Raw genomic sequence first — 105,336 nt, 5'->3', positions numbered from 1 at the left:
TCAGCAGAAGCACGGCCAAGAGCAGCCTCTCACTTGCCCGCCCCCCCCTCGCCGTGTTACTCTCTGGGCCTCAGTTTCCCCATTTGAGCATGAGGGGGTGGTTCTGTTCTGCTCTGCAAAATAGGCACATGTCAGGGGCTTTGGAGTGCCTCCTCCGTGCCTGATTTCAAAGAAGCCAGAAAGTGGGGGGCCTGGGCCTCATTTTTCCTAGTCCTCCTGCAGCAAAAGCAGGAGAAACGATTGCCTCGTGTGCCTCAGTTTCCCCATGCATGGGGTCTACTGAGTCCCTAATTCAAGCTAGGTACAGATTCAGGATTTTCTAAACCCTGGCTTATTCTTTTTATTTTTTTTATAATATATTTTTATTGATTTTTAGAAAGGAAGGGAGAGGGATAGAGATAGAGACATCCATGATGAGAGAGAATCATTGATCAGCTGCCTCCTGCACGCCCCCTACTGGGGATCGAGCCCACAACCCAGGCATGTGCCCTTGGCCGGAATCGAACCTGGGACCCTTCAGTCCGCAGGCCGACGCTCCATCCACTGAGCCAAAGTGGCCAGGGCAACCCTGGCTTATTCTTGAGGTGAGGGTGGGGGGAAGGGAAGACAGATGATTCAATTTTTTTTTTTTTTTTAAAAGAGAGATTTCAATTATTCAGTGTTCTTGGTTTTTCAATGATGGATACAGAAGTATAAGCCAGGGCCTCTTCCCACAGAATTGACATTGTGAATAGAAAACAAGGCAGACACTATATAACAAAGGCAAATAATTCCTGGAGATAAATATATGTGTTTTGCAAAATACACATTTTCATAGAAATGCATAACTAAATAGTGACTCCATGGTGTTTCAGTTATATCTCGAAGGGCTGTGGGGTGTCCGGGTGTAAAATAAATCCCATTACCGGATAAAACACTAGTGGCCCATCGAGCTAAACAGCATCTCCCGAGGCATCAAAAGAAGTGGTAGGGCCGAAACCGGTTTGGCTCAGTGGATAGAACATCAGCCTACGGACTCAAAGGTCCCAGGTTCGATTCTGCTCAAGGGCATGTACCTGGGTTGCAGGCACATCCCCAGTAGGAGATGTGCAGGAGGCAGCTGATCGATGTTTCTCTCTCATCGATGTTTCTAACTCTCTATCTCTCTTCCTTCTTCTCTGTAAAAAATCAATAAAATATATTTTTAAAAAAAGAAGTGGTAGGGAAAGCAGAGGGACATGTCAGACACTTACTTATAACTGTATCCAGCCCAGCTGGAGTGGCTCGGTTGGTTGAGCGTTGGCCTGTGCACCGAAAGGTTGCCGGTTTGATTCCCGGTCAGGGCACATGCTTGGGTTGCAGGTTCAATCCCTGGAAGGCAGCCGATGGATCTCTCTCTCTCTCTCTCTCTCTCTCTCTCTCCCCTCTCCCTTCCTCTCTCTAAGAATGTCCTGCAGTGGGGATCACAAAAACAAACAAGCACAAAAACTTTATAAATGTATCTAAAGTTTAAAAACACCACGAGGAAGCTTAGGAACCCCAGCAGTCAGTGAATGGGCTTCTAAATGTGCGTTACACCGACAGGCTTCATATGCAGCCGCTCAGACTCCGTCCCTGAGCGGGATATACAAGAAGTTCATGTCTCCCTGTGTTGGCTTCCTCTTCCTTAGCCTTTTCTTTTTGTATCTTCAATCACCTCTGTCATAGAATAACTATAAGTAGTTGGGAAGTGTTAAATTCTGACAGCAGAGCAAAATTAGAGTTAGCCCTAGCTGGTTTTGCTCAGTGGATAGAGCGTCGGCCTGCGGACTGAAGGGTCCCAGGTTCGATTCCGGCCAAGGGTACATGCCTGGGTTGCGGGCACATCCCCAGTAGGGGGCATGCAGGAGGCAGAATCAGTGATTCTCTCATCATTGATGTTTCTATCTCTCTCTCCCTCTCCCTTCCTCTCTAAAATCAATAAAATATATATTTTTTAAAATTAGAGTTAAAGGCAAATGTTTAACCAAACGTGTTTAAGCACAAGCTAGTGAATGAAGAACTTTAAGTTCAAAGAACCAAATATTCTGCATTTCTGAGAAATCTGTTTGTCATTGCACTTGGCTTCCACAAACCAAGTGGGTGTACATTTAAAAAATATATTTTATATGTTTTTATTGATTTCAGAGAGAGGAAGGGAGAGGGAGAGATAGAAACATCAATGATGAAAAAGAATCATTGATCGGCTGCCTCCTGCACATCCCCCACTGGGGATGGAGCCCAGGCAGCATGTGTCACGACCAGGAATCAAAACGTGACCTCCTGGTTCATGGGATGATGCTCAAGCTGTGAGCCACACCAGCCAGCCTAAGTGGGCATACATTTTTGAGTGTTGATTTGTCGCTAGAAGACTTGGATTAGGAGACTGAAAGAAAACATGTACCTACATACATGTTTAAAAACCCATCCAGGAAGAAGGAGCCAGGTGTCAGCTTCCTATGGGGAAACGTTCTCATGGAGGTACTATAAGGCCAAGCCAGTCCACTTTATTTCTTGTTCTTTAACGGATTCCGTGGTTCCACCTTGTCCCATTCAGGTTCAGAAAGCTTACTCAGTAGTATTGCAACATCCTCTTAAGATGATTTATCTTCTTTTTTTAAAAAAAATATTTTTTTATTGATTTCAGAGAGGGGGAGAGAGAAGGAGAGAAAGAAAGATCAATGATGAGAGAGAATCATTGATCAGCTGCCTCTGGCACGCCCCCTACTGGGGATCAAGCCCACAACCTGGGCATGTGCCCTTGGCTGGAATTGAACCCAGGACCCTTCGGTCTGCAGCCGAAGCTCTATCCACTGAGCCAAGCCGGCCAGGGCAGCAGTTTATCCTCTTGACAAGCATTGTCAATCAAATCCAAGATCCTTCCATCTCTCTGTACCTCCTGCAGCTTTGATCTTGTCAAGTCAGCACCCAACCCAGCAGTGCACCCACTACTGCCAGGACCCGGAAGATTCAAATTTTTAATCCTCACTCAAGGATACATTCATGGATTTTAGAAAGAGACAGGTAGGGTGAGAAAGAGAGAGAGAAACATTGATGTGAGAGAAAACCATCGATCGGTTGCCTCCTGTGCAGGCCCTGACCAGGGATCAAACCCCCAACCTTTTGGTGCATAGTTCAGTGTTCCAACCAACTGAGCCACCCAGCCAGGGCCGGGCTCAATTTTTTATTTTTAAATATATTTTTTTTATTGATTTCAGAGAGGAAGGGAGAGGGAGAAAGAGACAGAAACATCAGTGATGAGAGAGATAAGGCTGGCTGCTTCCTGCATCTATGGGCTGCCTCCTGCACGCCCCCTACTGGGGATGGAGCCTGCAACCCAGGCATGTGCCCTTGACCTGAATTGAACCCGGGACCCATCAGTCTGCAGGCGAACACTCTATCCACTGAGCCAAACTGGCTAGGGTGGGCTCAATTTTTTAAAGAAAAATCTAGCTCGCGTGGCCAAGAGAGGGGGAGACACCTCTCGTTGTTGAACACAGAGTGCTGGGGATTTGCATAGGTCGCATAGCAAGTCAGAACAGAGTCAGGCCCCAATAGGGCAGCACCTGCCCAAAGCACAATCCTGGTCTGAAGATCCTGGAATGGGTGGGGCAGGGGGGTGGCCCACGCACTGGGGGTTTCTCAGATGGTCCCACAGAAGGGGAAGTTGTTCTCCAGGAAATGAAAGCCACAGAATAAAGAGCACTGGTTGGGTTTCTCACTAAACCATCTTTGTTGGGGTTCCTTGCCCTCCCCAAAGGTGGGGGACCTGAAACTTCTCACTCTCCCTAATCTCCTGCCGCCCACCTGGAGTGACCTTCAGGACTTCGACCTGTCTCCCCGTCCTGCCCCTGCCCTGCTCTCACCCTGGACTGTTGACTTCTGGCTCCCACTTCCTGGTGTTTAGTACGCAGGCTGTGCTTCTGCCTGAGACGCTGTTCCTACCTAAAAGGCTCCCGCCCCACCCGGTCTCCTAGGCTAACTGTTTCCAGGTCGCTGCCTGTGACAGATCAGACTGTCCTGGGAGGCCAGGGGCGGCGGCTCTTAGGAGTTTGTTCTCAAGGCTGCCTGCCCAGCAGTCACTCCTGCCCTGAAGGTGGGAGGCTTGGGGAGGAGTGCTGGGGCAGGGAGAGGGCAGAAACAGCAACTTCTCCAGGTTGGGGTGATCTGGAATCTGGGTGGGGCAGGGCTGGAGGTGGGGCTGCAGTTGGCCTGCAGGGGCTGAGCTCTGGGGATGAGGCCCAATACAGGTCCCTGAATATTGTGGCTGGCCCCCAGCTTTCCCCCTGTTGGCCCACCGTTACGGCTGGATAGTCTATCCATGTCACAAAAGCACCAGGTGCTTCCCACCACCCTGAAATATTGATGGGCAACATCCCTGTCTTGCTGATGAAGAAAGGAGCCCAGAGAGGGCAAGAAACCCCCCAGGATCACACAGCAGGGTTAAGGCTGGGCAAGAGGGCCAAGGTATGTGAGACTGCCCTGCTTTCGCTGAGGTCCCTGCACATTCACCCACAACCATGAACCGCTCACAGACACCCCATAAATGCCCACTTACACATGCCCCCCACTCAGCAGCATGAGCAGCTCGAAGCCACTCACCAAGACCCCGAGACCCAATGCCCCCACCTTGCTGATTCAGCCCACATTCGACACATTTGTTGAGCCACCTAAGGGGACCCTGGGCTGGGAGTGGGGGTGGGGGAGGGGGGAGCGTGTCACCAGATCCCTCCCAGGTGACCAGAGAGAAAGGATAGAATCTCTAATTACCATTTAAGGTACTCTCCGCCTAATGATGGTTTTAAGTCAATTATATTAGCTTTTTTACTACCTTTGTTTAAAAAAAAAAAAAAGCTGGGCTCACCAGGTTGTAAAACTCTGAGGAAACTGGAGTCCAGAGAGCTGCAGGGGCTGCCCAAAGCCACACAAGGAAGTGGGGGGGAGGGGGTCACCTAGCGCTGGGCTTCTCTGCCACTGAAGGTCACTCCTCAGCCTGTTTCCTCCTCTGTGCACAGGTGTCATCCTACCTCACAAGGCTCAGGGCAGTTGGCTATTAGTGTTATTTCCATTTCAGAGATGGGGACACGGGGCTGAGGCTGGAGTCCTGTATCTAGGGCCCCATACTCTGTGCATCCTCCCCCTCCTCCTGCCCTCCTCCCACAGGTGTAATCCAGGTCCTCCTCAGCTGACCCACAGCCCCTGCCCCCACCCCTGCCTAAGAAGACCCTGAGCCGCCCACCGAAAGGGCTCCCAGCCCCACTCCCAGCAGGGCAGCCTCAGAGGCCCCTTCTGGGGTCCCACAGGGTGGACGAGAGTCAAACAGGCAATGACAAGACTGGCCAACTTGTCCCCCTGCAGAGCTGCCCTTCTGCTCGATGGACACTGAGCCGGGCCTGTCCTTCCACGACCAGAGGCCTGGCAGCTGGAGGGCTTCCGTGCCATGCGTGCTTGGCTCCCGACTCGGGTGCTGGGGGGCCACCCGGCCCTCCCGCCTGCACTGAGAGCAGAGCGGGAATGCCCTCTACTACCGCGTGGTGCGGGTAGATGAGGCCTGGCCTGGCCTGGCCGCCAAGAGGAGCCCCACCATCACCGCTCCTCCGCCAAGGGCTCTCCAACTTTCCCTCCTAGGCATACCCACACCTGCTTATTTCACAGCCAACGAATTAACAGTCAGCCCTGGGAACCACGTTTCTCCATCACCTGGGAGACTTGTTAAAACTCCCTCCCCACACCACTCAGGGGCCCAGCGATCTGCAATTTTAACTCACTCCCCAGAAGATTCTGGCTAGAAAGCCACTGAGTTTACCAGCCACAGCCAGCTGACAGGCACCACTTTAAATAATAATAACTGTAATAATCATCATCATCAGCTTCCAAAATGTATTGAACACTTCCTCTGTCTTGCGCTGTTCTAAGGCCTTTTAAATGTTTCTTTTTAATGTTTTTATTAATTCTAGAGAGAGAGAAAGGGTGAAAAAGAGAGAGAGAAGCATTGATCGGTTGTCTCCAGCACACACCCCAACCAGGAGTCAAATACGAAACCTGGGTATGTGTCCTAACTGGGAATCAAACCAGCGACCTTTTGGTCCATGGGATGATGCTCAACCACCTGAGCCACACTGGCCAGGGCTGTTCTAAGAACTTTTAGACTCATTTACTCATCTAATCCTCACTCTGGCTTTAGGATGCAAGTGTCACCACATTTCATCAGATGTTTGTTTTACCCTGGTTGGTTCCTCAGTGGTTAGAGCACTGGCCTATGCACTGAAGGGTCTCTTCAATAAATGGTGCTTGAAAAATTGGACAGATAGATGCAAAAAAATGAAACTAGACCACCAACTTACACCATACACAAAAATAAACTCAAAATAGATAAAGGACTTAAATGTAAGACGGGAAACCATAAAAATACTAGAGGAATCCAAAGGCAACAAAATCTCAGACATATGCCGAAGCAATTTCTTCACCGATACATCTCCTAGGACATTGAAACTAAAGAGAAAATAAACAAATGGGACTACATCAAAATAAAAAGCTTCTGTACAGCAAAAGAAACCATCAACAAAACAACAAGAAAGCCCACTGCATGGGAGAACATATTTGCCAATGTTATCACCAATAAGGGTTTAATCTCCAACATTTATAGGGAACTCATACAACTTAACAAAAGGAAGATAAACAATCCAATCAAAAAATGGGCAAAACAAAACCGGTTTGGCTCAGTGGATAGAGCGTCGGCCTGCGGACTGAAAGGTCCCAGGTTCGATTCCGGTCAAGGGCATGTACCTGGGTTGCGGGCACATCCCCAGTGGGAGATGTGCAGGAGGCAGCTGATCGATGTCTCTCTCTCATCGATGTTTCTAACTCTCTATCTCTCTCCCTTCCTCTCTGTAAAAAATCAATAAAATATATTTTTAAAAAAAAAAAAAAAAAAAAAAAATGGGCAAAGGACCTAAATAGACACTTTTCAAAAGAGGGCATTTGGAAAGCCAAGAGACATATGAAAACATGCTCAAAGTCACTAATCATCCGAGAAATGAAAATCAAAACAACAATGAGGTACCATCTCACACCTGTCAGAATGGCCATCATCAACAAATCAACAAACGACAAGTGCTGGAGAGGATGTGGAGAAAAAGGAACACTCGTGCACTGCTGGTGGGAATGCAGACTGGTGCAGCCACTATGGAAGACAGTATGGAGTTTCCTCAAAAAACTAAAAATGGAACTCCCATTTGACCCCGTGATCCCACTTGTAGGAATATATCCCAAGAAACCAGAAACACCAATCAGAAAGGATATATGCACCCCTATGTTCATAGCAGCACAATTCACCATAGCTAAGATCTGGAAACAGCCTAAGTGCCCATCAGCAGATGAATGGATTAGAAAGCCATGGTACATCTACACAATGGAATACTATGCTGCTGTAAAAAAGAAGGAATTCTTACCATTTGCAACAGCCTGGATGGAACTGGAGAGCATTATGCTAAGTGAAATAAGCCAGTCAATGAAAGAAAAATACCGCGTGATCTCACTCATTTATGGATAATAAAGACCATTATAAACTGATGAACAAAAATAGATACAGAGGCAGAGCAACATCGAACAGACTGTCAAACTACAGTGGGAAGCCTTGGGAGGGTTGGGGGAAGTGATAAGAGATCAACCAAAGGACTTGTATGCATGCATATAAGCATAACCAATGGACATAAGACACTGGGGGGTAGGGAAGGCCGGGGGAATGTCAAGGGGTAGGGGGGGAAAGCAGACATATGTAATACTCTTTGTAATACTTTAAGCAATAAAACAAAAAAAAGAAAAAAAATATATGTAATTATATATGTTTTGCGATGGTCTTAGGCGACGCCTGTGAAAGGGTCGTTCGACCCCCAAAGGGGTTGCGACCCACAGGTTGAGAACCGCTGCTCTAGAGGCTCTGTGGTCTGGTGTCTGAGGGTGCACTGCCCGAGAGGCGCCCTAGAGCAGTCCCATGGGAGCACAGAGGCCCACAGACTTCGCCTAAGCCTTGGCCTTGCTGCTGCTGCAGCTGAGCACGGCCCTGGAGCACCTGGAGGCCTGGGCACATTCTTAGCAGAGCTGCGGCCGGGAAACCTGCTGCTGGGATGCCACAGGACTGCTCGGACTCCAGGGCCCTGTGCCTGCTGCTCTGGGTGCCCAGGAACTGCAGCTGGGCTGTCTGCTCGGCCCTGTGCCCTTGGCCGCGGACCCGGAACACCTGGCATCCCAGGCGCTGCTCTGGGGACCCTGGCCGGAGCTGTGTGGCCGCGGAGCACTGCTGGGCCCTGGCTGCGGGTGTGCCACGCTCTGCTGGTCCTGCACCTAGTGGAGCAGGCCACTGGTGTGGAGGAGCCGAACCTGAAGGACTAGCTGAGCTGTGGATACCTGGCAGAGGCCATGAAGGCCTCACTGGGCCACGCCCTGGCACTTCTGTGGGACTGACCCTCCGAGAGTGAGTGGCTGTTCCAGGGCCTCTGCACGAGGTAGGCACTCCTTCCAGGGCTGGGGCTGGTGGCAGTGCCTTCAAGAGGGTCGGTGCCCCCTTCCAGAAGGCTAGTGCACCCCTCCTCCAATGCCTGCCCCCTTCTTTTGTTGGGTATTTAGGCCCACGTCCACCCCAAGAAGGCAGGTGTCCCCTTCCAGGGCTGAGGACTAAGGCCAGGGCCAGCGAGGCTTTCTGATGCCAGGTCCACCTGCCCCTCTTCCCGGTGTGGACACCCCCTGTCCATCAATGTGTGTGGAACTCCTCCCCCCACCGTCCAGCAGAAGCCAGGGTGTCCTAGTGCTGGGGTCTGACAATCCCGGTCTCCACAGCAGCAGAGCACAGACACTCCTTCCAGCGCCAGCACAGGTTGATGAACTGGCCTGCAAGACCCACCAGGGGACCTGAGGGAGTGAATGGGAACTCAGTTTATGCCTCTGAAAACGGACACAGGAGCCCTGAGGGGTCCACCGCTCTTGCCTGGGCCTCCAGTCATGCCTCCTTACTCCTCCTCCCCGAACAGGGTGACCCTGGAGGGACTGTTCCTAACCCCCAGATATGACCAGCTCTGTACCTCCAAACCTTTGAAAACCGGCTTCATCACCCAGGTAGCTGAGTATCCCATCCCACCGTCTCCCAGCACCTTTCCTCCTGTCAAAGATACCCCTTTGCAGCCTATTTCCCAGCCAAGGCCTGGATATGAATTTCCAGGCAATGCCCAGGTGCAGCCAGCAGGTGGCGCCACGATGCCACCAATCTTGGGACTTGAGCGCCACCTCGCCCCTCCACAGCAGGACCAGTCTCCCCCAGGAGTCCTTATTCCAGCATGGCATTGTGAGGCCCTCCCCAGGGGCAACTGGGGTGCACAGGGTCTGCACAGTTGCTAGAGGGGGGCCCACATCCACACACATCCATACCGCCCTGGTTAAGTCTCCCACAGGACCCCAGCTTCAGGCAGAGGTGAGGCCATTCAGGGAAGTGGAAGCCAGGCAGCCTCCAGCCTTGGTCACCCCAGGGAAGGGCACGGGACAGGGGACCTGAAGGTCCAAGGTGTGGGTGAGGTAGGGCATATTGCCATCCAGAGCTGCCTTGCTGAGGTGGCGGCAAAGCAGGGCCCCAGGATCCTGAAACCTGCCATGGAGCTGAGCCACTCAGCACATCCCACAGAACCTGGTTGTGGCCAGACAAGAGACTGACATTGGTTTCCCACCCTGGGCCTGTTTCCTCTGTCAAGGGAGTTACTCAGCTCAGAATGCATCCATCACACACTTGCAAACAGCCCCAGGCCTCACCAGAAAACTGAGGCCCCTCCAGGCCAACTTAACACCACTGAGCCCAGACAGATCTTAGACGTAATTTTTATTCAGATTTTTTCAAAGCAATAGAAGGGTAGATTAATACCTATCTTTCCAAGTTAAGACCTAAAACTGTTTCCAAAACTTCAAATAAGAAAACTCCTGCTTGAAGTACAAGGATAATCTGTATCACCTTAAACCAGCAATAAAAAAGTAAAATATAAACTTTTATTTAGAATTAAAGCAAATACTTCAGTATCACAAACACAATATTAAACTTCAAGAAATATACCGCTAATTTGGAGTGAGCATTTATTTGCACAATTACAACATGCGGACAAAACCCAGAAGAGGGGAGCAGGCCTGGCATTTGCACCCCAGTGCAGCAGTTGGTCACACCACCAGCACAAAGCGAGACACACGAAGGGGCTACGATCTGCGATGATCTGACAGTGGTGGCAGAGGTGAGGGTGCAGGTGGTGCAGCTGCTACTCGTCCTCCTCCGAAGACTCTCTCTCAAATGTGTAGGCCATGAAGCAAGCGTCGGGTCTCTTGGGGACAAGGGGATGCCCCGGTCTCACAATCTCAAAGCCCATAAAGCTGAAGGTTCGGAGCAGAGCGGCTGTGGAGGAAAACTGCATCTGAGCCCGCTGGCCTCCAGCACCCTGGGCTCTGTGCCCGCCCACCTTCACAGATGGCCCCTAACAGAAGCCTCCCAGGGGCTGCAGCAGTAACGGGCAGGGGAAGCTCAGCACGGTCCCGTGAACAGCATGGCCAAGATCTGACAACAGGACCTTAGGCCACAGGTCTCCACCCCAGGTCTCCTTTTATCCCTGCAAGAGCAGCTGGTGATGGTGGTCACCTACCTCTGTCATCACGGTTCTTGTGGAAGCAAATGAAGACATGGTCAGCATGCAGCTGCTCCTCAGCAAACTCGAGAAGAACTGCAAAGCTGAAGTGCAACTGTCAGAATCTGCCCACCCTCATGTGTCCCTCGTAAGGGCCCAGCCTGCACCTCCACTTCTCTTAAAAGGCTTGATTGATGGGAGCACAACTTCCAGGTATAGACCTAGAGGCACTGGGGCTGGGTCATTCTGTGTGGAGGTTGAGCATCCCTGATCCCATCCCCTCAATGCCAGGATCAATCCTAAGGGGCACCCCCGGATGTGACCACCAGATGTCCGTAAATATGGCCGTGCCCACTGTGGAGGATCTCCGGAAAACTGCTAGACCACTACTCAAAACAGGGATGGCCGCCCAACTCTGGACTCTGGTTTCCCTCCTCCCCTAGGAGGGAGGACACGACAGGCTGGCCCTCACCTGTCTTTGCTCCCCTCTGGCAGAGCTCCGCCTGGGATCTCGATGTAGAGGCAGCTACTGCTCAGCACTGCTCTCCAGTTGATGTGTTTGGCATCTGTGAGCCTGGTCTGGACATTGAGAATTCTCGTCTTGTTATTAGACGTTAGTTCCTCTGTTACATTCAGCCTATTATCCTGTGAAAGGAAAGAACCAAGTTCAAACCTTTAGACATCAACCCCCACAGACTGAGTGGCTGATCTTCCTCCTCAATGCCACAGTTTGGTAAACCCAGAAAAGCACCAAATCAACCAGTCACCCAGCCCCCTGCAATGTCGTCTTCTGCATGCAGGGCTTCCCAGGCCTCTAGGGGAGGTGGCTCCAGCCAGGGTCAGGGTGGGAGCCCCAGGCTGGGGCGAAACAGTTCACCAAGGGGTACTTTGGCTCAGTAAACATCCTGGGCTGCAACTTGCACCTGTGTGTGTCCCCTGATCCTCAGATTCTGAGAATTCAATAAAATCGTGTAGTTAGAGTCCTAGCACACAGCAGGTGTACAAGAACTCTCCACTGCTCAGAAGCAGGGCTGCAGGTGTGGTGTGGCGTGGCGTGGCCAGCCCCCCGCCCCCTAAGGTCAGAGAGCCCAGAGAGCCAGATACTTACGGAGTAAAATAAATTAGCTGAAAGATTGTGATCCCTCTGACTATTCCCTCGCCCACCTGGGATCTTCAGGGGTGGGTGAGGGACATCAGGAGCACCACTGAGGCCCTGGACCCAGGTTACTACAGCAGTTAAGGGAGACCCTGGAACTGGAAGAAAACGGGCTGGTTAGCGGTGTGGCCTTCACTGACAGGACCCTGAGCTTCAGCCAGACCAAGCTGAAGGCCAAGGCATTCCAGAGTCCCAGCCAGAGTGGGGCCCACCGGAGATCGCCCTCCCCAGTCCCATGCTTACACCGGTCAAGGGGTCAAAATCAACAGCCGCCAGTCAGGGCGGCTCAAAAGCTCCACCCGCCCCCTACCCTGAAATCGGAGAAACAAGCGGTTACTTAACGGGGCCTTCTTGGGCCATGCTTGGGTTATCAACCCAAAATTCCACTTAGTGCTGTCTTCTGTCCTTGAGTTATCTCAAGACAAAGACAAAGTCTCACTAACCCAATCCTACCTCCCCATCAAGTTTTACTTCCCACTTCTAACTCGGACCACTTCAGCTTCCCCCTTTCCATTTTGCAGTCTGTAGCAAAAATCGGAAATTCTAGCGCATTCTCAGAAGCCAGCAACATTTTGTGGGTCCACCACCAGCAGGGCGCGCTTAGGGGGAGAGGCCCGCGGAGGCGCCCCTCCCGCTGGACTGGGGATTGCGTCATCTCAGCAGCCTGCCCTGCGCCCCGGGGAGATTTTCACAATCGCGCAGTCGGGAGCGCCAGCAGCCATTTGCTGCGCAGTGTAAACAAGTCCCGAAGTCGCCTCCATTTTGCACGGCTCCCATCTGGGGCCCCTCAAACCCCTGCCCGCACGCTTCTCGGCTCAGGATCCCCCCGCTGCGGGGCTAGTGGGACCCCGGGGGTGGTGGTGGTGGTGGGTGCCTAAGCTCTTACCAACTACAAGTAGCAGACTTCACATCGGACCCCCGGCCCCTGGAAATGGGCACAACTACGTTCGACCAAAACATCTCTAACGAGGGGGCGGCAAGAAGGGCCAGGCCCGCAGCCCGCGGCGGGGCGGTTCGGCAGCCACCGCCACCCACAGAAAAGCCCCCGGCGCCGCCTACGTGGCGCAGCCTCGCTCTGCCTGCCCTCGGGGCTGGCGCACCCGGACCGATAAGCTCTGGGGCCAAAAATGGGGGTCACTAGGGGGACCCCGCTTGTTCGAGCTTTTTCTCCGTCGGAGCGCTCAAGATACCCCCCCGGTCACCGGTAATGGGCCGCGCCTGCAAAGTGCAGATTCACGGGACTCGTGGGCCCGACTCGGCCTCGAATCAACTCGCCCCCCAATCTTTCCCCCCAATCCCGCGACCCTCTCCCAAACCCGATTTCGTATTTCCGCTGTCTCCCAAACCCAACCAGGTACCCCGCGCCCCCCAGGCCGAGACTCCGGACGGGTCCCGCTGCCCGCCCCGCCCCCACCCAGACGAGAACCCGCCCCCCCCGCGCGCGATTGTGGCCTCGACAAAGGGGCGGGTCTCGAGCTCCCGGGGCTTCCGTGGCGCCCCGCGGCCGCCACCTCCAACTAGCGCGGCGGCGCTTCTGGAAGCTTCGGGCAGGGGCGGGCCGCTCACCTCTCGCTGCTGCGGCCTCCGCGGCTGTGCAGACTGATGAGCGGCATGGTGCGACTGGGGTGAACGGTGACGCTGGGTTTATTCCCTTCCTTCTCTCTGGCGAAACAGTGGCTGTTGAGGATCCGCTGCAGGGAGGATTTCACCATCCGGCCGCTGGGGTCCGAAACCAGGAAACCTCCGCTGCGCCTCTCCGCGTCGCCGCCGCTGCTCGCCGTTCGCAAAATGGCGTCTCCGCCGCCCGCTTTTATAGGCGCCGCGGAAAGGCCACGCCCCCTACGCCGCCGGGAACGCGGCCGCGAGAGGGGGCGGGGCCTCGGGAAAACAAGGCACGCACGCCCCTCTCGGCGTCTGATTGGCGAACGGCGAGAGAGAGGGTGAGATCACGCCGAGGATTGGGCTAAAAGCTTAGGGTGCCGCCCCCACCCGCTGGCGTCCCTCTGCGGGCGCGCGGAGGGGGCGGGGCCGCCTTGGCTCCCGCTCCGCCCCACCCCCACATTCGGACCGGGTCCGGGTGGTGGCTTCGCGCTGGGTCCGTTTTCGGCGTGTCTCGCCGTGGCCCAGTCTCATCTGTGGTCCCATCGCCGTCACCAGGGTCCCTTCCCCCAGCGGGGCCCCCTCCCCCTACCTCTCGGGGCGGGGAAGGGGTCCTAGGACCGCCACCCCCCCAATAGGTCAAAATTATTTTCCGTCATTACCTGCGAATGATGGGTCATAATGATGGCTCTCTGGATTCGGTCTCTCACGTTTTAAAACAACTTACAGTTAAAAAGAATTTTCAATGTTAATGACATTCAAATTTAGTGAAATATTTTTGTCTAAAATTTGGACGTTTTAACAAACAAAATATTACTCTTTGCAGATAAAGTCAGCTATTTCGTGTGTGGACTAAAAATCCCCCCCCCCCGCCCCCCCAGGAAAGATATCACTTCTGGCAGTTAAAGTCAGAAACACATTTCACGCAGGAACTAAATTTTGCGCTCACCGCGCGACATGAGCAGGTCTTGCGGGTCCCACGGTGTTTCGCGGTTCCGCGCTGCGGGCACAAACAGAAACTCGGAAAGTGACCTGGGGCTGAGCAGCTAAGCCCGGCCAGGCATTTTTATCTCATTTTTACCCCCAATCCACTGTGTTCCTTTGGGTCAGAAACACAAACTTCCCCCAAAGGGACCTTGAATAATTACAAAACGGATAGACATTTACTCTGCAAAACACGCGTCTGGTCTGGTCCCCGTGTGTCTCTGAATGCCTTGTTATGTGGAATGCAACACTATTTACACAATATAAGTAAGAAAAACGTCTAATTTACAGTAATATCGATTATTTTTTTAATATATTTTATTGATTTTTCACAGAGAGGAAGGGAGAGGGATAGAGAGTTAGAAACATCGATGAGAAAGAAACATCGATCAGCTGCCTCCTGCACACCTCACACTGGGGATGTGCCCGCAACCCAGGTACATGCCCCTGACCGGAATCGAACCTGGGACCCTTGAGTCCGCAGGCCGACGCTCTGTCCACTGAGCCAAACCGGTTCGGGCAGTAATATCAATTATTAAAACAACAACAACAACAAAAACACTAACAATTGCAGTAGTTGGGCGAACCAAAGAATTTTCCCGGAGAGAAAATATGTAACCAGCGACCTTGCGTAGGATTGCAGCTCCTGGGGAAAACGTAAAGCAAGTGGCTTTTCCGTTAACTCTACCAGCGTTTCCAGCTTCTCTACAGAGGCGCCCACTTTACTGGGCGGGCTCACGCCCACACCCCAGGTGTAGAATTAGTATCCTCATGTTTGTAGAATTAGTACCCTTGTTATTATTTAGGCCTTACGTCTTCTTGAAGCAGGGAGAGCCCCCCGGTTTTGAAATTTGCTTTTTCCTTCTTCATAGCTCTCCAGTGTCTTACCCGGACAGGTGCTGCTGGGCCCAGAGTCCAGAATCCAGGCCTGCCGATGGCTGGCCTCGGGTCCCTGGGTCACACTGTGTTTACCCACCATGACTGAGGCCAGAGAGTGACCCAGATCCCGGCTGAGCCCCAACACAGGGGGCTTGCAGCCCCGAAAACACTGTCCCAGGGGGGTGTCTCAAAGATCTCCGCAGAAGCCTCCGGACCCTGGGACTCGAGACTTGGGGTGGGGAGGGCTCTGTCTTCACTGGCAGGCCCTGTGCTGTTTCCCGCCAAAGTAAACTTAAGTTTGTAATCATCATGGGTGGAAAGCGGGGGAAATGTAGCCTCTTGGAAAACAAACAGAAGCAGGTTGCTCTTTGCAGGGGTGGGGGACGAAGGGGGTGTGTTTGGGGCCAGGGTAGGGGCAGGTTGGGAAAAGTCACTAGAAGGGGTCACGCTGCCTGAGGGCTCCCAGCCAGGGCAGGGAGCTGGGGAGCAGTGTGGTGTCACCCTTGTGGGGACGGTGGGCTCCGGTTCTGACACAGCTGCCTCTGCCTGTTGTCATGTCTCACAGCAGCCACCGGAGACTCACACGTGGGAGGCAAGGTGGGCATGTTGTCTGCTTTGTGCCGATGTGGTGGTGGGGCGGGGACCGAGGTCCCGGCCACCCCTAAGGTTGTGAACACTGAAGCCAGACGGAATCTCCTTCCCGTCACCCGGCACTGAAAGACTTGCCGCTGGTGGACCTTGGTGACAGAGCAGGCAGTACCTGGTTGCTGAGGCAGAGATGAATTCCCACGCTCCACATCTGGGCCAGGCCAGGCTCTGAGAAGCCGTTCCGGGCGCTCTGGGGGATTAACAGCATCCCTGGCCCCACCCACTCCATGGCAGCAGCACCCCCACTTGTGACAACCACAGACGTCCTCAGACATTGCCCCGCATCCCCCCAAATGTCATTTTGTCTTTCCTCTGTCTCATCCGGGGGCCCCTGCAAATGCTGTGTCTGTGAGCGGGGAAACCATGCTCAGCAGGCCAGGGTGGGTAAGGCACAGGGTCCGCACTGTGGATGGAGAGAAGGCAGACAGGTGGGAGGTGCCCTGCTAGGAGAGGGGAGTCGACAAGAGGTGAGGGGCCCCCATACTGCAGCATGGGAAAGGGAGTAGGGACGGCTTCCTGGAGGTACTGAGAGCTGAGCTGATGAGAAGGGGCAGCAGAGGTTGCGGGAAGGGCATGTCAAGGATGGAGGCTCCGTGCCCGGTTAGGCGTCTGCATATGGGGGTTGGTAGAGGAGGCCATGGATCTCACCATGACTTAAAAAAAAAAGACTTGCAAAGTATATTCAACTGAATAAGAACCCCTGAAGATATCTACTTCTAATCTGTGGGACTTGTGGATGTGTCACCGCATGTGGCAGAGGTAAGAGGAAGCCAAGGCCCCTGAGATGGGAATGACTCCGGATTACCAGGGAGCCCGGGGTCACCAAAGTCCCTCATAAGAGGCGGCAGGAGGGTCAGGGTCGGAGATGCAAGAGGCTGTGCAGGGCTGTGACGATGGAGGAAGAGCCGAGAGCCTGGGATTTGGTGCTGGGAAGGGTGGACATGATTCTCCCTGGAGCCCCCAGAAGGACCGGCCCCGCCCACACCTGGGTTCAGCCCCTGAGACCCTGTGTGGGACTCCTGACCCCAGGACTGTGAGATGATAAATGTGTTGTTTGAAGCCACTAAGTTCATGGCGATTTCTTATAGCAGCCACAGGAGACTCCTACATGGGATGATGGGAATGTCACCAAATGGGTGACATTTGGTGTGTGTATTCTACAAACACCATCTGACAGTGCACTTAAGACTTTACATTTCACTTCATGTAAACTTCTCCTAACCATGAAAGCCACAAACAGGTTCTGATCTCTAGCACATGGTGTGTGTGCTGAAGTGGTTCCATGCCTGCCACTGACTTCGAAATGTAATTTCAAAAGTGAGATGGGTTGAGCCCTGGCCGGGTGGCTCAGTTGGTTGGAGCGTACTATAAAGGCTGCAGGTTCCATTCCTGGTCAGGGCACAAACCTAGGTTTCGGGTCCAATCCCTGGTCAGGGTATGTACTGGGAGCACCTGATGGATGTTTCTCTTTCACATCGATCTTTCTCTCCCTTTCTCTCCCTTCCTCTCTCTCTCTTTCTTAAAAAGAAAAAAAAAATCAATACGATAACATATCCTGGGGTGAGGATAAAAAAAAAGTGAGATGGGTTGATGAAGCCATGGACAGACAGACAAAGACGGAATAGCGCAAACACAACAGAATATCACCTGTAGCATCTAAATAGCAGGTATGTGAGCCTTCACTGTAAAACTCCCCCAATCTTTCTTTCTTTTTTTTTTTAAATATATTTTATTGATTTTTTACAGAGAGGAAGGGAGAGAGATAGAGAGTCAGAAACATCGATGAGAGAGAAACATCGATCAGCCGCCTCCTGCACATCTCCCACTGGGGATGTGCCCGCAACCCAGGTACATGCCCTTGACCGGAATCGAACCTGGGACCTTTCGGTCTGCAGGCCGACGCTCCATCCACTGAGCCAAACCGGTTTTGGCAATCTTTCTATATATCTGAAAATTTTCATAATAAAATGCTAAAGAGTAACAATAAAAAAGGATGAGGCCCTGGCCAGTTTGGCTCAGCGGGATAGTCAGCCTGCAGACTGAAGGGTCCCAGGTTCGATTTCAGTCAAGGGCACATGCCCAGGTTGCAGGCACGATTCCCATGGGGAGTGTGAAGGAGGCAGCCCATCAATGATTCTCTCTCATCATTGATGTTTCTATCTCTCCCTCTCCCTTCCTCTCTGAAATCAGTAAAAAAAAAAAAAAATATATATATATATATATATTTTTTTTTTTTTTTTTAAAGGATTGATTGGATCACCTTTCATCATGGTTACTGTTATTTTCAAGCCTGGCCTCTTCTCCTAACATTATTCTTGCTGGGGGAGGGGAGGGGGAGGAGAAACTCTTGAGCAAGCAGCAAGAAAAAGGGGAAGTAAACAGAACAACTAGTTTAAAGAGGCATCAAACATACTTCAGGGAGAAGCAGGGCCAAGGAAGGCTTCAACCCGTTGCGATTTGGCCACAGATCCACACGCACATCTGCGGGGGATGATAAGGTGTCCATGGTGTTGCGACAGCTTTGTGAAAACACCCGCCAGGGACGAGAGGGCCTGCGCCAGAATTAGCAGGGCCTGTCTCAGACTGGTGGCTGTTTTTGTCTGTTTTGTTTTGTTTTTAATTGATTTGAGAGAGAGAGGAAGGGAGAGGAAGAGAGAGAAACATTGATGTAAGAGAGACGCATGGACTGGTTGCCTCCCACACAAACCTCACTCCAGGGCAGGAAGTGGACCCAAAACCCAGGTAGGTGCCCTTGACTGGGAATCGAATCTGAAACTGTTCGGTCCAAGGGTTACACTCTAACCACTGAGAAACACTAGCCAGGGCAAAGCTTATGTATTCTTCTTTTTACTACATTTTTATTAATTTCAGAGAGGAAGAGGGAGAGAGAGAGAAACATGATGAGAGAGGATCATTGATTGTTTGCCTTCTGCATGCCCTCTACTGGGGACTGAGCCCACAACCCAGGCACGTGCCTTTGAAGCATCCATCTTATATAGAAACTGCTGCTTGAAATTTTAACCCTGCATTTTGGCTTCTGGAATGCTTGCTGACTTAAATAATAAGGAAAATAAGTCTACTCCCATTTCAGAGAGGCCATTAAACCTTCCCCAGACGAAGTTATCAGTGCCGGCGTCAGGCCAAGCCTTTGGTCGAGGTCTCAAAGTCCCAGCACATAGGGGCTCTTTAAGAACTTGCAAAGGGGACCGGAACAGAACCCCATACTTTGGAGACAAAGAGGGTAAAAAGGTATAAATACAGGAAACTTCCTGTGTGATTTCGCCCAGAATTTGTGAGAAATTTTCCTCTGGGCCCACGCATAATAATAATAAATGTAGCCCTGGCCAGTTTGGCTCACTGGATAGAGCGTCAGCCTGGGGACTGAAGGGTCCCAGGTTCGATTCCGGTCAAGGGCATGTGCCTTGGTTGTGGGCACGTCCCCAGTGGGGAGTGTGCAAGAGGCAGCTGATCGATGCTTCTCTCTCATCGATGTTTCTGGCTCTCTACCCCTCTCCCTTCTTCACTGTAAAATCAATAAAATATATATTTAAAAAATAATAATAATAAATGTAACTCCATCTCTCTAAGCGTTGCTTGGTTCTTCTCTGGTTTTCTATAACACCCAGACTGGGAATCGAACCATGATCTCCTGGTTCATAGGTTGACGCTCAACCACTGAGCCACACTGGTAGGGCAAAGCTTATATACTCTTAATATGAACACTCTGCCACTGAATTTTTACACTGACAGATGTGTATTAAAAATATTCCATATAATAAATACTGCACTGGTTTCTGCATGTATGAAGCCAGTTATAATAGTTTCTGTCCTACTTGATTAAAAATAGGTCTTAAACAAACTAATTTTAACTGTACTAAAAACTACAATAGTTCAAGAATCTATGACCTTATATAAAGAAATCCAAAATGTACAAAACACAGCTATAAAAGCAAGGAACAATATGGCCATGCAAAGTATTAAACTAAAAATTGCATAGAAATGTGATTTTAAGCCCTGGCCTATGTGTGTGGCTCAGTGGTTAGAGTGTCGGCCTGCCGACTGAAGGGTTGAGGGTTTGATTCCCTGTCTAGGGCAGGTACCTGGGTTGCAAGTTCAATCCCTGCCCACGTCCAGGCACCTGCGGGAGGCAACGAATTGATGTGTCTCTCTCACATCAATGTTTCTCTCTCTCTCTCTCTCTCTCTCTCTCTCTCTCTCTCTCTCTCTCCTCCCTCTCTCCCTTTGCCTCTCTCTCAAAGAAGTCAATGGAACCCTAGCCAGTTTGGGCCAAGTGCATAAAGTGTCAGCCTGTGGACTAAAGGGTCCTGGGTTAGATTCTGGTCAGGGGCACATGCCCGGGTTGTGGGCTTGATCCCCAGTGGGGGGCATGCAGGAGGCAGCCGATCAATGATTCTCTGTCATCATTGATGTTTCTATCTCTCTCTCCTTCCTCTCTGAAATCAATAAAAATATATTTTTTAAAAAGTCAATGAAGCCGAAACCAGTTTAGCTCAGTGGATAGAGCGTCGGCCTGCGGACTGAAAGGTCCCAGGTTTGATTTCGGTCAAGGGCATGTACCTGGGTTGCGGGCACATCCCCAGTGGGGGATGTGCAGGAGGCAGCTGATCGATGTTTCTCTCTCATCGATGTTTCTAACTCTCTCTCTCTCTCCCTTCCTCTCTGTGAAAAATCAATAAAATATATTAAAAAAAAAAAAAAGAAAAGAAAAAAGAAATGCAATTTAAAATGGCAAACTCAAATTCTGTAACTCTCAAGATCAAAAGTCAGCATTAAATTCTACCAATGCTTGCAAGGATTTAGAAAAGGAAATACATTCTCTGCTAGTATTTTATATAATAAAAGGGTAATACGCAAATCGACCAAACAGCGGAATGACCGGTTGCTATGATGCGCAGTGATCACCAGGGGGCGGATGTTCAACACAGGAGTTGCCCCGCAGGGGGAGAGCTGCTCAGCCAGAAGGCGGGTGATGACTGGCGAGCGAAGCGGCGGTGGCATGAGCCTCTCCACGGGGAGCGGGACTAAGCCGTCAGTCAGACATCTCCTGAGGGACCCTGGACTGCAAAAGTGCACAGGCCAGGCTGAGGGACCCTCCCCGCTAGTGCACGAATGTCGTGCACCAGGGCTCTAGTAATGATATAAATTGTATCTTTAAATCCATGGAACAAGTTATTTGTCTCTATCCTCTGGTTCAGTGGTTCTCAACCTTCCTAATGCCACAACCCTTTAATACAGTTCCTCATGTTGTGGTGACCCCCAATTTCATTGTTACAAATTGAACATAATTAAAGCATAGTGATTAATCACAAAAACAATATGTAATTATATATGTGTTTTCCGATGGTCTTAGGCAACCCCTGTGAAAGGGTCTTTCGACCCCCAAAGGGGTCGCGACCCACAGGTTGAGAACCACTGCTCTAGTTCAAGAAATTAGCTCTTGCCCTAGTCGGTTTGGCTCAGTGGATTGAGCGTCAGCCTGCAGACTGAAAGGTCTGGGTTTGATTCTGGTCAGGGGCACATGCCTGGGTTGTGGGTTTGATCCCCAGTGGGTGTCATGAAGGAGGTAGCCAATCAATGATTCTCTCTCATTATTTTTTTTTAAAATATATTTTATTGATTTTTTACAGAGAGGAAGGGAGAGGAATAGAGAGTTAGAAACATCGATGAGAGAGAAACATCGATCAGCCGCCTTCTGCACACCTTCCACCGGGGATGTGCCCGCAACCAAGGTACATGCCCTTGACCGGAATCGAACCTGGGACCCCTCAGTCTGCAGGCCGACGCTCTATCCACTGAGCCAAACTGGCCAGGGCTCTCTCTCATTATTGATGTTTCTATTTCTCTCTCCCCCTCCCTTTCTCTCTGAAATCAATTAAAAATCCATATTAATAAAAGGGTAATATGCTAATTAGACCGGAAGACCTTCCAGACGTCCTTCTGGACAAAGCCATGGTGGTGGGCCAAGGCAGAGATGATTAGGGGCGATCTGGCTGGCGGGGGGGGGGGAGGGGGGAGTTGGGGGCAAGAAGGCCGGCAGGGGGGCAGTTGGGGGCAATCAGGCCGGCAGGCAGAGTGGTTAGGGTTGATCAGGCAGGCAGGCAGGTGAGCGGTTAGGAGCCAGGGGTTCCATATTACTAGAGGGATGTCCAACTGCTGGCAGTCGGACATCCCCTGAGGGGTCCCAGATTGGAGAGGGTGCAGGCTGCCCCCCCTCCCACACAATTTTTGTGCACCGGGCCACTAGTATATGTATATATATATATATATATATATATATATATATATACATTCTTTAACAGTTGTTTTTATGAAAACCTTTTCTTTCAGTTAAGTCATAAGCAGGATAATCTTCATATACCTTTTCGCAAATCTGCTTCATTTTAACTTCCTCCAAGGTAGCACTGGCCAATAACTTCTTTACTATTTCCTTAATTCTGTGCATATTTTTAATATCTGTGCTTATATTGTATATGTGTGTGTAGCCAGACACAAAACACAGTGTGTGATTCCATGAAATGTTCAGAACAGGCAAATCCACAGAGACAGGAATTGGGTTAGAGGTTGCCAGGGGCTGGGGGAGATGAGGGTTTGTAGAACTACTGCTAATGGGGATGGGGTTTCTTTCTGGGGTGATGGAATGTTCTGGAATTAGATAGAAGTGACGGTGGCAGAACTGTACTAAACACCATTGAACTGTACACTTTCAAAGAGTAAACTGTATGGTGTGTAAATAGTATCTCGATAAAGCTGTTACTTTTTTTTTTAATGACAAAATAATTTCCCATAATGCTAGGCTGGGCTGGGTGGTGGAGTATTTGATGTTGGACTAAACGAGAGTGTGACTAGGTGGCATGACACAGCCTACGGTTACCCAGTGTTTACTTAACACGGAGTAACTCACTTCCACCTCACTGTCCCCCGGCAGGAAGTGAGCACACTTTGCAGAAGAGCCACGGAGCCCAGCTTTCCCAAGGGGGCCGTATCCTCCAGGAAGCCCTCCCTGCTGCCCTGGGCTCCGCAGGTCAGGCCAGCTAGGGGGGTGGCACACACCCATGGTTCATAAAGCCTTGCTGACAGAATCCACACGGAGAAGGCAAGAGGACCACCTTTTATGGCGCTCTCACCCCTAGAGCCCCTTTTTCTGATGCTTAGGGACAGGAGAGAACATTCCCAGGTTACCAGGGCCAGCCTGACAGTGACTCTATGCTGAAGTGGGGGTGGGTCACCCTTCAGCCAATGCCTGGCCCTCCTGCAAGCAGAGGGGGTGGGGGGAGGACGCCCCAGCTGTGCCTGGCTCTCCTCCCCTTCCTGCTCCAGCCACAGAGCTGATTGGCCCACCCTTCTTCCTCTGGCCACCTGTTGCTGTCTTTCCAGGAGTCACCCTCCATCTCCATCCTGTCTACCAGGCCCAGCATGGTGGCTGTGAAGTAAGCGGAGTAGGAGGAGGCCTGGGCGGAGGTGAGCATCTCCGGGGGTCTGGGGAGGGCATCTCTGAGGTCCATGGGGGTCCCCAACTCTTGTGGCTGCCCCCTACGCACCTAGGGGTGCACCCCCCCTGGTCATTAGCCCCCCCCCCACTGCCCTGTTCCAGACTCAGAGAAGAGTCACCTTTTTGCCCAGGGATGGGACACACTAGCACCGGCAGCCGGAGGGACTGGGGATCCCGGAAAGCAGGGCTTTGCGATGCCGACGGACTTGGGTTTGACCTCGGGCTCTTGTACGACCTCTGGCCAGTACCTCCATCCTTAGCCTCAGTTTCCGCCTCTGCTCTGAAGGAGCAGAGGCAGTGAGAGGAGACACGGACCCCAGTGTTGGGATAGAGAGGCCCCCAGGACCCCCTCACCGTTCCCCTGCCTGTTTTGGCCAGAGCAAGGCTGGTCCTGGCTGCTGGAACTTGAGCTCCTAGATTTAGGGAATGGGGAACGGGGCGGTGTGGGGGGGGGGGACGACTGGGTGTCAGGTATAGCAGGTGAGAATGGTCCAGAGGGAGATCCCTAGGGGGGGGAAAGGTCTGGAAGGGGATGGGCCAGCCACATGCTGGCCCTTCCCATGGCTCTTGGGCAACGGATAAAAATAGTCCCTGGTCTCAGAGAACATGAGCCGACCCTGGGGCCCAGGGTCTGGTTTGAGCTCTTTGCTCATCTCTTTGTGACTTTGGGTGGATCCTAATCCTTTCTGGGTCACAGCAGCCTCTACTGTGTACTCAGGGATGCTGGGGCCCCAGAGAGACTAGCCACTGGGGAGGGGTCCCAAGGCAGACCTGGGGTCAGGGTGTGCACCTGGGCCATGCCCTGGGTGAGTATGGATCAGCCAAGTAAAGGGGGCTGGGGGGAGGCAGAAACTGGGTCATACATGTACTCAGGACCCTCCCCACCAGCTCAGGCCCAGGCCCACTCAGGGGCTCAGTAAATGCAAGATCCCTCTTTCCCATCCCCCGCCCCCCTCCACAGCTCCAGTCTGAACTGAACCTGCTGCTTCCCAGACATCTCCATGACAACCATGGCCTTGGAGAAGCCTGATGGAGGCCTGGGCAGCTGCCAGGCGGGTGAGGACCTCTCTGTGCTGGCTGATCTCTGACCAGGCGGGCCCCAGGAGAACCGGGCTGGCGATATCCTTGGGGGCGCTGGCAGGGTGAAGACCATGCCCCCCCCGCCCCCCGCCGCCCCGTTCTGAAGATGGCTCCCCTTCAGAGACCAGGACTGGGACCCTCACACTTAAACTGTGAACTGTGCCCCCATTTCCCACCTCTGCTTCATTGGTGCCTCAGGGGTCTATAAGAAGCGCTTCCCACCCCACCCCCCCGCCGTAAAGAGGGGCTGGGACACATGGGTTGGGGTTCTAATCCCAGCCTGCCAGGGAACTGCTGTGTGCCTCTCGGCTTTCCTATCTGTAAAGTGGGCACAATTACCTGCCCCGCGCCCAGCAGAGCCTGGGGGAGAGTGGGATTGGCCTGAGGATCCCCACGACCTTGAGTCTTCCTCTTTTCCCACTAACAGTGACACCCAGGCTGGCCGACTCCAGCAGCTGGGCCCACGTGAGTAGCTGGAGCTCCCCTGGAATCAGTGACACACTGGCCAAGGAGGGTGGGTTTCTCCAGTCCATGGGAAGGTGTTGGGCTCCCCCAGAGGAAAGACCGGAAGGAAATACCCAAGATGACTGGTGACTCCCCACAGGATTCTCAGGAGCCAGAGGCTGAGGGTAGCCCTGCGGGTAAAGTGGATGCCAGGCCTAAGAAGACAGAAAAGGAGTCTGTGGCCAAAGTGGCCCCAGGACCCAGCAAGGAGAGGCTGAAAGCAGGAGCAAGTCGGTTTGCAGGAGGCAGGGGTGAAGTGGGGGGTGGGTATGGACTGACGTGGGGAGTTGGTCCGAGGTTGGCTGGGTGGATCTGGGGTGGAGGGGGAACCGGGTGCTGCAATGTTGGCTCCTGGCTGAGTGGTGACCAGGTGTCACAGGTAGTAACTAAAAGGTAACTAACTCTGGGAGCTTCTGCTAATTCACTATGACACCAGCTAAGGTGCTACTAAGCTTCAGCTAATTATCCGGAATATTCTCCGCATAAGAGAACCAGTGAAGCTGCCAAATTAGTCCCCTGCCCAGGGCTACACAGCCAGGCAGGGCTGGGCCGGGTTTAGGGTGCAGGTCCGCCCCTGGGAACCGCGCCCAGCCCCACACTTGCTCCTGAAGCCCCCAGGAGCCCCGCGCGCAAGAAGACGCAGGCCGCGCCGCCCCCGCAGCCGCCGCCGCCGCCCCCGGCCCTGAGCGAGGAGCTACCCTGGGGAGACTTGTCGCTCAACAAGTGCCTGGTGCTCGCCTCGCTGGTGGCGCTGCTGGGCTCAGCCTTCCAGCTGTGTCGCGGTGAGCCTGTGCCCCCGGGCCCGAGTCTTACACGTCCCCCTCCTGATGGACAGGCCCACGTCACTCCCCTGTCTCCCCTCGCGCCACGCCTTTGCCCTAGCATGGACCTTGCGCGCGGTCCTCCTCTTCTGTGCACCTCCAAGGTCCGCCCGGGCCCCTCTCTCCGGGATGGGCTTTGCGTGCCTCCTTCTCGACCCGCCCCCCCTGGACCTTGCAGTGGTGGAGGGGAACCTTCCCCTCCCAGTAAGGAGCTTGGTGCACCTCCCTGCCCGGTGAATGCTCCCCCCACTCCCCCAGGGGCCTTGCACGCTCAGGATGAGCCACGGGCGACCTGCAGCTCGCGGAGAAATATGCCCGGTCCTTTAGCAACCGGAATGCGATCTGGAGCGACGGGGGCGCCCGCAGCAGCGGGGACCCGCACTCTTTCCAAGGGCTCGGAGGCATGCAGCCCAGCTCCGAGTCCTGGGAGAAATCGGCTCCTCCTCTCCACCTGTCCCCAGAAGAGGGCGCTGTACAGCGGCAAGGGCTGGTAGGGACGTGGGCCTGGCTCTTGGCGCCGGCTGATTCGCACCCGCTCCTGTCCCCTCTCAGACGTCGTGGTTGGAGTGGCGGACGCCCCTGCACCTGTCCCTGAGCCATGGGTCCCTCCACGCTCTGCGCCAAAGAAGCCGGCGTCGCCCTCGGTAAGCGTTTCCTTCAGCGACTTGGGGCGGCTGAGCCCTCTTTAGAGGAAGGGGCTGTGCCTGGGAGGACGGGGGGGGGGGGGGGGGGGTGCCGGTTTGCACCGATTCCATCCACCCGCACTGCGTTGCAGCTGAAGCCCGAGGCCTGGACTCCCCCAGCGGGACCCTCTGCGCCCCAGGTGCCGGCAGAGGAGAAGACAGAGGTTCCCAGGAGTGCGGAGGCTGCAGAAAAGGAGGAAGGGGACCCTGAGGAGGAGGCCGCTGGGGAGGAGTGCGCGCCCCTCGCCCACGAGGGGCCCAAGGAGAGGCCGCAGAAAGAGAGGCCGCGGAAGGAGAGGCCGCGGAAGGAGAGACCGCGGACTGAAGAGAGACCATGGAAGCCGGAGAAGCCACGGCCCGTCAGGGAGCCCCGGGAACCCCCACCCCAGCGCTGGAAGGCACGAGAAGAAGGCCATCGACCGTGGGTGCGGGACTCCAGAGACCCTAAGCACAGGAAGAGGCAGGCCTGGGCCTCTCCGCGACGCCCCAACGCAGAGGACTGGCCTCCGGGCCGCCAGAAGCACCGAGCGGGGAAGGGTCGAGACTGAGCCGGGCCTGGGTCCCGCGCCGGAATCCCGGGACATCTTCCGGGTAGCCCCTGGTTCTAGCGAAATAAAGCGAGTGCTGTGGCCCCCACGTCGCTGCTCCTTTGCACCTCGACCTCGGATCTAGCCCGGGGCCTGAATGACTGGGATGGGAACTTCAGACAGGGGTGGGGTAGCGAAGGGAGGAGGCAGTGCAACCGGATGACCCAGCCCCGCGCGCCAAAAGAGGGCTGGCTGAAGGAGGCCCCGCCTGCCCCCGAAGTGCACGGACACCTCAGCCGTGTGCTTGTGGTCTTTATTGGGGTGATGATTCGGGTCCGAATAAATATGGACAGGGGCGCCACTCTCGGCGCGGAGTTACCGGCAGCCACACTCGGTGGCCACCATGTTGGGCACGTGGTGTGCGCTGATGCGCTCCTCCGACAGGGTGATGAGCAGCTTGCCCGCGTAGGCCGTGGGCACGCAGCAGGGTGGACGCGCCAGAGCCGCCCCACGGGCCTGCATCTTGAGCAGCAACACCACGTGGTTGCCATAGCGCGGGTTGCGGTCGGACTGCGGCCAGCCGCAGGAGCCCTGGCAGTTGTTGGCCTGGTACGTCTCGGGGATGAGTACCGAGCGCTCGGCACGGAGGTCCACACTCAGCTCGCGCAGCGCGCACGGCTCGTCCGCGGTCCTGGCCCCCGCGCTGCGCTGTGTCCGCGCCGGCCCGCTCCACTCCCTCCCGCGCCACTCGGCGCGCAGGCCCTGCAGCGCCTTTAGCAGAAGCAGCGCGCGCAGTGGGCCGCCGGGGCCGCCTGGGTCCCCCGAGTCCCCGGGGCACAGCGCCAGCAGGCGCGCCAGCAGTGGCGGGGCGGCGGGCGGCAACCCTGGGAGGCCGCGCAGCTCAGCGGCAGCCGCCTGCAGCTCTGCGGCCACTCGGCGCGCCAGATCCGCCGCCCACGGCGAGGACTCGGGGCCTTGCAGCGGCGTAGGGTCCCCCGTGGTGGCAGCGGCAGGTGGCAGCAGCAGCAGCAGGGGCTCCTCGCCGTCCAGCAGGCGCTCCAGTGCCACAGGGTCCGACAGGTTGACCAGGCCCTGCGGGAAGCCAGCCAGCGCGGCAGGGTCCAGGGCCAGGCGCGGCGGCGAGGCCCGGGCTTGGGGCCCCCGCAGCGTCCGCACCAGGCGTGTGAGCGTCTCCAGAAATGGGTCGGTGCCGGGTAGTGGCTCCTCGGGTTCCGGGGTGGGACTGGAAGGCGGAGACTGGATGTGGGCTCTGGGCTAAGTTGTCCCCACCTACCTCCCCGCGACCCTGGGCTGGGCCAAGGCGCACCTGGGCGACGGGAAGGGCAGTGTGTCCAGCCGACCGTGCGCGGGCATGGGCGTGGGCCCGGGCCTCAGCAGCAGGAGTAGGGCCGGGGTCATGCGCGTGAAGCAGCGGGGGTCGGCGCCAAACAGCAAGGCTTGCAGCTGCGCGGTGCTCAGGGGGGTGCCTGAGGGCAAGGCACCAGCTGTCAGGAGCTGGGATCCAGGGCGGTGGCGCCTGCTCCCTCTTCTCCCAGCCTACCGTTTTCGCGGTGCCGCAGGGTTAGGGCAAGACCCAGGCCGTGCCAGGCCCCCGCGGGATGGTCCACCGCCAGCGTCAGGTAGCCGGTGTCCCGGGATAGGCAGAGACTCTGAGGAGATGGGAGCTCAGCCTGGCTGGGTGGAGGCGCAGGCTGCCAGCCCTGCTGTTCACTGCCCTTACCACCCCTTCCCGGTTCGACTCTGGACCCAGAGCCTTTCCCTGAGGTGAAGACGGTTTACGCGCCCCGCCCCCCCTCCGCTATGGGTAAGGGTGACTGGGGGTGAAGGAATGCCCAACCCAACCCTGGTACCTGGGTGCCCAGCAGCCCAGCCCCTGTTACAGTGACCTCTGGGCCGGACCCGGGGTACAGCACCAGCAGCGCCATCTCTGAGGGGCTGATTTCTCCAGATGGAGGCTCCTGGAACCTCAGTGAGGGTGTTGGCTCCCAGGTCACTGCCGCCAGGATAATGGGGAAGGGGGACAGTTGAGCCACTGAGGCCTGAGCCCCTGGCCCAAGCCTGTCCTTCAGGGAGGGAGAGCTCCACCCCAGCTGGGAGCCTTGGGACACTCCTGGGAGTTGACACCCCTCAACACAAGGGGCAGGACCTTGCCAGGACATGGGTGGGAGGACTGACAGGGTGGGTGGCGGGCTGCTGCCTGTCATCCCTGAACCCTTGAGGTCTCTTGGGTTTGGGGGTCTCCTGGGTGGAGGTCCACGTGTCACGTGGGCACCCCTTCCCGGAAGTGTATCTGAGGACAGGCCACCTCTTACTCTGGGCTACCTGCTGTCAGAGGGGCACTCCTCCACTGCTGGCCCCAACCCCATGGCTCCTTCCTGGAGTGGGAACCTTCCCAGGCAGTGCAGGAGGGGTGGTCTGGGAGCCCAGCATTCACTGGCAAAGATAAGGGCACACACCTCCCAGGCTGCAGACTCAGCCCAGCCCAAGTGAGCAGGGCCATAGGCTTCAGCTTCCCCAGGTCAGGAGTCTGGGGTCTTACTTGGGAAAATAATGGTTGTCATGTAATGGGAATGATGGCTAGGGACCACAGCAGAGGAACCTGCCCAGCCTCAGCCATGGGCCCGACGTACCTTCCTCCAGGTGCAGGACCACCAGCCGCTGCCCCCGGGGCTCCCCCAGCCACACTCTAAGCCACTGCAAACGGGGCAGGGCAGCGTGCTCATGGCTAGGGGTGCAGACGCCAAAGGTGGCCAGGTCACGAGGCCCCCAGTGGGCTCGTTGCACGGCCTCCAGGAAGGCCTGCTCGTAGCCCCTCAGGGCTCCCATCACCTGTAGGGGGGCACTGCTGCCGTTGCTGCCACCAACCAGCGTCACCAGGCACAGGGAGTCTCGCTGACTGCTTGGAGGCAAGCCCTGGGGGGCTGGCCAGTCCCAGTCTTGGTGGAAGATGAGACCCCCAGTGCCTGCAGGCTCCCCAGGCATGGCTTCTTCTCCAGGGGTCCCAGCCCCCATCAGGGTCCCCATCGCCCATAGCACCAGGACCAGCCGAGAGAGAGGTGCAGCCCTCATCCTGGGAATTGTCAGGGACTTGGCCACTCTGCTTATATGGGCCAGCCCAGGGTGTTTGTGCTGGAGGACAGCCCTATCGCCTCCCAGGAGGTGACCTTGGGGGCCAGTGCCTGAGCTCCCCTACAAGCCTGGGCCAGCTCAAAGCCCCTTCTGTTCTGGCCCCGCTGCCTATCTCCTTCCCACCAGTGATAGAAAGTGTGGCCTGTGACCGATTTGTCCAACTGTCCTTGAGTTTTTCTCTCTGGAGACAGCAGTGGGAATGTGAGCAGGGAGTGACCAACCCAGATGGACCAAACATCAACAGCTGCAGGGCTGGGCCTGGAGGAGGGCAGAGCCTCCTCCTTGAGGACCCAAAAGACACCAGTTCTTGCTGTGTTCAGACCACCAGGTGGGTGGTCTCCAGACTCAGCTGGAGCTCTCAAGAGTCTCCTGTCCACTCATCCTGCCCTTAGGAATCAAGGTGCAAAAGCAACTCAGGCATCTTGGCCTGGAGACCCCAAGGACAGAGAACATCCTCTGCTTTGCTCTCCTCCCACAGGCTGGACCCCAGACCCACAGCTGGCTGGCTGGCTGGCTATGTCCGTCTTCCATCCTGGAGTTTCTAGGACACAGATGACTTGTTGGAACACCCACCAGTGTCCTGATGGGCCAGTGTCTTGGAAGTCTGACCCTGAACCACTCCCACGTACAGTGGAGGGGCCACCCCACGGTGCCCCTGCCCACCCACAGACACAACAGTGCACCCAGGTGTCTGAGAAGGCTGTTTAATGAAATCTAGGGACACGGCATAGCCCTGTACAAAAACACCAAATTTCATCAGGGAGAAAAGACAGGAAAACAGGAAAGTAGACTTGCAGTGAGAGGGGGTGGCTCTTCAGTTGGCTGGGGGAGGGGGTGGAATGTTTCCAGGGCCCTCGGAGGGCAGCGGGGGTCTCATCATCGGGGGCATGGGAGCCGGGGGGTGGACCCCGGGATTGGAGGGATGAACTCCAGGAGGCTGGGGGTGAACCCCAGGAGCTGGAGGATGAACCCCTGGAGGAGGGGGGTGTACCCCAGGTGGCTGGGGGTGCATCCCTGGGGCTGGAGGGTGTACCCCTGGGGCCTGGGGGTGGACTGAAGAAGCTTGTGGGTGTACGCCTGGGGCCTGGGGGTGGACTCCAGCAGATGGGGGAGGGTGGACACCTGGGGCTGGAGGATGGACTCCTGGGGCTGGAGGGTGAACCCCGGGAGCAGGAGGATGAACCCCAGATGTTGGTGGGTGGACCACCGGTGCTGGGGGATGGACCCCAGGAGCTGGAGGGTGGACCCCAGATGTTGGTGGGTGGACCACTGGTGCTGGAGGGTGGACTCCAGGAGCTGGGGGGGGCAGTTGGGGAGGACCTGGGGGCCCTGCAGGTGTAGGCCCACTGGGTGGCATGGGGGGCAGAGGCAGGCCTCCTGGTGGAGGTGGAGGCAAAGACTCAGGCAGTGGTGGCCGTGGGGGCAAACCATTCATCAGTGGGGGTGGTGGCCGCTTCACCCCAGGAGGCCCAGCAGGGAGGCTTGGCGGGGCTGGAGGCTTTTCCATCTTAAAGTGGAACTGAAGAAAGAACTGGAAAAAAAAAAACCACAGAAAAGCTGAGTGGAGCCCCTGGGGGTCTTGGGAGGGTAGACAGGATGGCCAGGGCAGCCACCAGAAGTTCCTTGAATTGCTCGGACCTAGAGTGACTTACCTGCTTGGTTTCCCGGTTCCAGTGAGTCCAAAACTTGCCCTCGGCCTTGTCAATCTCTCTGCTTGGCACCTGCGAGGGGGAGGGGTGGAAAATGGCCTTAGGGAGCCCACGGCCCAGGTTTAGGCAGGGACTACTCCCCGGTGTTAGAGCAGGCCCAGCCGGGAGAGGCCCTCATGAAGGAATAGGGCTTGGTTTTGGGGTACCAGACACAGCTTACATTCTAGCTCTGCTGCCTAGTGACCCCCATCACCCCGGTTAAATAATACAGTGGGCCTTGACTTACGAGTGTCCCGACTAACGAGTTTTTCGAGATACGAGCCATCTCTTTTTTGCTTTGAGTTGCGAGCTAAAATTTGGGTTACGAGCCAGCTTCAGATACCCCACCACTAGTTGGCGCAGTGAACGTCACAGTGAACACCACATTAGCCCAGCATCACGTGTCTCACTCGTTCACTTTTTGATTTGACATACGAGTAATTGAGTTACGAGCTCCGTCATGGAACGAATTAAACTCGTAAGTCAAGGCCCCACTGTAGTTTACAATACGTGTTCACCAGTGTCTGTTCGGGCACAGGACACGGTCAAGGAATTCCTGACCAGCCCAGCACAGAGGCATGCACTGCTCTTGGTGGGGGTGCCACCTTAGGGTGCCCTTTCCCACCCCAGAAGTAAGCCCCTGTTGGGAAGGACACCTCTGGAGTGGGCAGCACAAGCTACCTTGAAGGCGATGGTCTCGTAGGGCTCAGCAGCCATCAGCAGGTACTGCCAGCGCCTATCTGGGGGCTCGATCCTCTGCTCGTAGGCAGACATGAAGCGGTGGCGTGGCATGATCCCGTCAGCGATCTCAGGATAGTCGATCTGCGGGGAGACAGCCAAGTGGCAGCACTGCTCTCCAGGAGCCCCTCCCCTCATGATTGGGCCCTGGGCCTCGTCTCACCTGGAACAGGAGGCTCTGCTGGCCCATCTCTGTGTCCCTCTGCTTGGTCACTGCAACACACAAGGGTCTCAGGTCCAGGCCAGCTCGTCACCCTCCCAAAGCTCAGGACCCCGGAGGGCAGGACACCAGGGGAGGTCACCTGTCTGCAGGGCACCAAGCAGGCCTGGGAGAGTTCTGTGCTATAGGTGCCACCTGCCCGAGACCATGCAGGTGGTGGTGGGAGAATGGCTCGGAGTTACTCTAACCCCCCGAGGCCTGGGACAGCACTGAGCAGGAAGTGAAGACAGGAGGCACTAGGTGTGTGGGGCAAGTGAGGGCTGCAACCCTGCCTCCAGGAGAGGGTGCCCTTCATATTAGAGTCCTGTGGCTTTTAGGCTGTTCTCTGCACAGCTCCCAGGCACGTAAAATTTCCCCATAACCCCCCCAATTCTCCCCACTACACTCATGACAGAAACTGACAGTCTATCACAGCCAAAAGGCCTTTGGTGGCCCCACGTGGACCCTGCCATTGTAGCCTGGTTCATCAGCAGGCCTGCCCCAAGGCCTTTGCACGCTGTGTCCTGTCTACAGTGGCAGACACACACAGGACACCCCCACATTTTGTTAGAACACAGTCCCCTATGTTCCAACAGGGCCATATAACCAGCTTTCTGAACTAAGTAACCCAGAGCTCTTTTCCCTGCTAATGGCCCTGCTGAGTAAGCTGCCACTAACATAGACCATTACCCTCCCATTCCACTTTCTCTTCAGGTTAAGAGGAGCCAGCTAGTTCTATGCTCACTGCCCCTCCCACACGTCACTCATCTTCACTAGGAGCTCTCACAACTCCCTGATAGGCGCACAGGGGAGTGACATCCACAAGGTCATGTTTGAGAAAGTTCAAATGGAGATGGGGCCCCAGTGGGGTGGGTGGTCTCTGAAAGCAATGAAAAGTATGAGCAAATGAAGGCCAGTGAATAGCAGTGTGTGTATGGCTCAGGGGCGGGACCAGGCTTCTGGACAAAAGGCTCACTCCTTCCCACACCAGCTGTGGGCCAACCTACCCCCAAACAGACTTACCTTTATAGCCCGGGCGGCCGATCTTCACAAACTTCTTCACTTCCACCTTGACCTTCTCTGGTGCTGGCTGGGCGGGGGCCTCCTTAGCCTCCTTGGCTGCTCGCCGGGCCCTGCAGGCATGACGGACACAGCGCTGCTGCTCCTTCACACACATATACACACAGGCCGCCAAGGCCACAGGCCCAGGTGCTAGGAGCCATCCTGCCCCCACATCGACCTTGGAGAGCCTCTGCTAAGTGAGGATGTTGGGGGGGGGGGGGGGGGGGATTGAATGGGTGGATGGGTAGGGGGGGTGTCTCCAGGTTTGAATGGAAATGGATGGGACAGGCATGGGCACCTTTCTCTTCTTGTCACATTTCCCACTGTTCCTTACTAGGGAGCCTTCGGAAAACCCACACCTCTTTCCTTGCTAGGTAAGGAGCATATTCTGTTCTTCCCCTCACACTCGGGTAGCCGTACCCACCCACCCAGCCACCCACGATGGGCAGGGCTCAATGTACTGATCACAGGCTGAGCTGGCCCCAGACTACCTCTGTACCATTGTCTGGTGTGGCTCACAGAGATGTCGGAGAAGTGCCAGCTCCTAACCCCAGGGCCCAAGACTTTGAGCAGGGAGAAGGGGTGACATACTCACAAGTTGGTCTGGTGCTTTTTCCCCTGGGTGTGCGCGAGGTAGCTCCCCTAGAGTGGGACAAAGGGAGCAGGGATGGGGCCTGGATGCCCCTCAACCAGGCCTGCTCTCCCTCTGCCTCCTGGGAGCAGGGCCCCCATATCCACAGTGCAGAAGGGAGAGACCCTGACACACAAGGCTGTTCAACAGCACACTGTCCATGGTTGTGAGCAAATTCCAAAACAAAGCGAATGTCCGACAACACGGAAAGGACAAACAGGACCGGTTCATTGCTGCATGCTGAGCCCAACGTGAGAACTTGTCAGACTATCGTATTGATGACCTCACAGTCGTTAAAGGAAATGAATTGGAGCTACACCGCTAGACCTCAAAACCCAATGTCAAATGTTCCAAGATGTGCTCATAGATGCACATCTGTATAACAATGGCAACAATGGTATTAAAGGAAAGTGGACAAGCAGCAAATTCACAGCACTGGTGGCCTCTGGGGGCCAGGAGTGCAGGGCACAGGCTGGGGACAGAGAGGGCTCGGTTTTCATCTAGAGTGACCAGTATCTCTCCTAGAGACATGTCTGAAGCTGTGCTCAGTGAGTGAGTGGTCAGGCGTGAGTGGCGGGCCCCAATCACCTCCTTCGCCCTTGGCCGAGTTATGAACAACAGGTTAACAAGGCAGAAGCCTGGAGGATGGGTGGGAGCAGCGCGTCCCGCCAGCTTCTCCGTGGGACAGGGGAAGGGACGTGTGGGGAACGGGCCCTGAGAACTCACCTCATTGTTGTGGAGTGTCAGGCACAGCTTGCATTCATACGAGCCCAGGTGGTTTTTCATGAAATAAGGGTCCTGGGAGGGAGGCACAGTCCATTAAATCGAGGGAGACGGTACCCTGAGCGCTGCCTGCCGGAGTAGTGCCTGAGAAGCAGGGCTCTCCCCTGGCTGGCAAGGGAGGGGTGGCTGTTGTCCTCTGGGACAGATGTTCTGGGACGAAGGACTAGAAAACTGGGGCCAGCTCGGCATCAGCCTGCGAGGGCAGTGCTGCGGGACCCCGAGTCTACTTGGCAGGGCTGGGGGTTGACCCTGTATCTGCAATAAGCGCCTGGGGCAGGGGTGGACATTGCTGGTCCCTGGCCCCTCCTCTGAGCCGAGGGTTCTCCAGGAAAATCCCTGGCCCCACATTGGTGGCAATTTTGGGTCTGGAAGGAGGCAGAGCCCAAAGAGCACTGCTGGTCACCCATCTCCAAGATTGGGGCAGGGATCTGGCCACAAACCCCACCAGCTTCCAAGTGTTGCAGCACAAGGCAGATACAGCAGAGGACAAGCAAGCGGGTGAAGGGAAAGGCGATGGAGACCCATGTCTCTCCAAGTCCTGTGGGCCGGACAGGTGACTCCATAAACCAGGGCAGCATGGCAGTGCTGCTGATCGCTGATGCGGAGCAGACCCGTGCGGTTCAAATCCTAACTCCACTGCTCAGGGGTCCTGTCATCTTTGACAGTGACACACCCTCTGCCACCACAACTGTTTCTTCATCTGGAAAATGGGGAAAGTAATAGAACCGACCTCACCAGTGAGGCTTTGAGGGGCTGCCTGGCACACGCAAGGGCTGTACATACCTCAGGGGGTTTCAAATTCTACGTGAACTATACACTGACTGCCAGGCTCTCACCTGGATCCCTGAGCAACATACATGGAGACATCTGTGATCATCATGACTGGAGGTGCTCCTGGCATCGAGTGAGCAGAAGGGATGCTGCTCGACACCCACAGTGCCTAGGATGGCCCCCCACAGACTGACGCTGCCCGATGTCAGCAGAGCCCAGGGAAGAACTGGTCTACCAACAGCTCTGTGTGGTTAAACTAAAATGTTGCCCTTCACTGCCTATGGCTGGAATTATATCAATTCATGTGCTGCTATCCTGGCCCTCCCCACTGAGAGTCTCCAAGCCACTGATAGAAACCCTTGAAATTTAGGGTAACAGTGGGTGGGCCGTGGAAACCTGCTGCTCTAGGTAGGTCAAGTTCCCTTTTTTACCAACTAGGAGACCAAGGCCCACAGAGCCAGGCAACTGCTCAAGGTCTCAGGTGTAAGAATCCGGAACATGACTCCATGGTGAGAGGGAGGCTGTGGGGACCCCCTCTGACCCCACCTCACCTTGTTGATGTCGATGGTCTCCAGGGCCAGCTGCCGGAGGCGCTCCCGCCGGTCCCTGTTGCTCTCGGAAGAGGAGGCCACGCCCCCACTCCCGGTCTTGCCCCCGGGGCGATGTTGGAAGTCCATGGTGAAGGCCTTGGGGCGTTACTGGACTGGGGGGATACCTGAAGGAGGGGGGACAAAGGGGAGAGGTGGTAAACGTTGCTAAATGTGGCCAGCTGTCACTGGGGGACTCAAGCCGAACAGGGGGAGCAGGTGAAGAGACCTCGCCCGACCCGTTTTTCACCCCTCACTCCTGCCACACCCGCCCCCCCCGCCCACATCCCAACACCACGTGTAAAAACCCCCATGGGACCAGTCTTCAGTCTCTGTGGGACTGGAACAAGCCCAATGCCTTCAGAATAAGCACCTGAATTGCTAGTGGCAGGCTGGTGTTGAGAAAGTACCCACTGAATCTGGCTCAGGGAAATCCAAACCAAGCAAATACTTAACTGCTCACCTAGAATAAAAACCAGTAACTACTGGAAACCAAACTGTTGGTTACTCACAGCCCACGGTACACGTTACCCCTCCCCTGGCAGCAACCCCACCCGAATGAACTGAGAACTCACACCCTGAGAGGAAGGTCCCTGCCCAGGTACCCTCGGCTCCCCAGAGAAATCAGTTTTATATTCAGAAAAAATGGAATGAGGGTTCTCTCAGCTGAGAGAGGCAGACACGAGAGGCTGAGAGGCTGGGGGTGAGGGCCAGGTTGAAAAGAGGGGAGTCCATCAGAACCAGCCTACTGACCAGCAGGCAGACTGTCGTCCTTCCTCCCACTGTGTCCAGAGGGCAGGCAGCCCCGCCTGCAGGCCCCCAGCCCAGGGCACCTTAGAAGACGTTCCCGGGGAAAGAACGCCAGGGAAAGTATTCTCAGACACTGACAGCTGGGGGTCCCCCATGCCAGGCCCACTGAGCAGTGAGACCCACAAGATAAGCATGGCTCTCCCACACAGAGCCGGTGACTTCACATAACAGACACAAAGCATCAAACATGCCCAAGGAACAAGACACCTAATGGAAATCCCAACAAGATGACAGCATCCTCCTGAATTATCAGAGACGTTACTGTGCCACGAAACTTGAACAGGATGCCAAAGGCCAGCCCAGTGAGTGAACCCTTGGAAAGTAGAGACTGGATGATCCAAATAATTGAATACGAGCGCTTGAAGGTCAAAGAAATCTCGCATAAAGGAGAACAAAAAAATGAAAAGACAAGAGCACAGTAAAAACCTAGATGGAATTCCAGAGTGAAAACAGAAAGAAAGAGAGAATATTATCAAAGATAATTACCAAAGAAGTAAAAGAAAATGCCCCAGGACTAAAAGGATCTAATTCTTCCCACAGGACAAAAAGACCTTCTTCAATAAATGGCTCATGAAACTTAAACCACCGAGGAAACCCGTTTCTATTAGCCAAAGAAACAACAGGTCAGAAAGCAGCGCGGGGCCAGCATTATTCACCAAGGTAGAGGCCGGCTTTCAGAACAGCACTGAACTCTAAAAGGAGCAACACTCTCACAGGTCTCCGTGTGGATCTTCAACCCAGAATTTTAATTTCATACCCAAACTGTGACGGTAAATGAAGCCATTTTCAAATAACCAAGGACTCAAAATCAATCCCTGATCAATCGATTTCTTCAAAGACTACCAGGAGGTGAGCTTACAGTAGGAAGAGAAGAAAAGGGTCAGACTGAAAACAGAAGCCAACCCAGGAGAGCGCTAACATAAAGTTCTAGGACAACTGAGGAGTGAGTAGCAGAATGCCAGGGTCTGGGGGAAAGAAAATAAAAGGATCAATTCCTTTAAACCTGCGGGAAAATACAACCTACCGCTGTGTGACGTGCTGGAGCTTTGAGGAAAATATTGACAGCTGGCAAAGAAAATCAGGCTCCCGGCCGGGTAGCTCCGTTGGCTAGAGCATCATCCCAATATACCAAGGTTGTGGGCTTGATCCCCAGTCAGGGCACATACAAGAAGCAACCAATGAGTACATAAAAAAGCAAAACAACAAACCCAAGTCTCTCTCTTGAATTGATAAATAAAAATTAAAAACCAAGCTAACGGAAAAGATGAAGACATTAATTAGCGCCCTGGCTGGTTTGGCTCAGTGGATAGAGCATCGACCTGCAGACTGAAGGGTCGTAGGTTCAATTCTGGTCAAGGGCACATGCTGGGGTTGTGGGCTTGATCCCCAGTAGGGGGCGTGCAGGAGGCAAACAATCAATGATTCTCTCTCATCATTGATGTTTCAATCTCTCTTTCCCTTCCTTTCTGAAATCAATAAAAATATATTAAAAAAAAAAAAAAAAGACAGCCCTAACTGGTTTGGCTCAGCGGATAGAGTGTCGGCCTGCAGACTAGAAGGTCCCAGGTTCGACTCTGGTCAAGGGCATGTACCTTGGCTGCGGGCACATCCCCAATAGGAGGTGTGCAGGAGGCAGCTGATCGATGTTTCTCTCCCATCAATGTTTCTAACTCTCTATCCCTCTCTGTAAAAAATCAATAAAATATATTTTTAAAAAAAAGACATTAGCTTTGGGGGGAGAGGGGAATGAACAGTACAGAAAAAGCAACACAGATGAACATGTTCTTGCCTTAATACTGAACAATATTTTCAGTCTCAGAAACAGAATTGGCCCTGGCTGGGTTGCTCGTTGGTTAGAGCATTGCCTGGATTGCCTCCCCCGCCAGGGCACTTACAAGAATTAAACAATAAATGCATACATAAGTGGAACAACAAATCGATGTTTCTCTTTCCCCTTCTTTGCTCTTTCTAAAATCAATCAATAAAAAAATTAATAATGAAAACAGAACTAATGATTTGGTGAGCGCGCATGACATAAAGTTTACGTTACATCCCGGTATGGAGGGTGAAGTTGGTGTGGATGGGCGGGGGGCAGAAATCAGACCGCATCGATCACAGTAAGAAGCCAAAAGGCTGAGTCTAAAAGCGACCCGTCCAGAAAGCGGCAAAGGCCGGCGGGAAGCTTTGCGCGGAGGCGTCCCCTGGGGCCGAGGAGGGTGCAGGGATGAATGACAGCTTTATCAACAGGCTATTATCTCCTTCAACAGGGCAAACGGATTATTAACATCGGGAACTTCTCCCCCTCGGTCTGCGCTGCCAAGGGGCATAGGAAAGAACGGTCCTGGCATCTCGGTCTGGCCGGTAGGGAAGTCGTTACCCTCGGGGCCTCGCTGGCGGAAAGGCCGGCTAGCGGGCTCCGGCGACGGCGGCGCACTCGGTCCTCCCGTGTGACTCTCGGACCACAAAGCCAGTCAACTAACGGACGCAACCTAGTGCTCACACAGGTCCTCGGTTACACGGGCGGCGCCATGTGAGTTGCGACCCCGACCCGATCTCAGCGGGTCTTCGGAGAGTTTCAAGCGAGCGGTGGGGCGCCGGGGACACAGAGGCCCCACATTCCTGAGTGGGCGACGCATTCGCCCGCCCTCAGCCGCGCCGCAGGCGCCCTTCGCCCACGTTTGGTCCCTTCCAGGGAACTCCGGGCTCCGGGGCCGCCGCTCTCGCCTCGCTCCTCACCTGCACCCGTGGCCGCGATCCCGTCGCCTTTCCACCCGCCACCGCCACTACGACTTCGTTCGGCGAACGAGCGAGGCCTAAGGAACCACTTCCGGGGCTAACGGGGCGGGACCTCCCTTGTGCGCAAGTTCCGCCCGCTCAGGAGCGCAGGCCAGACACTCGGAAAGTGCGAGGGAAGAGGCGGGGCTGAGAATGCGGGCCGGAAGCAGAAGTGCGCATGCCCACGAGGCTCAACAAAAAAACAAAACACACACAAAAAACACACCACGAACTAAAAAACACCACCTCTCAGTCAGTCTAACTCGCGCGAGGCCAGTTATCGCGGGAAGGAGGGCTGGGACTTGCCCTCCTCGGCCTGTTCCGGTCCATTTCAGTAGGGATGCTTACTTTCCAACCCGGGTCCAACTTACTGTATGGTTACAGAAACTGACCGTCGTGTCGCCCGCTGTCCCCTACGCCCGACGAGGGCGCCACTCTGTGTGCCGCACTCCCACCCCCGGACGCTAGTGCCCCTCCCGGTGATGGACAGGTTGAGAGGCCTGGGAAGCGCAGGCGCAGTAGCTTCGGAAGCGCTTCCGGGACGGCGCTGTGGAACTTTTTTGGCGCGAGTGGGGGGCGGCGGCCGGGAAATCGCGGTCCGCACTCCGCGTTCTGGGTCCCGGGCCGCCATGCGCTACAACGAGAAGGAACTGCAGGCGCTGTCCCGGCAGCCGGCTGAGCTGGCAGCCGAACTCGGCATGCGAGGCCCCAAGAAGGGCAGCGGTGAGTGGGGTAGGGGCTGTGAGCCGGGGACCGGGCGGACGGGGGTGCCGGTCGGGGCGGGATGGGCGGTCGCCGAGCCCGCGAGAGCCCGCCCTGTGTCCACAGTGGTGAAACGGCGGCTGGTGAAGCTGGTAGTCAATTTCCTCTTCTACTTCCGGACCGACGAGGCCGAGGTAGGGCGGCGGGAAGGCGGGCCCCGGGCTGGGGTTGGGGAGCTGGGGTCCCCGGACGGCCCGCCCATCCGGCTCGTCTGCCCCCAGCCCGTCGGAGCTCTCCTGCTGGAGCACTGCAGAGTCGCCCAGGAAGAGCCCAGCGGCTTCTCCATCAGTGAGTGCGGGGGGCGGGGACCAGCAGGCGGGGATCCGAGCTCCGCTCTGCCCCTCCCCATAGACGAAGTCCGCCGTCCCGGGCGGGGCTGCGCTTCTCCCCTTTGCCACCGCTAAGGCCACCAGGGTTTTCATTTCTGTCGGCGAGCACTGGCCTCTCGGGGTGCCTCTACTGAGAACCGGGGAGCACCGGTTCTCAATGCCCGGCTGGGGACCCTAGAGGATTATCCTGAGTCACCTTGAGAGGATCGAGTCTGCAGGGAAAGGCAGAACTTTTCGTTTTCTGGAGTGGCCTTAACGTACTGTCACAGACTGTGAGGCTTTCTCCCAGTGCTGGAGGGTAGAAGTTCGGGGTTGGGGTGTCTGCAGGACTGGTTCCTTCTGAGGGGGAACCATGCTCTCCCAATTTCTGGAGGCTGCTGGCAATCTTGTAGAAGGTCACCCTGATTTCTGCCTCCATAGCCCCGTGGCCTTTTCCCTGCGTGTCTGTGTCCAGATCTCCTTTTTTTATAAGGACACCAATCCCACCCCACTCTAGTGTGTCCTCACCTTAACTAACTACACCTGCAACGACCTTGTACCCAAATAGGCTCTGTTCCCAGGTTCCAGGAGTGAGGTTTTGAACATACTCTTTTGGGGGATACAGTCTCTAGCCTGTGGGAAGCGGTGAGCCCGAGCTGGGTCTAGAGGAGGGGACAGTTGTGGACAGTGGCAACAGGAAGCTGAGGCCGGTGGCCAGCATGGGTGGTGGTGGGAGTGAGCAGGGACAGATGGGCCCCTTCCTCTGCAGGTTTCATCGAGGACCCGGAAAGGAAGTATCACTTTGAGTGCTACAGCGAAGAGCAGTGTCAAGAGTGGATGGGAGCTCTGCGTCGAGCCAGGTAGGGTGTGGGGTATATCCTGGCCTGGGGGCCTGGGGCAGGGGCAGAGCTGGGCCCTGTGAGCACAGGCCACTTCCTTTCCCAGCTACGAGTTCATGCGCAGGAGCCTCATCTTCTACAGGAACGAGATCCAGAAGATGACTGGCAAGGTGTGCCTGGGGCACGGGAAGTGGCGGTGGGGGGAGAGCTCCCGGGCCAGAGCTCATGCTACCCCTCCATCACACAGGACCCCCTGGAACAGTTCGGCATATCGGAGGAGGCCCGGTTCCAGCTGAGTGGCGTGAAGGCATGAACCTGGGGGTTAGGCTTGGGCTCCTCAGCTTGACTCACCGAGGCCCAAAGGAGCCCTCCCTACCTCACCGGGCCAAGCCTGGGTTTCGGAGTGAGGTGTTTCAGTAGCCCCAGGCTGGTGAGGGTGGGCAGAAGCTGTGCCTTGGGACCCATCATACTAGTCCAGCACCTCTCAGTGCCACATGCTGCTGCTAGAGGACGAGTACACACTCCCAGGAGCTGTGCTTGGTTCCTCGGGCTCACCCATCTAGGGCCTGGTGGGCTCCCGAAGCTGGTGCAGCTCTCTTGCCCTGTGCAGGCTGAATGTATGAACTGAGATAATGCTGTGAAGGGCTCGGGAGCCTTGCCTTCTGGGCTGCTGTGAATTCTGCTGAGGGCCAGGGCCCGGCCAACACCTCTGGGCAGAGCTAGAAGCATTTGCCCTCGGGCTGGTGTACTTGTTCTGTTCAAATAAAGGTACCTCTTTTCCACACAGGACAGTGGTGCAGTGATGTCCAGTGAATGCAAAAAGGGACGTGTCCTCCACAGGCTGGTGGAGCTGGTTTCCAAGGGAAGTAGGGTTCCTGGGGGACAAGAGGTTCTCTTTAGGCCTGAGGTTCAAGTGCCTGGGAGGAAGGGGTGGGCCATCCAAATTGAGGGGAGGGGACACAGAACCTAGAGCCTAGAACAGTGGTTCTCAACCTGTGGGTCGCAACCCCTTTGGGGGTCGAACGACCCTTTCACAGGGATCGCCTAAGACCATCGGAAAACACATAATTACATATTGTTTTTGTGATTAATCACTATGCTTTAATTATGTTCAATTTGTAACAATGAAAATATATCCTGCATATCAGATATTTACATTACAATTCATAACAGTAGCAAAATTACAGTTATGAAGTAGCAACGAAAATAATTTTATGGTTGGGGGTCACAACATGAGGAACTGTATTAAAGGGTGGTGGCATTAGGAAGGTTGAGAACCACTGTTTATATATGTGTTTTCCGATGGTCTTAGGCGACCCCTGTGAAAGGGTCGTTTGACCCCCAAAGGGGTGGCAACCCACAGGTTGAGAACCGCTGGCCTAGAAAGTCAGGGAGGCTGGGAGCCCAGCCCAAGGGCCCTGAGGGAGAACGGGTGGGTGATGGGACCCTCAGATGGCCTGGGATCCCACCTCTGGTCACAGGCTGATTCTTTGAGTGCAGGCAGGACCTTGCAAAGGGTTTGGTTTTTCATCGAAGTGCCATCTCTGGTGGGGAGGAGGCCTGACCTAGTCAGATAGGTCTCCCCGAGGTGGGCACTCACTGCCAAAGTCACAACAGCTGCTTTCAGTGGCTGTGGGGCCTCTTCTGGGTGTGACCATTCTCCACAGATGGAGCCCTCAAGGTTCTCTAAGGTCTCACCATGTGAGAAATGCCAGCAGACCAGGTTCAAGTGAAAACAAACATTTTATTACAGTCTGGAGATGGAAATCAGAGTACAGTGGGGTTCCCATAGGAAAAGAGGGTCAAACCAGCAACCCCAAGTGAAACACAGTCTACCAGAAGGACAAAGCAGGGCTGGTCTGAGACACAAGACATAAGCCAGCATGGATGGACCATGGGAATGGGGGTGGGGGCGGGGTGGATGAACAGTCTCCTTCGGACTTTGTGGATAAATAAAAGGGCGAGCGGGTCTTGCGAGCGGGTCTTAAATAAATCATTAGTCATAGCTGGAAGGGAAGGAAGGCTGGCTCCTGACCGGAGGGTCTTCAGAGTTAGGTTTTCCTGAGCAAAGCACCCTCATAGCCCTGGGCTTCCCTGAAGTTGCCTGGAGTCAGCAGCACTGGTCTCTGCCCAGAGGAGACTAGAACTTGTCCTCCACACAGGGATGGTTGTTCATGCACCCCGCCCCACTCCTTTGCTGCCCTCCCCATGCCCTCACTGCCAACAGCGGCTGATCAATCTCACAGTCAGGAGGGCTGGAGGGTGCACAGAAAGGAGACCCCAGCGCTTGGGCAGACATGGTTGTGTGGGGAACACAGATATAACACGTCAGTAGGAAGTCCTGCACGGTGGCACACAGTTATCACAGAAGTGATGCAGTGTTTACAGGGTTGCTTGATTCCAGACCAGGGACTTGCTACATGCTGCAACTTTGCTACTGCTAACCCTGTAGCTTTTTTAGGGAGCCCTGTGCTGGAGGACGGGATTGCAGGAAGTGGGGTGAGCACAGCACCTTCGTGTGCCAAGAGCACAGACCTGGAGGTAAGGGAGCCAGGGCAGCAGTTACAAGACAGCCAGTTATGAGAACCTGTCTAAGCACCATCTACAGCCTGACGATGGCTCTGGGCCAGGCATCACCCCTGGTACACAGGGCTCTACCAGGACGCACCCGAGGAAATTGGGGAGTCAACAGCCAGGCCTGTTCTGCACCCTTTTGGGCCTGTGTTCCACAAGGCCACTGCCCACCCCCCAGAAAAGCTGGCTCTAGCCCTGCCTCCAGTTATCAGGAGTGAGCCCCAGCCAGGCTTGCCACATCAGCCGTCCCAGACAGGCCACGGGCCCCTGGCAACCACATCTGGAAGGATGGGCTGTGCTGGCCAGACTGGGGAAGGTAGGAACTTGAGGCTTTTCTTGGGTTCCCATGTTCCCTGATGGTGTCATCTCATGGGGACAAGCACCAGAATAGCAGGGCTCTGACTGAACCAATCTAAGCCTGAAGCACCCTCCGCCGGGGGTCCAGGCCCTGCTACTAGCCAGGACCTTTGGCTGATGGCCCTTCCAGAGGACTGAGGGCTTCTGGACACACCCTTTCAGGGAAAATGCACAAACACTGTTCAACTGAGACCCAGGACTGTTAGAGACTGCAGCACTGGGGGGACCCGATAACCCTGTTGGCAACTTCTAGAAGCATCAGAACAGCTCTCCTGCCTTCATGTGAAGCCGGCCTTTGCCCTCATTGCTCACCCACAGTGCATTCATTCCCAAGCACCAGGGAGGCTGCTCTAGGCGTGGGGGCAGGTGTCAACCCAGCTGTGGCATTAAAGGGCCACGGAGCAGCAATACAGACTGACCAAGGGGATGTGGGCACTTTGGCCCTGGGCCAATGCCACCTGTATGCACTTGAATAAATAAAAAGGTTTTTCCCCCTCACTTTTTTTTTTACATTTACTGTGCATTATACAATCTAAAAATAAATGAAGTCAAGTCTATGAAATTTATAAATTTTCATCACATCTCTATAAAATACTGTCACTCGTCAGCGTGACTCTCTTCTATACAGACATACCAGGCACCCATGGCTAACCTGCCCCACGCCCCGGCCAGTGCCTTGCTTGACTGCGCAAGCCCGAGACAGTACAGACATACAAAGTAAAGCACTTGCTCCCCAGCAGCCCCACATTGGAGTCAAGTACCAGACCTACCCCATGAGCACCACTCACAGCAGCCCTCCTCCGTGCAACATCCAGAGGCCGCCCACTGGCCCTCACCAAAAGGCGCCATCCCTGGGACCAGGGCTGACAATCTGGCTGGAGCGTTCACAGTGAAGGGGTGGGACAGAGGGCCTTTTCTGAAGGGCATTAAAACCAAGCGAACCACCCTTGACCAGGAGATAGGCATGCCTTTGGTATGGGAGAGCTTGGGGATGACAGGGCAGGCGCATCAAGGACTGGTTTTGGCGTTGGTCAACCTCGAGTCAGCACCAAGAGAACGTGGAGATGGCAAGGCCTGGCGACGAGATAGCACCGGGCCCGGCTGTTGGAGTCTCTGCTGGCGGGCCAGTCCGTCCGGTCGATATCTTTATATAGATCCTCTCATATATAGTATTTACATTTCTTAATAGGTTGCCTTTATGACTTCGGTGGAATAAGTCAAAATTGTTTATACTTTTTAAAAAACGATAAATATTTTATCTAAAACTATTGACAGTATAAGCTGGAGCCAGGCCCAGCATCTCCCGCAGGTCTGCGCAGCGTGGACTCAGAGCAGAGCCTCGTCCTCGGTCCATCCCGCCATCTGGTCGGCCACCAGCCCTGCAGCCCACCTATCCTTGCACAGGTCTCGAGGTTGAGGTAGAAATCCTAGTTACCTGCAGAGACCGGCGCAGGAGGAAAGGCAGCACAGTGTTAGCATCTCACTGGGAGAAGCCCATACATCCCCAGGCTGGGAACCAAAGCCTATAGACAGATGGATGGACAGAAGGAACTTTGTTGCAAACAGCGCCCTGCCATGCCCCTGGTTCAATCAGAGGTGGGAGGTCACCAGCCCAAGGCCTTTCATGGGGCGCTGGGTCCTGGCCTCCTCACCTCCCTGGTCACCACATGCCAGCTCATGGGGAGTGAGCGGGAGGTGTACCTGTGGGCAGCCCCACTGACAGGCCTGCATGCCCCAGCAGTGAGGTCATCACTGTCCAGCTTAGGGAGACCTGTGATGGGCCTGGATAAGATGGAAGGCAGGTGTCCACTGTGGGTCAGGACAGGGAGCCTGACACCCAGATGCTTCCTCGTATACATCTTTGACCTCTTCAAGCCAGTGCCTTCTCTGACAGCATGAGGCCACTGTGAGCTGGAGCCACCCTACCTTCCAGACTTTTCCATCGGGACTGAGGCACTACCAGAAGGCCATCAGACTCCTGAAGCCTCATGTCTATTTCCACTTAAACACATGCAGACGGCCAAGGAGAGCAGGCAGACCTCATGCCTGGTCCTCAGTGCCAATTAGCACCTAGCTTGATCCTGGAGTACTCACCCCATAGGCTGTGGACTTGCCCAGAAAGGCCCTTTGCCCTACCAGCAGTGGCTGAGTCAGCTGCTCCAGGGCCCCAGCACCCTCACAGCCAGCAAAGGAGCAGATGGCCTTCCTGCAGGCCTCATAGGCACCTTCCTTACCCCATTTCCAAAGTCAGGCCCTTCCTACACTGTTCTCTGACTCCACACTGACATCAAAATCCTTGAGGGCCAGAGGAGCACCAATCACCTGCCTAAGCAGCCCTTCCTGTGGCTGTGCTATGCTCATCCCATTACCCACAGGCCTCTGATGCATGTGGGCTGGGCCTGCACAACCATCATCTTCTGAAGGCCAGCTAAGTACCAGAGGCCTCAAATGCATAAAAATTTCCTAAAACCATGAGGTACATTCAATAAAACAGGCTGAGAGAAGCCTAAGAGTGGGCAAACAGCCACACTGAGGTTCAGAGCTGCCCCCACGGCCCCACACTGGGGCTTCCTGGGTTCCTGACGACTGCAGACATGCAGCTGGAGGGTGGCAGCAAAATGGAGCTGGACTGCACAGCCAGGACCCTGGCTGCATCCACCTCCTCCTGGTCCCTTCCATGCAGGACTTAATGCAGTACCCTGCCTGCCCAGCCTGCAGGGCCTCCCTGATCTGCTATTTCTTTGGCCTGGAGCACTGTGGGACCTGGTGGGAAGGTCCAGTGGGCACCAAGGGATTGGCCACTCCCCTCCAGAGCTCTGTGGTGGTGCGCAGGCTGCACTCAGAGGTCAATATGCATGGCTGCCACAGTCTCCCTTCCCGCCCTGTGCTTATTTTTTCTTAGCGCCTCTCAGAACTAATGGTCCCAGGCCCCTCTGCAGAGCCCTGTGGGCCTGTCCACTCTCTGTGGAAGAAAGGACAGGTGAGTTTCTTGTATGGGCCACCTGGTTGGGCTCTAGCCTTACCTTACAGAACAGAACGGCTAGCTAACCAAGGTCTTTATCGCGGCTTAACCCCCGCAAGGCGCGCGGCATAAGGAGGCGGCATGCCAAGGGAAACCCACACGGCGGATGGCCCCGTGGAGCTGGCCTGTGGGATCATGGGTGAGGCCTGGGCCAGAGCCAGTCCAGGCAGGGGCTGGTGGTGCACCATGAAGGAAGGGCGGGAGACCTTGTGTGGGAGGGAGGCGAGCTTGATAGATAGAGAGGCGTTAGCAGGAGGCAGAGAGGCGGCAGAGGAGGCAGGTAAGAAAGCTTGGTTAGCCGGGAGGGGCGCAAGATTCTGCAGGAGCACAGGCTCAGAGTTAGCAGGGAGCAGTGCAGGAGCAGGAGGCAAGGCGGCGTTAGGAGGAGGGGGGGGCACGTGAAGTGCTGGTGGCCCCGCAGGGGGCCGACCCAGGGGCAGAGGAGGCTGGGGTGGGGGCTGCCTGGTCTCCACAGAGGACAGGGCCTGAAAGGAAGAGGCGGGGGTACTGGCCACCGCCTGCATCGGGGTTAAGCTCAGCGTGGTGCTGCGACAAGCAGCCCCGTTGCCGAAACTGGCTCCAAACGGATGAGTGGAGGCGGAAGGCACCGTGTGGTTAAAGATACCTGCAAACAGGAGAGAAAAACTCAGCTTCAACAGGCGGGCATTCTCCAGGCAAGCGAAGAGACACACGCAAAAAAGGGGAAGCAGACAGCAGCCGCAGCTCTGAGTGCACACAGGTGCAGGGACAAAGCAGCAGGCAGCAGGAGTGCAGGTGGCCAGGTGAGACTTACCTGCAGGATGGCCCCATGCCACACCCCCCTCAGCACTCCCTCCTAGGTTCCCAGCTGTGGGCATCTCGCCCACCTGTACCCAGCAAAGAGCCACCTATGCAGGTCTGGGACTGCAGAGGACCCAGCCAGTGGCTCCACTCCACCCGACAAAGAGCCACAGTGCAGTAGGCGCTGTGGTCACTCTCTTGCAATGCCCTGACAGTCCCCAAGGCTGTCGGATCTGATGGTGACCTCCACAGGGAGGCATGAAAGCTCTAGTCACGGCGCCAGCTCTCCTGAAGGTATGAAAGACACTGTCACAACCAGAAAGCCTGACAGGCCAACTCACGCGTGAGTGCTCTGCCCATGTGAGTCATATCTGCATTTTGTGAAAAGGAATGAGGTGGCAGGTGCAAAGTGGACACAAAGGGACACGCGGGCACAGCCTCTCACCCCTTAGGGGGCTCTGGAAGGGAACCTGTAAAGCAGTTGTGATTAAACCCAGTGGTCCAGGAGACTTCCTTGACGACGTAGTGTCACAGACCCCAGAGCAGGTCCCATGGGACCTGAGAGTCAGACAGGAGAGACGCGCTTCTGCCTACCTCCAACTGCACCACCTGCCACACCGGAGGAAAAGCTGCCCATGGCATGAGAGTTGGTCAGTCTGGTTGCAGCGGATGAGACGTGCACTAGGCCAGCAGCAGCCGGCACAGAGCTGAACAAGGACTGCAGCACAGATGAGCCTAAGTTGGCCTGCAGGGACATGGGGCCCAAGGCAAACTGTGGGCCAGGTGCAAAAGTGCCCAGGAAGGGCCGGTGTGTCTGGGAGGAGGGGGCTGTGCCGCTTGCTGAGGACGCTGCTGTGGTGAGGCCTGGCCCGCTGAGGAGGCCCCCAGGAGGCACGGCAGCGGCAGAAATGAAGAGATTGTGGCCATTTTTGAAATCAGGCTCGCGGTCCCGGCCCTTGCCCACCTTTCCATGTGATGAGGCCTTGTCTGAGGGTGTGCACACGGGCAAGCTGACTTCTCCCTCCCTGCCCTTGACCCCCTCACCCTTCGGGCCACCCAGTCCATCCAGCTGCCTCTTGTTCACAAAGGGGCCAGGCTCCGTGCTGCTCTCCTTACCCCTCGGGGCGGAAAAGCTCAGGGGGGCGCCCAGGCTGGCCACCTCAGGGGCCTTGTGGGAGAGAGAAGCACCATCACTGAAACTGTGTAAACTGAGGTCGGCAGCCAGGCTCCCGCTGAAGGCAAAGCCGTTGGGGGGGTTGCTGATGGGACTCAGCCCGCCAGCCCCCGACAGTGCACCCGGAAAGCTCTTCCTGGGGTGGGTGGCCAGCTTGGCATCAACTGAGCTGAGCTCCTCTAGGGTGGGCCGAAAAGCGAACAGGGAGTTCTGGCTCAGAGCGGAGCTGGCCTGTAGCGGGCTGTCAGTAGCCTTGGCCAGGCCAAGGTCAGCGATGGGTGAGAAGGTGGACTTCCACTTGCTGCTGTTGATGGGCTCGCTGGAGGGCATCGGCTTCCTTCCTACCAGGCTGCCACCTGATGAGGAGAGGCAGGGGCTGAGGCCTGGGTACCTCCAAGGGGTCAAGTGGGACGGGAGCTGTGGTAGAAGGTCTCCGAGGGGGTCGGGAGGAAGCACCATAGCTCAGAATGATGGATGCCCCTTCCACCCAGAAAAGGTTGGTCCTCCATGTGGTTAGGGTGGGATGGACTACAGGAGAAGGTAAAGATGAAAGGAGTGCTTCTGTGGGAGGGTAGGTGGGTGAATGAGTCAACACAAATCAGACTTTGGCCTATTTCACCAGGAAGGAAACAGGTCTGCTGCCCAGGCAACTGATATGGTACCTGGCAGCACCAAGACTGGCCTGTGGTGGGAATGGCCTTTCTAGCACCACTGTGCTCAGGAACGCCTGTGCAGAAAAGATAGGGCATGCCACCTAGCACTGGGGACTCATGCAATGGAGCACTGTTACTCACCATTTTCCAAGGTTTTCGGAGGAGATTTGCTTTCTAAGGAGATAGTTGCAATTTTTCTCTCAATTCTATCAAGAAAAAAAATATGACTGCTTGAAACCCCTGCGCTTACTGAGAGCTGTATGTGTTCACTGACTTGCCCAGGGAGGTAGAGCAGCAGTAGACACACAGCTCCCCTGCCCTTGGACCTCCTTCAAGGACCACCCATGGCTGTTATGTCCATGTTGCAGCCCAATTACTGAGGGTTCAACAGCTAAAGAGGAACAGGCATTCCACTTCCCCATATACAGAGACACACACATGTCCCAGATAGAACCATCTCTCAATCTCTTTAAACCCTTGTGTTTGCCATGTCATCTATAGTATGTCATGCATGTGACACATAGGCTGTAGTACACTTCAGCAAGGTGGAATTCATAGCAGCCCCAAATTATAAATGGTGCGCATTCTATGTATCAGTGTATTATGGCCTTCTCCCAAGGACATAGAACTTCCAAATGAATCTGGAAATTGATAAGTTGGATGTGCCTGAGACAAAAGAAGACTACCCAACTGCAATCTTTAAGAACATATATATGTGGAAGAAAAACAAAATAAAATCACTTTGATGAGACACCAAAAACACAGGCAACAAAAAGAAAAAACAGATAAATGGGACTTCGTCAAAATTTAACCCAGGGAGAGAGGGGAAAAGTCATACCATAAGGGATCACGTACCTAGAACAGTGGTTCTCAACCTTCCTAATGCTGCGACCCTTTAATACAGTTCCTCATGTTGTGGTGACCCCAAATTTCACCATTACAAATTGAACATAATTAAAGCATAGTGATTAATCACAAAACAATATGTAATTATATATGTGTTTTCCGATGGTCTTAGGCGACCCCTGTGAAAGGGTCATTCGACTCCCAAAGGGGTCTCAACCCACAGGTTGGCGACCCACAGGTTGAGAACCGCTGATCTAGAATAAAGAACGCTCATAAATCAACAACAGCAAAGTACACCCAATTAAAGGAAGGGCCAAAGACCCTGGACAGACACACACAGACAGCCAACCAGCATATGAGAAGATACTCAACATGACTAGTTGTCAGGCAGATGAAAGTCAGGACCATGGTGAGACACCACTTCACACCCATAAGAAAGGAATTTACATTAAGAACAAAATCAGACAATAACAAGTGCTGGTGAGAATGTGGAGGAACTCGAACCTGAGTGCACAGCTGGTGGAAATGTACAATGGAGTGGCCACTGTGGAAAACAGGATGGCGGTTCCTCAAAAATTAAACATAGAATGACAATGTGACCCAGCAATTCTACTTGGAACGTCCGGTTGGTGTGGCTCAGTGGTTGTGTCAACCTATGAACCAGAGGGTCACAGTTCGATTCTCCGTCAGGGCGCATGCCCGGGTTGCAGGTGGCATGCAAGAGGTAGCCAATCAATGATTCTCTTATCATTGATGTTTCTCTCTCTCTCTCCCTCTCCCTTCCTCTCTGAACTCAATAAAAATATATTTACATATACGACAAATTCTACTTAGTATGAGGTAAATTGAGACAAAAAACATATATGACAGTTCACAGCAGCACCATTCACAATAGCTAAAAACTGGAAGCAACCCCAGTGTCCATGGACAGATAAATGGACAACCAAAATGTGGTCCATCCACACTGGAATATTATTCAGCCTTAAAAAGGAAGGACATTCTGACACCGGCTATGACATGGATGAACCTTGAGGACATTACACTGTTACATATGAGATTCCCAGAGAAGTCAGATTCATAGAGACAGAAAGTAGATGGTGGCTGCCAAGGGCTGGGGGAGGGAGAGAATATGGGGAGTGATTGTTAAGGTCCCCTTTACCCCCCAACTAATGGCAGGTGGAAGCTGCCTGTCCCTGAGTTACACATAACCACAAGGGCCTGTCCTTCAGAACCCTGCTGGTGTACGCCCCTCTCCCAAGGGTGGAGTGCCTGCCCTGCCTGGCCCTCACCTGGTGCTGCCTTGCTCGTCCTCGGAGCCCGGCTCCTCATCTGAGGTCAGTGGGGAGTAGTGGGCTCCATTGGTCTGGCTCAGGGGCTTCTCTTTCTTGAGCACGGGTGGCTGGTCGTTGTCCTGGTAAGGTACAGGGGAGCTCTTCAGGGAGCTCTCAGGGGACGAGATGGCTGTGATTTCCAAAGGTTGGTTAATGTTGTTGACCTGAGGGATCAGCAAGACACAGCACAACTCTGTCAATGGGTTCCCACAGCACCAACCCCAATGGCTTTGCTCTGATCTTCCTGCCTAAGCTACCACGGGCATGGAGTTCTGGGGAACCGCAAAGCCTGCCCGCTGTTCCTTCCAGCACGGGCTCCTGACCCAGCCCATCTCGGCTAGCCCCGGGAACAAGAGACCCAACGTCCAGATGCCTGCTTGTCTGTACTGGGTGGCCCCACGACCTCCTGCCCCAGACATTTGTTCCTGGCCTCACCATAGAGTTCAGGTTGAGGGGAGACCCTGAAGACTGAGTGAAGAGGCCGGCGACGGATGGCAAGGCCCGGCGCTTGGGGGACACGCCTGAGCTCAGATTGGGGGTCCCCGCTGATGCCCGCTTCCTCCTGCCCCGCTTTCGACTGTCCTGCCCATGGCTCTGACTGCTGTCTCCACGAGCACCCCCAGGCAGAGGGCTGTGCTTGTTAGAAGGTGACTGCTTGGTGCTGCTGGCACCAGCTGAGATGGTGAAGATGATCCTCCTCTTGGCCTCGCTCTCTGGATCTGAGAAGCCAACCTCAGAGGGAAGGTCCCCTTTGCTCGCATCAGGGAGTGGGCCCTGGGCAGCGCCGAGTCGGGGGCTGACGCAGAGCTGGTGCGTGGGCGAGGCTGGACCGGAGTTCCGGGGTTGCACTAGCAGTTGAGGATGCTGTGGGGTGGAGCTGCGGGAGCCCATGGTGGTGAAGAGGCTCCCCGAGCTGGAGGACTCATCGAAGACAGGGGGCTCAACTCCAGTAGCGAGTGGGGCCGGGCTGCCTGCCAGGGCTCCACTGATGGCGACTGAGCCTGCATAGAAGCCTGCCAGGAAGAGAAACAGTGTTTCGGGGAAGCCCATCTCAGGAGAGGACGGCGCTGCCCCAGGTGAAACTGGTAAGGACACTAAGCCCCGGAGAAGCACCCTCCATGTCGTGGGTGCGGCCATAGATGGCACCAAGGGACTAGGCAGGCACCCTTGGGCTGGCGCAAGCGCAGGTGAGAGTGCTCAGGCATGGTGAGCTCCTTCCCATGTTTGGATCTGGCATCACTGGAGGCCCTGGAGCCTGTGTACCACTCCCCACCATGAACCCTCTCTCCGGGACCTCCCCTAGAGGCTCAGAAACCCTTGTGACATCCAACTGAGACAGAATTTGTCCTTTGCCCAGAACTCATCATGCTGCCAGCTGCAAAGTGCCCCCCCATGTTGGAGTAGTGGGACGCAGGGAGCCTAGGGGAAGGACTGCTCTCAGTAATGGCCTCTACATTTTATTTTGTTTTTTAATTTTCAAAAAATTGATCTTTGAGAAAGAGGAATGGAGAGAGAGATATTGATTCTTGTATGTGCCGACCGGGGATCGAACCCACAACCTTGGTGTATGGAGACAACGATCTAATCAACTGAGCTACCTGGCCAGGGCTGAATTTTATGCCTAAAAAAATAATGTCCAAACAAGCCATGGTGTTCACAAAAGTCAGGAAACTACAGCCCAGCCCATGGTCCGGCGTTCTGGCTGCCAACCTTTGCTATAGCAGTTTTACTGGCACATGCCCACCGCCTGTCTACGGACTTTCACAACTGGAGTTGAACAGCTGTGACAGAGCCTCTCGGCTTCAGAGCCACAATTCCCCCCACCCTGGGGCCCTGTGTCAACACCTAGATGTGTCAAAAATTGGAGCTCTCTGAAGGAGATCAGAATCCAGCTAGAAACTGGGTGGCCCCGGAGCCCACGGTGGTTTGACAAGGACAATGCCACCACACCACCCAGGCTCTAATACAGTCAGACCAAGCACATCCATATCAGGATGCCAGCCAGAGGTTCAGGTAATGCACTGAGGGCCCACCCTAAAGTCCCCGACCCCCAGGTCTCACTGTGCTGCTGCTGTTGCTAAGGAGGACAACAGTCTGGACTCAGCATAGACCCCATGGCTGGGAGGAGGTAAGCTCTGAGCCAGGCATCTCTGAGGGCCTCACTATAGACATTGTTCACACCTTATGCCCCCAGCACAGCCCCTGGTGAGGTGGCAGTGGGCACAGGTGGAAGCTGACCTATGGAGACAGGGCAGGAATAGGAGAAGCACCCTACCTGTGGGCGCCAGGGTGAGGCTTTTGCTCCCAGTAGCGTTGCTCCCAGCACCATGGGCATTAGCACCCATCTGCTTTTCAAGTGTGGACGAGGACTCTCGGGTCTGAGGCACAGGACTGGGGGTGCTTCTCTGTGGAGAGAATGCACTGTCAGCTGAGCTGGGCCCAGCATGTGAATGTCGGGGAGGGGGTCACAGGTCACAGAACGTGCTGAGGACATGAAACAGGGAAAATAGCAGGTGTGTGAAAAGCAGCTCGCAGAAGGGAAAGTGACCTGCTCAGGGTGTGAGCACAGTGGGCAGCCACCAGAAGGGTCTGATCAGGGTGGGACAGATGTCTGAGTTGGGTCCTAAAGGATCATTCTGGCTAATGGGCTCAGGGTGGGGATGAAGGGTACAGGGAAAACAGTGAGGGCTGCAGCTGGAGTTATGATCTGACCCAGCAATTTATCTCCTATGTGCAAGGAGATGAAAACACTGTTTACACACACCTGTACACACCTGTTCACAGTGGCCAAAAAGTGCAAACAAAAAAATGTCCATTAATAAATGAAACAGTACCCAAGTGTGTCCACTCACACACAAGAATATTATTCAGCCACGAAAAGGAGAGAAGCACTGATACTTGCTACAATACGAATGAACCTTCTAAACAGGATGCTCAGTGAGAAACGCCAGACACAAAAAGATCACAGTGTGTGTGACTCTATTTATGTGAAATGTCCAGAACAGGGAGACAGGAAGTGTGGGTTTGTGGTTGTCAGAGTTGGGGATAGGACACACACACGACTATGGATGTGGGTGGGACTTCCTTTGGGGGGGTGACAAAACACTCTGGAACTAGATAGAGGTGATGGTTGCCAGCCGTGTGAACATACTAAATGTCACTGAAATACACACTTTAGATGGTGAATTGTATGTGGATTATAACTAAAAAAACAAAAACAAGAAAAACCTGCATTATATAGAGTCCACAAGCGTGAGGCAAGGGGAATGCAGGTATGCACTGAAGCAGATGCGCTTCAAGCTTCTGCCACATCGGGCAGTTCTATTCCTTCTCCACCCGCACACACCACCATTTACAAAAAAGGATCTGAGATAAAAATGACAAGATGTAAAAAAAAAAATTTTTTTTTAAAAAGACAAGATGTGCTCTGGTCGATGGCTAAATGGTTAGAGCATCGGTGTGTGCAATGAAGGGTCATGGGTTCAATTTCCAGTCAAGGATATGTACCTGGGTTGCAGGTTCAATCCTGGTCCCTGTTCAGGGCGTGTGGGAGACAACCAATCGATGTGTCTCTCTCACATGGATGTTTCTCTCTCTCCCGCCCCCCTCCCTCCCTCCCCTTTCTCTAAAAATCAATGGAAAAAATATCCTTGGATGAAGATTAAAACACAACAAAAAAACACACCGTAAGATATTAATGTAATTAAACCTGGATTCTTGGATGCTCTATTTTTCTCAAACTTCAACTGCATGCAATTTAACAAAAAGGGACCAGGTCTTTCGGGGCAAACACCAGACAAAAGTCTCTTCTGCCTGTGCTGATACTTTCGGAGCAACACAGCATTGGACTGCCCCCGCCCCCCGATGGTGCCCACTCACTACCTTCTCGGCACGGTTGGGCAACACCACGCTGGCCAGGGGGATGCTGACGGGCAGCTTGCTGGGCTGCACAGTGCTGAGTGGAATGCTGACGGGTAGGCTGGTGATGGCCTCCCCACTGCTGGCATAGGCGCGCTCCTTCAGACCCTGCAGACACAGCAGACTGCCTGCTGCTGCTGACCTGATAACCCCAGGCCACAACACCACCCGAAGGACACAACTACCCTCCAGCCATGGACGAGGGGGCCGCTGTAGCACAGTCTCCTCATCCCACTAACACCTATCCCTCCAACTCCAACCGCTTCTCCTGACCTTCCAGGCCCCTGTCACACTTTGACCTAATGTTTTTCAAACTTGCCACCTCAACAGAGACAGAGCTGCCCTCTGGCAATGCCACCCTAAGGGGGCTCTACTATCTTGCCACTTTCTTAGTCTTGTTCCTGAAGATGTGAAGCAACGGAGGGTGGGGACCTGACTAACGAAGCCCTATCCCTCCGTCTCCACCCCACATTCTCCTGGTTCCATAGCCCTCACCCGGATGCCCTAACAGACCCGCTCCAGATACCCACGGAGTGTCCCCCATAGCCTCGGCTCAGGCACAGGTAAGAAGACCTCCACCCCAAGAGCCCCTCCCTCCCAGTGATTGCCTGCACCTTCTCACTGCCTTTTTCTCCTGTCATCTGTAAGGCCACAGGGGATGAGGGCCGTGGGTCCTGAGGACTCAGCTTGATGCCATTGGCGAGGCCCGGGCTCTGGTATGGAAGGCCATTCTCCTTGGCGTGCTCAGTTCTGCAAAGAGACGCACACCACAGTCACTCTCTGTGAGACCCAGTGGCTGTGGCTTTGTGTTCAGAGCTGACAGCCTGGGCCTAGCAAACACTTCCAAACTGATGAGCAACCCCTCTCAAGACCCCACAACAGCCCAAGGGCGCCAGGGGCAGACTCACCGTAGGTGTAGCTCACCAGCAGGTGTCTTGCCACTGGCAGTGTGGTCCTGGCTCAGGTGGCGTCTCAGCACCAGCTTGGCCGGGGAGAGCCTGGTGTAGTCTGGCAAGGCCAAGCCAGATAGCTTCTCGAGCCGGGGCCGGCCGCTGTGGCTGGGAGTACATGGCACCACCTCCTGGTCCAGTGGAGAGGCCAGGTACTGGGGGGTGTTCTGCTTGGACGAGGGCCGACTCAGTGTGTTGCAGAGCTCATAGCTGGCCGCGTGGCCATTCATGGAGAGCTCTGGGCTCATGCTACTGAAGTGGGGCAGGGAGAATTTGGAGCAGTCCAGTTCAAGGTGCAGCCGGCTGGGTTCCGCCTCCAGTTCTCGGCCCAGGCCACCTTTCCCTCGTAGGTGCAGGGACACAGCATCATCAGGCGGCACGCAGGACTTGAGTTGCAGGAGCTCCTGCTGCCGCTGGCTCTTTTCCAGCTCCACGATGCTAATCTGGAAGAGCGAGGGTGTCAGACCCTCAGCTTGCTTGGGGGAGAGGCTCCTGCACACCCATCGAAGGCCCCAGAACAGAGGCCAGCCCAGCCCAACCCAGCAACCCACCAAAGGGGACCATCCCAGGAGGGTGAGAAGGATGCCTACCCAGAGTAACTACAAGGAGGCAGACTAACTTTGCGTGTAAAGGGGAAGTCTGAGCAGCCAACCACCCAAACCCGGTCAGGGCACTCTGGGTGGACGGATAAAACAGCATGTGAGTGTTAAAAGTGGTTCTGCAGATGCACATCTGCTGAAACGAAAAGACGTCCCCAGGAAAGCAAGGAACAGAGGACTTAGCGCTCTCACGAGCATACATTGGGAAAAACCCTGAAATAGCATTTGCTTCCAGGGGTCAGACACAGGGCTTTTTAAAAATATGTTTTTTTATTGATTTTTAGAGATAGACACATTGATGAGAGAGAAACACCATTGATCGGCTACCCCCTGCACACCCCCTACTGGGGATTGAGCTCACAAGCCCAGACTTATGCCTGATTGGGGCCTCTTGGTCACTGGGTCAATGCTCAACCGGGAGCCACACCTGCCAGCCACAGGGCACTTTTCTTCTTACACTATGTTTGGGCTTTTTCTCGATACGAAAATGTATCATTACTTTATTACACAGAAGAGCCAGAAACCAAATATATTCCCTGTGAGACTTCTCTTGCAGGTTCACCCATGGAAACAAGGCCTGGCTTTGGTAGCAGTCAGCAAACCTCTTTTTTTGTTCATCCTCACCCAATTTTTCCCATTGATTTTTAAAGAGAGTGGAAGGGAGGGGATGAGACAGAGAGAAACATCAATGTGAGAGACACATTGATTGGTTGCCTCCTGCACTGGGAATGCCTGGGCCCCCTCAAAACGGGATCAAAACTGCAACCAAAGTATGTGCCCTTGACTGGCACTGAACAGGAGACTTTAGTCCTCGGCTGATGCTCTAACCACTGAGAAAACCGGCTAGAGACAAACCTCTTTCTATGACACACACTGTTGGTGTGGTGGACAAGCAACACCTAGGCCATGTATCACAGGACCTTAAACTGCTCACAGATCTATTTTGGGGACTATATCTTTACAGAAATATCCTTAAAATAAATCATGGTGCAGAAAAATTCATTGCAGTTTCATTTAATAATAAACCACTTAAAAGAGCCCCCAGGGTCTGGCGACCGGCAATGCTCCATGTTATGAAGCTGAGCTGAGTAAATGCAGTAGAACCTCGTGTGTATACATGGAGCTTTCATAATGACCAATGCTCATGCCCCACGTCTCTCTTTACTTTCCTCATTGTTATTGTAAGTTCTGTTCTCAGGAACTCAGCCATGACCTGTGTTATGCTTTCTCCTTCCCCGAACTTTATAGCTGACCTCGATAAACGAGTTACCCTATCAGAAAAAAACACAAGCTGCCTGGCTGGTGTAGCTCAGTGGTTGAGCATCGACCTATGAACCAGGAGGTCATTGTTCGATTCCCAGTCAGGGCACATGCCTGGGTTGTGGGCTCGGTCCCCAGTAGGGGGTGTACAGGAGGCAGTTGATCGATGATTCTCTCCTATCACTGATATTTCTATCTCTCTCCCTCTCCCTTCTTCTCTGAAATCAATAAAAGTGTATTTTTTAAAAATAGGGAAAAAATGTACAATCTGTTTTGTTTTAATGCGCAAACACAGGTCTGTTCAGTGACTGTGTCAGAAATGCTTCACCAGGAGGCGCTCAGGCACACTTTAGGTTTAGGATCAGATGAGATGCCCTGGGGTAGGTAGAGTGGAGTGTCCACCGGCCCTACTTCTTGTTCCCCTTTAGGCTGATGATGGGGTGTTAGGCTGTTCTTAATGTGATACCAGAACTAGTACACTGTCCTTGGTAGGAGGATGGGTTTGGTGGGTCTGCCAATAGCACTGACCATGTTCCTAACACCATAGTTGAAGCCCCGAGAGGCCAAGGCAACCCCGTTCCTTGCTCCCCTACCTGCAGCTCCAGGCAGTGCCTCTGTTTCTCGGAGATCTGGCTCTTCAGGGCCTGCTTCTCCTTTAGCAGGTTCTCCAGGGACAGTGTGGACCAGTCCAACTTCAGCTCCTCACACCGAGCCTTCAGCTGTGGGGACAAGGCAGTCCCAGCCATGAGCATGTGTTCGGCTATAGGGAGGACAGGACGGCCCCCTGGGACCTGCTTCCTGCCCTGACACTGGGCTCTGGGAGGAGACAGGGCAAGTGTCTAGGCAGGTATCCCTGGGGGCCAGTCCCTCTCTCCTTCCTGCTTTTGGAAGGCCAGGCTGCAGAGACAGCCAGAGACCAGGGTTCCCATAAGAAACACCCACAGGAGTATGGTGAGGGGTTTCATGGGATAAAGCAAGGGGACCCATTAGAAGGGAGGCCCCTGCACATCCAGGGGGATCACCGGAGGAAGGACTGGGAAAGCCCAAGTCCAGGCCCCCTCAAAAGGTCCATCTAGTCCCTGGCCAGTGTGGCTCAGCTGATTGGAGCACCGTCCCATACCCTGAAAGGTGGTGTGTTCGATTCCTGGTCAGGGTGTGTATGGAAGGCAACCGATTAATGCTTCTCTCTCTCTCTCTCTTTTTTTTTTTTATAGCAAAGGTGGAACTTTATTGAACAACAAGTACAGACTCCCACGTGGGGAAGGGAAAAGAATCTCATAGCCAGACAACAATGGGGGGAAGGGGAAAATCCCTAATGCTTCTCTCTTATATCAATGCTTCTCTCTTTCTAAAATCAATGAAAACTATATACTTGGGTGAGGATTAAAAAAAAAAGTCCCATCTAGTAAAATCATGAGTCTTTGGACGCCCCTGAAAGGAATTTAAGAAGCCACATTCCGGGGCAAGTTCAGCTCATGCTCATGTGCTCTGAGAGCCAAGTAAAGCTGTGCCAGCATTCCTCAAATGAACTAGGTCAGAGCCATGGGGAGGGGCCCTGGTCTCACTCGGACGAAGGCGGTCACGGAAACTCAGGACGCTGTGCTGGGCCCCGGAGGCAACCTCAGGTTTGTCTTGGGACACACATCAGCACCTGGGCCTCCAGACCCATCAACTGAGGGACACCTGGCCCTCCCCCTGGTCTGAGGTCTAAGGATTCTGCTCGCTCTGGAATGTGCTGGAACTGCTGTCTTCTCTGGGCACCCACCAGCTGCAGGCTCTGGCTTCTCAGCTCCCTGTTGTCCTTCTCCAGCTGCTCCGTCTGCTCTCGCAGCTGCTGGTTGTGAGCCGAGATCTCTTTCTGAGCTTGGATCAGGTCACTGTAGGTCAGCGCCTTCACTCCCAACTGTGGACACACAACAGCAAGGCTGGGCTTGCAGGGAGGTGCAACCATGGTGGGGAGGGGAAGGGATTGGCTTTTGCCCAGACAAGACCGGGTGGCACTGTACTAGTCATAGACAGGAGAGACTAAGTACAGTCCCCCAGAGAGGGAACAAGGGGGTGACCTCAAGACACAAGCCTGTGCAGGCCCCATGAGGGGCTGCTGGGAGCAGCCTTCTGTCCAGAGCCCGAGTTCTAGACTACCAGAAAAAAGTATCTGAAAGGAAACGGTCCTTCTTATCTTAGTTGCCCTGGGCTGTGCCCCCCGCCCAGCCCCTGCCCACCCCTCAATTCTGTACTTGAGTCATCCTGGCCTCAGGTAGCTCTACCTCATCCAGTTTCTGCTGAAAAAGCTTCTTTATTTCTTCTTTCTGGGCCTGGCAGTGACCGAACAGCTGCTGTGCGGCACCCAGCAATCGGGCATTCTTCTCCTGCAGGGGACAGAGGGCTGGTGAGTGAGCCCAGCCCACACCATCTCTTCCCTCAAACAGGCTCAAAGGAGGAGTGCTGATGGGACACTGCCCAGCCCATCTCACTGATAAAGACCACTGTCCATTCCCTGACCTCCGAGAGCTGCCTCCTCCCTATGCTCACAGGTGGCAACACATGCATACACCGGGCACGTCGGCTGGTCCTCCATCTGAGACTTTATCGGAAGGTGGTACCAACTCAGTGGCTATTTGAGTTACTAACTGGGGATGACAGACACCTCTCAGCATGGGAAGCAGCAGGCCCTCTGGGCAGGGACAAGGGGACGTAACAGGAAGCAGGGCATGTTCTGGGTAGGCTGGGGTTGTTGGGGGATGGCAGGCTGGGGGCTTGCCTGGCTCACCCCTCGGCAGAGTGCTGGGAACACAAAAGCAGGCACCCCTCACCTTCTCCTGGTCCAGCAGCTGCTGCAGGCTGGCCTTGTACTGAGGGGTCTTCGTGTATGCCAGGAACTGCAGGTACTGAATCTTGAAGGACTCTAGAACCGGGGACAAGGTCTCAGTACAGAGGCTGGAGGCTGTGTTGGTAGGGGAAGCTTGGGGGACTCGTTGTCAGATGCTGCTGAAAATCACCTGTCACTGTGCCAGCACCTTTGGCTCCACATGCCTTGGCATCACCACTCACCTGCACCTATGGCTAGTGGCCCCATGGAGCCCTGTGCAGTTCCTGCCATCACCACGCACATTTTCTTTCTCCCCAAGACTGCGGGTTTCTGTGACCAAACCTCCCAGTTTTCCCAGTAAACACATGCTGTTGAAGTGGGGAAACTGATGTCTCCCACAATTCAAAGGGATTTCCTTCACCCAGTTTTCAAAAGAGATGAGAAGCTTATCGGTCAAGCACCGCAAGGTGAGCAGGTGCCTGCTCCCTCACAGCCCCAGCTTATCCCTGACAGGCTCTTCCCACACTCTAAGAACTATGGGGCTGGGTCATTATGTGGGGCTCTCCTGGGTACTGTGGGGAAGTGAGCAGCATCCCTGTCCCCCACTATATACAGGAGCACCCCCAATATAACCAGAGATGTCCCCAGACATGGCCCAGTGTCCCCTGGGGGGCAGAGCTTCAGCCTAAGAAAACCACACGGGTCCTGCTGGCCTAAAAGCCCAGGCACCACCTGGCAGGACTGAGCCTGAGCCCTCGGGACTCTAGTGTGGTCAGCTTGTTGCAGGTATCACAGGGGGCTTGCCAGAGAGGCAGAACCTCGGACCCGCCCCTTCCTCTCAGAGCTGTTAAGTTAGAATCTGCACATGAACCCACAATGTTTGCGGCGCCAGCTCACCTAGCAGCTTCTGCAGTGCGGGTGGGGTGGGTGCCAGCAACAGCTGGTCAGGGGGGTGCCGCTGCACGCTGGGAGGTAGCTGATAAAATGGGCTGTGAGGTGACTTGTATGCATCTGCAGGAAACAGCAACATTTACGTGTCAACACTGACTGAAATGCCCTGAGGGAATTGCAGATTGTTCTATGAAACTTTTCGAGCCTTTTAAGAAAATGTATTTTTACTGATTTCAGAGAGGGAGAGGAAGATAGGAACATCAATGATGAGAAAGATTCATCGATGAGCTCCCTCCTACATACCCCTTACTGGGGATAAAGCCCGCAACCTGAGCATGTACCCTGACCAGGAATTGAACTGTGATTTCCTAGTTCATAGGTTAATGCTCAACCACTGAGCCACACTAGCCAGGCTTTTCCAGCTTTTTAATAGATAAGACTCGCCCTAACCGGTTTAGCTCAGTGGATAGAGCGTCAGCCTGCGGACTGAAAGGTCCCAGGTTCGATTCCGGTCAAGGGCATGTACCTTGGTTGCGGGCACATCCCTAGTAGGAGGTATGCGGGAGGCAGCTGATCGATGTTTCTCTCTCATCGATGTTTCTAACTCTCTATCCCTCTCCCTTCCTCTCTGTAAAAAGTCAATAAAATATATTTAAAAATAATAATAAAATAAAATAAAAGACAAGATTCAACACAGCTCTTACAGTCCAAAGGCATAACCAGATACTGCATCTCAGCAGTTCTAGAAGCTGAGACGAATGCCCTCATAATGTAAGAAATTTCTGTGAGCAGTGCTATTTCTGCCATAGCTGCTGCTGTTATCAAAGCCTTGGATGGCAGGATGTGATGGAAAAGCCCCACCAGGATTTGCTCTTGGCAGGTTATCTGGGTGGAGTGAGGCCCAGGCGAACCATGAGGACATCATGAGGTGCCCCTGGAGCATGACCCATATAGCCTGAGCGGCCCTAAGGAGGGCTCTGGGGCCTGGCTCACCTTGTGGTGAGGGCGTCGCCGTCTGGGACACAGTCTGGGCGTGCAGGAGGTCCAGTGCAGTAGGGTTCTTCTTGGGCTTACGCTCAGGGTTCGCAGTGCTCATCTTCTTGGGACGTCCGCGCTTCCGTCCAGCCAGCTTCCGGCCCTTCTTGTTCAGCTTCTTCTTCCGTGCTTTGGAGGGGGATGGCTTCTTGATAGCGGTGGTCGCTGCTTTCTCTTCCTCAGCACCAGAATCCTAGTGAACAGAGGTCATTGAGAGAGCAATGCTCCCACCCCTCTTCCCATTAATAATGAGCCCACAACACAGGCTCTGGGAGAGCAACTGAACAGAGGCACCTGAAACCCAGGATCCCCCTTCCCTCCTCCAGAGCCCAGTGATCAGTCAACCCACATGTGCACTGAGCAGGACCATCTCTCTGGTTGGAAGAGCCCAGCCCCTCCCTCTATAATGAGGGCTGTGCCCATCAATAGCCCTATGGGGCCCCAAGCCCAAGAGAAGGGGTTGGAGGGCACTTACCACAGAGGTGTCCGCAGGCACAGCCGCCTTGCTCTCAGGCACCTTCGTGGGGGTGGTTGTATTACTCTTGTTTTCTCGCTGCTGCCGGCGCCTAGCTGCCTCTTGTTCCTCCTGGAAAACAAGTGTTGGACATGTCCCCCAAAGTGTCAACATGACCCCCAAAGTGTGGGCATGACCCCAAAGTGCCACCGAGGTGGGCTACCTGGCCCAGCTCTGCTCAGGCGAACTCCTCTGTCTGCTGTACAGAGGAAAGTAAGGCACAGAGGAGCACGTGAGCCGTCCCAAGCCTTAGCCAGCCACGAGCCACGTGTGCATCTACTGCCTGGGTGCAGGCACCCCAGACCTCTCAGTCAGAAACCCGAGGCTTTCTGACCTGTGTGTGACATGCGCGAGGAAATAAAATCAAAGATAAAAAGGCTCTGGGTGCACACAAAGAAACTGCCTGACAGTCCTCTCTCCTCTCGGGGAGTACAGGGACCCCCATTGAAGTACATCTCTGCTAAGTGAGGGTTACTGGAAAGGCTGTAGGAGAAGGAAAGAGGATGGTGCTGGCTGGCTTAGTTTGTTCTTTGTGCTGAGGGTGGGTAACCTCATTAAGACCCAGATATCCCAAGTGTGGCAGGAATAACACAGGACTCTAGGTCATGGGGATTTCTTCCTGCTCAGATGCTTGTCTGAGTCTCCAGAAACACTGACATTTGGACAGATGTACTCTGAGGTCCGAAGGAGGCAGGTTTGAGGACTGGGCATTGCAGGGACACTGGGATAGGCAGAGCCACCACGTCAGAATCTAAGCCTCTCCCCTCTAGCAAGTGTGGCGTACTACTTAGAAGCAGTTGCCTGTTTAGGAAGAGGAACATCTTGTGTTCCAGACGTGGTGGGTCAGTGTGGCTCGAGCACCTCCCTCAATCCTGCACTTGGCACACTTCACCAAGCTATCGTAGCGTTCAGAGGTCGAGACTCATTCAACCTAGTTTCCAAAAGACTACTGATAGGAAGTGCGGCCCCGATGGAACCATGACCCCTGTCCCCAAACCACCACTCCCCATCTACCACTTGGAGTTCCATCAAGCTCATCAAGCAGCATACCAGTGATGTTCAATGAGGGAAACACATACTTACCCTGAGTTTTGGATTTTTCAGACTAGAAAAATAGTTTTCAAGCTAAAAATGAAAAAAGAAAGGAAAGAAGTCTTATTAGACATCAGTCCCAAACCCTGTCAGGACAAGAGCAACACCTGAGACACGCCACATGAAATGTCGTTGGAGCTGTCACGGGGATACACCTTTGCTCCAAGACCCACAGGTTCCCACTCTCAGGGGCTGTGCAGACCCGTAGGGCCATCTCACATGAAGCAAGCTGGGTGGGAACCAGGCTGCCCAGTTCAGGGGCTCCCTGGACACCAGAAGCCTCTGACACTGAGGTCAAATCCATTATTATTACATCATTCGGGACAATGTCTGCCTCATATAAGGACTGGGAGCAAAGAGGGAAGACAAAGAGTTCCTGGCTTCCACTCATGCTATGGCACAAGTGTCTCAGATCCTCCAGGGAGTGCCGTGGGGCAGGCGGGAGGGAAGGGGGAGGAGGCTTCCTGGGAGGGCCTGGGCCTCACCCACACGGACACTTACTATGGTGCGGTCGATGGTGTGCAGGTAGTAGGAGACGGGCTTCCCCGTCCACGACACTGAGCCCTTCAGGGGCGAGAGCTCCACGACGCGCATGATGGTGCCGATGTCTGCAACGACGGGCACAGGTTAGGGCCTTGTGCACCTGGGGGAATGACTCAGGCGAGGCAGGAAGGGAGCAGAACCGCGCGCCCTCATCACGTGAGGCCGTCCCACTCGCCAGGCCGGTGAGGTGCCTGGATATCAGCACGCTGGCAGGTCAGGGAGGCGCACGGCGTGCACAATGATCCCCGCTAACCCAGGTGCTTGTCCAAGGAAAACGGCAACGAGCCTGACTGGGTGGGATGGAAAAGCACTTGAGGACCACTTGGAAAGAACACGGCTACTAAAATGCCCAGCACCCGAGAAATTATGACCCCAAGTCCAGGTGCCACAGAGCAACATGGCTCTTTCCCAGGAGGCCAGAGGTCCAGCTCTTCCTGCTGAAGGTTTCTGCACCTGGAGCCCATCACACACACCAGCCATTTGCCCCTCAGGCCAATCAGATACGAAAGCAAAGCAGCTTGTAAACCACTGAATTTTCATAACTTGGAGTCAAATGTGTGGGGTCTCAACTTGAGTGGGCAATGTGTAGGGATATCTGTGGTGGTCAAGACAGGGGTGTTCCTGGCATTAAGTAGGTTCCCAGGAAGCTCCCACAGAGATGACCTGGCCCTGAAATCAGCAGTGCTGTGGAGGGACCCTGTACTAACATGTGTTAAATGCTTAAGACCATATATATGGCCTAGCCAGTGTGGCTCAGTGGTTGAGCATTGACCTATAAACCGGAAGGTCACTGTTTGATTCCTGGTCAGAGCACATGTCCAGGTTTCAGGCTCAATCCCCAGTTGGGGGCGTGTCAGAGGCAGCCCATCAATGAGTCTCTCATCATTGGTTTCTACCTCTCTCCCCTTCTCCCTTCCTCTCTGAAATCAATTAAAAAATCTACATATATAAAAAAGATCATCTGAAGAATTTAGCAACATGAGAGTTTCTTACCACTCAAGTTTCTACTGTTTATTCTGAAGTTCAGAGGTGCAAAGGGCTTCGAGGACACAATTCTGCCACCTGAAACATAAAAGCTGATTATTGCCTTTCATGGGGAAAACCGTCATACATGTAAGGAAAGGATGATGGAAGTTAGAGCAGGGGAGGAGAAGCCAAAGGAAGAAATGAGCACACTGAGCACACAAGTAGCCAGGGACCAGGAGTCCTTTCCGTTTCCTACAAGTAAAAGCAAAATTAAGGTATGCTTAAGCCTGATCTACTAATGGCTTTCCTGTAGAAACTTGCCCAAGGCCTCCTGAAATCCCACAGATCCCGACCTCTGACCCAATGACCCCCACCTGCATATATGTGTCTCATCACTCACACTGAATCTGGGAGACATCAGCAGCCCTTATGCCCACCCAGAAAGAACAGCCTGACTTGTGTATCAGGTTAGGAACTGCCATACAGAAAACACTAATGCCCCATGTCAGTGTGGTTGTTCCAGAGGAAACGGACTGTTACACCTGTCACAGTGAGCATATGTGAGTGGTGCTGCTCATGTTACAATTACGACAGCATTCTACATGGACTGGAGAAAACACTAAAGTAAACATGTTAATGCTAAACTTTGCAGTGTCAGAAAAAAGAGTCAAATATAAAAGTTACAGAAAATAATGTTTCATAAATCCATTTAAGTCATACACACACACACATACACACACATGAACACACCCCCATAATACCCCAGTCAGAGGTGCTCCCCAGTGATCAGACTATTCCTGAGCACCACCCCGACTAGGAAAAGGAAAGGATGGATCCCAGGGCCAGCCTGGTGCAGGGTCAGGAGACCACGAGGGGTATTCACAGTCACAGGAGCATCTAAGTGTGGGGGACACAATGAAATAAAACCCAGGGGTTCACAGACCGCTTTCATTAGGAATCTGCCATCCTGTGATGCTCACATGACAATGCATGCATGAGGGGACTTCTGAGGGCAAGTCACTATAGGACAACAGATCCTAATGACTAGAGGGTTTAGCAGGCAATCCTACCCGAGCCGGCCCATGTGTGACAACCAGGCATTGAGACCTGCGGGAAATGGGGCTCAGAGGGGCAGGGTCAAGCTCACCATAAGGGATAAGTCCAGTATGGATGACATCCCACAGGAAAATGAGCCCAGATAACCCATGGACACTGTCAAAAAAGATGGAGGGGCCATTTTCTAATAAAACTACACAACAGGCCAAGGCCCGAAGGCCATTTGTGACTATTGGCTGAAGAGATGGGAAAAAACAAAAGAGAAGCTGGGAGAGTTCAAGGAAGGGTGGGACCCAAAGGCCACAGGAATCCCAGTCCTCTCCTCTCCTTGGTGTATATAGGTGCTGAGGGAGGGGCCTGAAGGCTCAGGAGATGGTGTGTGTGCAGGGTGCAGTGGACAGTGGCTGCTCCCTCATACAGTGATTAAAAACAACCATGCACACACATACACATGCTCACCTGTACACAGAATGGAATCACACATGCTCATACACCCACATGAAACTGGCCGTGTTGAAGGCAGATGAAAGTTATCTGTGTCTATGACCTTCCCCCTCCCCAACCCAGATCTGCGCTGGGCTGCTATCTGACCTGGGATAGAGGAAAGGGAGACAGAGGGAAGCAGTAGGGTAGCTCTGGACAGGTGAGGGTGGTTCCAAACACCCTCAGAAAATGCAGAAGGTCCCAGGATGGATAACCCAGTGCCCTCAGTGCCCCCAGGTTAGGGTTGCCAAACAAACAGGGACACTGGTCTGAATTTCAGATACATATGATATACCTTTAGTAAAAGCTGGGACATCCTCACACTGAGAAGCTAGTTGTTATCTATAGGAAATTCACATTTAAACGGATAGCCTATATCTTACTTGCTCATCTGGCCACCCACCCCAAGTCCCTCAGGCTGGCTGAGCAGTGTGTGGGGGAGAGGTCAGGTCTATTCCATTCCAAATTCTAAGATGGGATGCACTCAGCCCGGTACATCAGGTGACAGTGAGAGCCACAGTGAAGGCATCCCCACTGCCTGAAGCCTTGCGATTGGATCTGAAATGGATGAATATGAAAACTTAGAACTCCCACACCTGTAATCGGTGTCAAATCTAGCCAGACCAATGAGTGGCGGCTCAAGCACGGTGAGCCTGCTGCAGCCACATAAGGGTGGAGTTGAGGGAGAAGTACGTTACCTTCCTTCATGTTTGCAAATCGCTCCTTCAGCTGGTGATCCACCTCAGGACCAAAGGCAAAGTTATTCACAAATATAACACTGCAAAATAATATTCCAGTTGAGTAAAACGAAGGTTCCATCTTCACGTGTGTATACAGTGCCAGTGCATATGCTGCCTATTGCTTCCACTGCCAGCTCCATTGTGAGGCCTCCCCAGGCTCTGCCCACACCACTTCCACCCGGCCCAGGGAATGGGCTCCAGCTGCCCAAGTTTGTTGCTAATGTACAATAATTTAGAAATTTCCATGACCACTACATTGCTGGCCTCTCTGAAAAAAAAAACTGAAAAACCAACAAAACAACAACAAAAACCCCACAAGATGAACATGTGCAGGCCAAGGTGGCCCCCGGTCAACCTGTCCTGAATGGCTGGTGGCCCCTGCCTGTCCACCATGGACTTTCTAGACTGGAATGCAGGCAGCACAACTGTAACCTAGGGGCAGGGGCGTGAGGAGAACCAAATATCCAGGCAGGAAGGTAGCACGACTGAGTCAAGCTACATCTGAACGTGACACCCAAGGACCCTTGGGAACAGAAGCAAAGCTCTTCCAAGGGACGGTGTAACTCAGCCTGTCTAATTTTTTCAAATGGTCTCCAGCACCAGATGACCAAAGGAACTTCGATCTGCAGATGCCTGCTGGGATGGCTGAGGAGACTGCTGCCCCGCCAGGAACAAGGACGTGTTCCCCTGCCTGCTCCCTCATCCACCCAGCCCGGCCCTTGTCCATTTAGAGGAACTCTCTGAATGGCTAAATGCTAGAAACATCCGTGTAGCTGGTTCACGTGAAGACGCAAAGACAAGACAGACAGTTTCATACTTAGTGTCACGTGGCTCTCCTCTCTGCCGCAAGTGCCTCCAGATTAAAACTGTGCCACGGCAGAAACTGGGCTACGGAGAGCAGAACTGCAGACATGGGGTCACTTCCTCTTTTGAGCGTTACAGAAATCGAAGTGAGCTGTCATCTCCATGCTGCTTGTTTTAATGAAGTCTCAATAGCTTTAAAATCAAGAAATCTCAACCCTTTACAGCAATCAGGTGAAGGAGCAGAAACAGAGGGCCTGACACGCGCAAGGGCAGAGTGGCAGGAAGGATACCGAAGGGATAAATAAAGGCCAGTACTCACTCTCTGCTCAATCAAGCAGAGAGAAACAGAGAAGACAGTAAGATTTAAAGTGGGATGGGGGCACCCCAGCTGCCGATGGGCAGAGCATGATGAGGACAGGTAAGCCGAGTTAGGCCATGGCCCTACTCGGAACAGAGCTTGGGAAGGCTGGACACCAGAGTCTTAAGGTGACCAAAGCCATGAGAGGGCAGAACCAAAAAGGCTTTGAAGAAGGAGGCTCCAGACACTCCTGCCCTCTCACATTCAGACCTGAGGAAACCAGAAAACTAATTGAGGCAGAGGTCACGCCTGACAACAAAAGCACTGGTGGGGAGGAGACACCCTTGACAGAAAACAGAGTACCTGGGGGACATCCAGGGGACGCAAGTAGGCCTGGCCTTGGGCCCTCACCCACAGGACCATCACAGGCCAAGCAGACGATGGGCAGAAGAGGAGCAGGGTGCAGTATGCTCTCAGGAAGCTGTCACTGGGATGCCCAGAAGACAGGACACTGCAGCCTGGATGGTGTCCTGGGCAGAGTGCTTGGTGAGTATGGGGTTCTCCCCACTGGAGAGGTCTCTCATTGCATTCAGACCCCGTTCAGCCCACCACAATGGCAGCACGGATCCTATTCGATGGGGATATCCACAGAGTCATCACAATTCTCTCAAGAAGATGAGGAGGACCTAGTCATTGCGGGACAGTGCGCTCACAGAAGCAAAAAAAAGAGGACACTTCTATGAAAGAGCAATGCCTAGTTCCTATTTGCCTCAAGAATTGCACAGTGGGGAACATAGGGCAACCTATAGTAGGTGCGCCCAGAAGAACAGGGAGAGAAGGACAAGACAGCAGGCCAGACTGAAAGCCTGGGATCCACCCCGCTAAGGCTGGCCCACCACTCCCCAGGAAGAGCACTTCAGAGGATGCAACGTGGCCTCACAGATCACCCTGGTCCTGGCTACCTCGGCTGATGCATAGAAGACCTTCACACTCCAGCACTGCCTCCTGCTCATCCAGCGAGACCCGTCAAATCTGCAGCTATGAGGGGCAGAGCACAGCAATCCAGCCTGGCATATCTTAGCCCCAGCCTGAGGCCAGCGGAAGGACAAAGGGAAAATAGTAAGAGAGAGGGCAGGCAAGAACTGTACACACAGCTACAGGAGCTGGTGGACATGGAGGTCACACCTCAAGTCCTCGGTTGAAGGGTCTGCTGTAGCTGGGATGGCTCTGGGATGGCCTCTCATCCAAAGACCAGGCAGGCAGACCTGCCAAGCAAGCTCAGGGTGTTTCCTGCCAGGCTGTTCACACCCATACTACACTTTCCCCCACAGCGAGTACAGAGAAATAGCCTCCCTCCAGTAGGCACAGAGCACAGTGTCCATGTGCAGACACAGCGAGAGCTGAGCTCAGGGCCAAGATCTCCGGGCAGTTTTCCCTCCCTGGCTGCAGAAGAAGGAAAGGGCCCTTCCTGATAGGCTGCGAGGGGCCAGCCACACTGGCCCTAGGCTGGTCACTGACCACCTGCCCTGCTGACAGCCCTGAGAGTGACTCTTGGCAGCCTGAACCAGAAGGGAAGAAGAGAAGAGAAGCTCCAACTGCCTCTGCCATCTAGTTCTGCTTTGAGAAAGGCAGCCATGCCAACCACACAGGGACCTGAGAAAGCGAGACCCCCCGCCCCCCGGGGGTGCCCTGCTCAGTAAGGCCCCAGCACTATCCTCATAGCATTGAGTGGCTACTCCCAAACCCGGCATACCTCGTGTTGGCGATCCGCTCTCTCCACTCCTCCGAGAGGAAATCACCTCTTTCCAGCTGAAAGGAAGAACAGAGGGACAAGAGCTCATCACGGGTCTCTCTTGGCCCCTGAGCCAGCCTCCCACCTGGCGAGGAACAGATGAAATGAGCACAGAGTCACTAAAATGGGCAGACCTTGAGGTAAGACTAAGGCATGGCTGCTGGCAGCTCCACAGGGAGGAGGAAACAGTTGGGGATAAACAGAGACCACACACTGCAGTATGGGTCACCATGAGCCCTGGAGTGGGTACCCTGACTAGTGCTAGAGCTCCCATCCCAGAGGGCCAATGCACAGAGCAATGAAGACACTAGAGAAAGTGCCCAGAAGTCACCATGTCTTATTCACTCATGGCCAGCAGGGGGCGCTCCCAACACATGGCCTTCAGAACCAGGGAAGGTCATCACCCCATCACAGCGGGGCTGTTCGGGACAGAGGGTGGGTTGGCAAGGGCTACAAGAAACCTGTATTGGGCACACAGGGGAGTGTCCAGGACACAGACCACTGACCATGAGAGACATGGCATAGGCTAAGATTCTTGCTGTGACACGAAACACACCCGCTGCAGCTCTCTGACCTGCTTTACCTGAGAACAGCGCCGTTTGGAACTTCAAAACCTGCTTTCAGCACTGCTTTTATTAGCAAACTAATGTCATTCTGCCTCAAGGACAAAGTCTGTCCAAGAGGACACAGTTCTAAATAACTGAACTGTTCAGAGTGGTAACATTTTCCAAAACAAGAAAATTAGTTCTATAATTCTTCAAAGGCTATCACCATCACTCCATGGTGTCTATCCAACACAACTGAAAACACGTCCACACAAAAACCTGTCCTTGGACGTCCAAAACAGGATTCTCAGCAACCCAAAGGTGGAACAACCCAACGCCCACCCACGGATGGACAGATACACACACATGACCTATCCATACACTGAGTATTGCTCAGCTATGAAAAGGAGTGAAGTACTGACACTTGCTTACAACATGGATGAACCTTGAAAACATGATGCTCAGTGAGAAAAGCCAGAGCCAAAAAGTCACCAAGTATGTGATTCTATTACTGTGAAATGCCAAGAATAAGCAAATCCACAGGAGCTGGGTTAGTGGTTGTCACGGGCTAGGGGACTGCTGGTGGCCCCTCATCCATTCCACAAGTGCTCTGAAGTGACCAGGAACCCCTTCTCGAGAAGACAGCAGGTGCCCAATGGGCACTGCATCTCTCTCAGGAAGACCCTGAGCAAAGTGTCCTACAGGTGCTACTGCAGCAATGCAGTGAGACCATATGTCCAGGGCAGGAGCAGCTGCAAATCCTATGTCCTCCAGTGTACACAGGGAAACCACCCAGGATATCTTGTGACATGATGTGATGGGGTGGCACAGGGCGTGAGAAAGTGGCCTGTTCTCTAAACCACTCAGGTGCTGTGGGAGGACCCGCCCACAGACTGGTTGTATCCTATCTCTGAATCCTCTCCCCACCTGAGGAACATTCTGAATCTGCCGTGGCTACCAGTGAACAGCCCAGCCAAGATATGGGGAAGTGACTCGAGGCCAAAGTCCTCACTGGAACGGTTTAAGACTAAGCTCCCAGAGCAGGCTAACATCTATCTTCTATCTGTATAAACCACAGCCATGAGGATGACTATCTGCTTGGTCCTGGGTCTTCCCTGCAAATCCACAAACCTGGGGGTGATCCTGACGAGCCTGATGCAGGTGATTTTAGGCTCCTCGTGGTGTGGCCTCTCTCTCCCTGGAGGCTCCCCGATCCAGGCCATAGTGTTTCAAGCCACAGCACCACTGCTCCCTTTGACCTCATACTCAAGGCAAGGAAGCAGCCATAGTCCTCGCCTCTGCCTGCCAGGCCCCACCGCTCTTGTGCCATGACCATCCAAGGAGTGACTGCCTAAGTGGGCTCTGTGTCACTGAGGCCAATGTGCCTGAGCTAACTCTGGCCATAAGATGTGCACGTTACCCCCCCAAAAAAAACCTTGTGACTGGCCCCCAAATCACTGAGTCCTCCTATTTCTCCCATCTGTGGAGACACGCATGAGGGAAAGGAGATGGGAAGAGCCCCCAGCACGTACATCATCCTTTCCACGGGGAAACCAGATTTACTCGTGTTCCAAGCCAGCAGGTAGGTCCACAGTCTGACTCAGGCAGGGTGATCACACCCCTGTCCCAGCCGGCTCCGCCTCACCACAGACATCCTCCTGGGAGCCACCACCCACACCTCACAGAATTCACATGCTCTCAGCATCCAGGAAAAGATCATGGTCTGTATGAAGCATCCACTCCAATGGGGTGACCAAGGCAGGCCCCCCCCAAAGCCACGTGAGCAAGAACCACTGATAGGAGGCTCTAGGCTTTGTCGTTCTGCCAATCTGCCCGGAGCAGTCACAGATTTATACAGACAACGTCTAGCTGAACTGCCTGACTTCCAGGGACCCAACCCAGGCAGGATCGGAGTAAAGGTGCCAATATCTCCAGAACGCACGCAGCTCACAGATGACTTTCTTAAAGACAAAGCAGCCAGCATTCCAGTGCCCGGCAGCTCTGCACCTTCTAGGTCTGCCTGTCAGCAGCACTAGGCTGTCCTAATGTGGACAAGCCTGAAGGGAGCAGCTCTTACCCAGGGGGAGGCCCTATCCCCAGGTGCAGAGGCAGGTCCACAGCTGCAGGGCGCCTTTCACACGCAGCACTTCTGTGAGGCCGCAGCTGCCCAAAGTGTCACACATTGGATGAGTGAAACCTGTGTGCCAGGCCCATCACTGGGAACCAAGAGCACACAATCAGGTTGTGAGCAGATGACTGAGGTACTGCAGGGTTCTGGACATCAGCTTGGGCAGAGCTGGATGAAGCATCTCCCAGGTGGAGGTATGACAGAGAAGCAGACAGAGCCAAGTGGAAGGAGCGGATAAAGCACCAATGGAAGGAGAAATATGAGTGGGCAGGAAGGTCCTAGACACTGGGAACGCTGGGCTGCAAGACAGGGAGGGTCAAGGGCAGAGGCTGGCCTTGCCTGCCTGGGCGGTATCTCTGCAGATCGAGAGGGAAACAGGGGAGGAAGAGGGCCACCAGGGATCCTTGGTCCTGTGAAGTAGGCTCTGGGGCCTAGAGAAATACACTGGGCTATTTTTAGGCTCCTGTTGGCTTTGTTTGCTCTCTAGTTCTTAAGTAACAGGAGGCAAGACTGCACTTGCCAACACAGCGCCTGGTTGAAGCCACAGAAAGCTGCTGGGACTTCTCTCAAGACCCAGGACACATTCCTGCCAAATCCAGGCATCCAGCAATCAGGCAGATTCTCACCGCACTCTCTTGGAGCAGGGCTGCACCCAACAGGACAAGCTCCGGAAGCAAGCGAGAAGACACCAAAGGCATAGATGGCTGCTCAGCCTGCGGCCAGCTGTTCCAGATCCCACCAAGGCAGGAACCAAGTGTCCTTTTAGTCAAATTCTACTCCCTGACACTTTGCAGGAGCCACATTGAGCTAATGAGCACCCTAAGCCCCATGAGACCCCAAGAACGAGATGGTTTCCATGCAGGGAGCTCTCCTGTGTGCCCAACGATATAGCACAATGTCCAGACGCATCACTGACCCCCAAACACCCACAGGGCTAGGCGCTGCCACTGGATGGTGACAGAAGGAAGAAGAAGAAAGGATAAATGAAGTGCCCAGGGCAAGCCCCCTCTTCCCCCGCAGCTTCCTCCAAACCGCAGAGTGCTGAAGGCAACAGGTGGATTGATCGGGGCTGTTCTGGGAACCAGGTAAATAAAAACTCTTATACTGTGTGCTTGGAACTGTTGGGCTCACTCACCAGAAGCAGAAAGTATTTTTTGAACTTAAAAACCTGTGTTTTGCCCTAGCCTGTGTGGCTCAGTTGGCTTGGCATTTTCCCATGCACCAAAAGATTGTCAGTCGGCACATGCCTGGGTTGCGGGCTTGAGCTCCGGTGGGGGGCAGGTGGGAGGCAGCCAATCAATGTTTCACTGTCACATCAATGTTTTTTCTCTCTCTCCTCTCCTACCCTCCCTCCCTCTCCAAAAATCAACAAAAAATCTTTTTAAAAAGCCCCAAAATACCTTGTGTTTTAAGGAAGCCATTAAGTGTTAAGAAAATGGTTAGCTATCTGGAACTCCTAACCAGCAGATACAACAATCAGGTGGAAAGATGTTTCCTGGGAACAAAAAGCAGCTGGACTTACTACCCAATCAGCCTGCAGGACAAATGCCAGAGAACTTTAGGTGTTGGAGAAACAAGAGAGGTCAAAGGAGATGACTCCTCACCTTTCACTGTGTGGAAAAAAATCTGGAAGACATTCCACCAATAAAAAGGGAAGGAGAGCTAGGCCCACCCCTGAATGTGCAAGTCCTAGCAAAGGAAAATCAAAAGAGCAGCAGAAGGAGCACTTCCAAACTCACTGTATGAGGGCAGCATCACCAACACCAAAACCAAAGACGGTACAAGAAAGGGAAACCAGCGACTAAGACATAGATGCAAAAACCCTCAACTAGACAGGAACAAACCAAAAACCCAACAACATGTGAGGACACACACCATGAGCTAGTGGGATTTACCCTGGGTGTGGACGATCAGCTCAACGAACCTCCATCACATCAACAGGCCACAATGAGAAAACCACATGGTTATATCAGCAGGAGCAGAAAATGTATAATAAAATCCAACACCTTTTCATGATAATGATTCTCAGCAAATTAAGAATAGAGGGGAACTCTGTCAACTTCAGAAAAAATATCCACAAAATACCTACAGTGAATGTCATTCTCCATGGCGAGAAACTTGAGGTTTTCCCACTAAGATCAGGAACCAGGCAAGATGACCCCTCAACCCCGCTCTTCAACACTGTACTGGAAGTCCTAGCTAATGCAATGAGACACAAAAAGTAAACACAAGGTGTACAGATTGGGGAGGAAGAAATAAAACTGTCTGTTCGCAGATGACATGATCATCTACGCAGAAAATCTGAAATAATTAACAAAAAATAACCTGGAACTAATAAGCAATTATAGTGAGGTTACAGGATAAAGGTATTATTATATATTATACAATATGTAGCCCAGCCAGTGTGGCTCAATGGTTGAATGTCAACCTATGAACCAGGAGGTTCAATTTCCTATCAGGGTTCAATTTCCTGCCCAAGTTACAGACTTGTTCCCCAGTAAGGGGGTATGCAGGAGGCAGCCGATCAATGATTCTCTCTCATTATTGATGATTCTATCTCTCTCACTCTCTCCCTCTCCCTTCCTTTCTGAGATCAATAAAAATATATTTTAAAAAATACAATATGTAAAGGTCAGTTGCTTTCTAATAAACCAGCAATGAACAAATAGAATTTGAAATTAAAACGACAACACCATTTATTATCAGCATCACAACAAAAGGAGAGAAATACTTAGGTATAAATCTAACAAAATATGTACAAGATCTATGTGAGGAAAAGTACAAAGCTTTGATGAAAGAAGCCAAAGAACTAGATGAATGGAGAGAAAGTTAATGTTTATGAATGGGAAGAATCAATATTGTCAAGATGTCAGCTCTTCCCAACTTGACCTACAAATTCATCACAATCCCAATGAGAATCCTAGCAAGTTATTATGTGGATGTTGACACACTGATTCTAAAGTTTATATGGAGGCAAAAGGTCCAGAATAGGCAACACAATATTGAAGAACAAAATCAGAGAACTGCTGCTACCCGATTTTAAGACATACTCTAAAGCTACAGTAATCAATACAGCATGTATTCTATCCAGCAATTATGTTTGCTGATATTCCAAAGGACTTAAAAACTTATGTCTCACTAAACTTGGCACACACATGGTTATAGCAGCTTAATTTATAATTGCAAAATTTTTGAAGCATCCAAGATGCCTTTCAGTAGGTGAATAATTACACAAACGTGATACATAAAGATTATAGAATATTCTCCAGAACTAAGAAGAAATTACCTATCAAGCTATAAGAACACATGGAAGAAGCTTGAATGCATGCGATTAAATGAAAAAAAAAAAAAAGCCAATCTGAAAGACTACATACTGTATGATTCCAACTATATGACATTCTGGAAAAGGCAAAACTATGGAAACAGCAGTGAAAATACTCTATATATTATAATAATGAATCTATGTCATTATACATTTGTTCATACCCGTAGAATACACAACATCAAGATTGAACCCTAAGGTAAACTATAGACTTTGGGTGATTATCATGTGTCAAAGTAGTAGTCACTATTCTGGCGAATGATGCTGATAATTGGGAAGACTAGGCATGTGTGGGGACAGGGAGTATATGGGAAATCTTTGTACCTACCTCTCAATTTTGTTGTAAACCTAAAACTACTCTTAAAAAAAGAGTTTAGCCCTAGCCTGTTTGGCTCAGTGGATAGAGCACAGGCCCACCAACTGAAGAGTCCCAGTTTCCATTCTGGTCAAGGGCTCGTACCTTGCTTGCAGGTTCCCTGGCTCTGGTCGGGGTGCGTGCAGGAGGCAACCAATAGATGTGTCTCTCTCACATTGACGTTTCTCTCAGTCTCTTCCTCTCCCTTCCACTCTCTCAGGTGAGGATTAACAAAACAAAACAAAAAAAAGATCTTATAAAAAATGAGTAAGCAAACACACACACAGAGGGACAGCGTGTGTTGCCCTGGCTTGTGTTGTTCAGTGGTTAGAGCACTACCCTGAGCACCGAAGGGTCGAGGGTTTGATTCCTGGTCAAGGGCACGTACCTGGGTTGTAGGTTCAATCCCCAGCCCAGGTCAAGGGGCATGAGGGAGGCAACCAATCAATGTTTCTCTCTCTCCCTCCCTTCCACTCTCTCTAAAAATCAATGGAAAAAATATTCTCAGGTCACAGAACAGACACATAGACTAATGGACAGAACAGAGAGCACAGAAACAGACCACCACAAACATAGCCAACTGATCTCTGACAAAGGAGCAAAGATAGTCTTCACAACAAATGGTGCTGGAACAACTTAATCTCCACATACAAAGAAATCAATTAAGACCCAGACCTTACATTCTTCATAAAAATTAACTTAAATAGACCATAGACTGAAATGTAAAACACAAAACTAAAACTCCTGTAAGATATTGTGAAGGTAAACCTCGGTGACCTTAGGTTTAGCGAGGACTTTAAATACACCAAAAGCATGATCTGTGAAAGAAGAAGCTGTTATATTGTTTCCAAGGAGCAGGAAATTTCCTCTTTCCTACTCTCCCATACCCCCGATCAATCCCCGAACTATGATTATACAATTTAATCCATTTCCCTAATATCTCAGGGACATCAATTTCCACTCAATAGTCAACACCCCATGGGACAGCCTGCTCTAAGCTGGTGACAATACAGAGGGAGAGGACTGAACAGTTGTGAGAGCCCTTTGGGAGGGAAGAGCCACAGGACCAGCTGGTGGAACCAGGAAGAATCTAAGTGGTTTTGGCCTCAACAACTGGGTATGTGGTAGGTAATGAACTGAGAGAGGAAGAGAAGGACCTGTTAAAGATCTGGTTTTGGACCCACACCAAATGAATAAACACTGCATTACAGCTGTATGTCCATGGGCAGCAGGAAACCCTGGTAGAAAGATGAACAGGGAGTCTTGAGCATGGAAATGCATTTCAAGAAGTGGATGTAGACGCCCTGGGCAGAAGGAGCAGAGAGACCAGAAGATCTAGGCCAGGGCCTGAGGAACCTTGTCGTTGAAAGGCTGGGCTGAATGATGAAGATCAAGGGGCAGCCCAGAGAGCCATAGAGAATGCTGCCCCTAATCCCAGCCTTGCCAAGAAAAGGTGCTTGTGGGCTGGGTCACATGCTGCTGGGAAGGCAGCAAGAGAAAGATGCCACTCAGCTGGCCAGTGGATGGGGGAAGCAACTGTTCCCTTCACACCCTACTTACCCACCTCGCACCAGCTCCACTACACACACACATGCACGACATGGAAGGAGGGGCCGCCTCAGAAGAAGCCCCAAGTGGTTCTGGAGACACGCAGAGGGCAGGTGATGATTACCTTTGTGCTAACCAAGGTCTGAGAAAGATGTGCCACCTCTGTTCTCTGAAAGCGTGGAGCAGGAGTTAGGAACACCTGCCCCCAAGGTGGCCCCTGAAAGAGGAAGACGAGCATGGCCAAGAAGGGGTGAAAAAGAGGGGAAGAGAGGAGGGAGAACTTCTAGGTAATGTCAGCCATCCCATCCAAGGGGCTCCTAAAGGGAGCTAAGCAGGCCTTCCTCCAGCAATACCACATGCCCAGCTCGGGCTAGGCCGGGGCAAGAATGGGTGAGGAGGGGCTGCCCCAGTGGGGATGAGCTGGATCCCATAGGAGATGAACGGCGGGTCTGGGAGGAGGAGAAAGTATAGGGGACTTGTTAGCCAAGGGGGCATGGAGCGATGGCACTCACTGTGTATTCTGCATGCTTTTTTCCATACCATTTCATCCACTTCCTGAACTCTCGATCCATGGTCTGCAAGGGAACAAAATCAGACAGCCCATCAGAAATCCAGGAAGGCAGAGGAACTTGGGCAGATGGCCTGCGGCTCCTCGAGGCCCATCCATCCCCTTGTTCCCCTCCCACTCTGACAGATTAAGCCGAGACTGCCAGTCTGCCCCCTCCACCAACACAACCAGTAAGCAACAGCTCCAGGAGGATTCTGGGGGTCCCATGGATGATAGACTGTGGGCCTATGATAGTTCCCAACCTTCAGGGAACCGGAGGACACCAGAGTCCAAACCACAAACATTTCTGTTGGATGAGATGATGCTCAGACCCATTTACTCCGCAGATAGTGTTACCAGCTGACCCCACCCTGGGGGCAAGAGGCTATAGTTTCCAGAGGAACAGAAACACACTAACAGAGACCCAAACTCACATTGGAGACCAAAGAGCCTCAGAGCTCCTGCCTGGATGACCCTCTCTCCCCATGTCCCACCACACTCCCATCCCCACCACCTGATGATGGGGGCAAATAGATGTAAAAAAGAAAAGAGGTACAAAGACATGGCCAAGTCCCCAAAATGGCTCACCTCCGCGTACTTGGCTGGGATGTCCGCTTTCTCGACTCCGTAGTGATGTTTGCAGTTGGTGGCCGCGGCGACTTGCAGCACGACCTGGCCCACTCCTTCAGAGAGAGGTGGGGGGAGGGGTAGTCACAGATGCAGGACCGTAATGGAAGGTGGGAGAAGCCAGGTGGGCAGTGGCCAGGAGAGTATTAGGCAGAGCCCCCAGACTCTCCACGAAGGCACACGCATTCACTAGGGGATGGCTGTCACACTTTGGCTCCCACAACAAAATTGGTCTATGGCCAGATGAAGCATGAACTATCCAGACACAGACACAGCCCTTAGAGACTGATGCCACAGGGTAAGGCTCCCATTTATCTCAAATCCACACTACACTGCTGCCACAGCACAGCAAGGCTCACCAGATCGGACATCGCCTTGAGAACACCATCAATGCTTGTCATCGACTGGGTTTAAAACGGGATTGGAGGTGGCAGGAGAACCCCCCGAAAAACAGAAATGGGATTTCCAAACCACTGTCACTGGTGGCATCGCTGCCCAGCCGGACAAGCAGGAGGAGCTGAGATCCAGGAAAGGTGCATTGCCTGCCAGCGCCGGCACTGTGGACCTTAGCCAGCAACCTGTCCTCCCATGAGAGGTCAGCTTTGCATTTCAAATAATGTTAGGAGCCCTTCAATTTTCCATTTTGAATAGAAGGTATTCAAATAATAAAAATAAGCACACATGCCTGACTGGCGTGGCTCAGTGTCTGAGTGTCGATCTATGAACCAGAAGGTCAGGGTTCGATTCCTAGTCAAGGCACATGCCCAGATTGCGGACTCGATCCCCAGTGTGGGGCATTGCAGGAGACAGCCGATCCATGATTCTCTCTCATCACTGATGTTTCTCTCTCTCTCCCTCTCTCCCTTCCCCTCTGAAATCAATACAATACACACACACACACACACACACACATTTTAATAAGCACACTATTTAGAAACACAGGTAAATGAAAGCCCACAGCTAAAGGTCGTGAGGGTCCCTACCAGGGGCAGGGGAGGTAGTGAGAGTCATGCACAAGAGTCATGCATCATCACTCTTTCAATATAAGAGAGATAACTTAAACAGCCTTCTAGATAACTGGCTTCTGAACCACATGCATCCCAATTAAAATATGAATTGTGTGCTTGAAAAGGGCTTAAACTAAGGATGACGCCACCAAAAATGTCATCTTATTCCCAAGTGTCGAGGACACACGTGCCTGTTTAGACAAGGCTTTCAAGTCTGTAAGCGTGAGGCTGTAGTGTATAAACAAAGTCACACGGGGACGGCAAAGATACCCGAAAGGGGGGCTGTGCACAGGATTCCTAGTAGAGCAATCTGATATTTGACAGTCACATAATCAGCCCAGTCATGCCAATCAGAATATCCTACCAGGAATCAATCAGCCTGATGTTTACTCATTTTATAAAGCTCATCTTGGGCACACCTGCCAGGCCCCTGTAGCTGTCCTGCTAAGACAGGCCCTGCTCCCAGTAGCCTCCACTGGTGCTGAGGATGTCCCATAAGAAAGAAATAGGGGGCTGCTGGGACCCCACCCAGGTATTGAGAAGCAGAAAGGGCTTAGTTGAAACTTGTTGGGATGTAACTGTTTCCTCCATCTCTGGGGGAGCCAGAGGATCTGCAGGAAGGTCGGCTGGGGCAATGGGTCTGAGGAAGGACCTGCCCCCTCCAGCAACCTCACACTCTGAACTTTTCACAGAGGAGGTCTGGGGACTTGGAGCATAGCCTTGGGGCCACCTGTCCCACACTCACCACTTCCCAGGTCCACAAACAGGTCGTCCTCAGTCATCTTGATCTCATCAATCATCTGTGCCACCAGGTCAAAGGAGGTCTCCCCATATACCTCTGGGGAGAAGGGCTCGTAGTTGTTGAGCTTCTCAGGGTCCGTCACTGAGTGGTTGTAAACCTGCTGCAGGATGTGCCGCAGGAGCCCATTGGATGGCCGTGTATTCAGCTTCATGGGCTGCGTGGTTCCCTTCCACTGCAGACATCAAGGAAAGTGCAGGAATGCGTCACACAGGGGAAAATACACCCTACGACCTTCACAGCCCAACACCAGGTTGCTGCTTCCTACTGAAAAAAAGTGTGCATGTGTATATACAAGTGTGTGTATACATGAGTGTGTCTGGGTACATGGGCGTATATGAGCCTGAACATGTATAAGAGTATGTATGTATACAGGTGTGCGTGTGTGGATGCATGCATGTGTGTGTATAACTGGCGAGCAATAAGGACCACAGTGCACACAATGCTCACTGCCTGGGCCCTGCCATGCTGCCATGCTGCCTCGCTACACCACAGGGTTGTCAGCCTGTTGGCCTCAGAACCCTGGCCTCAGAATGGCTGTCTTCCTGAAAATCTACGTGGGAAAAGAAATGAGCCCAGAGCAGCAGAGAGCCAGCATCCTTCAGCCTTGGCCTTCTCCTCTTGGGACCAAGTAATGTGAGGACAATGCGGTGGAGAACTACAGTTGGGGTCTAGATGAGGAGCTAGGCCTGAGGGGAGAGTGAGGCCACCTACCAGCTGGTGGATGCTGTCGATGGCCCGGTTGTACTTATCACAGAGCCTCTGCATGCTTTCGAAGCTGAAAAAGGCAAAAGAAAGGCACTGGTTACTGCCAAGCTCAGAACAGGACACCAGGAGGGGACGGCACGTGGACAGACGTCACAGGGTCAGGCAGAGCCTGGCTCCCACCCAGAGGTCACAGGGCACCAAAGAGTAGCCCACATGGGCAACAAGGCTAGGCCAAGAGTTTCAAGGTGAGGCAGTCATGGCTACGAGGCTGTATCTTGTACTCACAGGCCAAACCCGAGGTCAATGGTGTGCTCATCAGGCCATAGGTCAGAAAAGGGGTTCACACAGCCATTCCTAGAGCCCCATGGGGAATGGGACCCAGACCAGGCCCTCACCCCCAACCCAGCAGGCAGGCTCTCACGGCCTTTCTTTCCCTGGCTGGATCCCGCAGCCCTCCCGCCCTCGGCCCTGACTCGGATGGGTGCTGAGAACACCCACAGGGAGAAAGGGCAACTGGCTTTGCTGGACCACAACCGATACCCTGAATGTGCAGAAAGGAGGGCAGCACCTCCCCCCTTCACACTGGTATCACTTCTGTTTACTAAAACTTTTTTAAAGTTTTCACACTTTCAAAGATATAAGCAGCATGTGTTAGATATATAATGAGAGCTTGGGGGAGTTTTGTTTTTTTAATATATATATTTTTATTGAAAGGAGAGGGAGAGACAGAAACATCAATGATAAGACAGAATCATTGATCAGCTGCCTCCTGCATGCCCCACACTGGGGACCAAGCCTGCAACCCAAGCATATGCCCTGACTGGGAATCGAACTGTGACCTCTTGGTTCATAGGTCGATGTCCAACCACTGAGCCAGGCCAGCTAAGCGGGGGGAGTTTTTTAAGAAAGGAAATTCTTGGGGAGGGTGCAGGATCAGGATGGATGGAGTCAATGGGGGAGGAAACAGGGACACTGAATAATTTCAAAAAAAAAAAAAAAAGAATCTAAATTCTCCCAAACATGATCAATTTTATTTCAGGTGTTAATTTTCAATGAAATCCCCTAAACCAGGGGTTTTCACCTGGGATTGTCATACCCCCAAGGAACACAGGATGATGTCTGGGAACATCTGTTTTGTCATGAGTTGGGGTGCTCCTAGCATCTAGTAGGTGGGGGCCAGGGATGCTGTTCAGCACCCACAGTGCCCAGGACTGCCCCACAGAAAGTGACCCAGCCCTGATGTCCACAGTGCCACGGGGGGGGGTGGGGGGGGGACGGGGGGGGGGGGGACGGGACATGCACCAGGTTTCTGTGCTATATAAAAGGAGCACCCCTGGGGCTCTCTACCTCTGTTCAGCGATGCCAGCTGAGTAATGGGCTCCTTCACACACGGGACACAGAACCACTACTCCCCACAAGCATCTTCGATACCTCTCCCACTCCTCATTCTCAGCCCTAGATTTACAGAGTTTAGGGGCACTTTCCTTCCTAACAAAAGTAACAAATTCAACTAAGACCAGCACCCACATGACAGGTTTGCAACTCCCTTGGATGGCAGCTGCCATTGAAAAAGCTAGAGAGTTCAAGGGCAGGACAGAGCAGCCACCACCAAAGCCTGAAGAGTTCTCACAAAGGACAGTGACTAGAAACATCAGAGCAGGCTGATGCAATGAGTCAGTAACTAGGAAAAACGAGCTCCAGCACATTCCAGAAGACTAGTTACAGGATGGAGGTGGTGAGAGGTATGAGGGGCCAGCAGGCTCACAGTGGACAGAGGCCCTCCTGGCCCTGAGTCCACCTAGCAGATGGGAGGATGACTTAGCAGCAGGTCCAGGCTCTGGTCCACACTTTCTGTGGCCGCAGGCAGAAGCCACTACACTATTCATCACTCTGCATTTTAGTTCCTGTGCTCCAACTTTCACATCAGCCCTTCAACCCAACCACAGTGACCACTCACAGCCTCCGACCACCCCTGGGAGACATTCTCCTGCAAGGATGAGCAGAGGCGGGGGCTCAGAGCACCTGGGCCATATCCCTGCAGCCTAGCCCCAGACAGGAATCCACCCCAACAGACCAAGCTCAGCCCCACGGGCTATCCCTGCTGTCCCTTTGCTTGAAAGAGAAATGGTCCCACTGCTCGCCTGACCCTCATGTTGCACCAGTCCCTCGAGGGATGCCATCAGACTGGCCCCACTGCTCTCTGCCAACTCTGACATCCTTCCAGTCTTTTCTAAGCCAACTGAACAGAAAGGAAGAACATTAAACTTCCAACTCAAGCGTCTTGTAGCAAAAGCACCTCTCCAACATCTGCTGCTGTAGGCCTGCACACAGTGGACACCCCTTTAATAAAGATGTGCTTCACCGACTATGTGATTGACATGCAAGGGCCAGTGCCCCTACATATCCTCACCCTAGGGGCGAGGACTTTGTCATGGGATCCACAGCATGGTTGATGCCCTGGACAATGAGAAGGCAATTCCCCCCTTTCCCCCGCCTCCAATCTTCACCTGAGGATATGTTTTCACTGATTTTAGAGAGAAAGGAAGGGAGAGGGGGAGAGAGGCGGGGAGGAGGGGAAGAGAGGGGGAGAGAGATCAATTGAATGCCTCCCGTACGCACCCCAATCGGGGATTGAACCCACAACCTGGATATGTGCCCCGACCGGGAATTGAACGGGTAACTTTCTGGTGTATGGGACAACACTCCAACCTACAGAGCCACACCAGCCAAGGCCGGTTGCCTTCTTTTTACAACACTGGGTAACAATTACTAGATGGGGAGGAGGGCGAGAGGTGAGAGGACAGAATCTGGCTGACTGAGGTGGGAAATGCTGACCCGTGAACCAAGGCCTCTAAACACACAAGTGAGATCAAGGAAGGGACGCCTGTGTGCTGGGCCCTGTGTGGGGGCTCCCGGCCTCCTGTGGGCCATGCTCTTCAACAAAGGCTGAGTTATCTCAGCCCACAGACAGCACCACCCTTTAGCCTGCCAAGAGCTAAAATGGACACAAGCCTGGAATGTCATCTTTCTTTCTCAAAGAAAAATAAAAAAATTCCAAGCAGGCATTCCAGAGCTGGCCTCTCCCTTCTCCACCCACAGGACTCTCCTTTGAGATCAGGATGTGCCTGCAGGAAACTGCTGAATGTGGCCAAAAGGCTGGGTACAGTTATTGAGAGTTGGACTGGGGCTAACGAGTATCTGGGGCTCCAGAGGCCAGACCACCAGTGGCTTCTGGGTAGAAAGCTTGGCTGCTGGAGTCGCCTGCTATGAAAACAGCGACTATTAACTTGAGGTGATTTCACACAGACCAAGTCTTGTTGCACTATGTGGCATTCTCAATTATGTCCTCACTCTGACAGCCTCTGCCAATATCTGATAAAAAGTTCCTATAAAATAGCTCCAGAGATTATAGCCAATTCTGAAAGAAAATTTCAGACCAGTTTTTACCATGGAAGAAGAACTAATTATAGGCTGTGTCCCTACCATGTGTTCAGATAGAAGAGAAGCAGCTCAGACAGAAACCCACTTACCTTTTGGTGTCGTAGTCGATTAGGACGTAATTCTCCATAGCGAGCTTGAGGTCTGGGATTTCCTCACAGACCCATCTGAAATCCAAAAGCAGAAACAATAATGAAGATGATTTTTCAGGCTGGACATTTCACTCTCAACTTTCTTAAACACTGTTCACTTCTAAATATAAAAAGATAATATCCTCATTACTCAACCGGAGTCATCACTACAGATTATACAGAGAATAAAAGGCAAATCAGGAATATGATGAAAAATGGCATGCCAATGAATCAATAACTTAGTTGAAGTGAACAAATTCCTTGAAAGACACAAATTACCAAAACTGACATGAGAAGAAACAGAACATCTGAATAGCTCTATCCAATTACATAACCTGATTCCCTAATAAAATACCTTCCCACCGAGAAAACTCCAGGCCAAGATGGCTTCACTGGTGAATCATATCAGACATTTGAGGAGAAATAGCACCAATTCCACCAAAATGTTTCCAGTTTTATGAGCCTAACATTATCCAGATACCAAAAGCAGAGGAAGACAAAAACATCGTAAAGGCATTACAAGAAAGATTTTTGTGTCATCAACAGACACAAAAATCCTTCACAAATATTACAAATGAATTCAGCAAAACACTTTTATCAAGTGAGGTTTATGCTAAGAATGAAGAGTTGCTTAACACTAAAATTAATCACTGTAATTTATCTCACTAATAGAATAAAGGAGAAAATAGTATGGCCATCTCAACAGATGCAGAAAGTGAACATGACAAAATTAAATCCCTACTCATGATTAAACAAACTCTCAGGAAATTAGAAATGGGGGAGGACAGCTCAATAAAGGTCATGGGGTCAGGTATGAAACTATTGTCTCTGGGCAAGAAACCACCCGCAGCTCCACTTTGCCTGCTGGCTCCGTTCTGTGATCTGCAGGGGATGGGAGGTGGAGTGGGGGACACAAGGATACTTGAGAAGGAATAAGGAACAGCTCTTTTTGTCCCTGGGTCCCTATGTCATCTAGCAAGACTCCATATGCTGCCTCAAGTACTACTTCTCCTAATAGCTACTGAATCCAGCTAGCAGTTTTCTTTATCATGCCCACAGACCACATACTCAGACCACACTCCTATCTCAGAAGTCTGGATACCCTCCCCTGGAGACCCATTCCAAACTCACAGTCACCAGGGCCAGCTGGACAGTCCACATGTCACCTTCCTGTGCTCCCCAGACCCAAGGGTCCCTAGGCTGCAATAGTGCTCTCTTCTCCTTTGCTTACAGAACGAGCCCCTTTACTCCCAGTGAGCACCTCCTGATAGGGAAACCTCTGATCAGCAGCACACATGGTTTCAGGCAGGAGACCATGAGCCCTGCAGCTAACATCAAACTGGGTGCAAGACTCATACTCCCAGGAGGGTGGAGACAGTGAAGATGCCTGTAGGCCCCACCTTCCTTCAACACTGTACTAGATAGATAGAGGTCCTGGCCAGTGCCACATGACAAGAGAAACAAATGGACAGTCTTTACTGGAAAGAAACAAAACTATCTCTGTTCACAAGACACACGATTCAGTATGTAGTCTAGCCTATGGAATTTACAGAGATGCTTCTAGAACTCAAGATGTGAATTCAGCAAGGTCGCAGGACACATGGTCAACATGCAAAAACAAGCTATATTTATATGTACCAGCAACAACAAAGAATAAAATAAAAGAAAAAAGAAAATAAATTAAATGTCACTTAAAATAGCATTAACACATAAACACTTAGACCCTGGCTGGTGTGGCTGTTAGTTGGAGCATCACCCATGCACCAGAAGGTTTCAGGTTCAATTCCTGGTCAGGGCATATACCTAGGTTGTGGGTTCGACCCCAGGTCGGGGCACCTACAGGGGGCAACTGATTGATGTATCTCTCTCACATCAATGTTTCTCTCTCTCTTTCTTCCTCCCTCTCTAAAAAATATCCATTAAAAAAATCCTTAAAAAAACATAAATACTTAGGGATCATTTTAATGAAAGACTTGCAAGAGCTCTATTGAAAACAAAACAAAACAAAATTCTGAGAAAAGTTAAAGGCAACATAAACAAATAATGTTCACGGGATCCAAGACTCAATATTGTTAAACCTCCTCATCAAACTAGACTCCACCTCAAAGTAATCCCTAAAAAAGCCCAACAAGCTTTTTTGGAGAAAAAGACAAACTGATTCTAAAATTGACACACAAAGGCAGAGAACGTGGAACAGCCAAAATAATCTTTAAAAATAACAGCACTGTTGCAAAACATACTATCTTGTTTTGGGACTTACTATAAATCTGCAGTAACCAGCAGTGTGTGGTAAACAAACAGGGCAGTGACAATGAACACAAAATCCAGACAGACAAACATATAAACATGAAATTGTGATAAAAGCACCAAGATAACTTAATGGGGAAAAGAGAGTCTTTTCAACAAATGAGGCTGGAGCCCTGGCCGGTTTGACTCAGTGGCTAGAGCGTCAGCCTGCAGACCAAAGGGTCCTGGGTTCAATTCCGGTCAAAGGCACGTACCTTGGTTGCAGGCTCCTCCCAGGCCCAGACCCTGGGGGACACGTGCAGGAGGCAACCAGTCAATGTGTTTCTCTCACATTGATGTTTCTCTCTGTCTTTCCCTCTCCCTTCCACTCCCTCTAAAACATCAATGGAAAAACATCCTCAGGTGAGGATGTACCAAAAAAAACAACAACAAATGAGGCTGGAACCACCAAGTATCAGATGGAAAAAACTTAAATTTTCACCCTCATAATCTTTGTAATCTCATTTAATAGAACCAAGATTAATTCACAACTGATTTTAAACCTGAACGTAAAAGTGAAAACCACAGAGCTTCTTGAAAAGAAAAGACAGTATCTCTGCAACTCAGGAGGCAAAGATTTCCTGGATGCAACCCAGACAACTAACCATCAAAGAATGAACTCAGTTAAAAGCTTCCACTCATTGAGGTGCCATTAAAACCGCAGTCAGCTACACTACATCTCATACAGTACCTCATCAGGCACTCACTGCCAGAATATGTCAAGAATTCTTACAACTTAAGTCAAGAGGAGACAAACAACTCAATCTCAAGAAATGACAAAACAAAGCAGAGCTCCCCAGAGAAGTGACCGATTCTAAGGGTGCGATGTGGGAAACTCAGAATGACTCTGGAGCGTCCTGTGGTTCCAGAAAGTGAGGCTGGACTCAGAACGAGCGGGGGCATGTCAGAGGAACACAGGACAGAATGAAAAAGCCCCCATTGGGCTCCCAGAGTTGAAAACACATTCATCATGTGGTGGACAGGTAAACAGGATGAAGGAACTGTGGTCCCTCCTACAACAGCACACTGCTCAGTAATAAAAAGGAAAAGCTACTGGTACACACAATCTCAAAACTGCGTGCTCAGCATGTGCTGTACAATTCCATGCAGGTAAAATTTTAGAAAATGTAAAGTAACACACAGTGCCAGAAAGCACATCAGGGTTGCCAAGGACAAGAGTGAAGAGGGAGATGGATTCAGGGGGCATGAGGAAATATGAGGGAGAGAGATATCTGTTGCCATGACTGCTGTGCATGGACATGTGTACAGCCACCCCACTTAGACTGTACACTTCACACATGTGCAGTTTCTGTGCCTCGGGTGTATTTCAGTTACAATTTTTAAAGTAATAATATTGGAAAGAACACCCTCAACTACCTCTGTGTATGTTGGAAATTCTCCATTATAAAAAGTAAAAGGAGAGGAAAAAAAAATGAGGTAACCACCCATCTCTGCCAATGAACAGAACTCATCGGTAGGGACAAAGAGGGAAGAAGGTCAAGTTGTTTTGAGACACAGGACTTGAGGCTCAGGCCTGGAGGTCAGCAGCCACTGCCAGTCCAGGAGCAGGCCAGGTTAACTGGAGATTCCAAACCAAAGGCTGGCTCCACAGATTCAAACTGGCCTGACACCCTGTACTGCAGGACAAAAAGACACCCTACTTTGCAGAGGAAAACCCATTGGAGAGGCCGCCACCATGAAGCACCCCCAAGGAGTAGACAAGAACCAAGCTGCCAGCTCAGAGCCCTCCCTCCCTCAACCACAACACTTCCACCATCTAACCAGCAGCCTCTTTAAAAATAAATAAATCAGCCTGGCTGGTGTGGCTCAGTGGTTGAACGTCAACCTATGAACCAGGAGATCACAGTTCAATTCCCGGTCAAGGCACATGCCCAGGTTGCGGGCTCAATCCCCAGTAGGGGCATTGCAGGAGGTAGCCAATCAATGATTATCCTTCATCACTGATGTTTCTATCTCTCTCTTCCTTCCTCTCTGAAATCAATAAAATCAATCAATCAATAAACCAGCCCTAGCCAGTTTGGCTCACTGGCTGGAGCATTGGCCCTCAGACTAAACATTCAGATCAAGAGCACATACCTCGGTTGTAGGCTCCATCCACAGCCCCGATTGGGGCACCTGCGGAAAGCAGCCGATTGATGTCTCTCTTTCTACCCTCTCTCTAGAAAATCAACGGAAAGAATATCCTCAGAAGAGGATTAACAAAAAAATTTAAAAATATAAAAAATAATAAAATGGAAAAAATAAATAAATCAGCCTTGGCTGGTGTAGCTCAGTTGAGTGTCATCCCATGTACCAAGAAATCACCAGCTCAATTCCCAGTCAGGGCACATGCCCAGGTTGTGGGCTTGATCCCCAATCGGGGGTATGCAGAAGGCAGCCAATCAATGTTTCTCTCTCCCTCTCCCTTCCCTCCCTCTAAAAATCAATAAAAACACATTTTAAATAAACAAATAATTAGATAAATAAAACTAAGCAACCTGTAATCCTGCTTCACCAACTGAGTGGTTTATGGATTATACTAGAAAAAAAAAGATCCTACATCTCAACAATGGCATCCTGCTAGATCCACACAAATAATTTCACCCAATCCTTAAAACGATCTTTCAAGGAGACACTGCTCAGCCCCAAGATCAAACCAAAGCAGTTGGGGGAGCTGCAGGGCCTGTTAGGTCACCAGCTCCCAGGCAGCAGGGTGGAGATGCCCATCCTGACTCTTCCACAGACACCACAACCTGGCCCTGCTATGGGCTACTACAGTCTCATGTGGATGTCATGGTGTGTGACCCAGGTGGTGACTACATGGCTAAGGATGTTAAGAAACAACACAGCAAGATGGCAGTAAACAGCCCTAACCGGTTTGGCTCAGTGGATAGAGGGTCCCAAGTTCGATTCCGGTCAAGGGCATGTACCTTGGTTACGGGCACATCCCCAGTGGGGAGTGTGCAGGAGGCAGCTGATGGATGTTTCTCTCTCATCAATGTTTCTAACTCTCTATCCCTCTCCCTTCCACTCTGTAAAAAATCAATAAAATGTTTTTAAAAAATGCCAGTAAACAGACATGCGAGTTTACCGAGGGAACTGACAAAGATTGGGGTTTCCAAGCATGGGATATGCAAAGCAGGAAGTAGCCACTGTCATCACTCGAGTTTGTTCCAGACCCTCAATCCAGCATGGAGAAAAGGCCCATAAGAGACAGAATGGAGGGTACCTCCCTCCTGGCTCCAGACCCTCAAGTGCCATACCAGGAGAAGGCCCACTAGACACAGCAAACGGCACCTTCCTGCTGGTTCTGTCAAAATTGTCACTGACACACCCTGTGATCTTCCCTGCACTCTCACAGACTGGGCTTTTGGAGGGCTACCAAGGATATGGAGGGAAAATCAGTCCACCAAGGGGCTATGGCTGAAACAGCACCAAATCCAATAGGAAGAGGAGACAGATGGAAGAGAGAGTAAAACAGGGGGAAGAGGAAAGGAGTTCCCTTGTCCATCAATTTCCATGAGAAGCCAAAGTTCATAGAGGCACCAGGACCTCTCCAGGCCACACTCAGACAACCTGGACTCCTCTAACCAAACTCTGACACTTTTCAAGTCTTCTCAAGATGCTGATAGGGAACACAAGAAGGACTGGGCTGAGAGAAGGTGGGTGTGCTGGAAAGACAGGAACGGGCGCTGGCCCCAGGCCACACCCACCCCCGCAGATGCCACACTCACCGGATGGTCTCGATGATTTCATGAGCAGCATCGTGGTGTTTGTCCTGAAAGATAAAATGACAGGGTTTAGAGCTGACTGAGCAGTCTCTCGATACTCCATTGATGGCAGGTTGGCCATCTTAGGGTCCAGGGACTACAGGATGCGGGCACTGTAGCCCCTGGGCTTTCCCATCTCTGTATTTCCAGACCCACTAAGCTCTCAAACGCCCCACTCAGGCAGGACTTCCCAGTGAGTTATTAGGGTGCTGTCCTGGGACCCCTGCCCACTTGGGACGTGCTGGCCTAGATGAGACCCTGTCCCTGTAGTTTCTCTCCCCAGCTGGCATCAGGGAAGGGATGAAATCTATGACCCCGACCCTCCTGTCCTCCACCCGCCAGTACCCACTGGCACTTCTCCCGGGCACTCCCACGGCCTGGATGCTACAGGCCTGGCTCTGAGTTACTGACCCTCCCAGGCCTCTGTTTCCCGATCTGTGAAATGGGAAATGCCAATAATAACCATTGTGAGAATGCATGTGGCCATCCTCCTGCCTAGACAAAGACACCTCCCACTTCCACTGGTGGCCAGGACTGTGCCCACTGTGTGTGGGGGTGAGGGGAGATTCACCATGGCTTCTTCCTCAAAGGAAGCTCAGGGATCACTCCAGGCCTTTCACCAGGGTGTGGGCAGCAAGTTAATCCAAAATCTCAAAGAAACTAGGATCAGAACCACCGAGTAGTCCCCTCTAACTCTGTCCTTCTCTCACATAAACACTACGCCTTCCATACTGCGGTGAGAGTTAGTGCAGGGGGTCAGCAAAGAGGATGGGCCTGGAGGGAGAGGCCTGCCAACCGCTGCTCTGTGGCAGTAACAATGCCTCTTAGCCCAGGCCACCATTTCTACCGCTTTACAACAGGTTACGGGTAGAGTGCCTCACATTCAATAACAGAATCAAAACAGCTCTTTAGATACCCTTGAGACTTAAGTCTTATTTTTAGAAAAATAATAGCTCTATTGAAATATAATTCTGATAGAACGGAACTCACTTGTTTCAAGTACACAGTTCAGTGGTTCTTAGTAGGTTCAGTTTTGTGCAACCACTGCACTAATTCCAGAATATTCCATCACCCAAAAAGGAAGCCACATCCCTATCAGCAGTCATCCCAGCCCCCTCCCAGCCCCTGACAACCACTAACCCACTTCATGTCTCCGTGGATTTGCCTATTCTGGACATTTCACATAAATTGGATCACACACTATGTGGCCTTTTGTGCAAGGCCTTATTTTTTAAGGCACAAGAAAAAAAAAACATCCTTCTAATGTTCAGAATAATGTCCTCCCATTTACTAAGAATCAACCAATAAATATTAAACTGGTATCATTTAAACAAGGTGGGGACAAGATGAGAACATACATCTACACAGAAATTCATATGTGAGCGTTCACAGCAGCATAATTCACAACTGCCACGGGTGTAATGCCGCTGCCAGCCATTACCAAGCCACAGTCCTCACTGCAGTAACTGTCTTGGCCCAAATATGCACACAGGCCTGCAAAGGCACGGGAGCCTGGAATTTGGTCTCTTCTGTGATGAGAACTTGTGCTTTCTCAGCTTTAAAACCAAAATAAAGGGCCGAACCGGTTTGGCTCAGTGGATAGAGCGCCGGCCTGCAGACTGAAGGGTCCCAGGTTCGATTCCGGTCAAGGGCATGTACCTTGGTTGCGGGCACATCCCCAGTCGGGGGCGTGCAAGAGGCAGCTGATCGATCTCTCTCATCAATGTTTCTGGCTCTCTGTCCCTCTCCCTTCTTCTCTGTGAAAAATCAATAAAATATAAAAAATAAAATAAAATAAAACCAAAATAAAGGGAGAGAGAAGTTGACAACTGTGCCCTCTGAGGTCTCAGAGTAATCCTTTTAGGACCAGGCCAGTTTCTACACACAGTCCTGAAGGTATAACTTTAGAAGCCCTGGTCACTACCAATGATTCAGATGCTCTCCGGACCTACTGGCCATGGCCTCTTTTACTTCTCCATAGACCTTCGGAGGAGAGAGATGTCAGACCCGGCCAAGAAAGGTCAGACTGGGAACAGCCCTGAGGAATCCTGCATTGACAGTCTAGTCCTCATCTTGTTATGCAGGGACACCCCCTCACACTTGCCCCTCTATAAGAGGAGCCCAGGACCCTGGATTGATGGCCCAGCCTTTGTCTCATTATGCAAAGACACCTCCTCACATTCCCCCTTGCATTTCAAGAGCTCTGGACCCTGAATTGACAGCCCAGTCCTCCTCTCATTACACAAGGACACCCCCACAATGCCTCCTTCACTGCCCACATTCCCAGCCCAAGGTGGCCCACTGCTGCATCAGAGACTGGCCCATGCTCTTCTCACTACTTGTACCAGAGCACCCTAAAGAAGCAGCTGAGAGCTCTAACCAGTTTGGCTTAGTGGATAGTGTGTCGGCCTGCAGACTGAAGGTCCCGGGTTCAATTCCAGTCAAAGGCACATGCCCGGGTTGTGGGCTCGATCCCCAGTAAGGGGTATGCAGGAGGCAGCTGATCAATGATTCTCTCTCATCACTGATGTTTCTCTCTCTCTCCCGCTTTCTTCCTCTCTGAAATCAATTGAAATAAATAAATATATATATATATATATATATATATATTTTTTTTTTTTTTTTTAAAGCAGCTGAGAGAGGTTCTTCCCATAAAAATCTGTCTGGTGGAACGTTGGCAGCTGGGAAAGCTGAGTGGTGGGTACCTGGGGTTTATCAGGTCCACCCACTTTGGGAATCATGTGAAAGGTCCACAATAAGTGCAACTGTTCCATCTTAAACTGTGCGCTGTACAGAAGGCAGTATCACACCCTGAGATGACACCAAACTGATCCTTATGGTACTACTCACCTCCCCAACTTGGATGTGAGGCTGTCGCTTATTCTTCCAGAGATTGAACCTCACGTGCTCAGGAGTGTGTGCAGGGGGCACTCACTGAAGGAGGGTGGGAGAGGGTGGTTTTTTGTTTTTGTTTTTTTATATTTTTATTGATTTCAGAGAGGAAGGGAGAGGGATAGAGATAGAAACATCAATGATGAGAGAGAATCATTGATCGGCTGCCTCCTGCCCGCCCCTACTGGGGGGATCAAGCTCACAACCCAGGCATGTGCCCTTGGCTGGAATCGAAACTGGGACTTTTAGTCCAGTGGTTGCCAACCGGTGGTCCATGGACCACTGGTGGTCCGTGAGGTCCGAAAGGTTGGCAACCGCTGCTTTAGTCCACAGGCCGACATTCTATCCACGAAGCCAAACGAGCTAGGGCTCTGTTTTAATGGCAGGGTTTTGATGAGCAGAGGTCTGGCTGGAAGAGTGAGATGGGAGGTGGTCACTTACATGCTGTCAACAGGCATCCAGAAAACTCAGTCCCAGAGGAAAACCAGAGGGTGTGACCGGAGGCTTCGGGGGAGGGGAAGCACCGGGTCCAGTAGGCGCCTGTCTCATACTGGCCCTTTTCTTCACCACCCCACTCCCCACTTCCTGGTGTACAGGTGCCCCTGGAGTTGGACTGGGTGGCAGGCTTACAGATTAGGTTAAGTGCATTAATTGGGCCTGAAGCATTCTGCTGCTTAGGTGGGAGCAAAAGTGTGTAGTTTATAGTTTATCCTTTATATGGTCGACTCAAGTATTGATCATGATAGCACCTTAACTAGTTCAAAATATGCAGGACCCCAAACACAGAAGCCACCTGTCCAAACAAATTAAGAGCAAAAAACAACTGGCGAATGGCTGGAGCAGAGGAGGAATGGGCAGAGAGCAAGTACTGATGGGACGTAGGATGGGCAGTTAGAGGTCAGGTCTTCAAGAAAACTGACTGATGTGGTGCCTGGGGCAAAGATGGTAGGTCAGATGGGCTGAGGGTGGCCAGATTTGTGGGGTTCGAGACAAGAGGAAAATGCAGGTGCCTCGTTCAAAAATGGTTAGCAAGTTCAAGGCAACATTGCAGAGCATTAACCAAGAGAGGTCCTTCTGCAGGGAGGTTTGCGGGCAGGACAGAATGGATTTTGAATCCAACAGTGCTGCTTCTAGAAATGGATCTCAGATGGGTCGTATAACCCCTGCTCGTGGCTCTCTCATCTGTACACTGGACCCTGTGGGGACGTGTCTGTGGTGGAAAACCCTCCTGTTTGTCCCGGTCCTGCTGCCAGACCTCTGCTCTCACGTACCCACCCAGGGAGAGATCTGCCCCGTGGAGATGAACTCCCAGGCTCACAGTGCCGATATCCACACAGCAATAAATACCAGGGCTCTGGGCCTGCCATCTGGGTCAGGGGGCAGCACAAGGAGAGAAGGGACAGTGAGGCAAGAGGTCTCAATCACAGTGAACGCACTCCCAGAGTTGCGGAAAAAGTCAAGTCCACCCAATCACTGCTTTTGAGCTCACTAGTTTTACAAATTATGCGTATATGGCCCCCAAAAGAATGTCACATTACAAAAGGGGACAAAAAGGGTGGCTAATATTGCTCTGCAGGAAGGAGGGTGCTGAGTTGGCACTGTCACAGGGCTGGTCCAGCTCTGACCTGCCCTTCCTCCCACTGTTAGGGAATGTCTTCTGCTCAGACAAAAGACAGAGCTGAGAGAATGGCCAGCAGTGACTTACCAGGTCGGAAGACTCATCTCCTGCTGCCACCCCTGTGGCACTTCTCCTTGCAGGGCCACACTGCCCCAGCCACTGATGCTCAGTGCCAACTCTGACTTGCATAAGCCAGGTGACAAACAGGCTGGCCGAAGGACAGAGCTGCATCTACCCACCAGACCTGCAGCCCCCACATCCCCCAACTCCATGGGACAAGGAAGCCCCAAACCAACACTATCCTAGCACCACTGGTTTTCACGAACGCCCTCCCCACTGAGGAAGCGAGCGGCTAGGCCCCTGGACCTCATTCGGATAGTGGCACCCACTGTGCAAACACAGTCCCACAATCCTGCAAGCTAAGCTCTGTGGTTGGGAGGAAGAAGCCCCCATGAGGAAGAGGGATCTAGAAGTATGCCATCGCCATGGCAGCCACAGGCCCCCTAGGGTTATGAGGCACTTGATATGGGCTGTTCTAGAGTCTCTAGACCAAGCAGTGCTCTAAGTGCAACACACACACTAATTTCAAACACTTAGAATACATACCCAAAAAAGTTGCTCTTAACTTTTTAACTACAAGTTGAAATGCTTGTATTTTGGTCATAGTTAAATATAATACATTATGAAAACTGATCTCACCTGCTTATTTTGACTTTTTAAACATGGCTACTAGAAATGCTGAAATTGCACATGTGGCTCATGTGCTAGTCCTACCAGGTGTCACCTCCCATACCTCATTCCACCTCTGTAACTAATGGAACATTTTTGAGGTCTGACCCTGAACATGAGGTCTACAGAGAGCCTGGGTCCTTGCAGAGCTGGGACCAGGCATGGAATGCCCTGTGCTCTGGGCAGGGTCTTTTGAAGGTTGGGAAAGATGTGGAAAGGGGCTTAGATCTTCACTGGAGGACAAGTGCCACCTATAGCCCCAGGGGACAGAGCTAAGACCAAAGCTCTGGTCTTAACAAAAAAACTTCAGATGCTTTAATAAAAACTAGCCCATCAGCCCGGTTGGTGTGGCTCAGTGGTTGAGTGTCAACCTATGAACCAAGAGGTCACGGTTCAATTCCTGGTCAGGGCACATGCCCCGGTATGGGGCGTGCAGGAGGCAGCCGATCAATGATTCTCTCTCATCATTGATGTTTCTAACTCTCCCTCTCCCTTACTCTCTGAAATCAATAAAAATATTTTTTTTTTTAAAGAAGTCCCTCTACAAGTGCCCAGCGACTGGATAATGGAAGTCTTCATAAAATGGCTGTCAAGAAGTGACACCAGTGGGACAATGGGACATGATGACCAAAATTTCACCCCCAAAACTCTTCTTGTCCTCATCAGAGAAAATAATTTATTACCACAGACCACTCCAGCCTGAAGCAAAGGGTATGAGGAGAAAAGAGCACAGGACTGATGAGACCCCTCTGACCAGGAGAACTTGCCTAGGAGGCCCTGCCACCAAGTGGCGGGCAGAGACTCAACTTGGATCTGGAAAAACAAGACACACTGTGCCCCTGAAAATTCCAAATATTTCTACCTCTAGCAAGTGGTCACTATTAGTGCCACACCAGTTCATGTGGGGTCATCCCCACCCCCAGACTGAAGGCCAAATGAATGCCTCGCCAGGGCCTCAAGACCCCACAACTTGGCCTGTCCTTGTAGGGGGATATTACGCAGCCAGGAAAGGGGGTGAAGCACTGAACTAGTTAGGCGGATAAAAGTTGAACATGTTCATTGAGAGAAGTCAGACTCCATTTATGTGAAATATCCAGAATAGGCAAGTCCAGAGATGGGAATGGGGTTAATGGTTGCTAGGGACTGGGGAGGTGGGTGGGAGTGACTGCTGATAGGCCAGGTGCTCGAACCTGCTGCCAGCACCAGCACCACTCACACCCACTGCTGGCGCCAGAGCCACTGCTTGCACCCACTGCTGGCGCCTAGCGCCGGCCCTGATCGCTCCGTGCCAACGGGTGCGAGCGGCGGCTGCCAACCCAATCGCCCCTCAGGGCTTCTCCACCTCCCCCTGCTCCTGAGGGGCGATTGGGGCAGCAGCCACCGCTCACACCCGCAGCTGGCGCTGGCCCCAATCACTCTGTGCCATCAACGGGTGCAAGCGGGGCCGGCGCCATCAGCCTGTGGGAGCAGCAGCGGCAGGAGCAGGGCTGCAGGCAGACAGGAGCCCAGGGGTCTCGGCAGGAGGGGCTGGGCGGGAGTGCGGAGGATGGGCTGAGACCCGCCCCTGTGCCCACTGCAGCCTCATGGCCCACAGTTCCTTTCAAGGTGCACAAATTCGTGCACTGGGCCCCTAGTAATTACATATTATTCTCTAGTCGTGTAAGATGTCACCATTGAGGGAAACTGGGTAAAGAGAACATGGGGTGTCTCTGTATTATTTCTTATGGATGCACAAGAATCCACAATTATCTCAAAATAAAAAGGTTAATTAAGAAAAAAAGGATGGAGTTCCCACAGGGAGACTGGGTGGGCAGGTCCCCTGTAACTCTGCCTCCTCCTCCCTAGTGAATGTCCAAAGTTTCTGGGGCCCCCCTGACTCCCTCTAGCTCCCACCTATTAGGATCAGAGTTCGCAGTAGGCATTTGGATTTTAGGGACTAGACTATGAAAACTAACAGCCACATGTGGAACACCAGATTATTTTGATCATCCCTTCCCCTTTTACATAGGCTACTTCAACCACATAAAGCCATGGAAGGGTTAATCTGCCTTCCCCCGAACTTGGATTAGGTAGGATTCACGCAGGCAGAGGTCAGATCAGAAAATATCTTCTGAGTCACAGGATGGCTGGCTCACTTGGCCGGCCCACTCAGCTATTACTCATTGCCAGCATTAAGGGCATGACTACTCAGAGGGCACTCATCAGAGAACTGTGGGCTCTGGGTAGGAAGCTGAGGGTGGAGAGAGTCACACTGAGGCTGCTCCCCGCCCACAGCCTTATTAAGTCACCCAGGTGAAGGACCCCCGCACATCCTCCTCTCTAATATTCTTGCGCTGCCACCCAACAACCCAAGATGCCATTTACTCCCTTCTGAGTTGAGACCTAGTTTCCCACCCAAGAAGGGCGATCCTGCTTTAGGAATTATGCCACTGTGAACTGCAAGTGGGTATTAGAAACTCAGTCACAGAAGGAACAGAATGTGCTGGGTCTTCCTCTCATGTTTGCCAATTGCACAAAAGCTGGTTTCCCAGGCTGGACACTTCTGAGTGTGGCCGTTGTGGCTGTTTGCACTTCCTCCTACAGATGCCCCTCCTCAGAGAATCCACTCACACCTCCCCCAGGACAAGAGTGGTAGCTCCTCCCCTCTGAACCTCAGCTGACCCTATATACAGGGCTACAAGAGCTCTGCTAACTTTTATGTTTATACATCATTCACCTTCCTTCATCTCTAAGTTCCTTGAGAATAAGAACATTGTCTACTATCCCCAGAAACACTAGAAATGACTCAGTGAACAAGTAAGCTCAGTCATTTCAACTGTGTGGTCACATGAGTAATCTGACCTTCCAAAAAGTGAAGCTTCTGACGTAGCCCACTTACTTCACGTATTCATCATTGAGTCATCACAAAATATGAATTCTCTAAGTACTGCCCCCTCAGTTCCCATGAAAAGCAAAACTCCTCAGTGGGGAAATGGAAGATTGACAGACGTCACTGCACAGTAAGGCTGTTGCGAGCCCTGGCAGCTAGCTGAGAATTTCACTGGGACAGCCACATCAGACAGGGACCTACCTGCTGACATGAGGTGGCACACCAGGCAAGGTGGGCAGCACACCCTATCCCCGGCCAAGTGAGGCCAGGACCAGCAAGGGAAAGATGCTCTGTAGTTCAGAACCACCTGCCACTAGAAAGCCAGGTCCCAATCCAGGAGGCCTTATTTACAAGGTTTACAAGTCCCTGTGGCCTTGCTCTACCTGAATAAAAGCAGGTGATAGAAACAGCATGAGTGTCTCTGGGTAAATTTTCACCTTAGTATATAATGCCTGGGTGCTGGGTCATAGTCATTTTAATTCTTCCCATGCTCAAAAATGCAAATTTGCAAGGTACACAAATGTTAATTGTACACTCAGTACAGCCCTCCCCACCAGACCCCCATCCTGCTCCTAAGCATTTCCCAAGAGAAGTGAAACCCAAGTTCACATAAAAACCTGTCTGAGGATGTTTAGAGCAGCTTTATATGTAATCCCCTCCAAACTGGAAATATCCCAAGTGTCCTGCCACCAGCAGCCTAATGGATCAATGGGATACACAGCAAGAAAAAGGAGTTACTTTTTATTTTATTCTTTTTAAATATATTTGTATTCATTTCAGAGAGGAAGGGAGAGAAGTGAGAGAGATAGAAACATCAATAATGAGAATCATTGATCTGCTGCCTCCTGCATGCCTCACACTGGGATCAAGCCCGCAACCCAGGCATATGCCCTGACCAGGAATCGAACTGTGATCTCCTGGTTCATAGGTCGATGCTCAACCACTGAGCCACACCAGCCAGGCAGGAGTTACTTTTTATACCCACTACGACATGGCTGAGTCTCGGGTATGTTTTGCTGAGCAGCAGCAGCCAGAATCAAAAGGCTCTGTGCTGTTTAGTCCATTGACCTAACTTTCTGGAAAAGGCAAAACGGTAGGGATAGAGAGGAGGTTAGTGATGGCCAAAAGGTGGAGGACAGTTGGTGGCAAAGGGCAGAAGGGACACTGAGAAATGACGTGATTGTTTTGCAGTCTGATTGCCACGGATCTGTCAAAAACGCCTAGAACTGTACCCTAAAAAAAGTGAGTTACACTACATGCCACTAAAGATAATTAAACTTTGAATAATGCACTGGACAGCCACAGGGCCTCCCACTCTGTTTTCTCTAGCTTTGGAAGGCTCCCCACCCTGCCCACTGCTCAAGTCGCCCGCAGGACGCACACCGGAAAAGCCAGAGCTGGACTCGACCTCACCTCCGGGTTCGGGATGAGCAACAACGCGCTCATGCGCAGGGCGGGCTGGAAACCAGGAAAAACCTCAGACGCCAGCCCCCGGGCAGTCCCAGCGTCCCAACCCCGCCCCTGGTGCGAAGTTTCCAAAAACTGACACACTCCCCGGGCGTGCGAGGGGCGGGGCGCACGGGCTTCCCCGCCGGGTCCCCTGGAGGCCCCGCCCCCGTCACCCCCGCCCCGCGAGACAGGCGCGCGAAAGGGCGCCCCGAAGACGCCCGCCCACGGCGCCCGCTGCGTTTTCCCTCCCGACGGCACCCTGCCCGGCCGGAGCGTGGACGCAGGGACACCGACACCGACACCGACGCCGACACACACCGCACCGCACTCCGGGGCGGGAGGCCGAGGCGCCCACCCCGCGCCCCGCATTCAGAGTCACCCAGCGGACAACTTTGTAAATTTCCGCTCGACCTGTCACTTTCCAAGGGTCACTCGAGATCGGGGACAGAAAGCCTCACGGCCACGGCGCCGGCCGGCCCGCCGTTTAGATTACGGTGCAGAAAGACCTAATCTGGTCCGGCCAGTCCTGCCGCTCCAGACGAGGGGGGCAAACCGCCTAAAGCAAAACAAACAAACAAACAACAACTAGGGGGAGCGAGAAGGAAGAGAAGCCCTCAAACATAAAGATAAAGCGGAGCCCACTGACAGCTCCAAGAATAAACTACAAAAAGAAAAAGGAAAAAAAGGAAAGAAAGCCAAAAAGAAACCCTGACTGTCAGAACATGAAACACGGGAAGGCAAGTTCGCCAGCCACCCCGGCCCGGGCGACCGGGGTCCCAGCCCCGCACAGGCGACCGCAGCCCGGGCTCGGGTGCCCCTCGGAGGCGCGGGGTCTGGCCGTGGGGACCCCCGGCAGGCAGGCAGGCAGGCAGGCAGGGAGGGTCCCCACGAGTGTTTATGGAATCGAGTCGTTCAGTTGCTCGGTGGACCCCCAGCGCGCTCCGAGGAGAGCGGGGACCCGGGGGGAGGGGCGGCCGGAGGGGAGCAGAGGGTGGTACTCACGTAGACCGGCAGCGGCCACGGATAGACGGCGGGCTCGGCCCCCACGGGCGACTTGAGCCTCAGCTCCAGCTTCTCCCCCATGTCGGCGCGCGCGGCTGCCGCACCATGCTAGTCGGGCGGTTGGGGGAGGGGCGGGGCGCCGCCGGCGGGGGCGGGGCGGGAGTGTAAAGGCGGGCGGGCGGGAGGGCGGGAGGCTGAGGAGAGGGGGCCCGGCCTGGGCCTCGGCCGCCGCCGCCGCCGCCGCCGCCACGCTCCCGTCCAGCTCCCGGCTCCCTTTTTGTGGTCACAGGACCAGGGCCTCCAGCGCCGCCGCCATCTTGGGCCGGCGTGAGACGAACACAATGAGCCGGGAACAGGACCGAACCACTCGCCGCGCGCGTGCAGGGGGAGCCCGGCGCGAGGCAGCGGCGCACGCCCGCTGCCCCGCCCGCCGCGCCGCGCGCGCCTCCCCTGCTCTCCCGCCCCATGGACTCTCCCGCACGGACGCACGCACGCGCGTCCTCGGCTGTCCTCGGCCGCCCCAGCCCGCTGATGCTGGGACCCAGGGAAACCCCGCGGGACCTGGGGTGGCGGGTTCGAGCCCCGCCCTTGAAAAAAGGCCCCCTTCCCCATAATAAAGCCATAATTCTTTTTTTTTTTTTTTTTTACATTTTATTGATTTTTCACAGAGAGGAAGGAAAAGGGATAGAGAGCAAGAAACATCGATGAGAAACATCAATCAGCTGCCTCCTGGACGCCCCCCACTGGGGACTTGCCTGGAACCAAGGAACATGCCCTTGACCGGAATCGAACCCGGGACCGGGACCCTTCAGTCCGCAGGCCCATGCTCTATCCACTGAGCCAAACCGGTCAGGGCAAAGCCATAATTCTTTATTACATGTAATGGACGGAGTCCAGGTCTCTGCTCCAGCTCCAGCTCCAAGTACAGAGCTCGCTCAACAG

General features: G+C 52.9%; 7 protein-coding genes across 13 annotated transcripts; 3 read left to right on the top strand and 4 right to left on the bottom strand.

The window, feature by feature from the left end:
* The first annotated feature begins 4,576 nt into the window (after nt 1-4,576).
* On the top strand, nt 4,577-8,460 carry PEAK3 (PEAK family member 3). The gene is given in 9 exon segments (XM_070416964.1): nt 4,577-4,695; nt 5,172-5,332; nt 5,335-5,403; nt 5,406-5,481; nt 5,483-5,574; nt 8,025-8,078; nt 8,081-8,136; nt 8,180-8,288; nt 8,291-8,460. Coding segments are annotated over 9 exon segments (906 nt in total).
* A 1,382-nt stretch (nt 8,461-9,842) lies between these two features.
* On the bottom strand, nt 9,843-13,578 carry OAZ1 (ornithine decarboxylase antizyme 1). The gene is given in 6 exon segments (XM_070415735.1): nt 9,843-10,417; nt 10,662-10,747; nt 11,116-11,288; nt 11,752-11,838; nt 11,840-11,897; nt 13,366-13,578. Coding segments are annotated over 6 exon segments (684 nt in total). The 5' UTR covers nt 13,512-13,578; the 3' UTR covers nt 9,843-10,283.
* Nucleotides 13,579-23,304: 9,726 nt separating this feature from the next.
* Nucleotides 23,305-27,136, top strand: JSRP1 (junctional sarcoplasmic reticulum protein 1). Its single transcript, XM_070413870.1, has 7 exons — nt 23,305-23,388; nt 24,381-24,475; nt 24,927-24,964; nt 25,104-25,233; nt 25,615-25,785; nt 26,377-26,468; nt 26,600-27,136. The coding sequence occupies exons 2-7, from the start codon at nt 24,421-24,423 to the stop codon at nt 27,053-27,055; spliced, it is 942 nt and encodes a 313-aa protein (XP_070269971.1). The 5' UTR covers nt 23,305-23,388; nt 24,381-24,420; the 3' UTR covers nt 27,056-27,136.
* Nucleotides 27,137-27,409: 273 nt separating this feature from the next.
* AMH (anti-Mullerian hormone) lies at nt 27,410-30,124 on the bottom strand. Its single transcript, XM_070413869.1, has 5 exons — nt 29,686-30,124; nt 28,906-29,048; nt 28,596-28,704; nt 28,362-28,521; nt 27,410-28,277 (listed from the first exon to the last, which is right to left on the bottom strand). The coding sequence occupies exons 1-5, from the start codon at nt 30,122-30,124 to the stop codon at nt 27,410-27,412; spliced, it is 1,719 nt and encodes a 572-aa protein (XP_070269970.1).
* Nucleotides 30,125-30,872: 748 nt separating this feature from the next.
* Nucleotides 30,873-40,690, bottom strand: SF3A2 (splicing factor 3a subunit 2). Of its 2 annotated transcripts, none has more exons than XM_070415732.1 (9): nt 40,600-40,690; nt 36,608-36,771; nt 35,229-35,300; nt 34,467-34,513; nt 33,833-33,942; nt 32,774-32,823; nt 32,554-32,694; nt 31,837-31,905; nt 30,873-31,715 (listed from the first exon to the last, which is right to left on the bottom strand). In XM_070415732.1, exons 2-9 carry the CDS (start codon nt 36,731-36,733, stop codon nt 30,999-31,001), a joined length of 1,332 nt encoding a protein of 443 aa, XP_070271833.1. In that variant the 5' UTR covers nt 36,734-36,771; nt 40,600-40,690; the 3' UTR covers nt 30,873-30,998. The 2 variants fall into 2 exon arrangements, with proteins under 2 accessions (XP_070271833.1, XP_070271832.1); XM_070415731.1 differs by lacking the exon at nt 40,600-40,690 and adding an exon at nt 40,190-40,292.
* Nucleotides 40,691-40,761: 71 nt separating this feature from the next.
* PLEKHJ1 (pleckstrin homology domain containing J1) lies at nt 40,762-42,926 on the top strand. The gene is made up of 6 exons (XM_070415734.1): nt 40,762-40,951; nt 41,057-41,124; nt 41,212-41,278; nt 42,068-42,158; nt 42,244-42,307; nt 42,385-42,926. The coding sequence occupies exons 1-6, from the start codon at nt 40,858-40,860 to the stop codon at nt 42,448-42,450; spliced, it is 450 nt and encodes a 149-aa protein (XP_070271835.1). The 5' UTR covers nt 40,762-40,857; the 3' UTR covers nt 42,451-42,926.
* Nucleotides 42,927-43,861: 935 nt separating this feature from the next.
* Nucleotides 43,862-104,705, bottom strand: DOT1L (DOT1 like histone lysine methyltransferase). Of its 6 annotated transcripts, none has more exons than XM_070415730.1 (28): nt 104,395-104,705; nt 93,800-93,843; nt 87,741-87,815; nt 84,217-84,280; nt 83,449-83,677; nt 81,658-81,752; nt 81,035-81,097; nt 72,586-72,641; nt 69,689-69,768; nt 67,479-67,547; nt 66,444-66,550; nt 65,934-65,975; nt 64,812-64,922; nt 64,295-64,529; nt 63,308-63,421; nt 62,415-62,506; nt 61,869-61,970; nt 61,367-61,504; nt 60,195-60,320; nt 57,701-58,185; nt 57,407-57,542; nt 56,757-56,900; nt 55,150-55,279; nt 53,310-53,887; nt 52,833-53,038; nt 50,839-50,903; nt 49,465-50,400; nt 43,862-48,715 (listed from the first exon to the last, which is right to left on the bottom strand). In XM_070415730.1, the coding sequence occupies exons 1-28, from the start codon at nt 104,473-104,475 to the stop codon at nt 48,126-48,128; spliced, it is 5,193 nt and encodes a 1,730-aa protein (XP_070271831.1). In that variant the 5' UTR covers nt 104,476-104,705; the 3' UTR covers nt 43,862-48,125. The 6 variants fall into 6 exon arrangements, with proteins under 6 accessions (XP_070271831.1, XP_070271827.1, XP_070271826.1 ...); XM_070415726.1 differs by having other exon boundaries at nt 43,862-46,503; XM_070415725.1 differs by lacking the exon at nt 43,862-48,715 and having other exon boundaries at nt 48,956-50,400.
* Nucleotides 104,706-105,336: the final 631 nt, after the last annotated feature.

This window comes from Myotis yumanensis, unplaced genomic scaffold, assembly GCF_028538775.1.
Source record: "Myotis yumanensis isolate MYYU_CA2020_CCGP unplaced genomic scaffold, mMyoYum1.0.hap1 SCAF_5, whole genome shotgun sequence".
In the NCBI taxonomy this organism is placed as follows: Eukaryota; Metazoa; Chordata; class Mammalia; order Chiroptera; family Vespertilionidae; genus Myotis; species Myotis yumanensis.
This window is presented reverse-complemented; position numbering and strand designations above follow the sequence as displayed.

Coding starts and splice junctions, on each gene's coding strand:
- JSRP1 (XM_070413870.1), top strand. CDS start 24,421: ATGACAACCATGGCCTTGGAGAAGCCTGATGGAGGCCTGGGCAGCTGC. Junction 24,965..25,103: donor ACTCCAGCAGCTGGGCCCAC/GTGAGTAGCTGG, acceptor GACTCCCCACAG/GATTCTCAGGAGCCAGAGGC. Junction 25,234..25,614: donor GAGGCTGAAAGCAGGAGCAA/GTCGGTTTGCAG, acceptor TTGCTCCTGAAG/CCCCCAGGAGCCCCGCGCGC.
- AMH (XM_070413869.1), bottom strand. CDS start 30,124: ATGAGGGCTGCACCTCTCTCTCGGCTGGTCCTGGTGCTATGGGCGATG. Junction 29,049..29,685: donor GGTCCTGCACCTGGAGGAAG/GTACGTCGGGCC, acceptor TCCTGGCGGCAG/TGACCTGGGAGCCAACACCC. Junction 28,278..28,361: donor CTGCCCTTCCCGTCGCCCAG/GTGCGCCTTGGC, acceptor TCCGCCTTCCAG/TCCCACCCCGGAACCCGAGG.
- SF3A2 (XM_070415732.1), bottom strand. CDS start 36,733: ATGGACTTCCAACATCGCCCCGGGGGCAAGACCGGGAGTGGGGGCGTG. Junction 33,943..34,466: donor AAAAAGCACCAGACCAACTT/GTGAGTATGTCA, acceptor TCATGCCTGCAG/GGCCCGGCGAGCAGCCAAGG. Junction 31,716..31,836: donor GGAACCGGGAAACCAAGCAG/GTAAGTCACTCT, acceptor TTTTTTTTCCAG/TTCTTTCTTCAGTTCCACTT.
- PLEKHJ1 (XM_070415734.1), top strand. CDS start 40,858: ATGCGCTACAACGAGAAGGAACTGCAGGCGCTGTCCCGGCAGCCGGCT. Junction 40,952..41,056: donor AGGCCCCAAGAAGGGCAGCG/GTGAGTGGGGTA, acceptor CTGTGTCCACAG/TGGTGAAACGGCGGCTGGTG. Junction 41,279..42,067: donor GCCCAGCGGCTTCTCCATCA/GTGAGTGCGGGG, acceptor CTTCCTCTGCAG/GTTTCATCGAGGACCCGGAA.
- DOT1L (XM_070415730.1), bottom strand. CDS start 104,475: ATGGGGGAGAAGCTGGAGCTGAGGCTCAAGTCGCCCGTGGGGGCCGAG. Junction 84,281..87,740: donor ATCGACTACGACACCAAAAG/GTAAGTGGGTTT, acceptor TGCCTTTTTCAG/CTTCGAAAGCATGCAGAGGC. Junction 69,769..72,585: donor GAGCGGATCGCCAACACGAG/GTATGCCGGGTT, acceptor ATTATTTTGCAG/TGTTATATTTGTGAATAACT.